Raw genomic sequence first — 144,179 nt, 5'->3', positions numbered from 1 at the left:
ACCTTAATTCTCTTTTCTGCTGCTGTTTAACAATGCTAGCTAGTTGAATTTACACGAATTTGCGTCAACTTGCATTCAATAGAATTTATACTGGAGTTACTACATTTGCAGTGCCCCCGTGAGAAAGTAGGAAAAGCTGTTCACAAATAAATAAACAGCTTTTCATTATAGTTATAGTAATAATAATGAACTTTTAAGTTTTCAGTAAAGTAGATTATTAGATTATTAGATTATTATACATTGTTATTATTGGTTGTTCATGTTGTTATTGTTTGTTAGTTGCTGTTATTTTAATCTACTTTTCGTATTTTTTAGGCAATTCTCAACAAATATGCTGTAAAATTTGACAAAGATTTAAGGACTCTTCTAATGTTTGTTTATTTTTTTTAAAAATAATTTGTTATTTACATATTATATGCAAATTAAGTCACCTTTTTAATATTATTATCATCAAATTTTGCCTGTTATAGCGTATTTTCATAATTACATGATTGTTTAAATCTTTATAATTATGCAATTGCTGTCATTTCATCATTGTGTAATTTCGTTGTTGTCACAAGTCATTTAAAATGTGCCCATTTAAAGTTGTCACCAATACAAAGTATTTTTATTTAATTTTCTGTTATAAGGAAAAAAGATCATATCATCTTTAAAAAACTTTATTTCACAGATTTTCTCAAAGTAGGTATGAAGAATGTTTTTAATTATATACAATAGTGTAATAAAAATAAGGAAAACTTAAGACATACAGCCTGTGTGAAGAGAGGATTATCACTAAATCTCCTTGTGATTGTTTTAAATCAATCTTTTTCACAGCAAACCAATTAAAATAAAAATCAGGACAATATTTATCTTTGGTTCCTGGAAACAGTATCCACAAAAATGATATTACCATGTTGGTTAATGTAATAAATTAGTAAACGAAATTGGCAAACACACCGCATTTTCTCTAAGACTAAAAACTAAAAAAAAAAAAAAAAAAAATCTACCTAGTTTATTATGGGGGAAAATGAATATATAAAAATAGTGAAATATTTCTCTATTATTTTTTTTTGGATCATTTATAATATTAGTAAATATTGGATTTAAGCTGTGTTTTTGTAGAAAATATCTATCAGTTTAACAAAAAGCTGTTCAAGAAGCGCTGAGGCTGATATAAATGCTAAAAAGTGCAACTATCAAACAGGAGAATTGTCCCTTTTATTTATTTATTTTTCAAAGTATGCTTGCATAGGACGTATTTAAATTAGATATGTAAAAATAAAGAGTCATACAAAGAATACAAAAATATGTGTACATGCTATTTACAACAGCAACATTAGCAAGAGAGATAATATGTAATCCTGGCAGTCAGTTGAATCAGCAATACACTGCAGTGCTATAGTTTGCACAGACAGGATTATATCACAATGAGGCAGATCTACTGAATGTAATAATGCTAATAGTAGGGTTTAATTGGCTCTATACATCCCCATCTGCAAGGCTGTAGTATTTGCCAGGATTTGGAAAGCACAGATAGGGAATTGTGCTTGAAGGGTAAATCAAAGGAAATGACATGGGCAAGATGCATCTGTTTAGATAGGAATTGTCTTTGTAAATTACTGGAAGGGCAACAGCCTCTGAGATGTCCCCAGCCTGATCCCCAACTGTTGGACCCTCCAGTTCAGCTGACATCTGTCTCTTCAGCTTATTCCTTCTGTTTTGAAACCAAATTTTCACCTGAGTCTCTGTGAGTTGTAAAGAATTGGCTAGGCAAGCCCTCTCAGCACTGCTAAGGTAACGTTTCATGTCAAAGGTGGACTCCAGTTGGAAGATCTGACTCTTGGAGAAGATGGTTCGTGTCTTCTTCTTGACCAGAAGCTTGCTTTTCTTGGTGATTTTGTCTGGGCATGGAGAGGGTCTATCATCCAGGCTGTCTGGGCTTTCAGCCCTGCAAGGCAAGTCTCTGTGCCTCGTTACCTGCTCAGTGCTGTAGGTAAGGCTTTGCGAGGCAGCAAGGAGGCAAGTTCTAGGACCTGCATGGGGTGGGAAATAAATAATCAAAATTAAAGTCAGATAAGCATGGACCACCTAGGAAAAAATAAAGGGGAAACCCCATCTCTGCTAATGAGCTTCATTCTAGAATTGCACTTCATACATTGCTACTATGTTTGTTATCAATACTTATTGTTTACAGCATTAGAAATAACATAAACAATATAAATTAAAAAAATAAACCATGTAATAGACATCATGGAGTCTGATTCTTGGAAATAAATGATTGATAAACTCCCAGACAATGTGTTCTATCAGGTCTAATAAGATGCACTGATTCGCTGATCTCAGTGACTCATTGTTAATGATTATGAAGTGTTAATGAATTCGAATGTAATTGCCTGAGCAATTACCTGTATTATGATAATTACCAGTAATAACACGCATTATTACACAAAGCAACAGCACGCTTGGACTCTAAAGTGCCTTTGATCGATAAACACACATATATATGAGATATATGTGTGTGTGAGATTGTGTGTATGTACATATATATATACACACACACATACATATATATATACACACACACACACACACATACACACATTCCATATATATATATGTGTGTATGTGTATGTGTGCCTGTGCATACATATAAATACACACTCAATGTGAAAATTAATTAAGACACACTTTTTCATGGAAAGAGAGATACAGAAACATCATGTAAGTTAAAATTGTCTTGTCGAATGTATTACGTGTCTCGTCCACCCATTGTTTTGCCCTGTGTAATATGCTGGCGCTTTATAAATAATATTAATAATGACAGCAATAATAATAACACTAGACTAAAACGCACAAAATGTTTAACAGTAAACAATCCAGTAATAGAGTAGATGTCAACGCTTGGCTGGGGCACCTTTTAGAACGCACCATAATAATTTCAGTTTCAGTAAAAACATATAAAGTGCTACATATTACATGCATGACATGTGGTCTGATTTCTGGAATTGTAGAATTGGTCAGTATTATTCTATCTGTGCCATGTTTTACAGTCACACACAGCACTGACATGTGTTTGGCATCTTTTAACCCTTGTGTTTATTACATCATCATATTATTTCCCCCTGTGTTTGTTATATCATATTTCCCCCCTGTGCAGCAGCGCTCTGTATCTGGCTGTGTCAGGGGTTAGCAGTCACTCCCAGTACCCCCATCCACATGCCTGTTATAATAGATCTGTGTTTTAGGGGACATTTGGGAAGATTTGGAATCGATCAGGAGAGTCACTGAGTCACACATGGGGTGAGCGTTCTAACAGAACGTTGGGAGATACACAAAGATACACAACGTTCCACCGATTCCATGGCCCCCCATTCTCACACTCCTGCTTACAATGACAAACATTCTAACGCGCGGTTCATTGGCAGCTAACAAACCCGTACAGACCATAGATATGAGGACATGCTTACACCAAACAAAAATAAACCACGATACATCTTATTTATGCCCCTTACCGTGTGCTTGGAAAATAAATCTGTTTTTATTTTCTTCCCCAGCATCATCTTCATCGTCTACCTCCACTTTCTGTCTGTCCACCTCCCTGCTGTCTGCTATGGACCTCTCGATGAAGCCTCTGTGAGGCTTGGTGACATCTGGTCTTCTGGGGTTTAACTTCAAGATGCTATCGATGGTGAAGTTTAAAGAGACTGGTCTGCAGGCGTCCTGGCTTTTACTCATTGTCCTTGTGTGTCCAAGTTCAGATCTGATGTGATCTGGCAGGAGATCTGTGACAGTTCATCAGACTCACAGCTTCCTGAGTCCCACAGCGAGAGGCATTCCGCAGAGCCCAAGTTGGAAGTGCAGACAACAGCAGCACCAAGTGAAGCTAGCTGGCCAACCCCAGCCACAAACAGGAAGGCACAGCTCACAGCCAGCCCAGCTCTCTCCTATTGCTTGCCTGGAAGAGGTGGAGCACTGCACTTCTACTGTGCACAATGGGAGCTCAGCTCACAGAGGGGAGAGGGGATAATTAGGGGGAGTCTTGAACATGTCAACCAAACAACGTTTATCCCATCAATTAACACCTCTGGGAGTTTAAACCTAACTTGGCATTCTTCTTATATTAAGATGGCAATAAAGGTTGTTATCAGATATTTAGCAATTATTTGGCTATTACATTGTATTCTTATTATAATGTAACCATGGTTTGTAACAAAAAGATCAAATAAATCGTTAGTTAGCTACAGAATTAATTCTATATACTATGATAGTGTTGCACTACATCATTATACCATACACATACAGACAGACTTTTTTTTTTAGCAATTATTTATTACATTGCATTCTTTGACAAAAAATATTAAATAAATGATCAGTTAGCTACAGATATATTTGCATATGCTATGATATTATTACACTACATCATTATACCATACATATACAGACATAGACACTATTGTTTGTGCGTGTGTGTATGCAAAACTATGTGTTTATTTTTATATTATTTTTATATTCACACATTTACATAAATATATACACGTGCACAGTTAATTTTGATGCATTAGACTAGTAGGATGTACAAAAACAATGCAAATCCCCAAAAAAAGTAAATATTTACCATTTAATATAAATTATGCATTTTCACATTTGTAAAAACATTTCGCCTATTTGTGGAGATGAATTCTCTCCTTACATAATGAGCTCTGTCTGTAAGGGTAGGTATGTAAAGCAGGTTAGAAATTCTAAACACAAACACATCTCCAGTCCCAGTAGAGTTTACTGGAGAGTACCAAAACCACTGTGCCAGAAGTATACCTTTACCATCTCTCTTACTTCAGTAACAGATAAGATACTATGAGATGGTGATAGCAGAATTCTTTTCGAATTCAATTATATGGTTGTTTTTAACTGCACTTTAGTGAATCATTCCAATTTATCTGCAATTAAGTCAAAGCCAATAGAATCTGCCCACATATCAATAACCCTTTATTTGCTCATCTGTAAAAATTAGTAAATGTTTTTGCAAGTTTTTTTTTTTATTTTTTTTTTTTTATTTTTTTTATGCCTGGCATTTTTTGTGGACATAATTTACTGTTTATTTAAAAATCATATTTTACATTATTGCATAGAATGTGCATATTGTTTTACATAATTTTTCCCAAGCATATTTTTTTTATATTTTTTTAAATGCAGATACTGAACATTATGTCAGATGGAAATGCAAGACCCTGCTCTTTAGATCTCACAACTACAGGATGAGAATTGTCACAGGTGCTCTGAGCAATTACTGCCTCTTGAGTTTAGCTCCACTGAACTAAACACACAGGAAGTAGCAAGACTGGTTGTGTGACTGACAGCCAGATGGATGTAACCAGGTTAATTTATAAAAGTGACAATTTCTGTATTATAAAAATTATTTATAATTATAGGAGTTATATTATACAATACTCACTTTAATTGAATGCGAGTGACCCAATTAGCAGAAGCCTAACAGTGACTGGTGACTATGAAGAATGGGGAGCCAAAGCTGATCTGTTGTTAAACAATGTTGCACAAATGCATTCTAATGTCCAGAGTTCAAATCAGGGCGTTTATATATTGGTAAAATTACTGAGTAAAATAATTCACATACAAAAATATGTGGAAAGGAGGTAGAACCCAAGACTTATTATGTTAAGGAAATTCACAACATTTGCAAATGATGTATCTGAGAATTCCCCACATTTTAAACATTGGTTTTCAGCATTAGATGAATGTACTTTTGTAATGATGAACATTGTGATGCAATAATGGAGAGCAATTGACAGAAGTAAAACATGTCTTTACTGATCTGTAAGGGAAACTAATGTCTCTTAAACTGACAGACAATTGGAGAATTTGATTTAAAAATGGGAAATAGTTTGGCTAATATACAGCAGGGGATGGTCACCAGGAAGCAAAATAATTTGTTAGGAATAAAATTACTGTAAGACCAGACCACACAGGGTATATTTGAGGGAAAAATTTCTCACACCAATCTTGGAATAACAAACAAATATGAAGTTGGTTAAACTTACTTTGAAAAAGAAAACAGTTGTTTCATGGAAAGATTCTTTGGACTACAGTCTGAGTTGGAATTCTGATAGATCAGTGTCATCTTCTGGATAAGAGGTTCACAAACTAACCCTCCTGACCCACAAACATCCAAGGGTTTGCCAATAACTGTAGTAGAAAGAGAAAATAGATTAATCCTGGACTGTTGTTGGTACATAAGAAGTAGTTCGGGGACCACTGTTTTAGCACTTTAGAAGAAGCAGTGAATTGTCGCTGGAAAAAACTGAAAGTGATCAGGTGAGATGAGAAATTGCGTCAGTCTTTACAAAGCACAGAAACTTGGAAAAGGAATTCCAGAAGGGAGATTATGCAAAAAAGTAGTGAGGAAGAAGAATCTATGTGTAACGAACCTCATGTACTTCCTGAAGTACATTCGTTCTCACACTAATGAAATGCTAGTGACTTAGTGATTATAGACATTCGCATAGTATGCTTATTCGTACTTTCCCAAAATCCAAGCTGGTCATGAGAATAAATCAAGCGGTTCGACGTTCGCATACCCAAACATCAGGAATGGTTTATTATGGCCAGGTGGCCCACTTTTGAGACCAGAATGGGGTCTCAAACAAGGACATAGCAGAACACTCCCACAACACGACAGGCGTCTCTGTGTCTGGGAGATAATTTAGTGAACTTTATTTAAACTAATTATCTCCCAGGCACTAGCTGTCACGATTCTGGGAACCAAACACGCTAACACACACACACAGAAAAGGTGCAGTACCGGACCTTAGAGTGGCCGGGCTAAGCACACAAAGAATAGTCAGGAGACAAGCCGAGTAAGGGGAACCAGAAGACAGAATAACGAGAAACAAGCCGAGGTCAAAGGGTAGGAGAAAGTCACAAAGTCAGATAAACAAGCCAGAGAGTACGTAACCAGAAACACAAGTTCAGTAGCAATACTAGCAAGCAAAGACCACAACAGGGCAGAGAGGAACAGGAAAGGTAAGTATTTAAATCCATAGGTTAATTCTGATTGGATAATTTCCAATCAGAATTAACAATCACACGTGGGAGATATCTAGACCTCCCACTGTGATTGAGGGTCAGGTGGCTGGCCCCGGCGTTTATTAAAATGGGTCAGGTGGCTGACCCCGGCGTTTATTAAAATGGTCATACATGCTGCCGCTGGGGGACATAGAGGAAGACGCGGGCGGCATCCGTGGCTGGGAGGATGCCGCCCGCCGAGCGCACGCCAGGAAGGGGACCGCGGATGGCTGGAGGGTGAGTGCCGTGAGCGGACTGCAGCCTCCCCTCACAGCCGCCCGCGGGATCCTGACACTAGCGGTACAAATCATAAAACATGAAATACCCCAAAATACATATAACACATGTAGAAAGCCACACAAATATTATATCCCCGGATAGCCTGGATCTAAGTGCCCGAGTTGTCCAAATAGCGCTCAAATCCCACGAACACAGCCGAATCGCCACTGGGGTAAAGTTTTGACTGACCGCACACGTGGCGTCTGCCAAAAATAGTTCCAGAGAAATAGTGGTAGCGGTCGGTCACTTTCAGGAGTTCCATACGAATAAACAGATGAATAGTTCCCCTGGCTCTTAGGTAGTGATTGTTCGCCTTGTTCGTGTGAACAATCGAACCGAACAGCTCTCTCCTGGCTTGTCGTGGAAAGAAGCAGATATTCGTATGAAATCACCGGTGTTCACGAGATTGAGTGCCCGACTTATAGTTTTAGACACTCAATGACCAAGTCCAGCTGCATGCTTTCGTGCGACAATATGGCTGCTGTTTTCTCCAGCACGTGTTCTTCGGTTATACGAACGGCGGCCACACAGAGAGAGCACTTAAGTTTGTGGTTTATTTGAAGTTAATGAGCCAGGGGGTGGTCGGTATTCGGTAGATCCATCCTTTCCGAACCCAGGTAAAGTAACTGGGTTAATAAAATACATGGTTTTTGTCACACTATGCAACCAAAATAGATAGAATATGTGAGAACACTCAAAAGAGTCAAAATGTAATCTTGTTTATTAATATATTAGAGGGAGTTTTTGCTTAAGTTGAAAGAAGTGTTTTGACTAGAGGTTTGAATTTCGCACTAACTACATATTACAATTTTTATACTTTATTGGATGTTAATAAGTTTGTAAGATCTTTAGTTTGTTTTTGTTTTTTAAAATTTAAATGTGTCAGTTTTTACACCTGTGCCTTTTTCTTAGTATGAAAGGATTACGGGTTAATTTTATTTCCAATTTTTAGAATACACCCTTTTGAGCAGGGGCTATCCCCATTATTCATGGTATCTGTGTGGCATAATTTGTTTTTGACAAAGTATAACTTTTTATACAAAATGTGTGGCCCTGTGGCTGCTATTTGAACACGCAGTATTGGTGCCTAGATGAATATTTGTCTACGTTTTAATGCCTTAAGAGGTGAAAACATTTTGTTATTGATTTTACTTAAGAAGTTGGTACCATTATATTTATTCCGAGATATGAAGTCAACATTAATTGTTGCCTTAATTTGTAGTCCTAGCTGTAATCTAGAACAGTATGTAATAATGTTATATAATTTAAATTATAATAACTTTCTTCAATATGTCCAGAAGCGTAGCTTGGCATTGTCTGTGAATTATATAAAGATAGCTTGGCATTATTATGTAGTCATATGGCAGCAAAATAATTTAAATTAATAATGCTAACCTTCATTTTTCAACAGAGACTTAAAGAGTAGAGACATATAGCTGAATGGATGGCTTAATAAGGTATGGCTACAACTAAATAATTAAAGAACTCTGAAGAAACTTCACATTTGATCAATAAGGCTAAATGTGTATGGGTTTTATTCACTAAATAATGAATTATAGGGAAATAAGAATTGCAAATTTTAGGCAATAATAGTTCATGAGAAACCTTAGGCACCCAGAACACTTCATCTCCATGAAGTTGTCTGGGTACAGTGCCCCATTTCTACAAGACAGTCGCTAGAGTTGCTTCCTGTTGTTTCATAGAGTTTGGCTCTGTGAAACAACGCTGGATGTCCGCACGTTTTGCATGAGGACATCCTGCATCAAGCAATAGCATTGATTCAAAGCTTTGCTATGTGGAATATCTAATGCATGTGCGATGATCACCATGCATGCGCATTAGGTCCTTCTATCTGCTGAGATTGGCAGAGGAGGAGTGCGACCCAGCTCCGAAGGACATCGGTGCTGGAGTCCGGTAAGTAAATAAAAGCGTTTTTAAACCCTTTCAATGATGGGAGGGGGTGCGTGGGCAGAGGGACTAAACTGTTCCTTAATTTTGAAGATTTCTTCAACAAAGTTCCAGTCACCGCTGGATATTTTAGCCTATATTTTACAATTCAATTTTCAGTTTGCTTCACTTTATGTTATTTATTGAACTCTTTGCTGTCACATGAAGTACGTGTGTGTTTTACTATTACTGTTGAGCCTATCTAACTCAAATACCAAATGTTTTTTACTCATCCCTACATTTGATATGTTTGTGAGGTGTGATAACTAAAGTTTACATGGTTATTTACGCAAGTGAGAATTGTTAGGAATTCTAAGACAATTTCAACATTTTAGACTCCAATAGCTGATTTGGAACAGTTCTCCAAGCCAGCTATGGTTCCATTGCAGGTACCCTGGACTAAGATTTGAAATTCACTTTGAATTTACTTTGAATTCTCTCTATACTAAATGACTATAAAAGCAGAAATATACACTGCTTTATCCTGCAACTGGGTGCCTCCATCTTAGCTCGCAGTCAATCACTGCTCGAAGCTCTGCCCTTTGCACATAGCAGTCAGCACAACAACAATGGTGAAGCGTGACTTGTCAGAACCCAGGGCAAGGTGACCCCTAATCTGTGGACCATTACCACTTTCTGAGTTCCTAAACACCACCTAGATAACCTCGCTCCTCCTTCCCCACTCACATCATTTCCATGACATGTGTGACACTGATAGTTGTGTTGCGTATTTTTTTAAAACCCGCCCGCCTGAAGTAATGTGTATAGTCTACACAGTTACCTGCATACTAGTATGATACCATTTAATGAGCATTTACATAATGCCAATAACAGCGGGATTTCCCATTTGAACATATCGGTGGTATCTTCAAATGGAAGATCACACTATTAATAGGCATTATGTAATTCACTAATAAGGATTACATGATGACAGTATGGCTGTAATTAGCAAGAAAAATACAGTAACATTTTAAATAGCAACATTTATTTGCCCCGTCCTGTTAAAAACTGTGTAGAATCAATCTACTACAATGTTCTAATCTAACATAATACAGTTTTGTATTCCTAACACTATAGTGTCCCTTTAATACATTCATTGTATTCATTAATGCATTATGTTCCCATCTCTGAATGAGACTTAGTTGACATTTACACCTTTTTGCCATTTACGTTTTATTGTAAGGTTTGGGAAACACACTTAATAAGTGTGAATAAGAACCACAAGGGCATGAAATGCATAAAGTGGTAATTGTTACAGGACAGTATACTGTGGAGTAAAAAGGAAAAATAAGAAATGACTTTTGAAGCACCTGTTTATACCTGTATTGTAGTGCACTTCATATCCTGTTTGGTATACGGTATCAGTAAGACAAAGGACCATAAATAAAGCTTTGAAAATGACACAAGTTACACAAGTTACATGGTTTTCTTATCAGCCAGTTTTTGAGAGGTCGGGAATCCTAGGATTGGGCATTATAGTACTGAGTGTAAAAAATTGAATTCCAGTTAGACACAAATAAACACCCTGATACACACACATGCACACATGCACTCACAAATATACACAGTCACAAACACTTAAACACATTTTTCTTTTTTAAGAAACAACCACACACACACACATTTACAGATTCACACACACTCATTCACTCACACATATACACACATTTACACATTCCCAAACACTCATGCACACACACACATTTACAGATTCACACACACTCATTCACTCACACATATACACACACACATTTACACATTCACACACTCATACACTCACACATACACACATGCACTCACAAATATACACAGTCACAAACACTTAAACACATTTTTATTTTTTAAGAAACAACCACACACACACACATTTACAGATTCACACACACTCATGCACACACACACACACACATTTACAGATTCACACACACTCGTTCACATATACACACACACACACACACACACATTTACACATTCGCAAACACTCATGCACTCACACACACACACGCACAGACGCGCATACACACATTACTATGTGAGTTATTTTACTGCATAAAAATGCTAATATTTTCTTTGATGTTCTGAAACAAATATTCATTTTTAAACTTGTTAATTTTGCTGCAGATAAAAGAAATATAAACCTTTAGTATTGATTTATTGAAGATTCATATATGAAACCACTAGTGGCTGCCTGTCAGTTAAAGTGGAAATAGAAACTGTGTTTGCAGAGTAAGGAGAAGAGGGTATTGGGTGGCCCTGGGATAACATGCCTTCAAGTCTTAGATATATTGCCAGTTCTATACATTCATAATTGATACATAGGACCACAGTTACAACACTGTTAATGTTCTGTATTCAGATATTAACCTTTATGTGAGTTCATACCCTCTATTAGAAAATCAAAAATCAATACACATTGTGGGTTTCTAGTGATGAGGTACTGGTATGAGAATGAAAAATGTATTATGAAGCATTACAGAAGCAACAGCAATGTCGCACCTCCTCTACCAATTAATATAAACACAATACTACAGTTACAGTAGTTTTGTATTATATCAGGATTTTATAGAAATTTTATGGCACATTGTATAAAGCTTATTTGTCAGGAGACATTGTATGCATTTCCACTGCTGTTCTTTACCGTTTTCACTGCTCACGAAGTTGTGTAATTATACCTTAATAGCCCAATATTGTGTTTATATAACTGATTGCCCTGCAAACAAAATTAATATATTATTAAAAGAAAAAAAGGAGGGAGGAGGGGAGGGCTAAAAATGGCTGGATTATTTTTGGTCATTATTCCACCAAAAGGTGGCAAATCCTAAATCCAGGACATATACCCAGTGAAGTATAAACTACAATCCAAAATATAAACAAATATCTCATACTTCAAAAAGGGTGAACACTTAGAAATAAAATGACAAATATATAACTTTTTTCAATATGTTAGTTAAAGGAAAGGATAAAAAAAAAAGAAAATCTCTAATAAAAAAAAAAAAACAACAATAAAAGTAACACACCTTGTTTGTTTATTTTTTGGGTGATTTCTATATCAATTAACAGAGCATTATATTGTGTAGAATTGACCGCTTTTACCAGTTGATAATGCATTATATTGTACTATTGTTGCTTTTCTATCGTACTGTCAGGTTAAATATCAGTGGTTTGACATACTTACTAAAATGTATGCATACACCGGGGCTTAAAGGGACACTAGGCACCCAGATCACTTCAGCTCAATGAAGTGGTCTTCGTGCCAGGTCCCCCAGGTTTTAACCCTGCAGCTGTAAACATAGCAGTTTCAGAGAAACTGCTATGTTTACACTAGGGTTATTCCAGCCTCTAGTGGTTGTCTCACTGACAGCCGCTAGAGGTGCTTCCGTGATTGAGAATTGCTTTCCTATGGACTGTCTGAATGCGCATTCAGCGCTGATGTCGGGAGGAGGAGGAGGAGGAGAAAGCGCTGGAGAAAGGTAAGTGTTTAACTCCTTCAAACCCCTTGAGCCCAGCAGGAGTGGGACCCTGAGGGTAGGGGGAACGTAAAGACCCTATAGTTCCAGGAAAACGAGTTTGTTTTCCTGTCACTATGGTGGTCCTTTAAAAAGTTTAAAAATTGCTCCTCAAAACAAAGACGTAGGTTTTGAATAACTAAAGAAGGCATACAAGTTTTCATTTGTGGTATATCTACTAAACAGTGATTTATATTTATTTTGCATTTGGACAGTGGAGTGTTCCTTTAATTAAGTCTTTACGGTAACTGTAAGTGTGCTACATTTCCAATTCTATCAAACGTTAAACGAACCAAACTGTGAGTCACAACTAATATATAGATTTGCTTCAAAATTGTCCTCAATGAATAGCCAACTTTAAGATTTGTTCCCAAGTTTCTGTGAATTACTTACCAGCTCAGTGACATCTTATCATTTGTGAATTAACAACAGACAGTCGTACCACCCCTGGTAAACACATAGAAAAGTGGAAAACGAGGATTTGAACCTACAATACATAGCACTCCAGTTTTATCTAACATAATAAATCCTCATCAATGAGATAAAGGATTGTGCAAACCCAACATACACATTTCATGTTTTCACACCACTGCTAGTATGCATGTCTCCATATGCATTAGTACATTAGACTTGGCTTTTTCATAAGTACTACTGGTTATAGGAAAGTTATTGTTTAACCCTATCTCTTAAATATTTACAATAACGCATACTCACGGGGATAATCCATCAAATGTCTTCAGGTACCAACCAGTCTAACATTAATGCAGAGAACAGACATTGATTACTCAAGAAATAATCCTACCATTACTGTATTGCGTATATGGAATAGACATTTATGGCAGCTTAAATATGCGGTGTTGTCTATGTGGAACAAAATGGATTGTGCTTTATAAGGTAACAACTTCATCTTACCTTATGCCATATTCAACCCCTTCACCAAGCAGTTTTTATATGAAACAATATTAGCATAACATTTATTTGAAACAAGGGCTGCATAGATAGCACATAAACATATAATAAAACAGCAATGTTATGTTTAGATTGCTTTGAAGACATACTTAAAGGGACACTATAATCACCAGAACAACTAAAGCTAATGTATTTGTTCTGGAGAGTATAGTCAGTCCTTGTAGGCTTTTTGTTGTAAACACTGTCTCCTCAGATGGCTACTAGAGGTGCTTCCTGTGTCAGTGTTGCACAGTGTGCAGCACTGACATTTAGCATCTCCACGCTTTGCATGGAGAATCTGAACTTTCCCCATAATGAGATGCTGATTGGCCAGGTTGGTGTTTGGTCACTCCCCCGCTTAAATAGGCTGGTGGGGAGAGTTAAATACTTTGGCCAATGTAATCTGTAATCCAGCCAGCATTAATTACAGACCTGCAGGGACACTTGTAGAGGGTGTAAAACTCAATGCTACCTCAGCTCATCCAGTGTCTGTGTACAAGGCTGGACAGGAAGTGGAAGGGATCACTTCCCATCTGCCCATTTACAACCTCTCACACAGGAAATGCCTTGCAGGAGGAGCAAGGGAAGCTCTTGGTGATTCACACTGTATAACCACTCCTTAGAAGGCTGACTGCTCTACAGAAGACAGCCTAAACCTGAAAATAAACCATTTACCCTTTAGCCTACAATGTCCTGTCAATAAATTAATTAGACTTTACTTGACCTGCCTTAGGTTGGGGTTGGGGAGCAGTGGGCACCTTGGAATTTTGCACCTGACATGAAAATCCGTCCCTGCACCTTGCTGACTTATATTGAAATGTTCTGGCCTGAACCTTCAAACATATGTCACTGAGGTTAATATGGGAGTTTGGCTACAGTACATTGCCGGCATTGTCAGGTTACTATGTTACACTAAAGACATCCTTAGATTGTGATGTAGTTTTTTCAGATCACAAAATGAACAATTTACAGGAGATTTAAGCAATGGGTACAATACGGCTCAAAAACTGAACACTATTATTATTATTTTATAATTGAAATAATGATCCTATGGCATCTTACCTGGGGGAGTGATTTACTTCTGTTTTTTGCTTTATTAAAACATTCATTATCGGAAATAGATTTATATAACCATTCTGCTCTATTAAAAGACTGATATAATCATAATGATGATGAGATGGATAGTTCATTTTTCCTCTGCTAACGAGAATCTTACCCTTCGGGATACTTCGGGAAACTCTACATTTTGGCACCGATTTCCTCCTGGCTTAAAGTAAATTAATATGAGTTTTATACACATCTATCAGTAAACGATTAAAACATATTTAATAATGTACATATACCTATATCAAACATTTTCATATCTTAATGTGTACTGATCCAAATGTTAAGTAAGTTAAATCTGTCTCTTGAACTTTGAACCATTTATAAGCCTTGCAAACATTTTAGAATAATTTGTTATATTATCAATGATTATATATGTTTAATGACTGAATGACGGTAGGGGGCAATATTTAAACATAACTTTAAAGAATGTCAGTAAATGCCATTAAAGAGTTTGATTTAATGTAGGGCAGGATTCAATGTATAGATTAATACAACAAGACATGAATTAATGTAAATATTGATGCATAGTAATGAAACGACCTACAAAGAACTATATGGGTAAAATGTTGTGTTTTCTTATTTATTCCTCCCATCATTCCTTATCTTGTTCTTTATCATTTGAACCTTAAATCATCGTTGTCCGAGCGGTTTATATATCTTATTTTATTCTTTATGTCTCACTTTTTCTGGCATGTCCGCTGCAACCTTGTTATTTCCCCGTTTCATCTTCACTGTCTTCCTCACCTCCAGCCAGACCAAGATCCAAACAGATCGCAGAATGACTCTCTATAGGAATTTCATACCTACGTCAGTCGAGTAGTCAGTACAGAGGTCTGGGGACATTCTCTGTACTTTTTTTCACTCACTCAGTGCTCCACCCCGACGGCATTATTCCCTAAATTGATGGATTTCATTGGCAGAGGTGAGCAATGTATATTCCCAAAAGTATTGGGAATGGTGGCAGAGGGCATTGGTGATGTTGAGGGATGGCCGAGTGGGCAAGGAGGGTGGGTGGAGAGCAGTGGCAATGGCAGAGAGGCAAAAATTGCCCATGGCTCCAAAAAAGAGATGAGTAATGGGAAAAAATATAATAAATGGATAGTGGGCAGTCACTAAATGTTGATTTTATGCACATATCAAAAGATAAGTTAGCAAAAGATGGAAAAATATGAGGAGCAGTAAGAAAATCTATATATTTAATAAATATATAACATGGAAATATAGATTTATTTTTTTAACTACTCCTCCTGTTTTTACTGGTTAATATTATATTAAGCATATATTATATATTTTGCAGCTCACTGATTGGCCCATTTTTTCATACTTTTTTTTTTTTCTCCTTAATTGTTTCCGAACCAACTTCAGGCTGAGACAAACCAACATCCGGTTGTCTTGGTACAAAATGATTCACCAGAACAAAATGTTCTTACTGTGCACAAGTCTATTAAACATATGATATCTCAGTTTATGTGTTTTCATTTGTACTATTGTCATTATATCTAACATTCATTGTAGAGAGCTTCTTTTGTTTCTCACACATTAATTTTTTTGAACTACAACTTCTATTACAGTTTAAGTGCTTGTTCACAAGAAATAGTATAAACCCTGTAACCGGAATGAGGCAGACATCGTTATGTTCTCATGTCATTTCTTGTGACCTTAGAAGCCATCTAGCAGTGCTTCAGGCTTATGTGTTAGGCTATAAACTCTGTGGGAAAGCAACTAACTTTCTCAGCAAAAATACCAGTATTTGTGCTAAGTAAAACCAATGTATTGTAAGTATGGGAGAATAAATATGAAAATTCAATGTTATGTATTTTCGTTATGAACAGTTTGGTAGGGTAGGATGTGACAACTTGTGTCAGTTACTGGACTTTACCATGGCTTACAGATATATTATACACTAGGGCAGGGGTAAGCAACCTTCGGAACTCCAGAAGTTGTGGACTACATCTCCCATAATGCTCTTACATCCATAATGCTGGCAAAGTGTCAGGGGAGATATAGTCCACAACATATAGAGTGCCGAAAGTTGTCTACCCCTGGACAAGCCCATTATGTAACAGCCCCATCTCCCAAACCATGGAACGGATAGAACATGAAGACTGGAAGACCTTCTCATGAATTAAGGGAAAAAAAGGCACTGGGGTGCTGACAACTTAAGGTCTCGGAGGAAGACACAAACAAATGGCATCTATTGAAACTCACAGATCTGGTCCTCAATCATAAATTACATACAATATATAGGTTTGACAGCAGTATGAGCCACAGGTTAGAACTCTGATATATCTCTGCAACCTCCATCATCAACTGTAATAGCGAAATGAGACCACTGCTTTGCATTGGTGCAAACTGGCGTTGGATTCAATCACCACGTCCAGAACTGACCCGAAAATGGCTCTGCCTCTCCATGCCTCCATGTGAGCAAGCCACCAGATCAGCTCGTCCCTGGACTTGTCATCCAACTTCAGTTTTGCCTCCTAAGAATGCCCCGATTGGAGGTAGGAACCTTTGAAGGGCATGATAGTGAAGTGGCTGCAGAAAAATAGAAGCTGCGAGAAGGCCTATGATCCTCACCAACTGTCTGATCGACAGGTCCGATGCTCGAAGGGTTCATCTGAGTTCCTTGTTTATGGCTTTTATCTTGGATTCTGGAAGATACAGAAACTGCTGGATAGAGTCCACCTTGAAACCAAATAATTCCACGGATTGCGCAGGGGTCAGCACTGACTTTTCCCAATTGATCTGGAAAGCACAGTTCTGAAGCACATTGGTCGTCCAAGTCACATGCAATTGGAGCTGATCCCGCGACTGGGACATGATCAGGATGTCGTCCAGATAGATAATCAAATGAACACCCTGTGTGCGAGGAATGATACTACTGGTTTCATGACCTTGGTGAAGCACCAAGGAGTCGATGAGAGACCGAAAGGTAGACATGTAAACCTCCAACGTTTTCCTCGCCAGGTAAAGTGGAGGAAGTCTCTGTGTTCCATGGTGATGGGAACCATGAAACACGCGTCCCATAAGTCCAGTTGGGAGCGCGCCATCTTTGACCGCTTCAAGCGAGTCCATCATGGCAGGCAGTACCTGCATCGAGGAGTGGGAGGTAAGCTGTTTCGCCTTCGCCGAAGCCTTACTGGCCCGGGTGTGGCAGGGGCAGAAGGGGACCCAGTACCCAGTAGTGCAAGGGCAGCCACAGAGCAGCAATAGGGCCTGCGCCAACAGCGATGAAGACACTGCTCCCATGGCAGAGGCAAAGGCTCTCTGATGAGAAAATGCCATGGTGGAGTCCAGCAGGGCTTGAAACTCCTCAGAGGCCATATTTTCCTCACCCTGGGAAATCAGGCATGCTGCCCTCAGGCCCATCACTTTTAACCTGCATGATATAAGAGGATAATACAGTTAAATGGCACGTGAAAAGGGAAGGGTTTAATAACCCACACGAGAAAAGTAATAATTAGGCAAAACTACGGTAAACCTGTCAGGTGCTTGTGAGAAAATCAGCCTTTTCTACTTTGTTTGTGTAAAATTTCAGATTTTATTAAAGACACGGAGGCTCCTATTATGCATATCTCTTTCTTTATTACTCTCAGCAGCAAAGATAGAGAAATATAAATATATCAAAATGAAAGAAAAAACTGTATAGGCACACAGGCAACCAATCACATAACAGAGGAAGTGACTATAAAAGGCCTGTGTCTCCCACAATCCCCCTCTTTCTTTGCTGCTCTCAGACCAGATAAGTACTCACTTGCTCTGCTGTGCTGGCTATTGTATATTTATTATATATTTTATTGCATATATTTTACTGTGCTGTTTGGGGCTTTTACTTGACTTGTTGCCCTTTCCTGTGCCTGTGTGGTGTGCCCCGCTGGGATTCTCCCCTCCCGACCGGTGAAGCCTTTTCCCTGCCGTTTTCCCCTCCCCTGCCCCTCTCTTCGGGTCGTGGGTGGCCTCCTGTAGGTGGCCATGTGGGTTTGCGGTCGGGCAGGCACTTGCAAGCCTTCCACTCATTTCAGCGGTGGCTCCCTGATGCAGATGGGTCGACCGCGTGGGTAGTGTGCACGCGACCTTCCCCTGCTGTTTGCTCTCCATGAGGTGCTCCTCCATACCTCGTGCGGCGGCCATCTTGGACCGGAGTTTTTGCCGCGATTTTACCGCCAGCTTGCAGGTTTCCCTCTCCCAGCCCTCCTCCTCCTCACTCTGCCAGCCTCTAAGTCTTTTCCTGGGCACACCACCGTTCAGGTATTCTGTGTTGCTATTATTTTTATGCCTATTAACCTTTTTCTCTCCTGTGGGTTACTCAACCCTGTCTTGCTAGGTACATACTTATTTATTTTTTCTTATTTATTTTTTCTTGTTGTGCATAGAATGCATTTTATATTTTTCTCATGCTCCTAGAGTTTGTGCTTTGCCATCTATAAGTGATATAGTAAAATGCATATGTGTGTCCAGATCACATGGAAAGTTAACTTTACTTGCAAGAGAGATCTGATCTTACAATGTATTTCTGACTGTTTATTTTATTTGTTTAAAATTTATTTAATATTCTCCTTTAGACCAATATGGGTTATTACAGGCTTACAAGTCTGCTTTGTCAAATAGGCATTACTTTTTTATCTTTTATATGTTAACCCATCTTGCTCTGCAGGCTGAGGGTTATGAGCCTGAGGGCCGTTCTGATGATTTTCCTCAGGTGCAACTGGGGAGACTGTGACCTCTGGGAAGTTTGTCAGGCCTTACTAGTCTCCGATATAGCATATTCCATGCCAAAGAGCTTTTTTACCTCAGCCCTGGGAATGGAGTTGTCTTCGCTTTCCCAGTTTTTTGAGGCAAGCTCCCTTAGTGCCTCCTGCGGCTAGCCCTGCTCTACTGGGTATGTGCCTCCTGCCCCCCTCCCCCCCTTCTGCCCTGCCTCGCCCGGGCCCATAAGGCTACTGCGGAGGCTTATCTCCTCATCTCCCACTGCTTAATGCAGGCCCTGCCTGTTATGACGGACTCGCTGAGGCAGTCAAAGATGGCACGCTCCCACCGCGCAAATGAGCCTCTGGTCAGGCATAAAAGACCAGACTATGAATACGGGCTAGTTCCCGTGATAAGAGGTCGGTCACCGACCGGAGTGAGGAGAAGGAATTTGACGTTATGGTAGGATGGTTCCCCCCCACCACCATGGTGACCCTTACTGGGGCTATTGCCCCCGTTCAGGTACTCCCGCTCGTGCGGGTGTTAGGGGTCCGACCCCTTTTGGGTCCTCGGGGTAATCCCCAGTTCTTAAACGAATCAGGCTGGTAACCGCAATAGGTCTGACTTCTCCCTGGAGAATTTCAGTTTTACTTATGGACACGCTGGGGCCCCCACCCCCTTTCTTGTACAAGGTCTATGTACTACTTGATTCTGCTACGGCGGGGACTCTGAACAGCCAGGTGCATCAACTATTGGCACTAGTGCCATTATTTCTATGGCCGTAATAGCCGAATGCCAGAAGGAGACATTCACAGCGATTGATGAACCCCAGGAAAATAGGAATGGATTTTTTCTCCAAGGTTTGGTGGGACCGGGCGTGACAGGAGCCGAATGTCTGGCTGTGATTTGCGGGACTCGTTCTGAACATGTCAAGGCTCCTTCCTCCCTTTACAGGATTACCACGAACCCAAGCCTCTACATTCCTCTACATCAAGGGGGAAAACATTAAATCCCTACCACCCTCGTGGTAACACGTCGGGCGGACATCCTTCTGGTGGATTCCCATTGTTCCCCTCATCCTGGAGGATGGGTGGTGGGCAGGTTTGGCCCAGATTTTTATTACGGATGGGCTGCCTTGACTATAGGCTCATGGTCTCTCCGAGCGGTGCGGGGCTACCGTCTAGAGTTTTTCTATCCTAACCTGTTCAGCATTTTTGTCCCCATAGCACTTGCCTGTCAGGGGGACAGGAATTGTTGTTCTCCATGGAGACCTGCGATCTGCTCGCCTTAGGGGCGATCCGAGAGTTGCCGTGCGATTACCGAGCTTCAGGACAGCCTAATCTTGGTACCTTAGCAGGGAGGAGGGTTTCACCCCGCGCTACTTCCCTGACCTCTCTATGTTTTTCCCTTGGTACCTACACTCCCATATGATGGGCATCCACTGCCTCCGGGATCATCTCCAGGCATCAGATTGGTTGGCCAATCTGGAACTGAAGGACCATCGCGTCGCGGTTCCTATAAACAAGGAATCCAAGGATTTTTTCTCAGTTTCTTTGCCTGGAGAAGGAACCGTTCAAAGTTTTCAATGGCTACTGTTCGGTCTCTCATCGGTTTCTGGGTGTCCCACCAAGGGTTACTAGGGGTATCCGTCTGAATATCTACCTTGACTACATCTTGGTCATGTCCCTGTCAGGGTACCACTAATGGTTGCTTGTCAACGAGCCTATTACGGTGCTTCAGATTTAGTTTTTTTTGTTTTTTCTAAGCACTTGGGAAAGTCAGTTTCTGTATCCCTCACAGGCTGTGAAGTTTCTTGGGTTTCACAGTGGAATTATATCAGGCAGTTCCTGTTCCTCCCTGGCTCCAGGATGAAAGACATGACGAACGTAGTGATATGGACTCTTAGAGCAGTGGACCTGCCGATCAGGCGTTTAGTGAGGGTACTCGACCTGCCTACGGCTTCCATCCAGGCTACATCTCTAGGACCGCCTTACTTTTGACCCTTTCAAGTCAGAAGGATTCCTTTCTCTGTCCGGGTCACTCTTATGTGACAAGGCGGAAGTTGGACTACGGCTCCAGAAAGAGATTGAACCGATGTCTTGGCTCATAGGGGGTCTGGATCAGCAGGACCCTCTGCGAGCCATGAACCTTTTCTTCCAGAGTCAAGTGGTCCGAGTTTGAGAAGATGTTGCACATCGAACATGTAACTCTTGGCAGGAGCCTTTTGCTTTTCGCAGCTGCGTTATGCTCTGGGTGTACTATATGTGTCAGGGCTCCGCGGGCAGCGGTGAGGGGAGGCTGCAATCCGCTCGCAGCACTCACCCTCGGTCCGTCGCTGCCCGCGGTCCCCCCTCCTCTTACCGGGCGGCGAGCGGCGTCCTCTCCTCTTGACACGCCGCTCGCGTCCTCTCTTCCTCCTCCCCCCAGCGGCAGCATGTCTAACGCTGCACGCTGGGAGCCGGCACCCATATCAGTACGCCGGGGTCACTCACGTGACCCGGCGTTAAAGCGACAGTACAACAATCACAGTGGGGGGTATAGATACCCCCCACGTGTGTTTGTTAATTCTGATTGGAAGTTATCCAATCAGAATTAAGGCAAGGATATTTATGCTTACCTTTCCTGTCTCTCAGTGCCCTGTTGTGGTCTTTGCTTTAGAGTATTGATACTGAACGTGTGCTTTCTGGTTACGTACTCCCTGGCTTGTTATACTGACTTTGTGACTTTCTCCTACCCTTTGACCTCGGCTTGTTTCTCGTTATTCTGTTTTCTGGTTCCCCTTACTCGGCTTATCTCCTGACTATTCTGTGTGTGCTTAGCCTGGCCACTCTAAGGTCTGGTACTGCACACTTTCTGTGTGTATGTCTGTGTGTGTGTTAGCGTGTTGGGTTCCCGAATCGTGACATTACAACAGGGCCATAATGGAACCTGCTGACATACCACAGCTCCTAGTTAATCAGGAGGCTAGAATGGATGGCTTGGACCACCGTATGGATCAGTTTGCTCAAGCTTTGCAGACCATACTGGCTCGTACTGCACACCTGCAGCCTGCCGTCCAGGAGCCGGTTGCTGCTGTGCCCGAACCCATTGCCACTCCAGTACCCGTTCCTGCTCATGTAGTCCATATGACACCGCCACAGCGCTATAGTGGTGACCCAGCATTGTGTCGTGGTTTCCTCAATCAAATTGACATCCATTTGGTGATGAATCCACGTTCCTATCCCACTGACAGATCCAAAATTGCCTTTTTGATAAACCACCTGTCTGGGAGAGCTTTAGCATGGGCAAACCCCATGTGGGAAAATATGTCTCCTATGTCCTTTGCAGATTTTTTGTCAGCATTCAAACGCACGTTTGATCAACCCGGTAGGGTTGCCTCTGCTGGCAAAGCTCTGCTTAGGGTTCGACAGGGTAACAGATCTGTAGCGGATTATACTATCGAATTCCGCACTCTAGCAGCTGAAGTGGTTTGGAATAACGACGCCCTCGTAACAGCCTTTCAGGAGGGTTTGGCCGCTTACATACTGGATGAGATAGCATCCAGGGAACTGCCTGTCCTTCTAGATGATATTATAAACTATGTAATCCTTATTGATAACCGCATTAGAGAGAGACGTAGTCAAAGACGGCTGGATACACGGGTGTTACCTGCTCTACCCAGTACTGCATTACTAGCGTTACCCGCTCCTAGGCAACCATCCCCCGAACCCATGCAATTGGGTGCTACGGGGTTAACTGAGGCTGAAAGAACGTATCGTAGAAGGGAGGGGTTATGTCTTTATTGTGGAAAGAGGGGGCACCACTGTAATACATGCCCTAAATTACAGGGAAACTCCAGCACCTAAGGCCTAGAGAGGGGTCGGTCTTGGGTGTTATGACTTTGTCCCCTCATGTGTCCATCTCCAGACCATTTATTACGGTCTCTCTTTTGGTCAATAAAACCACTATAAGAACCAAAGCCTTGATCGATTCAGGTGCGGCAGACAACCTTATGGATGAGACCTTTGCCAAAACCGCAGCCTTGACTTTGATCCAAAACCGCAGCCTTGACTTTGATCCCTTGGCCGTTGAGGCCATAGATGGTAGACCACTTGAGAGACCTCTGGTGACCCATGAAACCCAAGAAATAGTTATGTCTGTGGGTGCTTTACACAAGGAAAGGTTAACCTTCCAAATAATTGACTCCCCTACTGCTTCCATTGTTCTGGGTTTTCCCTGGTTAGTGAAACACAACCCAGTACTTGATTGGGGTTGTTTAGACATACTCTCCTGGGGGGAATCCTGTCAACGAGACTGTATGGCCCAAGTACGTCCCGTTTGTTTACTTAACGTGCCCACGTCTAAACCGCTTTCTGTTTCTGTCCCTTCTGTGTATGCAGACCTTGCTTTGGTTTTTGAAAAAAGGGAGGCAGATAAGCTACCCCCACACCGTGAGTATGACTGTGCCATAAACCTATTACTGGGCACTATGCCTCCTAGGGGTAAGGTCTACCCTCTTTCTGAGAAAGAAAACCAGGTCATGGAGGAGTACATATGGGAGGCCTTAAGTAAAGGTTTTATTAGAAGGTCCTCCTCTCCTGCCGGGGCTGGTTTCTTTTTTGTGGCAAAAAGGAGGGCGATCTGAGACCGTGTATAGACTACAGAGCCCTAAACAATATAACGATTAAAAATGCCTATCCGATCCCCCTCATTACTGAATTGTTTGATCGTGTCAAAGGTTCTAGATATTTTACTAAACTAGACCTCAGGGGGGCTTATAACCTTGTTCGTATCAAGGAGAACGATGAATGGAAAACGGCGTTCAATACACGTAGTGGGCATTACGAGTATCTGGTCATGCCTTTTGGATTGTGTAATGCTCCTGCCGTTTTTCAGGATCTCATAAACGATGTCCTTAGAGATCTACTGCATGTCTGTGCTGTAGTCTACCTTGATGACATACTTGTATATTCTCCAGATTTGAAGACACATCATACTCATGTTAGGATGGTGCTTAAGAGGTTGTTGCAGAACGGTCTTTATTGTAAATTAGAAAAATGCTTATTCTACCAAACTTCTGTACAATTCCTGGGTTATGTTATTTCTGAACAAGGATTCAGCATGGATCCTTCTAAATTGGAAGCTATACTGTCCTGGCCCCTTCCCCAAGGACTTAAGGCAATACAGCGATTTATAGGGTTTGCCAATTATTATAGAAAGTTTGTTAAAAACTTCTCATCCATTATTTCCCCTATGACTAAACTGACAAAAAAGGGTTTACACCCCAGGGTTTGGAATCCTAATGCTATTGTGGCCTTCGAGACTCTAAAAAAGGCATTTGCCACTGCCCCTGTGTTACACCATCCTGATCCTTCCCTTCCCTTTGTACTGGAAGTAGACACCTCTGAATCAGGTATAGGAGCAGTGTTGTCACAAAGACAATCATATGACGAACCCCTCCTTCCCTGTGGTTACTTTTCTAAACGCTTGTCAGAGTCTGAAAAGAATTACGACATCGGGAACAGGGAATTATTAGCTATAGTGATGGCATTTAAAGAATGGAGGTACTTGTTAGAAGGAGCTAGACACAAGATTCTGGTTATAACCGATCATAAAAATCTATCCTATATCGCAGATGCTAAGAGGTTATCCTCTCGTCAGGCTAGATGGTCTTTATTTCTCTCACGTTTTCGGTACATAATCACATACAGGCCTGGTTATCGAAATGTCAAGGCTGATGCTATCTCCCGCCAGTACGAACCTGTAGATTCTATTACCTCCACTCCTGAGCCCATTGTACCCACAACTAATATAATAGCTACTACCCATTTGGTTATCTCGTCTCTTTTTCTTGATGGTATCAAGTCATACCAATCCCAAGCACCCTCTGAGACTCCTATTGGTAAGCTGTACGTGAAAGTAAAAGACAGAAAGAAGTTGTTAACTTTATTTCACACAGCCAAAACGGCTGGTCATCCAGGGGTTACCAAGACTTACAAGGGTCTTTTCCAACAGTTTTGGTGGCCCTCACTCAAAAAAGACGTGGTAGATTATGTGCAGGCTTGCCGTGTCTGTACACAGTGTAAGTCCCCTAATGTTAAACCCCTGGGACTCCTTATGCCCCTACCTGTACCCAAGAAACCGTGGACACACTTATCCATGGACTTTATTGTGGATCTTCCTTCATCTGATGGGCAGACAGTAATTTTGACTGTAATGGATAGGTTCTCCAAAATGGCGCACTTCATTCCGCTTACGAAGCTACCTTCTGCGGTTCAGTTGGCTCAGGTGTTTGCCAAAGAAGTGTTCCGCTTGCATGGTATACCACAAGATATCGTATCTGACAGGGGCCCTCAGTTTGTCTCTCTGATTTGGAGAGGCTTTTGTGCTGAGATGGGGGTCTCCTTATCGTTTACTTCCTCCTATCATCCGCAATCTAATGGAGCTGCCGAACGAGCAAATCAATCTGTGGAGTTGTATTTACGCTGTTTCACGAATGCACACCAGGACAACTGGTCCCATCTCCTTCCCTGGGCTGAGTTTGCCAGGAACACTGTGTCTCATTCTTCTACTGGCGTAAGTCCTTTTATGGTGGCTTATGGGTTCCAACCCGCTGTCCTTCCCGGTGTGTTCTCCGACAAGGGAATGCCCGCTTTGGACGAGCACCTCGCCTCCGTACGTAAGATGTGGGATCAGGTCCATGCTGCTCTTTGTCGTGCTGCTGCTACTCAAAAGAGATTTGCTGATCGTCGTAGGTGTGCGGCTCCTTCTTATGCTCCGGGTGATAGGGTTTGGTTGTCCTCTAGGAATCTCCGCTTTAGGGTTCCCTCGATGAAATTCGCGCCCAAGTTCCTTGGTCCCTATAAGGTGTTGCGTAGGGTGAATCCTGTGTCCTACTCCCTGGCCTTGCCCCCTTCCATGCGCATACCTAACACCTTTCACACCTCCCTTTTGAAGCCCTTGCTCTGTAATCGGTTCTCTGGGTCTCTCAGGCGTTCCGATGCCCTCCGCGCGGTCTCTAGTGACGTATATGAGGTGGCTGCTCTCCTTGATTCTCGTTTCTCTCGAGGTCGGTTGCAGTATCTGGTTGATTGGAAGGGTTACGGCCCGGAGGAGCGGTCGTGGGTTTCTGTCTCTGACTTTGACGCGCCCTCTTTGATCCGCTCCTTTCATGCGCAGTTTCCTTTGAAGCCTTCAGCTTCCCGCCCTCCGGGCGGTCCTCGAGGGGGGGGGTTATGTCAGGGCTCCGTGGGCAGCGGTGAGGGGAGGCTGCAATCCGCTCACAGCACTCACCCTCGGTCCGTTGCTGCCCGCGGTCCCCCCTCCTCTTACCGGGTGGCGAGCGGCGTCCTCTCCTCTTGACACGCCGCTCGCGTCCTCTCCTCCTCCTCCCCCCAGCGGCAGCATGTCTAACGCTGCACGCTGGGAGCCGGCACCCATATCAGTACGCCGGGGTCACTCACGTGACCCGGCGTTAAAGCGACAGTACAACAATCACAGTGGGGGGTATAGATACCCCCACGTGTGTTTGTTAATTCTGATTGGAAGTTATCCAATCAGAATTAAGGCAAGGATATTTATACTTACCTTTCCTCTCTCTCAGTGCCCTGTTGTGGTCTTTGCTTTAGAGTATTGATGCTGAACGTGTGCTTTCTGGTTACGTACTCCTTGGCTTGTTATACTGACTTTGTGACTTTCTCCTACCCTTTGACCTCGGCTTGTTTCTCGTTATTCTGTTTTCTGGTTCCCCTTACTCGGCTTATCTCCTGACTATTCTGTGTGTGCTTAGCCCGGCCACTCTAAGGTCCGGTACTGCACACTTTCTGTGTGTGTGTCTGTGTGTGTGTTAGCGTGTTGGGTTCCCCGAATCGTGACAATATGTGAGCGATGAGTTCCATCGACCATCTAGGGGGCACAAAGCCGCGCACGTGGCTAATCGTGGCATAGGGCTTCTGGCAATTTTGTCTTCACAACGTCCCGGTGACAGCAGAACACATTCCAGGCCTGGACACTTCTAGGGCCGATTGGAATTCACGATTATTCAAGAGATTCTGGAGACTGGCGTTTTTCCAGGTTTGGAACGGTTGTGGAAGCTGTTCGAGGTGGATCTCTTGGCATCTTGCCTTAACACCTAGTTGCCGAAGTTTTACGGCTGGAGGATGGTACCTATCAACTGTAGCGACTGACTTGTTCATTCAGGATTGACCAGATACTTGGATGTATGCCTTCCCTCCGTTCGACTTGGTTGCTTGCAGGCTCTTGCAATTGGCCCAGCACTAGGTTGCATTGGTGTTGATTGCTACTCTGCAGATGTCGTGCCCATGGTTCCCTCGATTACTGAGAATGGCGATAGTTTGCCCAGGTTTGATTCCAAGCGTTCAGAGCCCTTCTAGACCGAATGGGAACACGCTTAGTGGACAAAGGCCTTCTACACCGGATGACGTGACTCCTTTCGGGGTGCTTGGATTATCTTGGATGTTTCGTGATCAACTCCCCATCTCCTCTGTATCACATGGACGCCGGGTAATCGATCGGCCTCAGGTCATCATGACAAGTGTGGTCCGGTTGATGCGTGAGACTAACACTGGTTTCCGTGTCTAACCCTCGACATTGGATTTTGGGAATTTCCTAGTCGGTCGACATCCTTTGTGGTTCATCTATGTAGAGAATTCACCTTGCTAGGCCACCTGGAGCTGGAATTTTTACCCTACGTTCAGGACGTTTTTGACACTATGGCCGGTGGAGTGTCTGAAGACTTACCGTGAGGTTACGCAGCCACTACGTTCTCCGGATCGTGCACTTTGTTCTTTTCCTTCCACGCTCCCCACCTACCGGTGTCCACTCCTACATTGGCGCGATGGGTTTAATGACTGCCTTGTTGGCTGGTATCGACATGTCGTTTGTTACATCGCACTTGGTACATGGAGCTATGATGTTCAAGGCCTCGGAGGGCGGTTGTCGTTTGGAGGATACCTTACAGACTGTTGTCCGTGGCAAGAATCCAGTTTTGTGATTTTATATTTCAGGCCGATTGATCACATTGCATCTCATATGGTGGCTCAGCTTTGAACTTGCATAATAGGAGCCTCCATGTCTTTAATAAAATTCCCAGATTTTACTATTAACATGACGTAAAGTCATGATTTTATTAAAGACACGGAGGCGAGTATTATTCCCACCCACCCTCCCGGTGTTGGGTTTTGGGATGAGATGCTGTTGGACTTTCAGGTATGTTGCAATCCAGTCTGTTTATTGTATATATCTATTGTGTATATTTACTGATGAGGTTTCAAGTTTCTATGTTTTGGTACTAATGGTAATTTTCTATATTCTAGGTTTGAGTTCCTAGACTGCTCCTGACAAATTTTATTTGGTGAGTTTCAGTTTGGAGTTTGGATTTTACCATATTTCTCTCTCTTTTGTAGCTTGAAGTTCAGTTTGTTGCTGTTTCCTGTTCTTACCGGTGTGTGATGTCGGTTCATGTTTCCTGGTCTTTGGTTCGCAAGAAAGAGGGGGATTGTGGAAGACACAGGCCTTTTATAGTAACTTCCTCTGTTATGTGATTGGTTGCCTGTGTGCCTATACAGTTTTTGCTTTCATTTTGATATATTTATATTTCTCTATCTTTGCTGCTGAGAGTAATAAAAAAAGAGATATGCATAATACTCGCCTCCGTGTCTTTAATAAAATCATGACTTTACGTCATGTTAATAGTAAAATCTGGGAATTTTTGCTTATATTTTGTTTATTTGTTCGGTAGTTTTCAAACTACCGAACGACCGACCGACCACCCCTCTGGCTCATTATTACTAAAGGAAACCATCAATTAAGCGCTCTCTATGTGTGGCCGCCGTTCGTATAGTCTAACGCCACGTGGAAGAGAAAACAGCGGTCATCTTGTTGGCACGAAAGGAGGTCAAGTGTCTGGAACTAAAATCGGACACTCGACTTCCCGAAACACCGGTCAAACTGACGAACGCCTGCTTCCTTTTCCCAAACAGCTAGGAGAGCGCTGTTCGGTAGTTTGGTTCCCACGAACCAGGGGAACAATTGCTGCTATGAGCCAGAGGGATCCATTCCTGCATTTATCCGGTTTTATGACTTAACGAAATAGACTGACCGCACAGCCTAAACACATGGAACTGTTTCTGGGCAGGAGCCTCGTGTGCGGTCGGTCCAATGGGATTTCGATGAAATTCGAAAACCCCTGAAACGATCTGAGTGATTTTTGGATATGTTTGTCACCCAGATTGGGGCTATCAGGGTATGTGACATTTGTGGGAGTCCTGTATGTTTTGGGTTGTTTTTCAAGTATTTTGAGAATTGTGTTCCCTCTGCCCATAGATAATTAAGTTATTACTTTATCTGACCCAATTATCTCCAGGCAGTTGTGTGACGAGACCAATCTCGCCACATTGCATTGGAGAAGCCTGGTTACCCGCCTGTTGCCTCTGGACTATGGCCCCATGTTAAAAAGCTTGATTTTCCCCTGCAAAGACATAAAAGCCAGGTCCTTCGGTACTTGCCCTATTTGAATAGTGATACCCCAGATAGCTATGCCATGGAGCCCATTCGTATAATGAAAGACTAGGTGAAAGACTTTGGCTCCATGGCAATTGAACTGTATGTATGAGATCTGAGCGCCATTCAGTATTAATGTACGCTCAGATCTAAGCTATCTGGGGATATGTTGAATGTACCTGTTTTATGCAATGGCTGCAGTTATATATTTTTTTGTATTTTATTGTCTTTTGCTGCCATGTGTTCAATGGAGTTTTGCCTCTGTCCTTGGAGATAATTGGATTACTTCCCAATTATCTCCAGGATAGAAGACTCTGTGGAGCTGGTTTCGGGCAGAAAAGCCATGCTTCATTTGGTCACAAAGGACTATGATCTATCTTTTGAACCACTGGACCAATTTGTATGATGTATGTTTGTATTTGGAGTATGCTGATTCTGAAAATGTAAATTTTATGTGAATGTGATGCATACTTTTAAAGTTATGAATAATGTGGAAAAACTGTATTTCTCTGCCTGTTATATTTACATTACCCATTGTGTAAGGTAATTGTATCACAGGCAGAGGGGAGGATTTTTTGTGTGGGAGTGTCTGAGTGTATTGTACGTGTTTATTGGTTGTTTTCCAAAACCCTGTAGGTGATACTAATGTGTATATAAGGACAATAAACCCACAGCTCTCTCTGTTCACTGCTTGACCCCCAACATGGAGCTTTGTCTCGTTCTTGGGGGGGGGGGATTTATTGTATGCTGTTCCAGTTTGACTGCTAGGAGTGTAAACCTTTCGAATGTTTTTTCCTATTCGACTGTTTACAGCATTCGTATGGTTCCGGTTTGGCTGTTTACGGCATTCATATGCTTCTCCGGTTCGGTGGATTGGTGTCTACAGTAGCTGTGCCTGTGTCTCTGGAAGGGAACATATACTAAATGGCTGTTAACCCCTTTTATGCCTGGGGGTGCCGTTACAAGTTGTGTCCCTGTTTTCCATCAGGTCCTGGGAATGTTCCTCTGCCCTGGAGAATCACATAAAAGCCAGTGTGGCACAATAACATTTCATTCCTGTTACACCCTTCATAATGTTTCAGCTGATGTTTGGGTACCTGATTACTGCTTTGGCGAAATTCTGCTTCAACGCTGCATCTACTTTGGGATAATAGACTAATGGAAATCCGGATAGCTACCACTTCAGGGTTCGTCACAGTGCTGTGCCCAGAGGACCCAGGAGCTGGCAGGACTAAGCAAGAGGTATCGCTTGGTGAGAGGAGAGTAACACATGGCAAAATGGGAAAAACAGCCAAGGCCAGTGAGCAGAGAGTGGGGAGGGCGGCCGCGCGCACTAATATCCACGAGGTCCATCCGGATGGATCGAAAGCACCTTCTTGCCAACCTCTTGCCTTGTGACTATGCCCCCTGGGATGTATTGCCCTTTAAAAGCTTTATTTGGGCATATTGGATTTTAAAACACTTTTTCTGCCGCTTTAATTGCATGGGAAAATGTGCCTCTTCCACTCCCCCTTTTTTCCTGTCCTATTGTTCCCCAGCAGGGCATTGTCCCAGTGACACTGCCAGACCAGTTTAAACTGTCCCTCCTCAATCTCCCATCAGCCCTTGCTATTTTCTGAACCCTTCCTTGTACTATAGGGCACTTTTAACATTGGACATATTGAGCGCTCAGATCCAGGCTGTCTGGGGATATTTTGGACATATAGGTTGAACATTGTATTGTAGGAGTTATGTATTGTTATGTGGTTTTTCTGGCAGTTTCTGACTTGGAGATATTTCCTGTACCTGGAGATAATTAAGTTACCACAGCCACTTAAGCCAATTATCTCCAGGATAGAGGAGAAGATAGACCGGCCGCACAGCTTAAATCTGTGGAACTGTTTTGGGCATGAAAGCCATGCTTGCGGTCGGTCAAATATGACTTCCATAAAACTTTTGAACCCCTGCTCTGATCTGGGTGATTGTTGGATATGTTGTTCACCCAGATCAGGGCTATCCAATGATGTATAATTTGTGGGGATATGTTGTTGTTGTTTTGGGGTGTTTCTGGACTTTGGGAAAAACTGTATATTTTATGCCTGTGATAATTAAGTTAGCCCATTGTGTTTGGTAATTGTATCACAGGCAAAGGGGAGGGTTAGTGTGCATTAGCTGGGAGTGTCTGACTGTACTGTACTGTGTTGATTGGCTGTGGTGACTTTGTGTCATGTGTTCCACAAGGTCCACGTGGGTGGTAACCTTGTGGGGAAAACTGTATTTAAGAAATGCCCATGCACTCAATAAATCAGACCTGTTCTACCCTTCATGAAGTCTTGGCTCATGTTTGGGGGCTTGGAAAACTACACTCTGGGGATTGCTATAATAACTATACTCCCCAGAGTATAATCACTAGCTCTTGTAAATGCTGTTCATGTTCTTGTTTTGCTCTCTGGACTAAGGAGAGGTTCATCCACTGGAAGCTGGAGCGAAACCCCAACCAAGCTGCGGCGGTTTGTGGGGTTTGCGGTGGTTATGGTGTTGAGTGCAGTGCTGATGGTCCTTGGCGAGCACTGGGAGCATCATTCGATGGAGGCACCCAGTCTGGGTGGCAGGTGGTCCGTCACAGGCCCGATGTCAACCATGGGTAGGGAGCGTCGGGCAGCCCGGCAAGAGGCCACCCACGCTATGAAAAGGGTGAAGGGAGGGATACCAGACCCCAGGCAGGGCACACCACACAGACACCCAAAGATAATCAGCAATAAATAAACACAATAAAAAACAAATAAATATCAACATGCAGCATTAAGACATATGAGAGTACTTATCTGGTCTGAGGGAGCAGCAAAGAAAGAGGGGGATTGTGGGAGACACAAGCCTTTTATAGTCACTTCCTCTGTTATGTGATTGGTTGCTTGTGTTACTATACAGTTTTTTCTCATTTTGATATATTTATATTCCTCTCTATCTTTGCTGCTGAGGGAATTAAAGAAAGAGTTACGAATAATAGGAGCCTCCGTGTCTTTAATAAAATTGCTCTGATAATGGCATTATCTCACTTGGTGTTATCATATTCAGGCCATTAATGTGAGATAAGGTCATTGTTATAATAATGTATTTATTTTGTGGTCACTCATCCAAGTATGCTGGGCCATTCATTTACTTTTATAAATACTTTTTTGTATGTACTGAATATACTTTTCTGACGATCTTGTAGCCAAATTAGAGATCCAAATGATTTCCAGAACTACAAATCCTCAATGCTGGCAAAGCATCATGGGAATTATAGTTCTATCTTCAGGACATCCCCCACTGAACAATATTTATGACGGATGTCTTTTAGAAACATTCCACCGACTAAACCACACACACACAAAAAAAAAAAAAGTTAAAGATTCTGCCTTGACATTTAGTATCTGGTTTGAAAATATCCTGAATTAATTTAAATATTTTTTTTTACAATGCAAAAATAAAAATTATAATAATAATAAAAAAAAAAAAATCGGTTGAGTTATACAAGACAACATCCCTGTTGCATATAACCCTCCCCGACCCCAGACAAATGTCATTGTTTAACCCTTTAAATACCACAGTACAGAGCAAAGATTGGTTAGATCTTACTACACAGAGGGTTAAATTACAAAGGATTTTTTTTTTCTAATCCACATTAAATCTCTCTGTTACAGAACATGTTACTGTTTAGTGTTGACCTCACACAACCCATTACAGTTCAGTAATCCACACACAAAACAAACCCTCATCTGTACAAGTCAGCTACATGGAACTCTCCAAACATACTAGCTTCTGATAGGTATGTGTCATGTCTAACAGTATTTAATGAGTTCCTCTTATCATGCACTGGATCTAAATGTGCTCTCAGTGTGTCATTAGGAAACCCAGACAGCTACAGGTACATTAACCCTTTGAGTGCCAGAGTGTGAGGCGAGAATGGGTCATTCAGTTATAAGTAGCTGGCTGTTTGTAAATGTTTGTTGCTTTCTCTAGTGTGTACATAATTACTCACATGCTCTGTGAGCTAAACAAGAACTCCCTCTTTTAACCCTTTGATTTACCAGAAGTGTGCAAACCATTGGGTACACCACTGACAATAATGGACAATTAAATGCACACGGTTCGTTTGTTTGTTCTGTTTACTGCCAGTGATATATGTCATATATTGTCTTTACAAAGATGACCTGATTTGTAAAATCAATTAATAAATAGCATTAATAACAATAAACGAAAAAAGTTAAAAGAAAACGGTAAGAATTGTGTCGTGTTTTTGTTTTTGTTTACCCTTTTTATTCAAATAAATAAATACGTTTAAAAAAAAAAACCAACACATAACAATAAAAGTTTAGTTTTGATTGTCCTGCCTGATATACTTGCAAACCAGGCCTGTTTGGTCTGTGTTATGTGAGCGGTCAGACAGGAATGGGTTAATGTACTGGGCTGGAGTTCAGCACCTGACCTGACCTGTGACTACTAATGCTCTATCAGACCGTATTTACTAAGCTCCGATTTATGAAAAGATGGCGACCGAATTCTAAAATGCTCAAAAACCGAAGTGATTTTTAAATGTAGCCTCTCTGTCTCAAAGTCCACATTTTTCAGTCTATTGTCAACTCACTAAGTCACTATTTAGTGAATTAAAGCTTAAATGGCTTTTCTTTGTCATGCATTCATTTTATTTCGATTTTTACATGTATCCTTCCTTTAATCAGACACTCTACCTATAATCACATCCCACTCCTCAATCCACAATTGGTTTATTATCTTCTAACAGCGTTTTACAATAAAATAATAATAATAAACAAAGAACTTTCTCTTATGACTGTAGTGACATTTAAATAACGCTAAAGCAAAAATTCTAAATTTATTTTAAATATGGGGTCAAAACAGATGAGCTGCTCATTTGGAGACTTTGTTTCTATTTTGAATATTTTGACTTCTAATTTGAAATTCACTTAGAATTTTTGAATTCCGATTGATTACTTACGTTATTGAATAACTCTAAAAGTGTCAACACGAGATTTATAGAAACTATAGGATAATGGAGTGTAAAAGCAAATATCACATAATCAGGCACCCAACAAATCGCTTTGCAACTGATTTTGTTTTTAAATAATATATAAATATTATTATTATTTTTTTAAGTATGTATATATTGCTAAATAAAAGAATAAAAGAATGATCGAGTAAAAAAAAGAAAAGAGAGGTAATATTATATAGCTATATATAAATATAAAATAATTATACATATATTTTTAGACAAAGAATAAAGATGCACATCATATGTCAAAGATAATTTATTTCTTTATTTTTTTTATTTTTATGTTTTTTCTGCAAGGCACGCCTTTAGCAATGTATATTGTCTACGCACCTGTAAAAAATAATGTAAAAAAAAAAAAAAAAAAGGGGGAAAAGTCATATTTTTTTTCGAGTGCCAGAGAATTGTGAAAACTCTAACACGTTCAAATAGTGACTTGACTCGCACCTTGTATTTCTTAAATGCATGAGATTGATGCTCTCAATGTTTTTCAATAAATGTTGCAAATCGAAAGCATTTTTCAATATTTTACTCCAAAAGATTTTGACCCTTCCATTCCCCTTCTGACTTTTTAAATCAACACATTAAACTCCGTATATATTTAAGAATACACTGGAAATATACTTCCAAACCTTAATCCAATAGTCCAGTTTCAGTTTTATAATTGTAGATTCATAATATTCTTCACATGCTAATTAATAGATTATAGGACATTTCCCCCCTTCCCTATGTAAAGTTTCCATAATAATGGTGGGTGCCCCGGGGTTATATTCCAGCGACCTTTCAATCCCTGCATCTAAACTGAATTCTCAAAAAAAAAAAAAAAAAAAATTCTTTGGAAGTAAAAAAAAAGTTTAATGGCGATATTGTTACTGATTTATATTTTATTTGTTATTTTATTTGTAGTTATTATTTTTTTTCATTTTATTTTGCAGCTTACCCCAAGTAAACGTTATTGCACCTTTTAAATTCAAATGCATAAAATCAAAATAAACAGAATTAGCGATATGTAGATAATAATAATAATAAAAAAAAAAAGAAAAAAAAAAAAAAAAGCGATGTAAAAAGTCCAGGCTAATTAAGAAGTTTTAAACAAGTCCAGTCATTTGAGACCTTATAAAGGGAACTGAATTTGGAAAAGTTGCAAGGGGATAGTTGACTGCATTGGAGAATCCCACCAGAGGAGGAGAAATATGGGGGAGGCTGAACCCCAAAGAAGTGGCAGCAGAGTTCTCATGGTACAGAATTGGCACTCTTACTATCCTTTGTGAGGTATGGGAGATGTTGGCAGCTTCTAAATCAGCAGCAAGTTGTCTTTTCCACTTGTTCCTTCTATTCTGAAACCAGATTTTGACTTGTGTCTCTGTGAGATGGAGAGAGGCTGCAAGTCCAGCTCTCTCTGAGCTGCTCAGATACCTCTTCATGTCAAAGGTGGTCTCCAACTGGAAGACCTGGCTTCTGCTGAACACTGTCCTGGTCTTCTTCTTGCGAGAGGACCTCTGGTCTGAGTCCTGCTCACCCTTGTCCTCTTCCTTGGAAGCAAAGTCCTCTCTCTTTTCTTCTTTATGTTTTCTGTATCCACTGTATCTCTCATTTCTCTCTGCGATCTCGGGGGAATCTCTATCGCTCGCTAAATAAAACGAGAAGAGACACTGTTAAAAATAAATCCACGATCCATTCCTTCCACGTCTGATTTGTATTTTTATTATTTATTTAGATTTCTCAAAATGGATTCATATAGAATGTTTAGGTTACATATAAACTTGGAACGGTGTAAAATACTATTATAGAATGTAGCATTGTTACTTCAAGACCCCAGTGTTCTATCTGCTAGTCAGCTAGTGCAACCATTACGTTAACCCTTTATCTGCCACGGGTATAAAACAACACGATAGACACAACTTAGTATTATTATAGTGGATAAAGCTGAATAGAATAGAATAGATAGATAGATAGATAGATAGATAGATAGATAGATAGATAGATAGATAGATAGATAGATAGATAGATAGATAGATAGATAGACAGATAGATAGAGGCTTTATAGGTGATGTCTGTATACAGTATAAATGATCATCTATAAATTAAGAAGAAAAAAGATTAATATCATTGACAATTGATCAGTACGTTTCTTTGGTTTCTGAAAAAAAAAGTGTATATATATATATATATATACATACATTATATATATATACATACACAGATGTCGTGGGCACTACTAAACAACAAATCATCTAATAACAATATGTATATGTGAAACAAGTATCTGTATACAATTAATAAAAATAAAAGGTTTAATAGTGAATGAGTCATTGTGTGCATATTATCTGATTATTTTTTTGACTTTTTTAATGCATGTTTTCAAAAAGACAAAGCTGTGAAAACCGTGTATTTTCTTTTTAGCACGAATTCCTAAATACAGTAAAGGACAAATAACATAATACTAGATTTCTGTTACACGAATAACTATATACACAACAGTAGAATGTGACACAGGTATTGTGGTGTGTGTGTGTTTGTGTGTTTGTGTGTGTTTGTGTGTGTGTGTGGTTTGCCCCTGCATGCTTTCTTTACGAACCCCTATTTGTGTTTACTATAATAAGCTCAGCAAACTGTCAGCTTAATTAACCTTGTATCTTTTCATTGTAGGATGAAGTGATAAGAAAGTATGCATTGTATTCATTTATATATTTTAACTCTTCCAAAGGCCCTGTGTGCCATTTACAAAGTATTAAGCTCATTCTTACCTCAAAGCAGAATAATTATAGGCCTCAGTCTTACTATTAGCGTTTATCTCTTAAACTGTACATTTATTGGGTCATCTAATTCCCCTCCTGGGCTCTACATGACATGGGAAGCAACTTGTTTGTCACACACAAAAAAAAAATAATATATAGACTTTTGGGATCAAATGTCAATCCGATTATCATCCTTTAAACTATTTACTCCTGCTAACTGTCCAGCAGCATGCCTTGATTAGATAGCTCTTAGAAGAATTAGCCTTTTCAAGGGCCTGAATCAATTTTCATTGCACTCTGCAGATTTCCACATAGAGCTGTAATGCTGCTCTGTGTCTGAAAGATTTAACGCACCTCTGCAAATGATACTTTCTCAGTACCTGAGGGGAGATTCCATTCTGTTTACTGGGCTGAGATACATTATGCAAGGTATAGCATTTTAACTTTCTCCATAGATAGAAAGCAGCACACAGTATAGCTTTACCCACATTTTGAAATTGCTGGCAGTGAAATGGTTACACCCACGTTTTTATCTTTTAACTGTAAAGCTAGGGGGGGTTTATTAAAGAAGGAGGATGGGGGCATTTTTCTTGGCTAATAACTCATAGCAATCGCATGTTTTACATTTGCAAACTTAATTCAGAACACACAAAAACAACAGTTTAAATAGAATTCAGATTAACCATTTGAATGCCAGAAGCACAGGACACTGGCCGTAATACATCTGGCACTGAAAGGTTAATATAAAAGAAAAATCAATCATGTTAAATAAAACATTATTATTATTATTATTATTATTATTATTGTTATTATTATTATTATTATTATTATTAAAGACTATAAGGTGTTCTCAGACATACAGCTTTAAGATGCATTAGGCAGCTCTGTTCTTTTTCAAAGAGGAAGTCATGGAACATGAAAGATTCATTGTATCCTTCCAGGTCGATCGGACACATACTATTATTCACAGGGAATGGAGGCGGTAATGGGTTTGACACTTACTTTCAGGGCTCGTACATCCAATGTATGTGGCTTGTGCTCTCCTGTACCATTCCACAGTGTTCTCCCTGAGTGGGTAGTTGCTGTGAGTGATGTAGTTGAATGGGGAGATCTGGCAGTACACTGAGGGGATAGGACTGGCAGCTAGTCCACTTTGCTCTACAATGTGTCCATCCTCCTGGCTTGTCTTCTTCTTGGTGCACTTTGATTCTGTGCCTAATAAATTCTCGATGAAGAAAGAGGATACCTTGGTGGAGGTAGCCCCCTGGCTCTCTACAGAGTCATCAGGCATCTTGACTGCAGCCTCCCCTGGATGGGTGTTTGTGCAGGAGGTGGGTGGATGGCCACTGTGTGGTCAGACAGTGTCAGGACTCCCACCAAGGTCCACCAGCTTGCTTTGGATGATGTTAGGGGTGGTGGGGAGGGGGGCTTTGCTCTCTCCTCTCTAAGCAGATCCCCTCACATTGCTGCTGCAAGGAACAAGCCTTTAACTGCAAGCCCAGGTCTCTCCCAGGCACACACACACAGACAGACAAAAAAAGGCAATAATAATGGAATAAAAATGTCAGGAGAGTTAAACGTTTTTTAAAGAATTCTCCGATTGGACGAACACGATCAGCAAATTGGATTATTCAGGGAAAATAAGGAGAATTACTCTCGATGAGTTCACTTCTCTGCTTAGTATTGTGTGTGCCTGGGGGCCCTAGAAGTGCCATGTCAGTCATACGCTTTATTTAGGTCAATTAGGGAAGCAAATCAAACTGCAGGGAAGAGGGAGGCAATGGCTGGAATTCCCAGGAGTGGAGAGAGGAGGGGAGTTAAAGGGCTGGAGAGCCAAGGGGAGGAGATGGGGGAGAGCAAGTGGGTGAGGTTAATAGAAAAAGGAGGACAAAAAGAGAGACAGAGAGAAAAAATAAAAGAGAAACAGAAAAGAAAAAAAGAAATAAAAATTAGACAGAGAGAAAACAAATAAACAAAGAGAAAAATACAGACAGGCACGAAAGGCAGAGAAGGGGAGAGACACAGAGAAACAGAGAGAGAAACAGACAACAGAGAGAGAGAGAGAGAGAGAGAGAGAGAGAGAGAGAGACAACAGAGACAGACAACAGAGACAGAGAGAGAGAAGACAAAGAGAGACAGACAGAGACAGACAGAAAACTAGAGAGACCGACAGACAACAGAGACAGAAGACAAAGAGAGAGGGATAGACTGACAAGAAAGGGCAGAAATAAACAGAGACAGACAGACAACCCGACAACAGGGACAGAGAGAAATCAGAAACAGCGAGGAAGAGAAAAACACAGAGAGGGGATGGATACAGAGAGAGAAGAAGAGTGTTATATGGAAATAAAGAAAAAAGATAAAGAGACAGAGAGAGGGTGGGGGAGTCAGAGAAAGAGACAGTAGTAAGGGCAGAGAGTGTGAATGAGGCTGTCTAGCAGAGCAGGAGGCAGTGTTAAGAGCAGGTGGATACATTCACATTGTATCACTTACTTCTATATGCACTTATCACACATGGCTTTACTATGTGTTTATTTCATTCTTTTTTTTTTTCTGCTCTGAAATGTCTGCCGCCATCACTCCGGGGAGGAAGAGGTTAAGAGCTAAGAGACCAGAAAACATGCATTTGTGAGCAATTATTAGCACAGCACCCGTGGTGGCCTCTTCAATGCTCCAGGACTGCAGCAGGGGCCATGGGCAGTTGACCTTGGCACAGCTCCCCTGCTCCCTGCCTTGCCCTGCTTTCTAAGAAGCTCCACGTCCTCCTTCCCACGTCCATCATCGTCCGTTCCATTCCCTTTCAAGTGTAAAGCATGGCTAGATCTGTACACAAACACCCTTACTCCATCACAGCCCTGCAGCTAATGGGCATGGGGTACATTTACTGACCGGTGAATTGGAGCAATAAAAATGAATAATAAATCAAAAGACTGAATTAAATTGTGTAAAAAATATATATATAATTATAGAAGAAGCAGAGTTAAAGGAATATAGAACGTGGGCTAATTAGGATAAATCATACAATTCGTTTACCAACTCACCCGAACCACTGTTTGGTAAATCAATCCCTAATCATTAGGTGCTGTGTGTGCTATTGTAGTGTCGTAAGAACTGTCTGTCTGTCTACAATAATTTGTCTGTGTATACCTGTTAATCCGTCTGTCTATCTATCTAAAACATATATACTTGAAAAATATGTACAATGCACTAAGAATCCAGCACTTTATAAATCAATTTTCACTTCTTATTCAATTAAAGGATAAACATGTTGGAATAAAGAAGTGGAAATTGATTTATAATGACTCGGAGTGCTGAAATCTGAGTGCATTGTATATTTGTGTTTTCCAAGCACTGGGCAATACTCCTGATGGGAGTTGGAGTGCAAAGTAATACATCTATCTATCTATCTATCTATCTATCTATCTATCTATCTATCTATCTATCTATCTATCTATCTATCTATCTATCTATACACACACACACACACTGTATAGCATTCTAAAATAAACCCAGTGTGATATCTATTTATAAACAGCTTTAAGCTTTCACCCCCCCCCCCACACCATGTTTAATATCTACCCCCTCTGCCTCCATACAGTGGCTATCTGAATTGCCCCCCAAGGCAGAGATTTGCCTAAAAGCCCTCTGCAGTCTGTGTACAGCTTGTCTAGTCAAATTCTCAGCCCCTTTACAATGGATCAACACATCTATTGAAGTGAGTGAGATATACCCAGTGTAGCAGACCAATCGCTCCTGACATTAAATGTTACACACTCCAATGGGTTTTTTTTTTCGCATTATGTAAAGATGTCAGTCAGTTAGGGGATTTTTTTTTTCGTGCCTATGTCCAAGCTGTTTGGCTTTAATATGATTTATTTCCAAGAGGCTGCAGCCATAATCAGTGCCCTGTTAAATTATTAGAGCTAATATTAGGGCTTATTCCCAGGAAGTGGTGATGGTGGAGCACTTTAAATGACACAATTTAATCTTCTTCAAGGATTGACCATCGAAGCATGTAAGTAAAATCCAAAATTAAAGTACTGTAAGGGGCACAAGGGATACCATGTCATTTAATATACATGGTGAGTTTTAACTGTTGGAGGGCTGGGTTAGGCCAGTTGACATTTCCGGCACTCCAAGGGTTAACTCTAGAAGTTCCATTGGCCATGGGAAAACAGCTCCCCTTACCTTGATAGCTTACAGATCTCTCCAAATGTATTATTCATTCAGAAGATAATTCGCAATGGGGAAGCTGGGCTAGCAACGTTTGTTATTACGTTACAAAATGTACTTGCTAAATATTTTAAAAATGGCCTGGAACAGGGTTGTAGAAAGTTGTTTAAAAACTTGTTCCCCCCGCCCCCCTTCTTATAAAACAAAAAAAATTCGATGACTATTTAATAAAGGAATAGGAGTTACAGCAAGGGGTTAATAGTCATTGGTGTCTATTATATTATAAGGGGGCTTGTGCTGGTTAACCCTTTGAGGGTCAGACATGCGGTGGGGAGAGGTTCAGCAAGGGGCAAATCTACGTTATCTATTGCAAGACTGCTTGTAATGTCTGGAGAAAAATATAATATATTATATATATAGTATGCATATATAATATTTTGGATTCTGAGCCTATATGAGATATATAATGTAACATAATGTATGATACAATGTAAAATAAATATATTCATTTTGTGTATGTGTAACAATGTATATTCGGTTTACATGCGCAGGAACGTCAGAAGCGTATGTACATCCAATTAACATTATGTTTTACTTATGATAATATGTGTACGCTGGTAAATATTGCATTTAGACCTGCACGATCTTCTCTCGCTAAACATAATTTGAAATAAATAAACAAACACATATAATCTAATTTACAGAAATATGCATTCATAGCCGATTATATCACATTTACATTGACATAAAAATCAGTCATCGTAAAAAATTAAATTTAAACATTCACAAAACTATAAGAATTGTATTATAATTTAATGATTTTTTTATGCTTATTAATAAATTAATGTATATGAAAATAAATATAATTACATGTCCAAAGCTAATAAATCCTAATAATAATATTTATTAATCCTAATAATAGTGAGGGCAAAACTAATAATAATAATTATTATTCTCATTGTGAATAATCATGCGATGCTTTTTTATATAATTACTATACATATTAAAATATAATAATAATTATTATTATTATAATTAATCATACAATGCTTTTCTATAAAATTATTATATATTTGTACCGTAGAGCAGATACACAGCTCTTTCTCCAATTCTCCAAACACACAGACTGTGCAGCAATTTGCTGACTATAAAAATCGAGAGAAGGAACAGTAGACGATCTGTTACCCATACATTATAGAGGACTAGTTCTTGATAAGTGTTTACACCTGAAATTGTTCCATGAATATTGTATCAATTCCATGCCAGCATCTGAAATCAGTAAAGGGGAGGGTGGTCACCCATTACTGGGGCACACCGCCCCCAAAATTGGAATTGGAACCTTTTGCACCCAGACCACAGAACTTCCAGGAGAAAGTAATTTGGGGGCATGATCTGGATGTTTTAAAAGGCTGAGTTCTAGAATTCCAATCTACCCAGTGTGTTGTTACCTATAATCACTTTTGATCTGATTAGCTACTTATTGATGAATTCTGATTGACTCAGGGAGAGATCCTGGGAAACAGTACCCCCATACTCCCTTCTTCACTACAGCTGGTATCTATTGCTTAAATTATTCCTATTATACTTCAAACTCAATGGGAATTCGTTAAAAAATACATATAGCATGTGTGATCCCGAGTCTAGGACTTCCTATACCCTCAATAAGAGCTAATATGAACAAGCTGAGACACAAGCCTCTATCTCATATATCGCACAGAGCTAGGAGAAAATCTATTTTAATGTTTCTCATGGGCTACATAGAATACATGCATGGTAAATTGAGAGCACAACAGGCATTTTATGGGCGATCCCCTGAGTTATGATATTATGGGATGCATGATTTAATCCATGCACCTTGTATGGTGGATTGTGCTAAGATAAAAGCAGACACTACTTGAAAAATATTAACTATTATTAATGATGAACTTTCAGACAAAACCGCTCGTTATTACACATTATTACACCACTTGAACCATTTAAACGGTTATTTGGAGGGGTTAATGAGAAACACTTAAGGAAATTAGCCACACGATTTATTTTGTTGTTGTTGTTGTGAAATTACAGGTTTTATTATCTCGCAAGTGACTGCGTTTAAAAAGGGAATTCAGGCAATTAAAGGGCATCTTATATTATTCTACAGCACAATAAAAAAAGTTCTGTATTTTTGATGATAGTAAATCTAGTATGGATTATTATCAATAAATACAAACGTACAATTTTACTAGAAATAATGAAACATTAAAACGGTTCTTATAAGGTAAAGTATTGGGTTGATAGCAATACATTTAACTATTTGTTTACCAGAGATCTGAGCCACGCATTTATGTGATTGTATTGTCTGTAGGTTTGGCTTGTTTTAAAGACACGACATTGTGTTGTAGTAAAGCCCAAAGCCCCTAACTCAATCGGCTCACATTACTGTGTATTTTGATAATGTGAATGCTATAGTAATATTTGCATCGACATTATTTGGACTTGACCAGAAATGTTTGATGGATTGCTTATAATGTCAAGTGTAAGTGATATTAGGAATTCTGTAAAAGATCAATTCTTTGGGAACGTTCTAAAAGTTGCACTGTTGGCAGGAACATTTCATTGGTTTCCATGGTGACTGCATTATCTTTAGATTTTTTTTTCTTTATAAATAATTCTCCTTGTATCCTTTAACCTTTCAGTGCATAATAAATGAGACAATATAGATGGATTTCTTGAAATGCATGTCTTTCTTAAGTAAACAAAGACAGGATATATATTGTGCAATAAGACAGAATTGCTTGTGTACCCTTCCCTGTTATGGGTCAACGCATGATTTTATGAATCATGTACAGATCAGCTTATGACAATGAATCAGAGCATATTATAGCAAAATACACATTTATTGCATGGTATGTCAATATATGTTTGTTCTTTTATTTCAACAGGCCAGGTAGGATAGCCAGTGTCAGGGATTGCCACCCCTATAAGGCTAAACAAAATATTGAACACAATATCAAGGTGTTCTGTTCTAAAAGTGGTGAAAACATGTAAAATGGTGTAAGTATCCAAAAGTATGTGCCTACTGGTTCCAGTGGTTTCCATGGTGATTGCCTAGTTTTTAATACTTAAGACCATTTTTTTTTTTAGAAAATAAAACTTTGATAAATCTCCTCAATGAAGCTTTGAGTGTTTGTTTTAACTGACAATGTCATGTCATCAGGTGTTGTAAGAACATGTTTTTCTTATTATTTTCTTGGATTCAGATTTGGATAAGTATGTAAATGAACACTCATTTGAGTGGTGGACCAAGCACCTTCTGTTCCTGTTTGTTCAACTTGTCTTGTTATTATTATTATTATTATTATTATTATTATTATTATTATTATTATTATTATTATTACTATGGTATTTATATAGCGTCAGCTTATTCCCCAGCACTTTCCAATATTATGAAAGGGGGGAAATCTACAATAAATGAGACAATTACACAGTGACACAGGAACAATAGGTAGATGAGGGCCCTGCTCCAACAAGCTTAGTGTCTAGATGAGGTGGGGTACAAATACACAACAGGGCAGCAAGCCACCAAACAAGGTGGAAAAGTATCAGAGCTGGAGGTGAGAGAGGAGTATGGCTTTTTAGGAGAGTGAGAGACGGATTGGGATAAGTATAGCTAAGTTACTGTGGGAGTCCATTAGCATTTCTGAACAGATGTTGCAACTACTTGCTTGTTAGTCCATCTCTCGAACAGAACTGCGGAATTGTTTGTGCTCTGTAGATAATAATGATAGTAAATTATAAGCGAATTTGAGCAGGACCTTAATCACCTCTTGTCTCTGTTAATATTTTGTATGCCAATTACTTGATGTGAGTTATCCCCATTCTATGATTGTAAAGCGCTGCGGAATATGTTGGTGCCATATACATCATATTAATAACAATAATAATAATAATGATTATAATAGTGACTGCCAGACACTCCCGATGCCTCTTCATTGTCTTTAGATTTGTCCATTTGGATGCATGTTCTGGCATTTTTGTTTAAAATAAAGAATACATTGACAAAGGCATTTAAATAAATGAATGCTTTAATAAATAAATAAAACAAATATTATATATAATAGGAGCATATAAGGTGTGCAGGATGAGTACTAAAACTAACCTGTAATAACCATTACATCTCCTAATCTGATGTGTGACGTCTGGTAATTGGACCTTTAAAATCATATCGTATTCTCTGTTCCTTCTCACCCAGGGAAACCCACATATTATCTCCTCCTATCGGAGGCAGTGTGATAGTTAATAAATCAATCAGAATGTCCACAGTTCCAGTCTTTTCTTTTTTTCTGTCCACCAGAGGGGACTTACACCAAGTTCCCATAATCCATGCACAGAGGGGGATGGATAATTTCATGGACTGAGACACTGTGGCTATTTTCTACTTAGTCCTATTTCCTTGCCAATGGGCATAGACAATTACATAAGGTACTGGTTCACCGGTTCCCTATTCAACCATTGTATGAGGAAGTCTCCTTATGCGTAGTGGGATATGGGTGATGTGATAGAGTGGCTGGTCAACAAGCTCATCCACTTCTACCCAACATAAGAGAATCGTCCATCTTTAGCAGAGTACCCAATAGAAGGTCGACAAGAGGCTCAGTGCCTCTCATACTACATGGCTTTCTAAAACCAGAAATTAAGTTCTTACTTCATTAAGATCCAGTGAAATGCCAAGTATACATCAATATACACAATTTTGCTAATCTTTATTAAATCACAATTAAGGAGTTAAACTATTGCTCTAAACACCATAAAATAAAAAAGTTGCTTCATTGGAAAGGGAGTACCTTACACCTACTTTCCCTGCTCATAGTGGCTTACAGCTGGAGCAATTTGAATGAGTATGAACATACTATAAGCCAGCCTCCTAGCACTTAGATAGCAATGCAGCAGTAATCACTTCCTCATTTGATGTGGATTTCGTCCAACTTAGTAGAACAGCTTTATCTCTCTTGTCTGGAGATTTGTGCACAAGGGCTGATTAACAAAACTATGATCAGTGTAGTTTTTAAACTATTCAAAACAAATACAGTTCAAAGGAATGTTGAGTTTACGCACATAACTTACAAGTTGAGGGTATTAGTTTAGTGTTTGCCAGTACACACCCCAGTTTCTACAAAATAGCCTATTTTCACGTTACATTTGAAATTTTTTCGTTGTTTTGAAAATGGCTAAAAAGAGAACTAATGTACAGATGTCTTTATAGATTAATTTATCATTATTCCATAAGTTGTGCAATGTAAAAAAAAAACAATAAAATAAAAATAAAAAAGAACCTATATGTAGATGTAGCAGAACTGACATGCTGGAAATGTTTGGTGCCCCTCTAGGAGTCAAACTTCATTAAACTGCAGGAGGTGCCTCTAGTGGCTGTCTGGTGGACAGCCTATAAACTGCATCATTTAACATTGCAGGGATAAAGGGGGCAGGGATACAATGAGATAAAGTGGCCTGGTTGCATATAGTGTCCATTTAATGCTGCATTTTATTTACTCCGAAAATCGAAACGTAGGTAGATTTGTTTAACATGAAACAGTTTTAAAAAGTAGTATCTGCAACATCTTGTGATGTTCAGTGCATTGAATAAAAATGTTACCTCAACCTATTGACACTGCTAATGGACAGGGCACACAAACCACGAACAAAAACACGATATATTGATGCAAGAGGAAATGTATTCCTTTTGTGACAATAATGCTCTTTCTAATTTGATAAGTAGCTGCCCATTTCCATGTCACTTTTCACATTTTTTTATGGTTTTTATTAATATTGATTCTCTAAGTACTCTGAAAAGATGCATTTAGATTTAAAGAAGCATACTTTTATGATAGAACCTGCAAAGAAACCCTTGTCAAGTACCCATAGGCACAGAATTTTAAGGCAACCGCTGCTCTCCCCTGACCCCTGAAAATTATATTCATATCTGATAACTGTATATGTTTATATACATTGTATTTGCTCATTGCTACATGTAATGTATTGAGTTGGAATCTGTGAGTATAGTGGGTGTATGCAGCTGTGTAAATGCATGCAGGGGTACAGATGATGTTAGTTTTTGTTGGGGTGGGGGGAAGGAGTGGGGCCGAGGCTAAGCTTAGAGTTAGATTACACAGGCATTTAATTTTAAGATGATTTAAAGCTTGAGCCATTGTGCTGTTAGGGGTGTTTAGGATCATTTTGTTCAGGTTTAGAGTTGGGTTAAATTTAGTGCTAGTGAGCATAGAGAATTCTAGCTAATATTAAAAAAAGTTGTATTTTTTTTTTAGATTTAGGGTTATGACAAACGCCCCTTCCCACGTACGTTTGCCACGGACTCCTGGAGGAGTATGGAAGTCTGTCACTAGGGGGTTTAGGCCTTGAGCAGTTAAAGTAACACCATAATGTTAAACTAACTACTTAGCTTCCTGGCCACCCCTCAGGTTGCTTTGAAAAGTTTTTAAACTTAGATTTCCCCCCTCACCCTGGCTGGTGCTGCCTCCATGGCTGAGCTCATCAGTCTTGATTATCTCAGCCAATCCAATGTTTTCCAATAGGAAAGCATTGGGAGCCTATTGAGCATGCGCAGCAAAACGTGTCCTGCGGCTATCAGCATTTCCTCATGGACAGCACTGAGGTTTATATCCTCCATAACGGTTCCTGCAGCTCTGCTATCAGGCTGACTTGTCTAAAGAGGACACTGGCCAAGGCTCCTGCTGCTTATCTCTCCTCACCAGCTCCGAAAAGGCACATTATAAACTATGAAAACAGGAGCCCCTTCCTGGACATGTGACTGTAGACATGTGTCTACTTCTCCCAATGGGAAATCTGGCTCTGAGGCAACCTTGCTTTCATCTTTTTGTAATTTTAACTGGGCACTTATTAACTCGTGTTCCTGTGTGTCACACCGGCCATGATGCAATTCTTTTTACAAATTGCCCACTTATTGTAGGTGCAGTAATAGTAATAATTATAATATTAAGACTTCAGTGGCCTTCTAGTTCTCATGATAAAAAAGCCTATATTGCTACTTTCGAGCAGTATCTTATATATATTAGGGTGTTCATTTAAGGCCTGTCTGATACATTTAGATTAGGCATTCTTACCATTGGTTGCCTGTGTATTTAGATATCCCTCCTGGTGTGTCCATGAATTATCTGTGGGCCTGGCAGAAGGCTGTGAATTATGAAAATATGAATGCTTAAGAATGCTACATTTGGGGCAAGCATAACTTTTTCATAGAGACCTAAAAAATATGTACAGTAAAACTTTACTAAAATCATTATATATACAGTGACGTTTCTGACAATGAGCTCTTGATATTGCTTTAAACATCATTTATAGTTTACAGAGACAAATCTAACAGCAGACATTTGGTAAGCTGACTTCATGGAATAGTGGCAAAGTATGACAAGAAACTTACTTTTTTGGAAAAGTGTGACCAGAAACCAACTTTTTGCAAGAGTGTGATCAGAAGATGTTAAAAGGATCAACAGCCTGGATCATTCTGATGCTTCTATTTGTCTGTCTATATTTTGTTTGTATATGCTTGATTTTCTAGACCTGCAATCACTCAGTGTGATCTACCACCCAGAATGGGTGTCCACACATTTTTGGTCATCAGGAAGTATTACTTTACTGAGAGGGTAGTTGATGCATGGAATAGCCTTCCAGCTGAAGTGGTAGAGGTTAACACAGTAAAGGAGTTTAAGCATGCGTGGGATAGGCATAAGGCTATCCTAACTATAAGATAAGGCCAGAGACTAATGAAAGTATTTAGAAAACTGGGCAGACTAGATGGGCCGAATGGTTCTTATCTGCCGTCACATTCTATGTTTCTATGTTTCTATGTGGTGTACAATGTGGTGTAGTTTAAAGTCTGTGTGTTGTTTTGGTAAAATACATGCATGGAGATTATTTGTTGTAACAAATCATACGCTGCTAGCACAGCGGAAGATGCATTTTAGTACAAAGCTTCTAAATACCCCTCACACACTATTTGTAATATATACAAACCACTCAATGAATGATTATACAACTATTATCTATCTGAACAGGATAAGAATGTAAGGGTCAATACCACATATTTCTTTTTATCACTTGTTATATTATTTTCATCAGATTATAATAAAAAAAATATATATATACCATAACTATGTGATAAAAATCATTTTTTCTAAATGTAGCATAAAAGAATAAATTATAATTTTGCGGCAGGGACAAATCAACATCCAAAATGTCAACATAATTGATTCTGAAATAGCAACTGGATATTTTATTATTATTAGATGACTTTTCACAGACAGTGATTGAAGTTTTACGCCACCTGGTGGTCAATAAATGCAGTCAACAAATTCACATTAGTGTTTAAAATACTGGTTTTCCAGGGATTTTCAGTTTGTAGGACAATGAGCCACATTCACTATTTACTATTCATTTAAGGTTTATTTAATTTGGAAAATAGAAATTATAGAAATAATTATATATATATATATATATATATATATATATATATATATATATATATCTATATATGAAAATATGAATCAAAACAATGCATTATTTTTTACTTTTTTCATCTTTTTTTTAATTTATTTTCTGAACCTCAATGAGCCATATTATTCACTATTTACTATTTATTTAAGGTTTATTTAATTTTCTTACACATTCTACTCAGAATATTTATACCTGGAAAATAGAAATTATAGGAATGAGTATATATATATATAAAGATAGAAATCAAAACAATTCATTTTTTTATGCGAATAAGCTTTTTTGAATCTTTTTTATTTCTCCTTGAACTTGAGCGATGTTTGCCGATTGCACCTTTAGGGGTTGAAACGTCGCTTTGTAGCTGCTGGTTCCAATAAATTGCCTTTCTCTTGGAATTCATTTGGAGTGCCTGGATTCATTTTCTATTTTTACTATTATATTTGGTCCATTTTGGTACTGGGACATATCCAGTTAAGCACCCTGGATTCCTTGGCAAGGGGTGGAGTGCACTTCCATCAATTTTCTACATTTGGCAGCAAATATGTGAATTTACAACTAGCTCGTTCTTAGTAGATTTGTAATTAGAAACTTTTCTCATAGTTAGCTCTTAGACTCGTTCCAAATAAGTTGGCTCCACGTCAGACCTTTATGGGTAGGCTTGTTAAAGAATTTTTTGCCTAACTGAAGAAAACATACTACCCATGTTTAATGCACAAATGTGCTGGTACTGATTTGGACGTTATTAAAGGGTTAGTCCAACCTCTATGACCACTTTCACTTCTTGAAGTGGTCATGGAGCAATGAATCTGAATGTGCAATGTTTCAGCTTAAAATGCAGCACATACAAAGATATTTGCTTTTTGTGCAGGGGGCTAGTTACAGAACTCTGTTATTGGCTGCCTAATGTTAATTATGTGCAAAAACAGTATCTCTCCCACTGTAAAAAAAGAAAGGTAAAATAACTCTAAAACTCACTTTAGTCCAGTGTAGAGTCAGTTTCCTCAGAGCACCAGCTGAAGTAATCAGTAATGTCTAAGCCAAATCTTTTTGTTCAGTAGCATTAGGGACATATGGCCCATGTGTGAAATCGCTGCTCTACCCCAATTGCATGCTTCTCAAAGAGAAGCATTAAATCCACTGTTTGGCATGTCATGCTGGTTGTGATAACGCCAAATGGGAAGACCTTTGAGTTTAGAAAAAAATTATAAAATCAATCTTACAAATCTCAAAATATTAAAATATTTGTCAACAAATATTCTAAATCATTGTAAAATATTATCCACAGATATTACATCATTTGGAAAGCTTATCCAAAAATATTTAATACATTTTTGAAGCTTGCATCCAGCCTATGGATTAAGACAAGCCTGATAATTTTTTCAGTTCATCAATTTTGACATATTTTTCCATATCTCTGTCAGATTTCCAAAATTCCAATTTTAGTGTATAATGCTGAACGCTAGTTTAATGTATAGACACAAATTTGGGATTCATCTATGCATCTGAAATAGTGATAAACAAATAGTACATAGTGAAGTATGTCAAAATATAAATTAACTTTGTGCTGCAGATGTACACTCACAAGATTATGTGAAGTTTTGTGCCTTGGGATGCCTCCCCTGATTCAGGCTAGGGGGGCTAAAACATTCCTTGCCTCCTTCAAACCAGCGGTACGTCCAGGGGTCAGCAGTAAGGTAAAATGCCACTTTTTGCAGTAGTATGTGTATTTTCTTGCGCACAAAATATATTAATAAAAAACAAACATATATAAAAAAAATAAAATAAGTTCTTCTACCTGAGTGGACTTCTTTAGGGACACAATGAAATTAGTAAAATCAAAGTGCCAAAGAAAAAAAGCTGTTTTTCTGATACCTGGATACATGGATGCCTTGCTGTTATGTTAACATCCATAATATTTCCTTTCTTTCCTGAACTGGGATAAACTATTTGCCATGTGGCTTGTCGCTAGGAGGAAGATAACAAAAGAACAGTAAAGGCAATAATGCAATCAGGAGATATGATAAAAGATAGCTCTTGCTCCTGTTCCTACTCAAAATCATGTTGCCTGGATAGGGCATCAGATTTCAAATTTCTTGTGCCTGGCTGTATGTGATAACATCATTGAAACATGACAAAAAGAGTGACCACCTGGCTTGTCTGGAAGATAACCTTTTAGCATCTCCTATGTAAGCTTTTTGTGATCAGTGATGATCAGAAGCGGATCTTTAGATCCTTTCACAAAATGTCACCATTCCTTTAAGGCCAGGATGATGGCTAACAATTCCCTGTTGCCTATATTATAATTTTTTTCCGCAGGCGACAATTTTCTGGAGTAAAACCCACAAGGGTGCAAAGGAGTGTCCTGACGTTCCCTCTGGGAAAGAACAGCACCAACCCCTGTTTCAAAGGCATCAACCTCTAGTATAAAAGGTTTGCTGGTATCAGGGTGAACTAGTATGGGAGCAGAAGCAAACGAGGACTTAAGGCGATCAAAGGCTTCCTTGGCTTCTTGTGACCAAATACGACGGTTCACACCATTACGTGTAAGAATATTAATGGGGTCTATTACAGTACAGAACCCTTTTATTAACCTACAGTAGTAATTAGCAAACCCAATGAAGTGTTGAATAGCTTTCAGTCCTTTGTGTAATGGCCAGAGAAAAACTGCCTCAAGTTTACTTGTGCCTCGTTTCCACTGAGCGGATCGGTTCGGGTCGGTACATTTTGGAAGGTTTTGAATGGTCCGGCCTATTCCAGCGAGCGTTTCCACTGCAAGTTGGAACGCCTGGAGGCTTGCGTGGTTTACGCCAAATGCGTGTGACGACACACTTGGTCGACAACATACGTGACGCTACAAATAACAATAATGGAGGTCATCCAGCAGCTCGTCTTTGCTCTATTTGGCTTTTGGTTCTTTGAAATCAAAGTACATGCCGCACTTTATGAGAGAAGGTTGCGAGCGGCGAAGAGAAACACAGCAGAAAAGAGAAGAAAACTTATGGCTTGGGTCTTGAGCCGGGAGGAGAAGTACACCTTTGTGCGGCAAAGACAAAGACGGCAGCGCTATAGGGTAAGCAACTTTATGCCATTTGTCATGTAGTTCTACACGTATTAAAAATTAAAAATAATACTGAATATGTTAAAAATCGAATACAAGATGGGAAGGAAATACATTATGTATTTAACAACATCATGTTGCACACATTTGTAAAAATCAAGAATTACACCTTAGACATAAATACTCCTTATGTTATTTTTGTTGATCGCTTTTATACATGATGCTATTAATAGTGATATAGTAACATCTGTCCTTTTTTGTTTGTTTATTTTTTTAGACGCTTCTCCTTTTGTCAAAACAGCGCCGCCGACCAGTCATTTGGGCTCTCCGCCGCGCCAATGAGTGGTGGGATGTGACCGTCCCTGGATTCACACACACACAGTGGGTGCACAATTTCAGAATGTCTGAGGAAACATTTTTATACCTTTGTGCAAAGCTAGGTCCAGCGATGGAGAAGCAAACCACCAACTTCAGAGCTTGTGTGCCTGTGAGGAAAAGAGTTGCCATTGCACTGTGGAAGCTGGCTACCAACAGTGAATACAGAAGTATAGGTCATCTTTTTGGTGTCAGTAAATCATCAGTGTGCCGGTGTGTGCAGGACTTTTGTAAGGCTGTATGCACATTGCTAGCTCCTGAAATTATTCATTTTCCGGACTGGCAAAAGCTTAAAGACATGGCTGACTACTTTGAGAACAGGTGGGGCCTTCCACAGTGTGTTGGTGCTATTGATGGGTCACACATACCAATAATAGCACCACAAGAATACCACACTGACTACTTCAACGGAAAAGGGTGGCATTCCATCATCCTCCAAGGAGTAGTGGATGGAAAAGGACTATTCTGGAGTGTGAACGTAGGAAAGCCTGGGAGCTTGCACGATGCTCGGGTTCTACGACTGTCCACATTTTGGGATTGGGTTGGCCAGGGAGGCCTGTATCCTGTTTGCACTAAGAACATTGGGGGGGTGAATGTTGGCTATTATGTGCTCGGGGACTCTGCCTACCCTTTACAAAATTGGCTCCTGAAATCATTTCCTGACAATGGCCGCCTGACACTAGAACAACAAACCTACAACAAGAAAACATCCAGGGCACGTGTCGTAGTTGAAAATGCATTCGGAAGACTTAAGGGTAGGTGGCGTTGTCTTATGAAGAGGAATGACAGGGACATTGCACTTGTCAAATCCATGGTGCTTACTTGCTGTGCTCTTCACAATCTTTGTGAAAGACATGGAGAAGACTTCCACCAGGATTGGAATACGTCTGCAGAAGAGCCAGGATGGGTAATTACACTGGATAGCGAAGAAGAGTGCAGTGAAATACGTCAGGCTCTCATGCGGCACCTCAACCTTTAATTTCTTACCCTGGTTTTATTAACGTTTTATTACGGTTTTATTACATTTTAGAAATTTTTAATAAAGTTTTAAATTTAATCAGACACACACAAAAATCTTTCAAAATATACTCACAAGTACAGAGTAAAAAAATATATTTACAAATAAACATTATTTACAAAAAGCAAAAATAAATGTAATTATCAAAAAAATAAAATAAAGAAGTGTACAGGTCATGTGCTAGTGGAAAGGAACTACTGCCTGGGCGGTGACCTGGGATCACGACTGCCTCCCAGCACTTGAACAAGCTGCCCAAGGACACCAAGGAAGGCCTGGTTGAAGTTAGCCAACTGCTCCATCTGCTGCCGGGCGATTTCTGCCTCCTGGCGCCTCGCTTCCTGGGCATCTTGACGCAGTGCCTGAAAGCGCCGCTCAGAAAGGTTCTCCATCCTTTCCTGCTGCCTTTCCTCTGCTGCCCGCATATCCTCCATGACTGTGTGCAAATCCAGCTGAAACCGTCTCCTATCACCTGGAATATACAAAAGACCATAATAGTGCTTTTTTTTTTTTTAGCAATTGGTACAAAAAACAGGTGGATATCTATCATTTAACATAATGTAAATAAGGAAAATATGTAACACATAAGAACAGTATAAGCACAAAGTACAATAAACACCCTAAACACAATATACTTAAGATAAGCTCAAAATACAATGGAATTTAAATAGCAGTATATACAGACAATGTACAATTATGATTATGGATTTAATTATGCAAACAAACTACATATAGAAGCATTTTGAGTGAGTTCACAGTTTGCTGTAAATTAAAAGTTAGGAAAATGCACAATTACAATGTTCACTCTGAACAGCATGTCTTACCAGTGTGCCGGGGTGCATTGGGCATACTCTGCGGTTGGGTCTGTGGTTGGGTCGGTGTTGACGTAATCGTACTGGTGCTGCTGAACGACGTTGATGGACCATCGTCAGAAACATATGAAAAGCTTGAGGTATCATTGGAGAGTCCTTCAACTGTATCTGAAAATGCACAGATCAATAGTTCAGTACACTGTACAAATAAAATGTGTTTTTTGGTGCAAATAGTTAATGGTTTTGTTCAGTGAATCTATAAATGGTTAGCAGAGCGAAAGCCAATGCAAATTAAGAAAAAAATAAATCTTACCAACGGGTTCTATCATGGATTCGAGAAGTGTAGATGCAGAGTCCAGACCGCCCTCCCTGCCTTGGTTTGCCGGCCTATGACCGTAAATGGCGTCCATGGCGTCGTACCACTTCCAACTACTTCGACTGTTTCCACTACGGCTGTTGGCATCCTTAATTTTTTTATATTGGCCTTTCAGCTTTTTAAGCTTTGCCCTACACTGACCCGATGTCCGTTCAAATCCCTCAGCAGCCATCCGCTGAGAAATATCTTTATACACCTTTTCATTTCTCACTGATCCATCAAGCTCACTCTGAATAACGCTATCGCCAATTATAGTTAGGAAAGTGGATAGTTCCTGAGCCGACCAGAGCTTGCTGTTGTTTGCAGGCATCCTTCTCCTATTATCTGGACTAAACGGCGACGTGGTGTTTATTTCGCGCTTGCCTTTGACGTGAGCATTGACGTTTTTCTATCCGCCAATCAGTGGAATGTATTGTGTGACGCCAGTAGCTCCGCCCTAACCGTACCGTACCATTTCCTATGGCCCTACATCTAAAGGGGGACCATGAATTGTGCGGTTTGGTTCGGTTGTATGGGCCACTTTCATAATGGAAACACTCAAAATAGCGTACCGTACCGAATCGACCTGAACCGATCCGCTCAGTGGAAACGAGGCATTGGATCCATTTGGAAACCAGAAGCTAATTTTATGCAGCCCAGGAACCGCACCTCTGTCTGATCAAACAGACATTTCTCAAGTTTATAGTATAACCCATTCTTGAGAAAGTTTTGTAACACTTGTTTGACATGCCTATGGTGAGTTGATAGATCAGGAGAATAAATGAGTATGTAATTGAGATACACCAACACAAAAGAATATATGTACTCTCTCAGTATGTCATTAATAAGATCCTGAAACACAGCTGGGGCATTACATAAGCCAAAGGGAATAACCAAGTACTCATGTCCCTCTTTTATTCTCACCAAATTATAAGTACTCCTGAGGTCGAGTTTGGTAAATACGTTAGCACCGCGGAAATTATTTTTTCACAGTGTTCTTATTTAATGCCGATACAAGGATGAAGATCTCCTTCTTTTTTAGATACAAAGAAGAAACCAGCACCTGCTGGAGAAGAAGATCTGCGTATGATTCGTTTATGTATTCCTCCATGATCTTACTTTCTTGAGGGGATAATGTGTATACACTGCCTTTAGGGCATATAGTACCGGGAAACAACTTAATGGAACATTCGTAGGGTCTGTGAGGAGGTAAAACATCTGTATGTTTTCTGTTGAACACCTCTTTGACCTCCAAATAAGGAAAAGAAACCTCAGTAGAAAGAGGAGCAGCAGTGGGTACGTTAACTGTGCCAAATTTCCTAGAAACAGGTTGCATACACTTTTATCTACAGTCCTCACTCCATTCTAGTATCTCTCCCTTAACCCAATTAATACATGGATTGTGCTTGAGAAGCCATGGAAACCCAAGTATTATTGGACAAGAAGGTGAAGATATAACTTGGTGTGGTTCTTTCTTTGAGTGGTACCACATAGTCGGGCATCACCTCCAAAATGAGGAGGAGGTGATAAGGATATCGAGGGAGCCTTATACACAAGGGGAACAGTCACAATAGGAGGGGGTGGACCTGATGGTGGGTCATTAGGCTGAAGGTGAGTCATACAGCTAGGAGGATTTGGAAAGCCTGAGCAAATTGATCCATGTGGTGATCATTTTCCTCCAGCCTCCTCTAACCAACATGTGCTGACATAATTCTGCAGGGTCCATGTCCCTGTCGTAATGTCACGACTACTATATGACCCAACACGCAGAACTATGTAAACACAAATAACGTATACCGAGCCTTAGAGTGGCTGGACTTAACGTAAGAGTATAGTCAATAAACAATTCAAAGTCAAGGGTACAGAAACAGACACTAAACGTAATACTAGCCAAAAGTTAGGATACCAGAAGTAGGGAAAGTCAAATACAAGCCAAAGTAAAATACCAGAAAAATCAATGAACAGGAACGCACTCTCAGACAACTAACAAGTGAAAACCACGACAGGGCACTGAGAAAAGGATAATCAGGGTTTAAATATTCCTCTCTGTGCATTGATTGGTTTAAACATGACTTTTGGCACCATTTTTTGTTATGGGCAATAGGATTATTATTCTGAATTTCGGGACCGCAGAGGCCAGTGTCCCTAAGAACACCGCACTGCCTGGGAACCATCGGGGATGAGGATCGAGTGGCAATCCACCGCGATCTAGGTACGTTTTTTTCCCTTTATGGGGCGACCGCTCTGCTCAGATGTGGTGGCGCCGACTGTGGACTTGGGCGCAGAAACAGTATCGGCACGACCACACTGATCAGATGCAGTCATTCCGATACAAGCACCAGGGGCTGTGACAGTACCACTGTGGGTGGTGTGTGTTGCATACCTAGTTTGGGTGACACAGAGGTGGTATACACACCAAAAACGTTGTTATTGTTTGCTAGTTTAGTCTCTGCTAAGCTTTTATCTGTTGTCCTATATGTGTAGGCTGTGGAGTCCTGTTTTATCTGATTTAGAGACTAGTACAGTATAATTATTAGAGGAGCCTGATGATTCAAGAGGGAATTAATAAGGGAGTGTGGCAGAACCACTGCTTATTCGTGTGTTTTCCACTTGTATTGTGTGTTTCCGCTTGTATTTTGGGTAGTGTACCCTGTTTCCCCGTTCTGGAGCATCCATACGAACGGAACCCATTCGTCTCCCAAACGAGGACCATCCCAGTGCCCCATTAGAATGTTCACACCAATTACTTAGAACGTTCAAATCAATAACATAAGTGCAAAACCACAAAGGAAGTAATTAATTAGTGCTCCTCTGGGTGGTTGCCATTTCATATCTACGAACGCCAACCAGGGGGAGCATTCGTATCCCGAAAAGGAGACGCTTCCCTTGCATGGTGTGCGCACAGGAACCTCACGATTGGAGACCGGTCTGGGAAATTTACTTTTGTGGGGGTTCCTGAGGTTGGTGGGGATACGTTGGGGCACTGGCTATTTTGGCAGGCTTTCTGTACCTGAGAGACAAAGAGACTAGGTCCCTTTTCCCGCGTCTTGGCTCCCAGGCACAGAGGATCCTGGGATGAAGACCCCTGTTGTTTTGTGTGGAAGACCCCTGGCTTTTTGTGCCGGGGAGACAAAGAAACTAGATCCCTTTTCCCATGCCTTGGATCCCAGATACTGAGGATTCTGGGATGAAAACCCCTGTCTGCTTGTGTGGCAGGGGGTTATGTATAAAAGCCGTGTGTGGCACAATAAAATGTTGTTCTACTCCCAGAGCTGTGTGTCATCCAGTTACTGAGGGGAATGGGTGTCTTTATACTTTAAGTGGTTCCAGAGTGGCTGAAGGAAGGAATTAGCGGAGGTAACCGGTCGGGTTACCCGTGGTCCGCTACAGGGAGGAACTCTATTCTTGGTAATAATAAATCAAGATGGAAAGAACGTTATGTGAAGTCTATTATTCCTGAGTTCTTGCATTTATGTTAGTTTGTAATGGAAACAAATTGTATTCCCAAGTATCAGTACTTGTCAAGGACAAGCTGAGATTCATTTAGCATCTTTTGTTTAATTTAACTAACATAATACATTTGGGAACATCAGATTCAGATTATTTAAGCATGGATTAAGTTCTACATCTACTAGTAGATTCTCATTGCTCATTCAAGGGCAGACAAGGCTTTATGGGTCTCCGTATATTCATAATTTTTTTCCCATGTGCTTAGTTCTGTCTCCTAACACTGTAAAGTCTTAAATTAAGATGTTATGTGTTTTATCTCCTAAGTGGCAGATAATTGAGCAATAAAACTGCAGGGACATGATCAATAAACCAAAACGGCTTCATTAAGCTAAAGTTGTTTTGATGCCTATAGTATCCCTTTAAGGTGCCAACACTATAGCACCATACTTTTCTTATAGTGACTGGCAGAGCAGTGGGAAACACAGGTTTGAATCCTCCTGATCAGACTACCTCATCAGTAAGTGTTGCTTGGGAAGATACCTAATCATTTATATGCACCTTCTTCAAACCCTCAATTTGTAAGTTAATTTTAGCAAGGCACTCTTCATATCCCAATTCTATAACTGAAAAGCATTCCAGCATATGTTGGTGCTAATAAATTCTTGCAATATTTTCACAACATAATTTTTATCTAGCTGACTAAACGTAATTTTTATCTTGTTCATATTACTCTACATAAAACGATTTACCATTGAAAATAATAATGCAATATTCTAGGCATATAAAAGTTTCTATGCATTTACTGAAAAGAATGTGAAAGGTTTATTGTCAACATTTACAGACTTTCAGCTGTTTGAAACGAGCAAATCTTTTAGAAAAAAAATGCTTGAAGTGGTTTCCCCAAATTCAACAAAAAATGCAGCTTATAATGACTTGTCCAGTCTCAAAATTATTCAACTGGTTTTCAATTGGGGTTGAATAATTTTGATAACAACTGTAGGTATAATCTGTTCATAAAATACCTTAGAAAGACTGGTTCATAGCGATGTTGTACTTAATGTTATTGTATCTTCAGTTGTATTTGGTTAAAGGGACTCAACTCCCTCAAAACAATGTTGGTTTGCTTTGAGGCAAGGAATTCCTGGGTGCCACCTAACCTGAAGGTCACAACAGGGAAGGGAGAATGAATATTTGTTGTCATCGATTTTTTAATAAAGCCCCTTATACAAACATTACACTCCTATACACACACTATACATGGATGAGCCACAAAGGGGTGCTGTGAAGAGCTGGCCGGCCCACCTTTATCAATGCCCATCTATGCTTTGTGATTAGCCATTTCCCTTCACAAATGGCTAATGCCTTAGCCGATGGACTGCTTGTATATCTATCTGGATCCAGATTCTTCATTTCTGGAGGTATAAAAATTGTTGTAGGACAGAAGGGACTGCTGCTGTGGACATCTACCACATAATTTGGCCTGAGTCACCTCTAACTCTTGCCTTGCATTAGGGATGACAACGGGTGGGGTGATTAGGCAGGAGTATATGAAGGAAGAGGAAAATTAAAAATCACTATTTCTGGAAATTATAAAGAAATTGGATAAGAGGAAATGCTTATACTTAGATTGAAAATGGGCTTAAAGACAGAGTGCTGAGTGTTTAATGACAAATTTTCACAAAGATGGTAAGCAAAGAGCATAGGGTTCTTGTAGCGGACCACGGGTAATCCAAATGGTTACCTCCGCTAATAGCTTCCTTCAGCCACTTTGGAACCCTTAAAACAAGTAGGCATCCCTTTCCCCCAGTACGTGGACGAGACACAGCTCTGGGAGTACAACTGAAAATATACTACATGGGGTCTCCAAAACAATGCACCAGGGGTTTCAATCCCAAGAATCCAATGAGGGATGGAGGAGGGACAAAGCAGCTAGGATAAACTGGGCTGGCAGTTTCCCTGAGACAACACCCTGCTAGGACAGGAAGATGAAGAGGGAGGGGGAGAGACACAGACAAGCAATACATTTCACTTAACTATACTGTGCAGGCTATAGAGCTGCTGCCCCCTTCCCCCCCTTTGTTAACCCACATCTGCATATAAAGACACACACACTGCTCTATGTAGAATACAGGCACATAACACAGCCACATCTAGACACATGTAAAACAGTCACAAAAATTAGGTTGCAAGCTTGTGACCCACGCCAAACAAATCAGGCCATCCATCACATATCTCCCCCCATAGAAATAGACAGACCTGTGGCCAGACCCACGAAAGGCCTGCAACAAATCGGTTGGACCTCCTTGAGTCCACAGTCCAAGTCCTTGTGGTCCAATGTGACTGGACAAGTGGGGGTAGGGGGGTGCACACGTGGGTATGGCACTCAGTGACGGCTTTCCGTCACAGTTCTCTTCTGGTTTTTCATCTTGTTTACCAAGTGATTACAGGGATTGGCAGTAATTAACCACAGTTTTCCACAATTTCCACAGTTAATTTCCAAGTGTTTGTTGTGTAAAGGACACTTGTGCACAGTGCAAAAGTTTGGTTCGTCAGAAAACAATGATGTTTCAGGCTATTTGGATTTCAACCATGTACCATTTTGTTTGGAATTCACCCAAAAAAAAGAATTCAGAATAAAAGAAAATGGTGCAACAATTTGCCGATCAGTGTACTGCAAAATATAACTCTTATGTATATATTTTACAGTACACTGGTAGATTAATTTTACCTCCATTTGGTTCACAATCAATAGAGGGAAAATTACATTTATATATTATAGTTTGTTTTTTAACTCTTTCCCGCTATTGATCTCTTTTCACTGGATCTGGTAATAAAATCAATATTTAGTGGCTGCCTCCTAGCTGTCAATCATCTTTTTACTGAATTATACATTGTCCATTGTATTTGTTTTGTAGAGAGTTTTGAAGTTCCAGAAACTCATCAATCGTCCAAAATTCAGATGAATTGCAATTCTACTGTAAGTCTAGTGTAGAGTATGCTATGGTTTGCCTTGGTCCTGTCTATGATGGATATTACATGATATTGGTAATAAATACCTTCAAATTGTGAAAAATATATATGTCCTAATTAAATTACAGACAATAGACAATTTTTAAGCTCTAGTGTTTATATGCTATTAATTTTTTAACTCACAGAAAGACCTGAAATCTGTGATATAACGCTAATATTGAATCACTTTTAAATGCATTCATACATTTTGAGACACATTTAATTATGTGTGCAATCGTGTGTTTGTGTGTGTGTGTGCATGCGCTATCTTAACAAAAAAATATATGTATTTTTCGAATTCTTTGTGACACCACTAAATATATTGATGTAAGCAGAATAAAAATGAAATCCTAGTGTAATACGTTAACAAATACTACGATAAGGTAACAAGAAACAAGATATAGTGGCAAATGATGTGCAAATTCACGTAGAAAAATGTTAGCTTAGTATTCGGGAAGTCTTGTGTCACCCAGGTTAACCCGAAACATGCAGCTACCTAGATTTCAGCTTGAAGCTGTTTCAGTTTAATATGGGAATCATTAACGTTTGACAGGTTTCACTTTTTAAAACATATTTTATAAAACAAATGATCCACGTCACATCCAACCTTCAATTTAAAGACATTAAAATTTGAAGACATTTGCAAATTTTATTGAACTTGTCTGAAAAATGCTTTTTGGGTGTGAATTGGAATCATTAACATTTACGCCATTTTGAAAGGTGATACACTTCTAGAATGGTTTGGGTTAAAGTGTTCTACAGGTTGGCAATTAAGTTTAAATATCTATCTCGAGGCAGTGTGTTTATGAAAATCAATATGGTGGTAGGAATTTGTCAATTTGGATAAAAAGGTATTGAAAGTATTATATATGACGGCCACATTTTGAGAGAATTATAAATGTGTACGTTGCTACGTGGCTCATCATTCACACTCTGACTTAGAAGCTGTGAGTGAAAATAAGAAACAGGCATGCAGTACTGAACAAGCCAGCCTTGCTGGAGGGCAGATTCCCATTCCCATAAGGTCTGCCACTTCACTTTTGAACATGGCATGCCTCTAAAGAGGGGTGGGGGTATGCTGGGGAACGCAACATCTGAGAAATGGGAAACTGCTTTCTGTAAAACAAACAAACAGTGACAATATGATCTGCCTTGATCTCCACAATATATTACTTGATTGATGGGGAATCTATACACACACACACACACATATATATATGGCTATGTATAGATATATATGATAGATTTGTATATATATAATATACATATAATTTACACACACATATATATATACATATATATATATTTTTTATTTTTTTTATTTATTTTAATGCTAACTACCCCATCTGAATATAAAAAAAAAAAAGCTAAATTCAAGATTTAGACATTATAATAATATCAAATAACATAAAACAGGTTAACTCGGCCAAGTTTTCTTTCGATATGTGTACCATGAATCCCTTCTTTTCAGGGCTGTAAGCAGACTTGTGCACAGTTAGAAAATTCGGCTTTGCCAAATATTTTTTTTCTGAAAATTTTCGAGACCCCTGAGTTTCGGACAAATGTTGGTTTGGCTTGGCAGAATATCGGAAGCATGATTCTGATTTGGAAACCAAAGCAGAAGAACAAAAAAACGTTGCAAAATGGGTAAGTCCAGTATATAATATACACTCCTCCTCTTTTACCTCTACTGCTCACTTCTCTGTGAATAAAATTAATTCTGGTGCTTGGGGAAGTCCAAATATGTTCAGCATTATAAGGTTCAACTAGTCTGTAATGAGGTTATATTTTACGTCAGAATTTAGGAATTTGGCCAAGCACGTGATTGGCCCAATTTCTGCCGAGTTGAAGTTTGGTCCAAAAAGAAACTCTATGGAGAACAAAACAAAATCAGAAATGTCTCAAATAACACGAAGAGGGGCAAATCAAGAAAAAGTTTATATATTGTTCTGGGAACCTTGTGGATACTGCAAAATATGTTCATATTTTACATATTCATATTAATTTAATATTCATTTTACATTAACAACAGAAATACGACTTTCAGAAGACCATGAATGTTAATGGTTGGATCACAGATCAACTCACAGTTAAGTTGTGAGGACCATGCTGAGGGCAGCAATCTCCTGGGCTGCCAACAACTCATAGTCACAGCAGTGTCTTGGCCTTTTAACAGAGTGGAAGAGAGGTGGATAGAGATCAAGGCCTGTGCTCGCCAGGTGTGCAAATGCCATGCACATATTGGATGGATCTTTTGTGGCAAAGGAACGAATACATTTTTTTTTCATTGATGCTACTGATACAGGAGGCATCCTCAAAGATGCATTCATTATCTTGGCAATTTTAAGCCTCTCTGAAGCTTGTCTGTTTGTCTATCTCTATATAGTGATGTCCCGAACGGTTCGCTGGCGAATAGTTCCTGGCGAACATAGCTTGTTCGCGTTCACCGCGGATGGCAAACATATGTGATGTTCGGTCCGCCCCCTATTCATCATCATTGAGTAAACTTTGACCCTGTACCTCACAGTCAGCAGACACATTCCAGCCAATCAGCAGCAGACCCTCCCTCCCAGACCCTACCACCTCCTAGACAGCATACAATTTAGATTAATTCTGAAGCTGCATTTTTTTTAGACAGAAGTGTGTTAGATTTGAGCATGCTAGGCTGAACGGGCGTATATCATGGCTAGTTGCACTGAGGGTATGAGTATATAGCAGTACATTGTTGTGAAAGATGGCTGTCATGTTTAGGGTTTAGCTTGCATGTTATCAACTGTGTATTTATATCAGCAGCTCCACCACTTGTTATAAATCAAGTGTGAGTCGCCCCATGAGATGAGACTAGTGAATAACATAATACATGAACAGTTAAGGTAAAGGCATGTAAGGAACTATGACAATAAACTCTTTAGGAGGTGAAATAATGACATGTTTAAATGCTTGCTACTTTACGATTAGTTAATGTGCAGAGAGCAGTTCATGTGATCAAAGGCATGGTGTGGAGGATCGGCTATAGTGGGACACGCTTGGCAGGCTGCTGTTTACTGCTTGTGCTCATCTGATCCCTTCTGGGCGCCAGGTGCAGACCCTGGGAGTCCCTGATACCTGGAACAACAAAGGCAAGTCTCTGGCTGAGTGCCGGGTTCGCGGCTTGAGGTGGTGGAAGCTTGTTTTGTTGGGTGGTTGGATCTGTCCCGGTGGGGCTTCACATCCGGTGCGGGATTGTGGTGGCTTAAGGTGGAGGCGAGTGCTTGACGTGGGGCAGGCTCTGCATTTCTGTTTGTGCCTCCGGTCCCGTCTTCGACCCCTTTTGCGTTGGTGGAATTTAATGGGGACTGCTTCGCTTAGCTGTGGTGGAGCTTGTTGGGGCTGTGGTGGAGCTTGTTGGGGCTTCCTGCTTGTTATTTGCTTCCAAAATTGATTAAAGAGTCTGTCCAGCTTAGACTCAATATCCTGCCATGCTTTGCTGGTACCAGGAGGACACACGGCTGCCGCCATATTGGGAGAGTCGCAGATGAGTATGTCAGCCTGGGCGGCTGTGTTCTGTGCGTCCATTAGCTCCAGACAGCCTCTCAGGGGTGAACCGGGATAGCCCCCACTGGTCCGAGGGGGGGGGTAACGGAGCTCCTGCCGGGAAGTAGCTGCTCCTGGGAATCCCAGGATCGGGAGATCGGCCACCTCTCCCGCCCGGTGAGCACCAGGCCACACTTGCCACGCGGAGGTAAGTAAGACTCTGTCGAGTTGCTGACTGCTATTAAGCATGTCAGGTCGGTCAGGTAGGAGCAACATTGCTGGGTCATCCCCTTCTGGGATGAAATTCACTTGTTGATAGCTGCTTAAAGTGAGATATTGATGGAGCTCACACGAAGTGTGTCTTTCCTCCATGACAGCTAGGCCCCGCCCCCCGGAAGCTGCATTCTTAGTGAGAGGAGGGACAGTGTAGCTGCTGATTTAATAGGGAAATCGATAGCTAGGCTAGTGTATTCAGTGTCCACTACAGTCCTGAAGGACTCATCTGATCTCTGCTGTAAGGACAGCACCCTAAAAAGCCCTTTTTAGGACTAGAACATCAGTCTGCTTTTTTTTTTTTTCTGTGTAATCTAATTGCGGTTGCCTGCCTGCCAGCGTGTGTGTCAGGCTCACAGCGTATACTGTGCCCACTTGCCCAGTTCCACCACTCATATCTGGTATCACAATAGCTTGCATTTAAAAAAAAACAAAACTTTTTTTACTGTAATATAATAGCAGTCAGTTTCCTTTACACGTGTGCGTTTCAGGGCCTGCCAGGGCACAGTGTCACACCAGTGCAACTCACATCTGGTGTAACCGTAGTGTACATTTAAAAAAAAATACAGGGGGCTTGTTGTCACCTTTCGGGGACCCTTGGTGTTGTACGTGGCTGGGTGGAGGAAGAGACCTTCAATGACATCAGTACGGACAAGGAACGGGACATGGCTAGCTTGGTATCCAACCTTGTGCAAACGGGGAGTTTGCGGTTGTGCAAATGGATTGTTTGCGGTGCGTTAAACAGGGAGTTTGGTGTGTCACTGTGAAGCGGGCGTAACCCTTACACTATCTGATCGATACAACATCATACCTGATGTTTTAAAGCACGTTATTCCAAACAATTTAGGAATGTTAGGTGACTTATGCCCTTTATGGATTAAAACCAGACTCTGCATCAACATGTAATTTTCCATGGGAGTTTTGCCATGGATCCCCCTCCGGCATGCCACAGTTCAGGTGTTAGTCCCCTTGAAACAACTTTTCCATCACTATTGTGGCCAGAAAGAGTCCCTGTGGGTTTTAAAATTCGCCTGCCTATTGAAGTCTATGGCGGTTCGCCCGGTTCGCCGTGCGCGAACATTTGCGGAAGTTCGCGTTCGCCGCTTGCGAACGGAAAATTTTATGTTCGCGACATCACTATCTCTATATCCTTCCATCTGCCTTTCCAAACAAGTTGGCTGGTTTTCCTTATTAACTACTATAGCAAAACAGCTTCGTTTTATATATATTTTTCTATTAAAATGTATAAAACATGTATTTTTATGAATTTCTGACTTTGTTCCAATTATTTATATCTGTTTATGTTTCTAAATGAATATAGATAGATAGATAGATGGATATAGATATAATTATACCTTATAATCTGTTGACCTTTATGAAGTGATTTTGTTTTGTTTGTTTATTGCAAGTTTTATTTCAAACCTCATATGGCTTATTGTTCAGACTAATAACAATGTTGTTATTAAATGCACTGGAAGATAAAACGTTTTACCTAATGGATTTGTGCCCTGCTCTTGCAACGTAACCTCTCACAGAAAAGCACTGGCCGAAGTGCTTCTTACAAATTAGTTCAATGACCTAGTTTGCTCACCAGAAGGTGTCCGTGTAAATCCATACTTACTCTGTACGTCTCTGTCTAGATGTAGCTAGTTTTTGGTGTTGTCAAGTATGTGTGAATGTTAAACAAACAAGATTGATTTCAAATTGGGTTTTATAATCTACTAAAAAAATAAATTTAGACCTAATCCTGATAAAATTTCTGTTTCACATGGTGTCATATACATATCTATGGTGTAGATAAGACATTCACTGACAGCAAGGTTTCTGTTGATTTTCAGAATTTTCCACTGGTTCATTACTGGAGGGTTAAACCATTGATTTGTACCTTCAGTCTGTTTCAAAATGTCTAAACACAGAAAACCAATGGGAATGTGCACACCTTCAAGGATTGTACTTATTCATGCAATCCCGAACATGGCTACACACAATGATCCTACTTTGTTGACAGACCTCAGTGATGTCAAGAACAAATGATGGGTAAGTTTATAAGATCTTTTCTCTGTTTAATTATATAAAAAATAATAAAACTGTATGCACAATGGCAATAAGATGATGGGACAGGGAAAAGCAGAACCAATCACACTTGAGTGAAGAGGGAACAAATCATAAAACAGTTTTGTGCTATAATTACAAATACATAATCAGACTCTTGACATTTAGAGCCAACAAGACATTAACAAGTATAATGTTGTGCATTTTGAGTTTTCAGTCAAATGCGTTTGATTTTTTAAAATGTATTCATATGTTTTAAAGTCTGTGTATTGTACTTGTTGTTTTCCTTTTAGTTCAACTCATATAGAGATGCAAATCCTGTGCTGGATCTGCCCAATCACATATTTTCTTTTGTACTAATGTTCATTTTTTGTATAATAAAGTTTTAATGTTCTAACTGCCCCTATGTCACTTCTTGTTTCTTTTCGTACTTCTACACTATTTGGCTGTTTTAAGTTGCTACTAATCGGATCAAATTTGTCTCATGAAGGCTACAGTTTATTTTAACAGGATACGCACTGTATTTTCTCCATGTGACGTTTTTCGACTTCTGATTAGTTTTGGTGGTAACATGCTAATTTATCACATTATTATGTTGTTCTGAAATCTCCCTGTTAGAAGAGATTTGTTCACATCCAGTATTAATGGAAAGAGAGTCATTCTGTGGTGTTTGAAAAGAGAAGACAAAATGTCTGAGTGTTTTTATATGTATATGTTCAGATACAGGCCTTGATCTAATATTGTTGGATAAATATTTTAATTAATGATTTTTTTAAAAATATTAAAATATATATATATAAAAAAAATCATATATAAGAAAATATATCAATATATCGGAAAATATCAAAATATTAAAATATTTTTCAAAATATTAATTCACTTTAAAAGTTTATCAAAAAATATTAAATTATATGAAACGTTTATCCAAATGTATCAAATCAATGTGACAGACGTTGAAAGTACTATGTTCCTTTTTTGGATATTTAGTAGTAATACCCATAATAAATTTCAATTAGGGGAAGACTGTAAAATTATAAATTGTTAAGCTACGTCATTCTTTACCATACATAATGGGGAACATAGGGGAACATAGTGTTCCCCCATACTCTCATCTGTGTCCCGTGAGTTGGGGCTATTAAACAAAGGGACTTAGTGTCCTTCTCCAGGAATAGGGAAAAATGTTTGGTTGCATTGTACTTGAGATCTGTAGCAGAATGCAAATATATTGTGTTTGCAGTAGTGGGACATGCATATTCTTGTGAAATTTCAATTTTCACAATGTAAAACCTTTATTCACTCCTTGCAGTATTTTTTTTTATAACTTCTAAAAATGAATTTTAATCCTAGAAATATTGAGCATTTTAACAATCAGAACTAATTAATGAATCAATTTTGAGTTTGTTTTCTTTATTTGCACTTGGTGTGTAAACAAATATTAAATGTAATACTGAAACAAAAATGTGTTTTTTTAATTTTGCTTTCATTTTTTAAAATATTTTATTCTATTTAATATTGCATTTTGTATACATGTAGAGTATCAAAAGAAAGCCTATTTATCCTTTAAAAATTATATATATTATAGTTTCTGTAGAAATCTATTCACAAACCGGACTTTACATAGGACACGAGGTCATGCCTTTAGACTGAAATAAAGAAGATTTAGTCTAAGGCAAAGACATTTTTTTTTTTACTGTAAGAACAATAAGGATATGGAATTCTCTGCCTGAAGAAGTGGTTTTATCAGAGTCCATACAGATGTTCAAACAGCAACTAGATGCATACTTGCAAAAACAGAATATAATTTTTCAATGTAGGGTTATAGCATCTTGATCCAAGGATAAATTTGACTGCAATTCTGGGGTCAAGAAGGATTTTTCCCCTAGTTTGTTGCAAAATTGGAAGTGCTTTAAACTGTTTTTTTATTATTTTTTTTGCCTTCTTTTAGATCAACTGCAAAAAAACGAATCTGATGAAGGCTGAACTTGATGTGTGCAAGTCTCTTTTCAGCTATTTAACTATGTAACATATACACACACACACACACATCCATATGTACCATTAAAAAAATAAAGCTTTTTCCTTCTGCCTCTGCTAAATTTAAATTAAAACTAATTGCTATTCTTACATAGGTATGGGGTTAATCGTACCCCACTGGAAAAAGTAATATTTATTTAGAATGTCTTGATGATTAGATTTCATAGCATAACAAATTGCTGGTTTAGGCATTAGAAATTATGTCTACCTTTTATGACCAAAAGTACCCAGCATTATAACCCTGATTGTAAATGTGTGACCTTCCAACTGAATCGTTCCCTTAAGACACTTTGAAAGTCAATTTGCTATCTAGGGACTCAGTGCTCAGGGCTATTATGAGGAAATGTGAGGCACATAAGGTACCGTATGTTAAAAACAATACTTTACAAGCTAATTATTAATTTTAAAAAGGCAAATCAGTTTTATTGAATCAGTCCTTTTACAAGAAAAAAAACATACTATCATTATTTTATGTAAGGTCAATGTTCTTTTAATTTTGTAGCAATCATCATAAGAAATAAGCCGGATATCTTTTTATTCTTCCTATTTTTAGAATTGTTCAAAATGTAAAGTAGTAAGTTAAATCTATTACTTTAGGAAATAATGATTTTCCCAGCTGACAATTTAATGTGTTAAAAAATATATATAAAACTATGCGTTCTCTTGTACTGATATAAATCACGAGTAATCAGGTATTTATTTAAATTGAAAAGAGAAAATATACAAATAACAGATTACAGAGTTGTAAATTCACATACTCTTAAGGGGCATCCAGGTCTGCGCTACACCAAAACACTACAAATTCAGGACTACAAAAACAAGTACCCTTAGTACCCCAATGCACAATTTAGGGGAGAGAGTGAGGAAGGGACTCAAATCATGGAGTCAGGGGAGGTTTATCAGAGGCTGCAGGGATGTAGTCAAAGCATGGAGATGGGGGAGAGCTGTCACCTGTCAGACACTGTCTCTTCATTTTCACACAGTCCAGCTTTAACAAAGCAGCGGGCATGGAATCAGAATGGAGGCTACATCAAGGAAAATTGAGTTAGGGCCAGCCTTAGGACTTTTGTCACACTGAGAGAAAAACCTTCACTGCGCCCCTCATTGGCCAAACCCACATCATCCAATACCCCCACCATTTAAAACCTAGAATTTTTATAAACCCCCAAATAAATAAATTACAAAGCGTGGTACACTGATGTGTGGTTCTACTAATTAGGATACTAAATTAAGGCATTGTTTAGTAGCTTTTTAAAAAAAAATAATAATTGTTTATGCTGTTGTTATAGGATGTGAAAAGTGCTGTTCTTGGTGACTTTGAAAATCATTTAAAAGATTTTATTTTCCTTTTTCTTTTAAAAACTATTTTTCGGGGGGCGGGGCCGGGCCGCCATGCCGGCTGGACGCATGTTAGACCAGCTCCCGCTATGGTCCAGCTTTTTGCCTCATTTGGTGGGTTCAGCCCGGCACCCGGAGATACAGAGCGAGACCCCATACCCACTAGGGTTCCTGCCACAACTATAAAGCCTGGAAACAACATTTTGCTCCCCCGTGGCACGACATGCAGCAACTGCGGCCTACCTGGGCGGTGAGTGGAGTGGACGGCCGCCATTCCGCTATCCTGCCTGGGGGCAGTAAGGAGACAACCCCCTTCAGCCTCGGGGGCCCTGGCCCCTAACCCCCCCCCCCCCCTGGACCTGGGGGGTCATCTCGGTCCACCCTGGGGCCCCAAGCATACCAGAAATGGGCAGAGGACACACTCAGCTCGCAAGAAGACAGCGGAGACTGCTCCGAACCTCGAGCACTCTGCAAAGATGGCGACCTCCCTCGGGGCTCTTGGCACCCGCTGCGGGAAACTGTTAGGCTTGCGGCCTTAAGGGCTCAAACCGGGCGCTAACAATCGACACCGAGGCCCCACAATAGAGACCGCTGGCGGCCCTGCCACTACAAAATCGGGATGAAAAACATGAAGGAACAGGATGACCTCCTATGCACCCACCGTGAGCTGGAGACCCTGAACAGAGACAACGCACAAAGACGGGACACAGCCGGAGTGGCAGTCTGGATGTGTGCAGCCTCATGCAGGCGTGCTGGGACGGAATCCTAATGGTGGAGAGGACTGGGTGATCTCTGTGTGGGGACTGAGGGCGCCTCTTCATGCCTAACTTGCAGTAACTCCGCTTAACATAGCCTTGATTAGCAATTTAATTTAATATTTTTTTCACACACTCTACTGACTAGCAAGACGTGGAGAGCCTCAGGGATCACAAGCTATAATCTCAATGCGGACACTGCTCTTGTGTCCTGCTTTATGCGTTCATACTACCCACACTTTAGAGCTAGCATAACTTGTAACGATTTAGCCACTGCTTAAGCTTAATGAGAAGTATTACCAGCAAAAGCGAAGTAAACTAGTGTGATAGAGTCTATATCAGTACCATAAAAATGTGCTAGAATAACGATTGCCACAACATGAGCATATGCATATAGTTGTCTCTAGTCACAATATACGACTGACACAATGATATGGTCTCAACTCAAGTTAAATTGTTTTAAGCAACATGTATAACCTGACTGTCACCCTTCTTTGTTACATCTGACTATGCTTATTCTTGTATTTACTTTAAAAAAAAAAAGTGCAATGAAGCTTGAATCTGTCACCAAAGCAGAACTGACCACCGACTAATGTAACACCTATTGACAGCAATGAAACTTGTAATTATCTCTGCACTTTCAAAAATAAAGAATTAAAAAAAAAAAAAAAAAAAAAACTATTTTTCGCACTGCTGTGCAGGGCATAAAAAGTGCTCTTTTTGTAACTTTTAAAGTCACTGTAGTGTTGGACAGCAATTTTTACACGCCCTGCAAAGTTTTAAAATTGTTTTATCCTCCCCTTTCTTTAAAAATTGGAGAACACAAAAACATGGAGACACAGACATGCATATGTCTCCATATAAAGGCAAAGGCAAACCTAAGCCTTTAAAAAGAGGCATAGGCAGGTCCATAGTTTTGCAATGCCTCTGTATAAAGGCGTAATATGACTCTATATCAGTGGTGTATTTTGGTTTTGTGCTGCCCTAGGCATGAGTTAACCTAGGCACCCCCCTAATCTACATTTACTCCACCCCTTTCTGCCATGGCCACACCTCAACCTGATTAAGACCCGCCCCATCCTCTTTATGCCCCACCTTTTCCTCTTAATGTCCAAGCGGATGTTTAGGGGGCAGCATTTTTGCTCTCCCCTGGATAGTGCTGCCCGAGGCAAATGCCTAGTTTGCCTTGGGCTAAATACAGCACTACTCTATATAAAGTCAAAAGGGCTTGCCTTTTCCTTTATATAGATAGAACACAAACTTTTAACAAACTGCTCTGCAGGGTTTGAAAAGTGCTGCCTTACCAATGCAGTTGTTTTCAAAGTCACCAAGTGTAGCACTCTTCCATGTCCTGCATGACAGCATAAAAAAAAAAATTCCAAAGAAAATCTACTAAACAGAGTCCTAATTTGATATCCATAAATAGGCAATCCCACATAAAGATACCAAATTAGTGGAGCCATCTAGTAAACAGTGCCCAAATTGGCATCCTAAATAGGGGAACCCCACATCAGGGTATCAAATTAGGGAAGCAATACAGTTTTATACTATTAAACAACAATTGTCAAACTAATATACATACACATTGAGGTGAAGATATATAGTCCTGAAAAATAAAGTGTCAGGAGAGATGTCATGTGGATATTGTGTGTCTACAGACAGTAGATTATACAGTAGCTCTATAGTGTGTGTTTGTGTTTGTTTGTGTGTGTGTGTGTGTGTGTGTGTGTGTGTATCTAGGGGCTGCAGTGTGTGTATATGTGTCTAGGGGTTGCATTATATGGGTGTATGATGAGATGTAGGGTGTGTATGTATTTAGGGTCTGTACTGTGTGATAGTGCATACAGGGGCTGTTGTGTTTGGGTATATGGAGTACAGTATGATTCCTTGGATAAGGGTCATAGTATGTGGAGGGTAGTTTGTCTTTATGGGTCTAGTGTATGTGCATAGGGGGTACAAGGATGTATAGGGTTATATGTGTCTGTGTATAGGGGATGTAATGTGTGTATAGGGGAAAAGTGTTTGTATTTTTATTATTACCTTATATTATTACCTTGTAAAACATACACAGACAGACATGCACAGATGCATACACTGACACGTGCACTGATACATACAATGACACAAATACAAACACATATTTGCAAGAAAACAAGAGAATTAGGCACACACCCCTGCAGGGTGCTCCAGAAAGGGAGAGCCAATCCCTGGAGGCGTCATATGGAAGAAATGATAAACATCTAGACACACCTGAGGTTTCTTCAAAAAGGCAGTCTGTTTATTTGGAAGAAAAAAGTGGAGACAATGTTCCGGCTCCTCTTTGAGCCTTTATGAAGTCTTGACTTGACAAAGGCTCAGAGAGTGTCAGGATCGGGACAGGGATCCAACGCGCAGAATACAAACAGGAGATAGGTACATATACCGGACCTTAGAATGGCCGGACTAACGTAAGGAGAAAGCAAAGAATGGTCAGAGACAAGCCGAGGTCGAGGGAACGAGAGAACAGGTAAGCGAGAGACGAGCCGAGGTCAAAGGACACGAGAGATAAGCAGGAACGAAAGTACAAGCCGAGTCAGAACCAAAGAGACAATAGTAATAAGAGCACTGAGTGACCAGTCAAGCTAGAACCACGACAGGGCAATGAACCATTACACACATCCCTCTTTTATACCTTGGTTCTTTAATTGATGACTCCGCCCTTGCCGAGCCCTGATTCGTTGTTCGGAACTAGATTGACAGTTCGGGATGTGATTGCCGTCATGACGTCGGCTCCTGAGCGCCGCATCATAAAAGGAAGCGGGGCTATCGCGGCCGGCGTGTGAACGGCTATGAGAGCTGTGAGGATTGGGTGAATCAGTCCCCCTGAGAGGACGGCCGTTTGAAAGTCTAACCTCCTCCGAGGTAGAGACTTCAGGTACCCTGACAGAGAGGAGCCGAAACGTTTTCTCCACTTTTTTGTTCTTGACTTGATAAAGGCTCAGAGAGGAGCAGAAAAGTTGTCTCCACTTTTTTGTTCCAAATAAAAAGACTGCCTTTTAGAAGAAACCCCAGGTGTGCCTGGATATTTATCTTTTCTTAGAAATACATACACAGACAACACACAAACTGGTCCATATGGCCTAGGGATTCTTCATCTTGTGGTTTTGCAATGTTACCCAAAAAAATCTGGCCAATACGTGTAGTACAAGGTGAATGCTAATTGGCGATAGGGAAGTTATTAAAAAACTTAAAAAGTCAGTTTCGGTATAAAATGTGTTGAGCGCCACATTAGTAGCCCCAGTCCATTTCTTTGTTTACTTTGTTTCTGTTTTTGGTTTGGCTGTCACTATGATAGTCCCAATGTTAATCTGTCCCTAGCATCAGCAATGCCCTCTAACACTTAAACTGCCCTGCTTTGACAACCATTGGAACCAGAATGGTGAAATGTCAGGTCATTTGATCTGCAGTTTCCCTAGGTATACTGATACACATGTAAGATATAATCTAAATATGAAGTAATCAACGAAAAGCCACTGATTTCTATGACAACTGAAAGGAAAAGCCGCAGCTAACAAAGAATCATGGGATTTTTAGTTTTACAACAAGTGAGGGTCTGCAGTTTGCAGTTTTACATAATTTTATATAAATGCTATATAATGAATCAATTACCATAGAAATCAGTGGCTTTTCATTGATTACCTTATATTTAGATTATATCTTGCTTGTGTTTAAGAGCTTTTCTGGGAAGCTCCCGTCCTACCTGAGCAGAATGCTCTCCCCGGCTGTCCCCACCTCCTATAACCTCCGATCCAGTACCAGCACTTTATTTAGTCTACCTCAATACAAAAAGAAAGCAGCCTGATCCTCCTTTTCCTACAGAGCGCCGCAATTCTGGAACGACCTCCCGCACACTTTGAAATCTTCCCCAAGCCTAAAGTCCTTTAACCCCCTTTAACACAGCTTCAGAAGCTTGTCTTACGCTTAATAACACAAGCAATTTTTGCATTTTCGTGCTGTATGCGTTCAACTGCAATTTGCATCTCTCTCGTTTATTGCACCGACACATATTATATACTGTTTTTTAAACGACATAAATGGCTTTAATTTGATGTAACATATATATATATATATATATATATATATATATATATATATATATATAAATGCTTATTTATTATTAAAATAAATACAGAAAAATGCAAAAAAAAAGAGAAATGTTGTGTTTTTTTGTACAGTTTTTGCAATAATAATGTGTGCCTAGTTAGGTGCAGGTTAAAGAATGTAATTAAAAATAAATTCATTCAGTTGTTCTGATTTACAGAATATATAATGTGTCTGGGATTTTAAGTTTATTTTGGTAGTTACAGGTCACAAAGCACAAGGAGTAAAATAAACTTTTAATGTGGAGCGATTTTAGAATTTGGTATGTTTGTCTTGTAAGATTAATATCCATAAAAGAAAATAAAATTGCCACACAAAGGTATATATTTATATAAAGTAGACATCACAGGCTATTGTCCTAAGGTTGTCTTGACACTTTCTAAGTAGCCATTTCACTGCCAATCTGTGCTAAATATTGGAGTAAAATTTAGTTTTTGGTGGTTTTTGGCACACAAACTTATAACAAAGAACTTCTCATGTGTATTTTGTAAAGTTGGTGTGTGCTATTCCTGTACAAAGTTTTATTTTGTGTTCAGTTACTTCTGCTGAGTACAACGATACCCCCATTGTATGTCTTTGGCACTATTTCGTGAAGCTACAGTGCCATATAGGAGACCTGTCCGTTTCAGTAGAATTTTGAGAGGCGGATTTAATGGGCCTATGCTTCAATTTGGGGTATTATAGCATTTGTAAAAGTAGGCACTCCAGGGTATCTCATATGGTGCATATTGTGCCTTAACATGCCCCCATTTTTTCACTAATATATGCCAAAGTATGTGGTAAAAAAATAATTTGGGGCATTTTTTACATACGGATTACATTTTTGCTGGGCATTTTGTACATTTCATATGTGCCACTAAGTTCAAACCCCCCAAATTATGCTCAGCTAAGTCTTCTGAGAAAAACAATATGCCCAATGTATGACCTAGACACTATTTTGTGAAGTTACACTGCTGTAAAAGAGACGTAACAAGTTAAGGTTTTTAAGTGTGAATTTTCATGGAGGGATTTGATGCGTACGTGTCCCACTTTGGAGCACTTGAGCAGGCTACATATTACAACTACACCATAAAGGCATACCATTTCCTAAAGAACACATCCCAGGGTATTTCAAAAGGCATATTTTGAACCTTAGTGTGGGATAATTTTTCCGCTAGCTTGTACACAAAGTGAATTTGCACAGTATATTTTTCAAATCGTATGTGTGCTACGACTGTATAATACTTCATTTGTTGCTCAGCTATGTCAGCTGAGTACAGAAATACCCCCGTATGTACCTTTGCCTGGTATATGTGGACATCGGAGGGGCACATTTGGGACACAGCCATTCCAGTTCTTTTCAAACTTTAAATTTTTACACTGTGCCCATGTCCCATTTTAGAGTATTTTACCAGGCTATATAATCCAAATATCCCATAAAGCCATACATTTTCTTAAAGAAGACATCACAGGGTATTTCAAAACGCCTATTTTGAACCTTAGCGTGGGATCATTTTTCCGCTAGCTTGTACCAAGTGTAGTGGTAATAAGCATTTTTTCTGCCTTTTTGACACACAAAGTGAGTTTGCGCAGTATATTTTGCAAACCTTCTGTGTACTACGACTGTATACTACTTCATATGTTGCTCAGCTATGTCGGCTGAGTACAGCAATACCCCCATATGTACCTTTGCCAGGTATATGTGGACATTGAAGGGGCACATTTGAGACACAGCCATTCCATTTTTTTTTTCAAACTTTGAATTTTTACGCTGTGTTCATGTCCCATTTTAGAGTATTTTACAAGACTATATAATCCAATTACACCATAAAGGCATACCATTTCTTAAAGAAGATGTCCCAGGGTAACTCAAAAGGCATATTTTGAACCTTAGCGTGGGATCATTTTTCCGCTAGCTTGTACCAAGTGTAGTGGTAATGAGCATTTTTAAATGTATTTTTTTTACTTTGTAAAACTTTTTGTACTTTGTAAAACCCGTTTTTAAACTTTTTATTTCTTATTAAATATTTTACACGATCTTAACTTTTTTTACACTTTTAAATTTTTTTCTAAACTTTTCTTTTACCGTTAACCCCTAACTAGCAGTAAGCAGCACTAACCGTAAATTCCCCATTTTCCCATAACTCCCACCCACCCCAGCTAGCAAAATATATAATTATAAAATATTTAAATTAATTAATTAAATAAATTGAACCCCTGAGGGTTAAAAAAATAAATAAAAGTTAATCCTCAGGGGTTAAACAAAATTAGATCACAGTATAATACTGTGATCTGTATTTTGATCACTGTAGGCAGTTGTTTTTATTTAGACTGGGTAAAGGGGGGGTGGTATTTTTGTTTACTTAAACGTTACTAAAACATTTTTAAAAGTTTTTTTTAACCATTTTAAAGCTTATTTTAAAAGTTTTTTTAACGTTAACCCCTAGTTAGCCTAACGCCAATTCCCCACTAACTTCCACCCATCCCAGCTAGCTAAATATATAATTTTTAAATATTTAAATTAATTAATAAAATAAATCTAACCCCTGAGGGTTAAAAAAAAATAATGAACCCTCAGGGGTTAAAAAAAATCAGATTACATTAAAATGTATTCCCTGCCAATTGATCACTGTAGTCAGTGATCAATTGGCAGGGAAGGGGTTAATTTTATTAAAGCAGAGGAAAGGGGGGGTGGGATTTACCTTTATTTTTATTTTTTTTACACAGGGGGCAGGATCAGTGAAGATCCGTCTCCCTGCTCTTCACAGTGAACCCAGAAGTGCAGGGAGGCGGAAGGTGAGTATACACAGCACATGTGCTCGCTCTGACATGCTGTCAGAGCGGGCACATGAGCTGGGACAGCCCGATCCGGTGCTCCCGGTCTGCCTCTAATGCAGAGGCAGACCGGAGCACCGTTAACCCCGCGATCGCCGCAATTGCGGCGATCTGGGGTTAACTTTAGTAAATGACGGAAATTTTCCATCAACGGTCCTTAACTGAAGGACAAGGTTGACGGAAAATGTCCGTCACCGGTCGGGAAGGGGTTAAGAGATCCATCTCTACATACCTCAAAACAGAATGCACCTGTCATGGTTGATTATATATTTCTTACCTGTTCTATGTTAAATTTTGTATATATTGTGTATTAATATTGTTTTTGTATTTTATTGTACCCTATTGTATTAATGCAATGTTTTGTGGACCCAGGACATACTTGAAAACGAGAGAAATCTCAATGTATCTTTCCTGGTAAAATATTTGATAAATAAATAAATAATGGCAAGTCTGCTCAGTTACGTTGCCTCCATATGTCATTTATAAAAAAATGGTAACAAATGAATTCCCTCCCACACAGCCTTGTTCATGTTCATAGCGGTTTATTCCGTAAACACTGAATTCTAGAACAATTTAGGCATGAAATTCTAATTTGGAACAAGTCTTCACTTATAGTTACAGCTAGATTATTTTTGCCTACATTTTGTAATTCTTTCTATCGAATAAATCCCTAATATAACAACATTTTGTGACATAAAAGATCGATAAAGGACCTGCTGCCTATCCTCCCTTTTAAAGAAATATATACGCATTGACATTATGTATTTTAATGGTTTTATTTAATAGAAGAAGGTGCTTGTAATGCATAAAGATGAGTATTAATAGGTAAAATTAGCATTCTTTGGGATTAGCACGTTTTTTCATTTTACCACAGTGCCACCTAGAGGTTAAATTTATACCAAGAACAACTTAAAAAATACTACATAATTATCTCCAGCAGATACACCCTGAATCACACTAGTTTATTCATAACACATCAAAATGTGAACTGCAAACATAAATTACAAAAAGGGTGAAATAGATAAATTGGGATCAAATCTCCAAGTCATCTCGGCTATTTTGACAAATTCATTTATATTTCACTCACTTTCGATGTTCAGTGAATTCTAACTTCAGTACACAAACTTCCAGATACAAGGTGTGGGTTGTATTCAGATTTTCCCATGATTTCACCCTGTCTTCTTCCGCCTGTACAATGTGAAATGCACACACTTTACAAAACAAACTCGTGAGTATAAACAATCTATTTATTTCAAATTCTTTCAGTCTTCTTGCATTAACATGAATATGATTTTCCTAATCTGACACTTACAATTATGAAAAGATAGAGGGGTAGATAAAGAGAATGCAATATGTAATGACATATTCCGGTGAAAAAGGAATAGAAAAAACATAACATTTTTCTTAAAAAGTTGCATTTGTAGGAGATAGTGGGGTTTGAGACAAATTGGCAATGGAAAAAAATTGATGTGTCAAGAATTTGAAACCTATCATATAAAAATATGTTTTTTCAATAAATTTGTTTTCATTAATTAAGACAGTATTACTGGATATAACATTTCATAAGAATAACATGTTTCAATATTTTAAAGATTACAAGCAGTATATCAAGGCATATTATCATGTTAATATGTATAAAACAGAAACATATCTTAGGGTTGTGTTTTGATTTTAAAGAAGGGAATCACAGGGTCAGTAGGAGGTAATTACTATTTCACACGGATGCACAATCAAACTGTATAATTTAAAGTGAAGCAGAGATGGCTAAGAGGAGGGGAAACACCTTGGGTAAGTGCAGTGGCATACTAAGGTGGGTGCGGAGGGGGGCACGGATGGGGCGCGGAGGGGGCGCAGAGGGGGCGGTTTGCCCCGGGTGCCACTCACTAGGTGGGTGCCCGGGGCGCACTTTCATGCCGCTTGCAGGAGTCTTCACGTTTGTTTCCCATCCAGCAGCAGCATGTACTCTGTTCTCTCGATCGGCAAGAGCGTTGCGATGTGTTGCTATGGCAATGCTCCGCACGCAATGGATCCCGAGCGTTGCCATGGCAACAAATATATGCATTGCACACAGTACACAAACACATACACTACAAAAACACACACTGCATACAATAAACACACACACACTTATACCTGTGTGCCTGTGTATCTGTATGTTTGTCTGTATATGTGTATCTGTGAGTCTGTGTTTGTATCTGTGTGTCAGTGTGTGTCTGTATGTGTGTCAGTGTTTGTCTGTAAGTGTGTGTGTTTGCATCTGCATGTGTGTTAGTAGCTGTGTGTATCTATCTGTATGTGTGTCAATGTTTGTCTGTATCTGTGCATGTCTATGTTTCCATGTATCTGCATGTGTGTCACGTTCACAGTAAATGATGTGGAACACAACTGCAGATTTGTTAGGACTTTGATATTTTATTAAGACACTTAGATGGAACTGAGACTTCAGTTCCAGAATTACAGTTACTGTTTCTTTAACCCCTTAAGGACACATGACGTGTCTGACACGTCATGATTCCCTTTTATTCCAGAAGTTTGGTCCTTAAGGGGTTAAATAATAAACGGTTTGTTTCATTTAGCATTGACAAGGTTCAGAATTCATTAGCATCCGTTATTCTTGTTAACAGTTCAAATTATAAGAGATTATATACATTGGAATTATCAGCAGCAAGACTGGTGCAGTATAACTTAAATAATACTTGTTTTGAGGGATGCTGTAGCAGGCTTGCTGAACAACTTGATAGCAGACTTTAGTATGAGGAAATAAGATTATCTGTAGCAAGACAGGTACAGCTGAACTTGAATAATACTTGATTTGAGGAAAGCTGTAGCAGGATTGCTGAAAAACTTGATAGCAGACTTTAGTATGAAGAAATAAGATTATCTGTAGCAAGACAGGTACAGCTGAACTTGAATAATACTTGATTTGAGGAAAGCTGTAGCAGGATTGCTGAAAAACTTGATAGCAGACTTTAGTATGAGGAAATAAGATTATCTGTAGCAAGACAGGTACAGCTGAACTTGAATAATACTTGATTTGAGGAAAGCTGTAGCAGGATTGCTGAACAACTTGATAGCAGACTTTAGTATGAAGAAATAAGATTATCTGTAGCAAGACAGGTACAGCTGAACTTGAATAATACTTGATTTGAGGAAAGCTGTAGCAGGATTGCTGAAAAACTTGATAGTAGACTTTAGTATGAAGAAATAAGATTATCTGTAGCAAGACAGGTACAGCTGAACTTGAATAATACTTGATTTGAGGAAAGCTGTAGCAGGATTGCTGAAAAACTTGATAGCAGACATTAGTATGAAGAAATAAGATTATCTGTAGCAAGACAGGTACAGCTGAACTTGAATAATACTTGAGTTGAGGAAAGCTGTAGCAGGATTGCTGAACAACTTGATAGCAGACTTTAGTATGAAGAAATAAGATTATCTGTAGCAAGACAGGTACAGCTGAACTTGAATAATACTTGATTTGAGGAAAGCTGTAGCAGGCTTGCTGGAGAACTTGATAGCAGACTTTAGTAAGTTGAAATAAAGCTTTAACATTGTTAGCTCTTAACTCAGAGACTGTAAATTACTTAACTTCTGGAAGTAGAGGGATTGTGTCCCCAGCTCTCCTCAGAGGCGGTTGCTTCAGTGAATGGTTGCCGAGAGTGCTGGTAGTTGTCTGTGATGAAGAGAGATGTTGGGGACTTGAATATTCCTCCAGTCCGGTCTAGTAGCGAGTGGTCGTCTCACCGAGGTATGTGAGCCGGTGAGTTTGGCGCGGTACGCGTTTCAATAATCCAGCGTCTATCAGCTGGTGCGGTCGCATTAAATAGCCGACCGCGGCAATGGGGGTGTGGCTAAGCTCCGTCAAACCCGGAAGCATGAGGAGACATCGGGAGGCTTAAGGCCTGACAATGTGTATACCTATGTGTTTGTGTATCTGTATGTGCCAGTGTGTGGATCTGTGTGTCTATGTAACTGCATGTGTGCCAGTGTGTGTATATTTCAGTATATGTGTATATGTGCATAAATCTCAGCATTTCGCCAACACTCCACACAAATACACCCCTGCATCCAAATATGAACACTACATAAAAACACATCACAGATTAAAAAAACACACTACACAAAAATCCACACCTGCATTCAAATGTCAACACTACATGCAAACACACCCCTACATTCACTCACACATACTTCATACAAAAACACGCTTACATTCAAACACACAAACACTGCTCAGTGCTAAATACATTTAAAAAAAATTTAAACACTGCTCAATGCTAAATACATGTAAAAAAATAATAATGTGTGGGTGTTTTTTACATTTTAAAATTGGGGCAGGGGGAGGTGGGTGCCAAATATAAGATCCGCCCCACGTGACAAATGCTCCAGATACACCCCTGGGTAAGTGGGTATTTTTAGTAGTTGCAAAATAATGTGCATTAAAAAATCTGGGTAGGAGTGGAGCTTAGTAGATGCAATTTGAAACTGCTCCTGTAGGTACCCTTATTGAGCTGATTGTAGATTTGGCAACAAAGTGCTAAATTTTACACCTGCTTGTAGCCATAACATTTCCCATTTGGTGTGTCTGCCAATGCAAATCTCTTTTGATTATAGTGGTGCAGGCAAGAGAAAGAATATTAAAATACGTGAAATAGGCAAAAAGATAAAATCTGAGGAACTCCTTTACTTTCTACGCTCTCTCATTACTGCACTATAACTCCCCCAAAAGACTAAAAGCTTTATTTTAAATGGTTTCTAGGGGACCGTGTGGACCATTTTTTCGGCACACCATGATGTCATTGTAACATGCCAAACTGTGTCATAGTGGCAATCCAGTGTAAAATGCCTTATGTCTTCGAATCCCATCAACTCTTCTTTTATCATGACCTTCATTACCTTAGAGTGGTGGCACTTATTAGGGTTTTAACGCTCATGTTCCCCACACAGGAGTATAGACCTCCATAGTCTAGTAGTATTTAATGTTATAAAACTGATTATTAATTAATTTTTTGAAACTTTACATATATACTTCACTTTAAAACATGCATCTTGTTTGAGATCTCGTCAATTACCTCCTCATTTCTTTTACACATTACTAGTACCTGTAATTATCCTTTAATTCTCTCTGGCCATCAACACCAAATTCTCCCTGTTGCGTCAGGTCTCAACTCCCTATTTTCACCTTTATATTGTAAACCCACTGGCTATCAGTCTAAGTACTTTGCATGAAAGAGCTCCAGTTACTAGATGTAATCTCATGACATTGTCCTCTTTACCTTTTCCCCTAACTGTAGTTAAAAGTGCTACGTAATATGTTGGAATTTTATAAAAGTTAGTATTAATAAGAATACATTTCACAATTTCATTTCAAGTCATATGTGTGCTATGCATTATTTATTTTGTTATTTTGTCCTATTTGTTGTTTTCTTCACAATTAAAAAAAAAATCTGTTCTGTAAATTAAATGATGCAAATCAGGGCCGGACTGGGAAAAAAATTAGGCCCGGGCATTTTTCAATCAGAGCGGCCCCCTAAGAAGGGGGCGGGGCCAGAGAGGGTGTGTTTTGTCATCACTAATGACAATCACGCCCCCTCTCAAAGTGAGCATGTTGGTTCAATACACAGAGCCCCGTTGAAGAGCTCTGGCATTAGAAAAAGGCCCTGTATTTGTTCTGCGCAGGGCAAGCAAATTTAATAACATGCTTGCGCTGTGTTTGCTTTTAAATTGTCTCTGGTGTCTCCACAGGTGAGATACCAGAGGACAATTGGGCCAGGAAAGTGTATGGTGCATGTGGGATTGCATGTGTGTAGAGTGTGGTGTGGTATTGTGTAAATAGGTCAATTTAATTTGTGTTTGTGGTGTAATATGTGTGGCTAGGGGCTGTAGAGAGTGTGTGTATAGGGGGCATAGTGTTATAGGGGATGTAGAGAGTGTGTGCATACGGGTTGTAGTTTGTGTGTATAGGAGACGTAGTGTGTGTAGGGGTTGTAGAGAGGGTGTGTTTAGAGAATGTTTTATGTGTTTGCTGACAAGGAATGTAGTGTGTGTGTAGGTGGTGCAGTGTGTGTGTGTGTGTAGGAGATCTAGTGTGTAAAGGACCAAGAGTGTGTATAGGAGATTCTGTTTGTGTGTGTGTGTGTGTGTGTGTGTATATAGAGGATTAAGAGTGCATATAGGGTAAGGGATCTAGCGTGTATCTGGAGCGTAATGTGTGTAGTGGTGCAGTGTGAGGGGTGCTGTAGTGTGTGTGTGTGTATATATATATATATATATATATATATATATTTGGACGTATTGTATGTGTGAGGGGCGCAGTGTGTGTGTATGTAAGAGGGGTGCTGTGTGTGAGGGTGTTTTTATCTGCCATCACATTCTAGGTTTCTAATTTTCTTTGTCTGTTAACTCACTGAGGGTTATTTTATATAATATATATATATATATATATATATATGTGTGTGTGTGTGTGTGTGAGCGAGGGTGATGTCTGTCTGAGGGTGATGTCTGTCTGAGGGTGCTGTGTGTGAGTGAGGGTGCTGTGTGTGAGTGAGGGTGCTATGTGTGTCTGGGTGCGCTGTGTGTGTCTGGGTGCGGTGTGTGTGTCTGGGTGTGGTGTGTGTGTGTGTTTGGGTGCTGTGTGTGTGTTTGAGTGCTGTGTGTGTGTGTCTGGGGGTGCTGTGTGTGTGTGTTTGGGGGTGATGTGTGTGTCTTGGGGTGATGTGTGTGTCTGGGGGTGGTGTGTGTATCTGGGGGTGATGTGTGTGTCTGGGGGTGCTGTGTGTGTCTGGTGGGGTGCTGTGTGTGTGTCGGGGTGCTGTGTGTGTGTCGGGGTGCTGTGTGTGTGTCGGGGTGCTGTGTGTGTCGGGGTGCTGTGTGTCTGGGGGTGTGTGTGTGTCTGGGGGATGATGTGTGTGTGTCTGGGGGTGATATGTGTGTGTGTCTGGGGGTGCTGTGTGTGTGTCTGGGGGTGCTGTGTGTGTGTCTGGGGGTGCTGTGTGTGTCTGGGGGTGATGTGTGTGTGGCTGGGGGTGATGTGTGTGTGAGGGGGCTGTTAGTGTTATTTTTTTATTTAAATGCAAGTATTTTTTTTATTAAATAAAAAAATCACACTAACAGCCCCCTCACACACACATCACCCCCAGCCACACACACATCACCCCCAGACACACACAGCACCCCCAGACACACACACAGCACCCCCAGACACACACATCACCCCCAGACACACACAGCACCCCCAGACACACACACAGCACCCACACACACACACAGCACCCCCAGACACACACAGCACCCCCAGACACACACAGCACCCCCAGACACACATGTGGTGCTGTGTTTGTGTCTGGGGGTGCTGTGTGTGTCTGGGGGTGATGTGTGGGTGGCTGGGGGTGATGTGTGTGTGGCTGGGGGTGATGTGTGTGAGGGGGCTGTTAGTGTGATTTTTTTATTTAAATGTATTTTTTTTTATTAATAATTAAAAAAAAAAAAAAGTTATATCCCCCCCCTCCCTTCTTACCTTTATCCAGGGAGGGGATGGGGGGATCCGTTCTGCCTGTGGATGGGGTGCCGGGGTGCCGTGCTGCCGTGCTTCCTTCCCTGGTGGTCCAGTGGTGAGATTGAACTCTAGCCCCTGCAGGCTAGAGTTCACTCTCGTGAGATCTGAGCGTTGCCGCGGTAACCGCGGCAACGCTCAGACCTCGCGAGAGGACCCGGCGGAGCTGCTGGATAGAGCTCCGCCGGTCCTCTCTCCGGCCTCTCTCCCCCACACCCCAGCAAGCGGCCGCCTGGAAGTGTCTCTGGGTCGGTAAAGGGAGATCTTTGATCTCCCCACCGGCCCATGGAGACACACAGCAGGGCCGGTGCTCGGATAGCGCTGGCCCTGCAGGGGCTGGCAGGGGAGATCCTGTGATCTCCCCTGCCGGCCTCGGCCCCACGGCCATCGCGGCCCACCGGGCATTTGCCCGGTATGCCCGATGGCCAGTCCGGGCCTGATGCAAATCCTCAAACAATCCATGTTAATTCTGGGTTGTGAGGCAACAAAACATGAGAAATGCTAAGGGGGCTGAATACTTTTGCAAGGCACTGTATTTGATAAAAATGAGATGAGCTATATGTTTTTTCTTTAGGGTGAAGTATAATTCTTGACCAATGAGTAAGGTATGTGGGTGTTTTGGGCTTTTTATTATTGCTTTAGAATGCAACACAAAATTAACTCCTATATATAGGCGGCCTTAAAGGAACACTATAGGATTGGGAACACAAATGTGTATTCCTGACCCTATAGTGCTTAAACCACCATTTAGGTGGCTTCCCTCCCCCCAAGTCTCCTTAAAAGGAATTAAAACGTACCTTATTTCAGCGCCGCACGGGACCGCCGGAACTGGCCCTGCCCCCATTCCGCCTCCTTGCTGACATCATCAAAATTTATGATGTTTAACCAATCAAATGCTTTCACATAGGAAAAGTATTGGATTGGCTGAAATCGGCAAGGAGGTGGGATGGGGGCGTGACCAATCAGCACCGCCTCATAGATATGCATTGAATCAATGCACCTCTATAAGGAAAATTCAGCATGGAGACGCTGAATGGCAGTGCTGCACACTGTGCAGCATTGCCTAGGAAGCACCTCCAGTGTCCATTTGAGGAGTGGCCATGGGGCAATGTAAACACTGCCTTTCTCTTACATGAAAATGACTGCAGGGAATGAGTATACTCACCAGAACAACTACATTAAGCTGTAGTTGTTCTGGTGACTCTAGTGTCCCTTTAACTGCTTTCGTAGCATTTTGTTGAAAAACATAGTGTAATACTATAAAACCTGGGATCAGCAACTAGCAGTTTAATAGGGGCATAGAAAGTTGTTCACAATTTGAATTTGAATTTAAATTCATTCAGATTTTGCAGAAATAATAACGGGAAAATGTTTTATATATCAAACATTATCTTTTGTCTTGCAATATTTTATGGAGATCTGAAATCTAAACATAGAAGCAGAAATACAGTTTGTACCATATATGCTACAGTAAGGGAAAAAAGTATTTGATCCAATGCTGGTTTTGAACGTTTGTCCACTGACAAAGAAATGATCAGTCCATAATTTTAATGGTAGGTGTATTTTAACAATGAGAAACAAAATAACAAAAACAAAAAAAAAATCCAGAAAAACGCATGTCAGGGAGTGAAATAAGTATTTGACCCCTTCGACTTAGTACTTGGTGGCAAAACCCTTGTTGACAATCACAGAGGTCAGACATTTCTTGTGGTGGCACCATCATTGAAACTCCATGAGGTGAGATCTTGCATGAAGCACCAGACCGAAGGAGACTGACAGTTATTTTGTGTTTCTTCCATTTGCGAATAACCACACCAAATGTTGTCACCTTCTCACTAAGCTGCTTGGCGATGATCTTGTAGCCCATTCCAGCCTTGTGTAGGTCTACAGTCTTGTCATTGACATCCTTGGACAGCTCTTTGGTCTTGGCCATGGTGGAGAGTTTGGAATGTAATTGATTGATTGCTTCTGTGGACAGGTGTCTTTTAAACAGACGAGCTGAGATTAGGAGCACTCCCTTTAAGAGAGTGATCCTAATCTCAGCTCCTTACCTTTATAAAAGACACCTGGAAGCCAGAAATCTTGCTGATTGATAGGGGATCAAATACTTATTTCACTAATTGATATGCAAATCAATTTATAACTTTTTTGACATGCGTTTTTCTGGATTTTTTTTGTTTTGTTATTCTGTCTCTCACTGTTAAAATGCACCTACCATTAAAATTATAGACTGATCATTTCTTTGTCAGTGGACAAATGTTCAAAATCATCAGGGGATCAAATACTTTTTTCCCCTTATTGTATATGTTACACAAAATAGATAAATACATCTTAAATTATATTTTTAGGGATGCAACTTTCCAAAACTGTCAACAATGTTAATGCAGTTTCCTAGTGTGGGCATAAGGTATCTGTAAAATATACGGCATTGCAGGCTGCTATTGCAATTGACAAAGAGACCTTATAGTGTGTCTGAAGCCCTACCTCATTTTTTCCACCTCCCTGATTGCACTATTTAGCCTGAGCACACATAGGGATTTTAATGCCATATAGTACCATTTTTAAGTTGTGAGTTGCATTTGTTACTTGATTTCTTATGTTCTATGAGTGATCTGAAAAGAAGTAGTGTGGCTTTCCATGTGAGAGCTTGCAATCTAGAGGAGATGAAAATACTGAAGAACCATTTCTAAAGACTTTGAGTCAGGCAATGATTTGAAGCAAACAATCACATATTACAATAAATGAGGTGGATATTAGGATAGTGGTGAAATTATTGTGTCTTTACCTTTTCCATATGTTGGTCTTATTCATTAACCCATGTGCTCTGTATTAGAATCCCCATTTATCTCAATTAGCATGCCCATCATGTTGCAATTAAGAGTAAAGTGGTGTTATAGATTAAGAAGTTTGCTTGAAAACTAAGCAGTTGCACCAATAATTGGGTAATGTAGATCAAGAACAATAGAGCAGCTGGATACGTTAACAGACAGTGGGAAACTGTATCTAAACATTCCGTGATTTCCCTCAAGCAGTCGTAAAAGATATAAATATATACCGTAAAAAAGCATTTGCGATACACTATAACCAGTCACAGGACATCAATAGAACTTCGATCAGAGATTACCCTAACTACCTGTGAATAGCAGATGAAGGAATTGAACCATTATCCCATGTGGGCATCTGGAAGTCCTCCTTCTCAAGACAGACCTCTTGGAGAAGAACCTGGTAAGGATTTTAGGAAAATGGTTTCTATTATGTCCATAATGAGAAGTAGATGTTGTATATGTATTCCAGATTTTTCATTATTTCAGACTGTTTTTGAAGAACTGAAAATCTTATAAAGTGCTCACTGATGCTTTTCCTATCTTTTATTCCAAGTTCCTTTAGATATTGCTTTGTTTAATGAATAATAATGAAATCTGGTTTAGATAATACTTTTAGTGAGTGTGTTATACTCAAACTCCTGCAGGAAGAAAATTGATTTTGGACTGAGATTTAATGGGGGCAAAATCCGATCATAGAAACTACCTATGTATATGTGGGTGTTCACTACCATAAGACGTTATTATTGACTTTCTGAGAGATTTGTAAGCATTTAGATGGCTAAGGATTGTGGAATGTATTGTAAAACATTATCTATAAATTGATAAAAAATCATCTTCTTCTGCACCTGTTTCTGGAAGTTACATTTTTTTATTTACTTTTACAGTGTGCAAATCTATAAATATATATTTTGGGAGCAAGAATAAAAATAGGCTCAGTTAGACACTGTGCCACGTAAAGTCATACAATAAATTAGAATAATCAATAATCATACAAAAAAAAAAAAAAAAAGGATAATGTAAGTTATTGTCAAGGTGACAAAGGAATGTTCCTAAAGTTGTGTGTTTTCCCCCACTATGCTTGACCACTAATATACCAGGGCACACAGCACAAAGAGAAACAAGCCTACCATTGGTGAAAGATAAAGTTGGAAGGGGATGGTCTCAGTCAGCGAGCATGGCCCTGCTTAGTTCTGTAGAGCTGACTGCATTCTCCTGCATGAGAAGATTAAAAGCAGGCTATGTGGTCACCCATAGGCAGGGCCTGCCCATCGATAGGTCCTGGTGGGGCCATGTCTCCTGGCGGCACTCTGACAGGGGCGGCATTTTATCTCCCTTGTCATTAGCAAACAGCAGTCCCTCTCCTGGCAGGGAGGTTGCCCCAAATTTTAAACAATCATGGTCATCAGTAGAAGGAGGCTGACCTGGAGTTGGCTGGGTACGTTCCTCACTGAAGTTCCAGTGCTCTGACGTTTCTTGATGCGTGTGCCGGAATTTCAGTGGTTTACTTCACTAACATACTTTGCGGCAGGGATGTGGACTGGCTGAGCTGTCTCCTAGGTTGGAGTGGCAGGTAGTCAAACACGGATAGGAAGCAATTCATCCTTGGACCCAGGCAGCACAATGTCATGGGCCAGCCCTGCCCAGAGGGTCCAAGGTAAATGATCAAACTGTATTAAAATCTGACTGCTTACAGACAGCACCAGGGCACTCTTAATATAATAACCACTACAGTGGACTACAGTGGATATGGTGCTTGGAGTGTTCCTTTAATGTAGAAAATGAATGGAAAATATACTAACATTTTAATAAATAGCAAATTATAAATCAATAAATCATGCAAGAAATATTACTGTTTTGTTTGAAATCTGTTTTTATTGTATATCAGAAAGACCAAAATATCCTGCGCAGAGGATGCAATGTTATAAACCTCAGACCTTGTACAATAAAGCCATATCAACAGGCTTAACATACAAGCAAGTGACCTTCTCTATAGACATAGCATAGGAATCCATAATCGAAAAACACTGCTGTTTTGTAAAATGTGTGAAGGCAGAAAGGTTGGTGATTCCTGAGGATTATGGGAAATGTAGTTTACAATCATCTGCAGGTCCTTTGATGATCATCTCTGTTTTAGGTCATTGATGTAAAAAAACAAAAGTAAAATAAAGTGAAGTGCTTACTTTTCTGTCAATCTTGTTTACAGTAATCGTTTGCCTTTTTTAAACATTTGTGGTTATTTTTATTTTTTTTATTTTTTTTGCTAAGTGGTTCAGAGTTCAATTTGTTTGGGCTTTAAGAGCTTATGATCTAGATCAGCACAGGAATCAGTACCAAACAGGAATGAAACTGTTTCAGCACTCCCATAATCACACATCAGAAATCACTTAGAAGCAGATTATGGGCTTATGTAAAATCCAAGAGCTCTATAATGATAGGGGACAAAGAAGGTAACGGGTTTTCCTGAGGTCTAGAATTGTTCTAAAACAACAACAACAACAAAAAAAACGAGTATAAAAGCTTTCAGTGTATATGATCTATCTAAGCCAATAAATCATTGTAGGGTTATATCACTACAACAATAAACGTTAAATCTTCAATAATAAAGAACACTCATAATTAGTGATGTCACGAACATAAAATTTTCGGCGAATGGCGAACGCGAACTTCCGCAAATGTTCGCGAACGGGCGAACCGGGCGAACCGCCATAGACTTCAATGGGCAGGCGATTTTTAAAACCCACAGGGACTTCTTCTGGCCACAATAGTGATGGAAAAGTTGTTTCAAGGGGACTAACACCTGGACTGTGGCATGCCGGAGGGGGATCCATGGCAAAACTCCCATGGAAAATTACATAGTTGATGCAGAGTCTGGTTTTAATCCATAAAGGGCATAAATCACCTAACATTCCTAAATTGTTTGGAATAACCTGCTTTAAAACATCAGGTATGATGTTGTATCGATCAGGTAGTGTAAGGGTTACGCTCGCTTCACAGTGACAGACCAAACTCCCCGTTTAAAGCACCGCAAACAACCGCAAACAGTCCATTTGCACAACCGCAAACTCCCCATTTGAACATGTTTTAGTGCAAACTAGTCTAACTACTAATATAGTTGAAACATGCTACTATTATTCATGCCAGACAACCATGCAGGCCAGACTAACAAACATGCCAGGGCCAATCATATAACCACCTCAGATAGTAACATGGCTCCCTCTATATACAGAGTAACGTGGCTCCCTCTATATACAGTGTAAACATGGCTCCTCTCTATATACAGAGTAACATGGCTCCCCTCTATATACAGAGTAACATGGCTCCCTCTATATACAGTGTAAACATGGCTCCCTCTATATACAGAGTAACATGGCTCCCGAGCTGCGGGTGGGGGCCCTATAAAAGAATAATGGGGGGGGGACCTTCTGTCCTCCCCCCCGCCCCCACCCCTGAGCGGCGGGTGGGGGCCCTAATTGAAAATCCTCCCCTCCCCCATCAAAGGTGACTAGGGGTCCCCAAGCCCCTAGTCACACACCCAAATAAAAAAGCCCCTACCTACCCCCCTCACCCTAAAAAATAGTGAGGGGGAAATAAAATTACTACCCTGTAAAGTAAAATTCAACTTAATATTCAACGTCTTCTTTTTTCTAAAATCTTCATTTTTCAGCCCCAAAAAAGGCCAAATAAAAAGTCATCATACCCGTCGAACTTAAAAATAAAATAAAAAACCCGAGCGCCAAAAAAAATGTAATCAATCTTCACCCATGGAGGGCTCAGCGCAGACTAGGGTATTAACATATACCCTATTGTTACAATTGTTACTTGAAAAGCATGAGGAATGCCGTTGGGGTACCACATGTTCATTTGTTATACCTCCATGCACTACAAAAATAAAGAATTAAAAAAAAAAAAATACATTAAAAAAAATGTATGCATCTTCCAAATGAATCTAAAATGGATGCTGTCCAGGAGGTGGGAGGGTCTGCTAGGGAGGGTGTGCTGCTGATTGGCTGGAATGTGTCTGCTGACTGTGAGGTACAAGGTCAAAGTTTACTCAATGATGATGAATAGGGGGCGGATCGAACCACGCCTGTGTTCGCCCGCCGTGGCGAACGCCAACACGCTATGTTCGCCAGGAACTATTCACCAGCGAACCGTTCGGTACATCACTACTCATAATCAGAATCTAAACAACGTAATCTACTTTTTATTTTGTAAGACTAGTGCAGGTTCCCAACGTTCATGTGCCTTTGCATGGCACGTGAGGCTGCCAAACACAAATGAGCCAGATGGAAAGATCCCAAGGTTCTCCCCACTTGACCAAGAGAACCCCAACACCCAGAGCACAAGAGATCATGTAGGGCTGCCATCAGAAACTTTAGGGTACCTTTTAAAAAAATGTCCAGTTTCCCTCACCTATATACACAATGCTCACCTCACACAGGATGACAAAAAATATCTGGGCACACATAGATCCAATTGCAGACGTTAATGGAAATGAACAGACAGGGTTTCGGCTCAAACGGAAGTATTTTTAAAGTGGCTTAAAAGAGGCTCCTGTCTAAGCCGAAATGTTGCATGTTCTTTAACATTAAAGTCTGCAATTGAATGAATGTGTGCCCAGACATTTTTTTATTTTATTTTGATTAATTATTGTGGTCTTTCAGTCATCCAAGTCTTTTAGCAGCATAGTTTTAAAATCAATTTTCAATGGTGAGTGCCTGACCTGCTTTCAATATTGGAAATATTAAGTTGAAACATGCTATTTAGACCTAGCATACAAATTTAGGATAAAATAGGAATTTATCGAATAGACATTTGTACAGCAATGTGAAAAAATATAAATATATTTTATTAGCTCACCTTTTTCTCTACATCCAATCCGTCTACTTAACTTCGACTTTTAAAAAAATTACTTATATTCGTAATTCTAAGTCAAGATACAATAAAGGCACTTGCCTATGCACTTATTGTATCTGACTATTGACCGTGACTATCGTAACGCACACTTATGCCTTTTCCAGTCTGTACATTCTGTACCCTTCAGGATCCGGTTCTATTTACCAACAATTCCACCGCTAATTAGATTCAGAATGGGCCCTGGCAGATAATGGATTTTCTCTGTTGTGTGAAAAAAGCAAAGTGATGATAAGTTGGATTTCATAGGCTAAATATTATTTGCTATTGATTTATAAAACAAAAGTTAATAAAAGGAATAATGTTGTTGGGAGAAAAGGGGTTAATAAACTCAAACCATCTAACGAGAAAGGGTTCACTGCATATAGCACATCATATAGCCCATATATATTAGATCACAGGCATAGGCAACCTTCGGCACTCCAGATGTCTTGGACTGCACCTCCCATGATACTTTGCCAGCATTATGGGTGTAAGAGCATTATGGGGGATGTAGTCCACAACATCTGGAGTGCTGAAGATTGCCTATCCCTGGCCTAGATGTTAGCATTCAAATTATGGCTCCATGTTATGCCTGTTGCAGCCACCTACCAACCAGTCCATAATTGCTTAACTGGCTGTCGTCAAATTTAAGGACTCTCAGGTGTACTGCTACAAAACCTAACTGTTAACAACTGGTAATTAGAATAGGAGGCAATAAATGCACAGTAACATCTGGTTTCCTTGTTAAATTGAACAAAATTACAACCTGTCACTATCTAACATAAAATTACACCTGCTTTAATTTGGTATAAGGAGGAAAACACACAAGTTAACAACTCCAAACGTTCAGTCCTACAGCAAAAATAAAAAAATGTAATCTGTATTAAAGTACATGCACCAGGAGTGCCCAAAAGGTAGATCTCCAGATGTTTTAAAACTACAGCTTCCATGATGCGTTGTCATTCTAAAGGCATGCAAAGCCACACAAAGCTTCATGGGGGTTGTAGTTCTACAACATCTGGGCATTTACCTTTTGGGCACCCCGGCCCTAAGGCCTATCTGTAAGGATAGTCAATTTTGTTTTCAATTAATGCCCTTGAAATTTAGTTCTTCTTGGTGAAAACTGAGGGTTTTAAAGCAGCAAATTTTTATTTATTGAAAACCATGTTATCAAATTTCAGCTAAAATCGTCGAGCTGTAGCTATAGCTTAGTTGGAGAAATATTTTTTTTGTTAGCATGCACTGAGGGAACCTTTTATTGTGTGCATGTGGTGTTGTCATGGCCATTAAGAGAAAAGCATGCCTTTTTTGTACCTACTAATTTGATATAATGCACCGGAACAATATCCCTGAGCTAACCACCCGACTGAATGCAGAAGATGACCGTTACTTTATGTGTCAGGTTGTGGGTTGAAACTGTGGGAATTCTTAGAATTCTTTGCTCCACAGTATTCTGGGAATCGCCCAGACACCCTGTTTGTCAGAGGGACCCTTTCAAATAGCCCACTAATTCCCACAGTCCACCTGCAGTGGGGAGGGAATGAAAACAAACATAGAGAGACTTAGCACTGCCTGCTACACAACAGTTAGTGTTTTTTTCCCCACCTCCCCTCCCCTGTCTGTCTTAGAACAGGGCCATAGACATGGCAGCTCATCGAGCAGTTCCACTCGTCCTATCTGATAAATAAAACACGGCCAGGGACTGAACCACATATCCCACAATTATGGGACAATGCAAACACCATAGACTAAAAAAGGGCTCATGATTTTTTATTATTATAATATTTTAAAAATCATGCCACTTACATATTGTGGTGTCTTATTAAGGGGATTTTTATTTATTTAAATTTCACACTGTGTCTGTTGCCAGCTTGCAAAGACAGTCCTATATTCCAGGTCACAGTAAGAAAAATGGAAAATGTAAATTGTTTGCATATTACGGAATACAGTATAGATCCTGACTCTGTAGAATGGAGAAACGGTTAATAACGAAAGCATTAATTATGCCATAGAGAAAATGATGAGCGATGTTCGAATTCTACACGTGTTTTCCAGACCCCTTTCTCTCCTGGATCATTGGGAAGCACGCTCCTCTATATATCTCTATTACCAGAGGTGCTTTCTTACCATTTTCTTCCCATACATCTTATTGGACATTGAACTATCCATCACCCCTTACTTCACACACCAGGGAATACTTTTTGGCTTGTCAAGCATCAGACGGATTTCTTTGTAGTCACCATCCTATAGAATGTTTCAATACCTTATGCAATGATGTGGTTTATATCCCAAATATAATAACTAGAATTGATTATAAAGTATGGTTTGAATGCAAAGGAAAAGCTGCGATGGGCCAGAATAATGCTTAAGTAAACAGAAAAATACATTAATAAAGACTGATTTTGAAACCCGTATAAGAGAAAACAGAGATCCTTAACAGCCAGTGTTGTATATATTCCCTCACTAGAATTCCCATGATTGCAGAATGTGAATGTCAAAATCCAACATTTCTTTTTTTTAGAAAATAGTCCTACATGCTCTATTTTACTTGGAAGTTATTATGTTAGCTGAGATGAACCCCAGACGAGATGTTTACAAGGCACTTATTGTTTATCTTTTTCTGAGATATTTCCTGGCAGTTTCTAAACACCAAAGCAATGTTAGCTTAATGAAGTGGTTTTGGTACAGATCAGGCCTTGCAGTCTCAGTGCTACACTGTCTGCTGTTTAGGAGTTAAATGCAGTACTAGCCACACCACCGCTAATTGTGACTCATGCAGCCTTCACTGAAAAACAAAACAAAACAATCTTTTTACAGCACATTGTGTTTACTTTATAAGTTTTTATCTGCTGCTCTGTTTATTGAACTTCTATCAAACAGGGAATGCTGCTACATACTCAATTAATATAACAAGAAATGGGGGTGGGGGTTATTAAGAGAAAACAAGTGTTATTTTGGGTGTAACAAGTAAAATGCTAATGACCATAAGGACCTGAAATAAGTATTTGTCAAAGATGTCTTGAAGTGTAGAATTAAATTCCAGATGTACACAGGCTGCAAGTGTGTCAATGTTTTGTGAAAGTGGATGTCATGACACCTGCAAACAAGTTCTCTACTTTTATGCCTTTTCAGAATCTATACCTGTGCCACCAAGATCCTGCCCCAGCTGACGGATTCTAAACTATGAGATAGAGACTTTAGTTTTTAAATATTTAATAGATGTGCAACTCATGCTGTTTGGCACGCTGGATATCAGGTTATCATATGAATCACTGTCAAACCTTCCACCTCCCTCCATCACATCTGAAGAATTGGCAACTGGTGTGACTACTATGATCCCTATTTCCTGACACCATCTCACTATGAAGTAGGACCAGATTCCACCAACATATTGTGACAAACCAGCTAAGAAACATGGACCAATTAGTAACCATTTAATAGGGATGACAGCGCTGCTACTGCCCAAGAGACTTCTAGCAAAAACTATGTGGAAAGGTAAGAAATGTGAATTATACCACTCAGGAACTAGAACAGGAAGGATCGGAGCCAGGGAAGGAGTTAAGCCTAGCCATCAGACAATTAACTTAAAAACCTACAACTGCAGACACAATGTCCACTTAGAGAAGAGAAAACAAGAGAACTCCTATCAAAGACTAAGTCAACCAAAGTAAAGACTTCATTACTCTGGTTCTCATGTCCCTTTCAAGAAGAGGGAATGACCTTTCCATCTTATGATTTAGATTTTTCTTTTTAACAAAGCCCACTGAACTATATATCTGTGTTTGTTCTTAGCTAATTTAGTGATACTGAGTTGAAGGTGAATAAACCCTACTGGATGGCCATTAGGCTCCCACAGTGGATGATGTGGATTTGTACTTCCCATCAGGGAATGCAAATGCACTTGAACTCAGAAATGCAAGGTTTGGTAAAAGCTGAAAATTATGATATTTCCTAAATGTTCACATACAATTTTTGTAAGCATTTAATTAGTCCTGCGTGTGCAACATGTCATTCATATAAGTGCGTAGAGTATCGTATAGTGGGATTTTATATTAAAATTTGTTTTAAATCAAAAACAGTAAATTTTGCAACTCTATGCAGATATGGAGGTCAGAGCAGTTGGGACCAATGTTAGTCTAGCAGATTTAAGTAATCAATCCTTTATGTCATAGCTTTCTACAGCAACAATATGTCACTTTCAAAATACCTGGAATACGTTTTTAAGGAATTTAAAAACTGCAAGATTCCGTCTAACGACTTTTGATCTTCTTATGCAAAACATACTATTGTTCAGTTGAAAAAGAGACATCTTTATACAGTTGACAGGTCTATTTTTTATCCGTCATTATTTAATGTTTTAATAACAGTTTGAGATGTAGCCTAATTTTGAGTTATTGTATTTCAAAGAGACAATATAACCTTTGAAAAGAAGCATGCAATATTTTACAGAAAAAAAAGGCTTTTAAATCTTTAAGCTTTATCCATTAATCATCATAAAATTGGAACATGTTGACAGAAGTTATTTAAATATCCTATTATTGGGACACAATCTTCAATACAAAATATTATTTTCAGATTAGATTTAAAAAACCACAGACAGTCACAGACAGTCACAGACAGTCATGTGAAATATAAAAAGAAAAACAAAAAGGACAAAACCCCCAATATGTCTCCACCAACTGGGCAAGAGGACAGGTGATAATAATATTCAAATGGGGTTATTCACAAAAATGTTAATAGTAGGGGCTTAAACAAAGATACAAAACAATATTATTTTCAGATTTTAGGCCTACATTTTTGAGTTGGGGAATCTGTGTATTTCATATATTGTGGTTTAAATTTTTAAATTTGCTTCCAATTCATGCTCGAGATATTTATTGTTTTCATTTATGCATTGGGAATAAAATATATTATTATGAAGCTCAATGACGGTAATTGTATTATCCCTAAAAGGATGAACATTTGAGTAGGCACTTTTGAAAATGCATCTTGGGACCTTCTGTAATAAATGATTTAGGAACAATTCGTAGGACTACGAGGAGATGTTCTTACCTAATTTGCACATCAAAATGTTGAGTTGAAGTTTCTCAAATATAAGATGTTTAAATATCTTCTGTCAACACGTTCTGACTTTATAGTGATTAATGACTAAGCTTTAAGATCTAAATATCTTTTATTCTGTACCAGATTATGTGCGACTTTTCAAAGGCTATAGTTTTACTTTGAAATGCAATAACTAAAAATAAGATGCCCCGTGAACCCTTATTAAAACGTTAGATAAACATGTGGAGAGTGGCCGTATCTTTTGTCTACAATGCCTTGATTTTTGTTAACGTATACAACTGGTCATGACTTGAGTATATGTTGCTTATCTAGATTTGGATTCAGGCTCATTATTTGAATTTGTATTATCACTGAAAACAGTGTGATCATGAAATATTGGAGTGATGTTTGTTTTGTCCAGCAAGCTGTAATGTCTCCATTTAAACAGCAAAACGACAATACTCTTTGACAGGGATTGACAGATTTGCTTTGAATCTAAAGCCAGGTTTTTTAAATTAACAAAACTTTATTTTCAACCACGAAAATACAACTCGTAAAAGGACACTGTAGTTACCAGAACCACTACAGCTTAATATAGTAGTTCTGGTGTCTATAGTCAGTCCCTGCAGGCTTTTCAATTTAAACACTACTTTTACAGAGAAAAGGCAGTGTTTACATGGCTGTCTAGTAACACTTCTAGAGGCACGCACCGACAGACACTTCAAGAGGCACTTCCTTGTCCTGTGCTGCACAATGTGCAGCATCTACGTTTAATGTCTTCATAATCTGCATGGAGGCGCTGAACGTTCCCCATAGAGATACATTGATTCAATGCATCTTTATGAGGAGATGCTGATTGGAGCAGCATTTTGCCATGGATGCTCAATAGCTTTCCCACAGGAAAGTATTGGGTTGGCTGAGATCATCAAGATTGATTATCTCAACCACGGAGGTGGTGCCAGCCACAGTAAGACCAGCATGACATGGGAAAAAACAAATTTCCCATGTGTTTCCCATGTGATCGGATGGAAGCCTGATGGAAGGTGGATGGAAGCCTGTCTGGCTGACTGTCACAAACACACTCACAGACACACACATACTTAACGACAAACACCCACCCACTGATAGACAGACACACATTCTCTCACACACTCACAAATTATTATTATTTGTTTTCATTTAATTTACATCCACCCAGCCTCCCTACCTTTGGGAGAGATGGAGTGGATCCTTTTCTTGGAGTCCAGTGTGGCTGTTGTCCTCTTCCTGCACTTCTTGCTCTGCCCCCTCAGTTTAGTTTAATGATTGCCGAGGCAGTGGTAATGTCATATTCTGTCTCACCGCATCACAGCAGGTGGCTTGAGGGAGCAGAGCAAAAAGAGCAAGATTAGATCTCCCTCCCTGCCCATCTCCAATGCTCATAGCCGCCCACCTCTGGGTACCCTAAGGTGACCAGGGGTGAAAAACACCCAAGCACCAGGACTAAATTCCTTTTCACCACGACAAACTATTATATTACTCACTGCCTGTTTTTCGTATTTCCTATGCCAGTGGTTCTTAGCCTAGGGTTTGGGACCTAAAATAGGTAGCTATATAGTGGATCACCAGTGGTTAGAACACGTTCATTATATTTGTCATCTTCCATATACCTGCCCACAATAACTGGGTTACTCTCCCAGCATTCTCATCAGTCAATCTGATTTAGTGAGTATATATCACACACATACAAAGATACATACTGATGTTATACTAAACACTCTTGTTATTCCGAGGAAGACAAAACATGCACCAAGAGCCATCTAGAACACCAACCTATGGGTACATTTTAACCTCTAGGCACTCCTTAAGCAGCACCTACTAAACCAAAATGAACAAGGGACCAAATGGGCAACCAAAGAGAAACAAGAACAGATCTGAAAAGAGACAGAGGATCTACTCTATAGACATGACAGAACATAGAACCAGAATATATGTATTTTATGGGGTCAATAATAAAGACAAAGAACTGACCAAATAAAAGGGATAGAACCTTAATGTCACAAACCAAATGCGTAATCCTTACAAAATGAAAAATAGAAATTAGAATTGGGTACTAAGGATGGGGAAGAATGCTAGCAAGATGTCCAAAAATAATTTCTCTAATAAAAAGTGGTGGTAGACATGAAACGTGTCGGTGGTGGTCCTTTCTGTATGTCCAAGTTGCATTTTCTTTCCTTCCAAATAAAAGTAATTTAAGCTAATCCTCGGATTGAGGTGTCTTTCTTCTTCCATATGGAGAAGATTTGTCAAATCACTCTTTTTTAATGATGCTAAATCTTTAATTTAAATATAGAGAACAGCTTTTCATGAAAAAAAGTTAGCATAGGTTAGAGAGGATTTTCAATATTTTATTTAATAAGTACGTGAAAAAAGCAACAAACTAACAATCACGTCCTTATTTTTTAATATATACTTTCCTCAAAGAGTGCAATGGTGTAAAGGTACACATGTACTTAAAACAATACAAAAACATTTAACTCCATAAAATAAGGTGGACTGTGAAAAAAATTCTGTAGTGTAATTAAAAATATATATATATATGTACTTACGTCATAAAAAGGGCAAATCATCAAGACTCTCCTCTGGTCTCAAAAGAACATATAGAACAGAATAGGGGATACAACACTATAAAACAAGACAAATACATAGTGTATAACTGTGTAACACAATGCATAGTGATTCTCCAATTGGCCACTCACACTTAGGATTCCAATACAGGGCTTTTTATAAATCCTTCAGCAATTTATTGGAATCCTAATTGGGATTAGCCAACTGGAGGATCACTATATATGGTGTTACACAGTTAGACACTTAGCATGTTTCTTAGTTTTGTAGTGGTGTATCCCTATTCTGTTCTTTAAATTTTATCCAGTGGTGCACATTGCAGAGAAGTGACAGTTGCCCTTTAAGATGCATAGCAAAATTAAAAGTGATACACACCTCTTAGACAGTTCCAGCAAACGGTGTGCTCTAAAATATGGACATATTCAACTTGTGGCAGTCTTTTTATGGCAGACTCTGTCTTTTAACGTTTTTATATTGTGTAATAATAGTATTGGTATTTCTGCATTAACAACTCAAAAAAAAAATCATAATGAAATACAAAAATATCTCAAACATTTACATTATGTAGCAATTAACATTTGTATGATATATATATATATATATAATAGAGTCGTGTTTTCCATAGCAACACAAGAGACACCGTGGCATCGTTTAATTAATAAAAAGCTATGAAATGCCATTGAATGACATATATTTAAGGCAGTAGCTATGGCAGAGAATTCCTTCCTGCATGATATAGTTAATGAGTCTTAAAGGGGCAGTAGGGATTTCTTTACACTGAAGGGACCACTAGGTGCCAAAGCAATGAACACCCCTTTGGCACTATACTTTATGAGAGGTGTTAGTGACAATATCTCAGTTGGGGACCTGAACTATTGTTCAGTCAGTAAGCTGGGTAACGTGAAATCAACAGTAGCAGAAAAAGAGTTAATGTTTATTGCTGCCTGTCGATGCCCAATTCAGAAAGTATATAAGTATAGTGGATTGCAGTTAGAATCTCCCTGCAAGCTATTAGCTAATGAATGTCATGAATAATCCGGCATTGTGAAATAAGGGAAAATATTGTTCATTAAGGCTGCAGATGTAGCAACACGTTGATCTAAGCAGAGCACTAAGATTCAGATCTGGACTCTAAGGACAGACTGGGAGACGCCATACTTCGGACAGTGTATTGAATAAAGTGAACACTAATTAGCCTATTACCCCAGATCCAAAGCCCTACAAATAGACTATATGTTAGCAAAAAAATAGAGTCACGTAATCTCTCTGAATAATGCAAGGTTTTTAAATCAGAGACTAGATACATCATGTCCCAATAAGCTATTTCAAGACTATTTGTGCTAACATGTGCAATAGAGACTGGAATGTGCACACTGTGCTCATCATGGCGACTGCGACTCCTGTAACGCTGAGACAGCCACAGGATGGCTGTGGGTGATGAACACTGTACAAAAAAAAGCTGAAGGGGAGTTTTGTTTTTTTCTCATTTTGTTAAATATGTAATTTTACCTGAGAAAAATCAATACTTTTTTGTCTGGAAAACTCCCATCAGTCTTGGGAAAATGCTGGCTGAGCGTAATACCTGTTGTAGTCTGCAAAATTCTAGTTCCCTTCCCCTCGGTTTATTTCACTTGCCGTTCTTTGCTTTGTTTGATTTTGGTACTTTGTACATTGTTTGATGTATATTAAGTAAAGCCCTTTAACCGTTTGAGATATGGATCATAAAGACACATTAACAAGTTAGAAAGTCCCTGCAGGATTAGAGAGATCAATATGTTAAAACATATGAGTGGTTTAACGTCCTTGGGGTTTAATGGTGTGGCCAACAAAATATTTCACTTCAAAGCTTCTCTGTGGCCAGGAGTGAGATTACAGAGTCTTGTAATGAGACAGGACGGGTTTAAAGAATTGGGACAATTCATGGTGATTTGCATGGCTTTTAGAAATGGTTATTAGAGATATTAACACGGTCAATTAAATTGGCTGTTTATAGTATTCTACAAGCTCAGAGAAAATAGAAGCTGATTAAATAAACATTCACACACTCACACATACACATTCAGGCACACACATTCATAAAAGAAAATTAAATGCACCCGATGGATTTAGATTTAGAAAATAAATAATACAGACATTGCATGCTAATATTTACCTTCAAATACTGATTTCAAATATACCGTATACATTATACACAATGTACAATATTTACATAGAATGTTGTGTGTTAGAATTAAAAAAAAAATACATGTTATTTAACAAGAAATAAAAGAGACTATGGCTTGAGATATGTATATAGTATATTATATAGTATATATATATATATATATATATATATATATATATATATATATATATATATAGATAGATAGATAGATAGATAAACATATATCTAATTTAAGTTAACGTAAATACGGTTATGCACACATACAAATGCACGTATATAGCATAATTACACATATTAATATGCACCATATCCTGTATACATACACTGTATAAAATATATGTTTATTATACATTTGTGTGTACTGTGTGTGATTTTATTTCATATATATATATATAATAAAATACCACAACTCTATATCAAAATATATCACAACTCCAGTGCACACATATATTCTTAATGAACATTTCTTTTATACAGTATACATGTGTATGATATGATACAAATTAATAAGTGTGATAATACAATATAAGTCCATCGTGAGATATGCATAACTGTATTTTCAATATATATTAGACATTACACACAGGCATAGCACCATAATGCACACATGTGGCGCAGCCTCACTATATTATATTTAACTTTTATTCATTAGAACATTATAATAGATTGTGTGTGTGTGTTTGTGTGTGTGTGTTTGTGTGTGTGTGTGTGTGTTTGTGTATGTATGCATGCTTAGTACATAACGATGGCTTATACTGTGTAACCGGAACTCTTCGCAATGTACTATTAAGACCTATGTTTGATATAACATGCAACAACCTAATCGCTTTCCCGTTTGATTTATTTCCTTGAGAATATAATTATTATCTTTTCCCATGTTAAGTTTCTCGAAAGTGAACATCAATATTTCATTTAAATTGTAGCATTATTTCCTGTAATCCCCTTTTTTGAGAAACACAGTCTGCATTCAGAAACTACAGATCTACACAATCCATATCCCCGAAGTGAACATGTTTGGTTTGAGTCGATTTGTTTTCTAATCTGTCTAGAATTCCAACGTTCCAAACAGAGACATATTGATACTTTGTAACAGTAAGGGATCAGGATGCATAAACAACTGTCAATCAATGTTATTTATCTTAGCCTGAAATCATGTTGTCTCCAAAAACAAACACAAATGACAAACAAACAGACAAACAGAAAACCAAAACCTTTAAAACCCGAGTTACCATTGAAGAATTGGAAAATGAAAATATAAACATCTTCCTAGCTTTCTAGAAAATAAATTTATCAATATTAATGGGGATGGGATTTGTGCTATTTTATTATTATTAGATGTGTTAATATATTTTTTTGTTACTATTTACATATTTGTAAACAATATTTCCATTTCTCTTTTATTTGTATTTATTAATCCATGTTTACATAGTTAAGATTATTTATACGTGCATTGCATTCAACATATATAATTTATTATACATTACACACATTATATAAATATATATCAGTTATAAAGAAATTGTTTATTATATTTTCTCAGACAAAAAATATTGTGTATAGTAACAAATACAATCTGTATACTATGTATCCTGCTCTGGGAATGTTTGTAGGGGTATAGTTAATGAACAGTGAGTCAATGAAAAGTCACATCCGACTTGCAAAATATACTCTAAAAAAATTAAAATAGAGGAGAAATCTACTTTCAACAATAACACTTTTTTTTTATTTGACTTAAATAGTGTTCGAATTGGTTCTTAATTCACTCTTTATTTGATATAACAGTGAATAGATGTAACTTTTGTAGCGAAAAATCCTGTTTAGATTGCTGCTATTTTATATTTCAAATACAGTCACATATTCAGTATTGCTTTACAGGGTATATAATAATCTGTTTCCTCTATAATAAATGATGGTGTATTTAACATGATTGTGTGCGTACTCTGAAAATATTTACATTTTTTTAAAGATCTATTAGTATCTGTCAGATGTGTATATCTCCCTATGTGTATATTTCTGTATTTCCATTTTCTCACAGTTTCACATGTTGATCTGATATCAGAGTGATATTTATGTAGATAATCTGAAGCCATTTGGGGGTCTCCTGTGTACCCCACACCCAATATCACAATACAATCACATGAGATCACAATAGTGGTTCATTTCTGTAAATCCAACACCAGTCCAGTGTCATTGTGTGTGTTGCACAATAGGCAATCAGTCTGCTAAACATTTCAATCTGCCCTGTGCAATATATTACCTCCCCCATTTAACAGGATGAGGACATGTCTTATTTTAAGGGATTATCCAGCCCTATCTCGTGTTAGTGAATTTTCACCTGAGTGCCTCGTTGACAAGATGCATGCAGGCAGAGATTAGGAACGCTGTGTTAAACCCCAGCCTGAGAGGAATGTAATTTCACAGAGCCCAATGATATCTGCAGGCCGTCCCCAGCACCTCTGCTGTATGAGGGCACAGAGAAAGTTTACTTTTCCACATTAACTCTCATTACATTTCCCAAACAGCTCTTATTTTAGGTGAAAGAAATACAGGCAGACCTGGGGGGGAAAATGGGCATTACTGAAAGAAATACTGTATTTGAAAATGTCTCTGGATAAGCGAGAGAGTAAAAATAAATAAATAAGAGAAATTCTAAAACATGTTAAACCCCTTTAAAGAGCCAGACTTTGTTATTTGTTATTGTTATTCTGGCACACAAAGGGTGATGGTTGACCCCAAGTACAACTCCCTAATTACACTGCCAACATTTTGAGTAATAACTAAACATACCGAATGCAAGTGTCACCAGATCACTGCACACAAGGAGATGCTGCAAACTATGGGGAGAAAGTCTTCAATTATTTATCCATCCATTCTAAATAAAGCCTGCGTGTTGCAGGAGAAGTTTGGCCAGCTCCCATGGATTGTTTCACTGAGAGCCAGCATAGTGTAAGCTGCAGAGCTCCCTGTTAGGAGCTTAGAAGGTCCGTTTGTTTAACCTTTCTTAACAGCAGCTTGACCTTGTCAAAAAGCACAAATCACTGGGAGGCAATGTTTTAGTGTAGAATGAGGGCTGGATGGAGATTGAAAAAGGGACATTCTGATTCTCTAATATTGCTTAACCCCTTAAGGACCAAACTTCTGGAATAAAAGGAAATCATGACATGTCACACACTTCATGTGTGCTTAAGGGGTTAAAGGAACACTGAGCACATAACTTCATTGGAATTACATTGTTATGGTGCCAGGAGGACCTTGGTACCGCCTTATCTTTAGGGGTTAAATCATTCATAAACAGTTTCACCCCAAACTCCAGCCCAGGCCTGATTCCTTAGCCAGGGACACCACTGATTGGCTGAGAGTATCGGCTGATGTTCTAAATCAAGGGTGCCCAAAACTACAGCTTCCATGATGCTTTGTCATTCTAAAGGCATTCTAAAGTCATGCAAAGCATCATGGGAGTCATAGTTCTACAACATCTTTGGATATACCTTTTAGGCTTGCATTGTAGCAGAGTGTCATTTCTTTAGTGTTGTCACCTGAAAAGATATAATAAAATATATACAAAAATGTGAGCGATGTACTGTGAGATACTGTATATATAACATACTCTACTCACTCATGATCCACTTACTCATTCACTAAACAGCAAATTCAAAGCTGATTTTAACAGTTTAAAAAAAACTCTAGTAACTTAATGCCTGCTCTTATGAGATTAACCCATTTACTTGGAGAAAAACTTCCATTTGGGACTCTCTGCAGTACGTATATACATGGCATAAACCTGGAGTTGTGGAAGGTGTTAGCTAGCATAACACATCGCTTTCTTTTACAGACAGACTGACCCATACACACACAGACTGACCCCCCCCACACACACACAGACTGACCCATACACACACACAGACTGACCCACACACACACAGACTGACCCATACACACAGACTGACCCATACACACATACAGACTGACCCATACACACACACAGACTGACCCACACACACACAGACTGACCCACACACACAGACTGACCCATACACACACACACTCACACACACAGACTGACCCATACACACACACACACACACACACACACTCACACTCACAGACTGACCCCTCCAAACAGCCTGACCCCCCCACAGACTGAGACATACCCACACAGACGAATCCCCCTCCCCCCCCCCCCCTCCACCCACACACAGTCTGAAACACACACACAGACTTACACTTACCAGCAGCTGCCCGGATGCCTCATTCCCCCAGGCAGAGCTGAACCTAGTCTCTTTTCTCTCCCCTGCTCTCCTATCTGTGATCCTGCAGGAAGTTCCTACCAGCACAGTGCCCCCTTTTGACGCACATGGGAATTCCACCCACCTCTGTGTACTGCTGCTGCAGCTTGTGAAGAGAGACTCAGTGCTACCGGCTTCAATTTCAATAGGGGGGGCACTGCATGATGTAGGAGATGCCATGGCCCCCTCTGCCTACCCCTAATGACGCACCTGCATATCTGGGAACGGTATGTTAATACATGGGTGTTTTGTTTTCAGCAGCGCTTCCATCTGTTACGTTCAACACCAAAGGTAGGCAACCTTTGGACTACACAACATCAAGAGGGCCAAAGGTTGCCTATATATTGTCATGCATCTAAAATATCAGCTCACTGGTTGTAACGAACCCTGAAGTGGTAGCTAGGGTTTCGTCAATTTTTAACCGAACTGCAGAGAGCAAGAGTGATTATAGCTCGCAGTTCGGTTCTCCGTTTGTCTATTAATGCAGAGTAGATGGAGCGCTCAAGCTGAATTTCCCCAAAACAGTAATCAGGTACCCAAACATCAGCGGAAATATGATGAAGGGTGTAACAGGAATCAAATTTTATTGTGTCACACTGGCTTTTATGCAAGTTTTCAGGCCAGGGGAACACCCCCATGGACCTTGTGAAAAACAGGGACACAACTTAGTATAACTAATAAAAATACAGAGCAGAACAGTGACACTTGCAGTACAAACAGTATATCCCCTCCTCTCTGCCTGGAGATAATTGGGTCAGATAAAGTAATAACTTAATTATCTCTGGGCAGAGGGGACACAATTTTAACAATTTCTGGAAAGCACCCCAAAACATACAGGACCCCCACAAATGTCAAATCCCCTGATAGCCCCGATCTGGGTGACCAATATATCCAAAAATCACCTAGATCGGTTCAGGGGTTTTCGATTTTCATGGAAGTCCCAGTTGACCGACCGCACAAGAGGCTCCTGCCTCCGAACCAATGCACAAATGGATCCCCCTGGCTCATAGCAGCGATTGTTCCCCTTGTTCGTGCGCTCTCCTAGGTGTTTGGGAAAAGGAAGCAGGCGTTTGTTAGTTTGACCGGTGTTTCGGGAAGTCGAGTGTCCGATTTTAGTTCCAGACACTCGACGACCAAGTCCCGTTGCCTCCTTTCGTGCAAACAAGATGGCCGCCGTTTTCTCTGCCACGTGGCGTTTGGCTATACGAACGGCTGCCTCACATAGAGAGCGCTTAATTTAACGATTCCTTTATCAATAATGAGCCAGGGGGTGGTCGGTCGTTCGGTAGTTTAAAAACTATCGAACAAATAAACGAAATGTGAAAAATATCCAAACTATTATGCAAACAAGGATAGAGAAAGCTGGTTTTCTCACACTGGTATTTAATGTCTGTTTGCATAATAAATAGGAATCGGGGCAAGGGATGGGATACATTAAGGGATTAGCCCATCTGTGGCAACTGGCCTGAATCATGTGACCTGCATGAATCCTATTGGTTTCCTACTACATACTGTAGTAAAATTCTTAGTGTTTTCTGCATCTGAGCTTCTTATGTTTTGCTTGTACTCACTTGGGTTCTTATGTTAAATATACATTTTTAACAAGCCGGAAAGGGAAGGTCAGGCACTAAGTAGGGGATAAAGATTTACAATCGCACCATGGGCTCATGGGTTTATCTGCACTTTTGTTATATATATATATATATATATATATATATATATATATGTCCGCTATGCTTAACTAAATCTGTGAATATTTCCATGCTTGTTTACAGTTCTCTGGTACTTAGTTGTCCATATTCCATTTACTACAGGTGGGAGAAAGCTAACCCACATTTTTAGTACAACAGTGGATATTTGTGGATAATATTTTCCAAAATTACAGAGTAATTCCTTTTAACAAAGATGGAAAGTATGAATGTTGGTTTCCTGTTAAAGAGCTTTGTTCACTAAACTGGTTTGAGATTTATATAATTAAAAAAAAAAAAAAGATATCTGCCCTGATAACATAGTAAACACTAAACCAAGTTACACCTCTCTGAGATTAAGCTTTTCTTTCTAAATTAGTCATTTGGTTTAAATCTTACAAGCCAGCAGTCTACTCTGTACAGCTCACTGTTTAGTCACTAGAACTAGATCCCGGAGTATCCTAAACTGAACCTTAAATTCCTACGGTGGCAATTAGTAATCTGATGTCCTGTTGGTCTCTGTTGGCCAGGTTTAAGTTTGAGAAAACCTTTAACCCTCTGTGAGCACTGTGATCCCAAGTGGAGACAGTTTGTAATTGGAGATATTGGCTGGAGATCTAATGCCTTGCCTGGGATTGCAATTCATATCTAAAATAATGACTATTTTTATTTTTTGTGATGTATCAGTACAAACTAAGTCAACAGATACCTGCAAGCACCAGAGGATAAAAAAATAATAAAAAAAAACCAGAGCAACTGGATTATAATGAAACAAACACATGTTCTAGGGCTGTAGAACATCCAATATTAACAGTATTAGCGAAATAAGAATTCTTATTCTATTAAGGAGACATACTACACAGCCCTGTATATGACACTGAATTGCAACATTTAGGAAAAATCTTTTAGAAAAACTCATGCCTACCTTTACGACAGGAACCTTCAGCCATGTACATGGGCCAGACAGTGTTGGCAAACTGCAGTTAGTCTCAATGGTTTCCCTTTTTCACTTCCTGTACCGTTTTTCTAATTTCTTTTACATATATTTAATTTAAAAAAATATATATTTCCTTTCAATATTTGATAAAATGATCATTATATTAAAAATACTTTTTTAAAAGACAGTTGTCCTTTAATCCATTAACCCCTGTGACAGTGTGATGGATGGTGATTCTGAACAGATGGACATATATCTGGTACTTCATCTATTTATGCTCCATTGGGGGATGATTTCATTAACAGATACCTAGCATTGCCTTTTAACCTTGAGGAATCAGATCATTGCCCATCTTATAACACCCTCATTGTGCATCAAGGAGAGGGAAATATACTTACGATGGGCCATGAACCCCCAAATACACAGGAGGGCTTAGAAGCTGCCATCTATTCCAACACCTCAGGTGTGAGGTGAACTTACCAGGTGCTCAGATTAATGGGTAAAGATGGGTAAAGCAGAGAAATTGGTGGGCTTGTATATCTTCATATCTGTGTATTTAACATATGATAAACTCCCTCCTTATTACCAGAGCGCCAAAGAATTACCCATGTCCGGATGAATTACAGTACCAATGAGTACGTAAGATACTAATAGACTTTTCAGTTATAATCTCATCTCTTAACAAATATAAAATCCCCACCTTTCTATGCCTCTAAACATATGTACCAGCACAATTCATAACCTTGTACCTTATACTCCTCCATGGAACAGAGCCAGCTACTTCTGGGCCTTCAATTAGTATATCCAACTATAGCCACAGTTTATTCAGTGGTCAAATTACTTTTCTCCAAGCTTGTGACTAACTATGTGTCATTGCAATCCATAGATTGATCTTTGTCAAGTCCAAGGTCACGCCGTTTAAACCTTCCATCAGGTAGATTTTAGTCACTGATAAATGAATCTAGTCTAGATACCTATGTTTTATAGACCTAACTTGTATAGAGTATATCTTCTGTATATTTTATAGTCTGATAAAAACAATAAAGACATTGATGTGTGGATTTTATATAATAGTAAGTCGCCCTATGAGTTATAGTGCGTTCATTCCATGTACTAAGCATTGTGTTGGTCACTGATTTGGCCACACACTATGCACCTGTTGATATTTTTATAAAAGTTACATGTAACTAACAGGGGTAAGCGAAGGTTCACACTGACACCTGGGTAAAGGACTATTTATTGCTGTGTACAGATTTGGCTAAATTGCTCTTCCCTGTCCACATCTTCATCTCCTCCATTTAAGCCAGGGGTAGTCAACCTGGTCCCTACCGCCGACTAGTATGCGGTTTGGTATTTCAGGTGGGCGGTTGTGGGTTCTGTAGACCAAGACCAAGGCCAGCATCTGAGATCCTTTGATCTCCCCTGCCGGCCCATGGAGAGCCAGCCTTGTTGTAAGACCTCTGTTGCTGGTGTGGAGATCAAAGATCTCCCTCACCAGACCGCTGACACTTAGTTCCAGCAAAGAGAGTGAAGGACCTGGGAGGCTCTGTGTTCCTCCTGTGAGCAGGCTCGTCAGAGCGTTGCCGCACGTTACCATGGCAACACTCCGATACAGTGCTGTGCTCGCGGGAGGATAGGAGAGTTAACAATGGAAAATAGAAAGTGTGTCTGTGTTATTAGGTGCTTATAAACATTTAATGTGAACAAATTTAAAAATAAAGCAGCAGTTTAAAAGATATTTTAGTACAGAAATTTCTAGGAGGAAACAAATAAACAAATATAGTGCAAAAGAATTGTGAATCAAGTGGTGGAAATAATTTCTTTTTGGATTCACTCACATGGTACAGAGCCTCTTAAGGACCGGCTCTGATCTCTTCCACTTTTGTGTACTTTAAGGTGACACACACCCTAGACGTCCGTATCAGGTGAAAACCTCAATATTGGAAACAAAAATGGAAGAAGACAGGGAAGCAGAGCTGACCCTGGTGTTAAAATCCTCAATAAAATGAATTTATATATAAATAAAATTGGCTTCTCACCTTATCTAGAGCCTCTGACTTGGCTCTGAGTGTATAGGTAGGTGTGGTAATTTAGGGTGACACAGCCCTTCTTGATAAAGCTGAACTTGATCGGCGAAACGCGTCTTGGACATTTGGACATCACATCACCTGGATTTGTTTGTATTAAATTTGATATAATAAATGTTAAATATTTTGTATTGTTTGTATTAAATTTGATATAATAAATGTTAAATGTTTTACAACAAGTCTGAAGGTACATCTATGCTGCTATAAAGAAGGGCTGTGTCACCCTAAATTGCCACATCTACCTATAAACTCAGAGCCAAGTCAGAGGCTCTAGATAAGGTGAGAAGCCAATTGTATTTATATATAAATTCATTTTATTGAGGATTTCAACACCAGGACGTCTAGGGTGTGTGCCTCCTTAACCCCTTAAGGACCAAACTTCTGGAATAAAAGGGAATCATGACATGTCACACACGTCATGTGTCCTTAAGGGGTTAAAGTACACAAAAGTGGAAGAGATCAGAGCCAATCCTTAAGAGGCTCTGTATCATGTGAGTGAATCCAAAAATCAATTATTTCCACCACTTGATTCACAATTTTTTTGCACTATATTTGTTTATTTGTTTCCTCCTAGGAATTTCTGTACTAAAATATCTTTTAAACCCTTAGGGGTAAGTGTTGACTAACTTTAGCGCTACACACTTCTCACTATTTAGGATAGCAGAGTTAGCCTGCAGCCGACCAACCAATGGCCAACCAGGGCTTGCAGCATTATGTCCCCCCTCCCTGGTAAAAGGTGAAAAGAAGGGAGACATTAAGATAGATTTTCACATCTCACCCACCTACACAGAGCATAGACCCTATGCACCTTTCACACACAGACACACACTTCACCCCTCTTACACACACACTGCCCTCCTCACACACAGACTGCACCTTCTCTAACACACACACACTGCCCTCCTCAAGCACCCACAGACTGCGCCTTCTCTAACACACACACACTGCCCTCTCACACACACACACACACACAGATTGCCCCTTCACACAGACATAACGTCTAAAAGGCTCTTGAATTGTGAGCATTCCCTTTCTAAAAATTTTGATTTTATTCATACCAATTGTAAACGATATTGTACCACTGTATATTTATTTCTATCTTTTTTCGGTTTATGTACGAAATCCTTTCATGCCATATGGGTAAGCCCTGACATTTTAGTGCTGCTCTATCCACTGTTGTGTTCGAAAGGGGTAGTATCACCTTAACATTGTGTTTTTATATTCACTATTGGATTTCTGGGTAAATAGGAGAACCCATAGAGTGTCAAAGCTGCTATCAGCAATAAAATCGTTTATATTTTCATTAAGCGCCCGTGTATCAAACATAGTATATTAACCAATAGTAGACATTTGATTTGGTTGTATATGTAATTTAATGGGTGGATCGAATGCAACTAGGTGAAGGGCTGTAAGTGACTGTATGGGGATATGTGACAGGGTGTGTGGATGGGCAGAATGTTTGAAAAGCCTTACCTGGTTGAATTATCTCCCTTTTTCGTATCAGTTGTAGCAATACATTTAATGCAAACCAAATAAGTTACCATGTTGTATTTTAATTATTCAATCGGCAGCAAATAAATGAGAAGGAATCATATTAAAATCTTAAACAATCTGTATATATAATATGTAAATCGGTTAAAGATCAAGTCTGTCTGGTGACTTTCGATATTGTCCTCTTTGAGTGTTGTGAATAGACTGCTAAAATGTATAAGTTTTTCAAAAACCTTTACCATCATCTGTGTATCAGAGTATCTGGATGTTCATGTAACGACAGTTGGTTGGGTTGGAATGCATGTGAGAGAAAATGTCTAATGAAATTCTGTTACTGTGTGGAGAAGATATCAATTTGTGAAATTGAAAGCTAGAGATGGGAATTTGGGGATAATAATCAAAATTTCCATTTTAAAAGTCAACCAGATTTATAGTTTCAGAAAAATTCTGCCATTTTGTTGTCGGAAAAAGTGATGGAAATATTCATAAATTCATTGTATCAGCCAGAAAATGGAACATATTAAAAAATCATGTTAAGGTGCAGAAAAAGAGTAACAGACAGAAAAAAATCCAATAGGTTTATTAATTTGGGCCAAATCTTCTCCAAAAATTTACCGTAAGTTAGACGGAAAAGTGTTAGCATTCCAAACTTGGAATGTCAGAGGAGATAAAAGGGGAGACAACGAATGTCACTAGACAACAAACAGTTGAATTACGGGTTACTGTTGAACAATATAGATTGAGAAGTGTAGAATACATCCATGTTCTCCTTGGCTAATATCAGGCCTGGACACGTGGACGAAAGATGAGCTATAGAACAGAGAGGACAAGAGGTGTGTCAGATGGAAAAAGATGAGAAGGATCACAGATGGAATTAGGTTTGTTGAAGAGTTTGCATTCCTTGGTGGTGTTGGAAAGTAAAGAGTATGCTTAGTTTAACAATAATAAGTCTGTTTGTTGGACGTGGCAAAGAGATGATGTCTGGTAGGCTAGATTTAGAGGAGGCCTATAAAAGATTCAGGAAAGTAAAAGGAAGTGAAAATTGCATTTTAAGGTCTGGTATTGCTTTTCGATCATTGAAGTTGTGGAGTCCAGGAATGATAGCTCATAGGAACACATGATTTGAGAGTTGTTGTAAGTGATGACGGAATGTAAATGGTATTTGAATGTTAGAGCTCAGAAAAATAAGTGCCTAATAGCAAAAAATATTGGTATAAAATATCTTGATGCACAAAATAGCTTCCATCTATCCATCATACAGCCATTCAAATGATTCCATTAGATATAACCTGCTTTGAATCATTTTCTGCAATGGTTACTTTTAATGTTGTAGCATATTACAATCTGTATAGAAAGAGTTTGATATTTCTCTTAGGTAATTCACATGTAAATTAATATACGTGTATTTGACGCTTAGTATTTAAATAGTTTTAATGGCCCAGTGGGTTGCAGAGGTGAGGTAATGCATTTTTGCAATTTTAGAAGGGTAAGAAAAATCTGATTCCAATTAATATTCACCAGAAACAGATGCAAATAAGACATTATTTATAGGAACATTAGAAATGCAACAGTAAGTAGACAGGCAAATAGTCCTATAAGAAAAGCAACTTCAGTTGTTCACAGGTTATCGTTTCAGCGAGCATATTTTGCTGCAAAATAAATTAATGTGGAGAATAACACAATATGGCCATAGGGTGGAACAAAAACCCCATATCTTTTTTCTGCAATAGGTGAATTTAAGTAACCTTGCAAGATTTAAAAGTGTATTTATTGAATGTACGCTGTTCCTTAACCCCTTAAGGACACATGACATGTCTGACATGTCATGATTCCCTTTTATTCCAGAAGTTTGGTCCTTAAGGGGTTAAAGGGACACTCCAGTGGCAGGAAAACAAATCGTTTTCCTGGCACTGCAGGTGCCCTCTCCCCTCCCCCCCCCCCATCCCAGGTTGAAAAACGATTGCGCATGCGCGGCCACCGGCGGCGTGAGACCTAATGCGCATACGCGGCAATGTCGCGCACGGGCATTAGACCTCCCCTTGGGAAAGCATTAAAAATGCTTTCAATGCTTTCCTATGGGGATTTTAGCTATGCTGGAGGTCCTCACACAGCGTGAGGACGTCCGGCGACGCTATAGCACAGAAAACCTGTGCTAGAGACCAGGAAGTGTCCTCTAGTGGCTGTCTAGTAGAAAACTGCAATAATTACAGTTGCAGGGTTCAGGGTAGTGGGAGTTGGCACCCAGACCACTCCAATGGGCAGAAGTGGTCTGGGTGCCTGGAGTGTCCCTTTAATCTGTATTTATTTTATATATTTCAGTCTTTACTGCAGAACCACTGCCAAAATGTATGCTTGGGGTGTGCCCCCAATTCCCTTTTCCCCTCAAATATAGATTGAAATAGTTGAGTTGGAAAATATTTTCAATTTGTTAAAATTTGTGATTTTTTTTTAAAAAATGTGGCTATTTTGGTGTAGATTTATCATGTCAGGTGGAAGTTCACTATAGATGGTTAGTGAATAGTCAAAGCAATTAAAATAATATATTATACTAACTGATATAAATATTAAAACCATATCAATAGAATGTGTTTTACAATGTATAGATCCATGAGGACTATAGAGTGACAATTGATGAGTTAAGGACTTACTTTAGTACAGCAGTGTTTAAAAATATTCATACTAATCTGGATAGTTTATTTCTAACTTTGTCTCTGCTAGGGTCCCTGATCCCTAGTTTGGTACTTAGTTCTAATTTTTTTAGTAGGTTGTCATATTACCTAAACTTACATTTTATTGAACAGACCCTAGTCTACATCTCCATAAAGAGGGCATATTTGAAGCTGGAGGACATATTTGACTCCAAGAAGACAGTAGGTTTGCCCAGAATTTAAGATGATCCCCCTCTCTTGAAAATGCAAGCTAAGCTATTTAAAGTACATATGTGCTTCCAATGATTGCTATGTCACATGATAGGCAAATCCATTCTACAGTCTCCCAAACTGAAACTCTGTTAAAGTCAAGGTGATCTCACATATCCAACTGAGAAGATCCTGAACAAATCCGATACAACTCTCCTCTGAAGAGGCACAAATAGGATATTTAATGTATTTCAACGTATATTTAATAGAATTCCTGTCTACTCTTTTTCTGAAAAAAACCCTTGGGAAAACGGCTTGATAACCTCCCAAAATAAGTCCTTATTAATTAAATGGTTTCTCAATCTCTGAGTAGACACAATCTTCTGGAAAGGCGCAAATCATATGAAAATCAAGTAGTTTAATATTAAGAACAGGGAAATTTTAACATAATTTTATCTAAATGGTGTCACAGATTATCCAGCATGTTTTGGGCACATGCTCTAAAGAAGGATATTATGGCACTAGAAAGAGTGCAGAGGCGGGCTACAAAATTAATAAAAAGAATGAAGCATTTTTGCTATGAAGAAAGGAAAACAAATTTAAACCTCTTTAGTTTAGACGTAAACCTCTTTAGTTTAGAAATACGTTGCCTCAGAGGGGATGTGATAACCTTATACAAATATATCCGGGGCTCTACGGAATCTATTGGCGCTATATAAATGGCAATAATAATAATAATAATAATAATACAAACCATTGTGTGGAAATCTATTCACAAACAGGACTTTACATAGGACACAAGGTCATGCATTTAGACTGGAAGAAAGAAGATTTCGTCTAAGGCAAAGGAAAGGTTTTTTTACCTTAAGAATAATAAAGATATGGAATTCTCTGCCTGAAAAGTGGTTTTATCAGAGTCCGTACAGATGTTTAAACAGCGACTAGATGCATACTTGCAAAAACAGAATATTCAAGGATATAATCTTTCAATGTAGGGCAGAAACTGCTTGATCCAAGGATAAATCTGACTGCCATTCTGGGGTCAAGAGTTTTTTTTTTCCTAGCTTGTTGCAAAATTGGAAGTGCTTCACACTGTTTCTTTTTTTGCCTTCTTTTGGATCAACAGCAAAAAAACAAATGTGAGGAAGGCTGAACTTGATGGACACATGTCTCTTTTCAGCCTATTTAACTATGTAACTATGCTTTATATACATAGTTACATAGTTACATAGCTGAAAAGAGACTTGCGTCCATCAAGTTCAGCCTTCCTCACATATGCTTTTGCTGTTGATCCAAAAGAAGGCAAAAAACCCAGTCTGAAGCGCTTCCAATTTTGCAACAAACTAGGAAAGAATTCCTTCTTGACCCCAAAATAGCAGTCAGATGTCTCCTTGGATCAAGCAGCTATTACCCCACTAATTAGAAATTGTATCCCTGTATGTTATGTTTTTGCAAGTATTTATCCAATTGCAACTTAAACATCTGTATAGACTCTGACAAAACCACCTCTTCCGGCAATGAATTCCATATCCTTATTGCTCTTACTGTAAAAAAACCTTTTCTTTGCCTTAGATGAAATCTCCTTTCTTCAAGCCTAAATGTGTGACCTCGTGTCCTATGTATAGCTCTGTTTATGAATAGATTTCCAGATAATGGTTTGTACTGGCCCCGAATATATTTGTATAATGTTATCATATCCCCTCTAAGGCGCCGTTTTTCCAAACTGAAAAGATTTAAATTTTTTAACCTTTCTTCATAACTAAAATGCTACATTCCTTTTATAAATTTTGTAGCTCGTCTCTGCACTTTTTCTAGTGCCATGATATCCTTCTTTAGAACAGGTGCCCAAAATTGCACAGCATATTCAAGGTGTGGTCTTACCAGCGATTTATAAAGAGGCAAAATTATATTTTCATCTCGAGAATTTATGCCCCTATTTATACATGACAAAACCTTACTGGCCTTAGCAACGGCAGATTGACATTGCATATTGCTACCTAATTTGTTGTCTATAACAATTCCCAAATCCTTCTCGTGTGTGGTTATCCCTAGTTCACTACCATTTAGGGTGTAAATTGCTTGTGCATTCTTAACCCCGAAGTGCATTATTTGACGAAAACAAATACTTAAATCATCTTTAACTGTTTGAAAATGAATTCCCTACAAAACAGAAATACAAAAACAGAAACATGGTGAAGTGTCTCTTTTATCTTTTTACAGAAAAATAAACAAATTATGTGAGTTTATATGAATATTGCAGAACTCCATTTGTCCTTGATATACAAATCTCCTAAAAAAATGCAAAAAATAAAAGCAATATAATTAAACGCGCATATTTTCAGTGGATTCATTTATAAAACAATGAACATCTTATAAGAATTTCAGATCGAGGTGATAGAAGGGTGTAAAGTATATGAAACACCTGATTGGACTATAAAACATCAGGAGAATGGAGGCTTTGATCTGGGAGAGAGGGACTGTAAATGTTCTATGTTCACTAGTAACATCTAATACTGTTGATGTCACATTGTAACTGGCATGCACAAACACAGTATAAATCAGCAATCCTGTCACTCTAAATATGTTCTGACATTCACGATTTCTCTGAGAGCTGGGTTTACATAAGGGGACATGCATTCTTTTTAATAACATGTTTAAATTAAAACACATGCTTCAAATCAATAGAATCTGCTTGTAAGAAAGGAAAAAATAAGTTTGGCCATTGCAAATATAGTGCTAAACAGATTTGCAATTGGTAAAAAACTTGGCACTGCCACTCTCTTGTGAGTAATGTGTGTGAGTCATGGGTACGGTTACTATATTGCAGGCTGACACTTAGAGTTGCAGTCTTGATGACATTGGGGGTTTATAAGCAGGCATTCCAATGAAGTACCCACACTCTCTACAAGTGGCAATTAGTGATGTCGCGAACATAAAATTTTCCGTTCGCGAATGGCGAACGCGAATTTCCGCAAATGTTCGTGAACGGGCGAACCGGGCGAACCGCCATAGACTTCAATAGGCAGGCGAATGTTAAAACCCACAGGGACTCTTTCTGGCCACAATAGTGATGTAAAAGTTGTTTCAAGGGGACTAACACCTGGACTGTGGCATGCCGGAGGGGGATCCATGGCAAAACTCCCATGGAAAATTACATAGTTGATGCAGAGTCTGGTTTTAAAAAAATTAATCCATCTTCACCCATGGAGGGCTCCGCGCAGACTGAGCTCTGCAGGGCGGGGGAAGGCTTATAAAGCCTTGCCACGCCCTGCAATTAGACTAAGAACACTCTGATTGGCTGGTTTAAGCCAATCAGAGTGCTCTTTGTCATTTTACACAGCGTGGGAAAATTCCAAAGAACTTTCCCACGCTGTGTAAAATGACACAGAGCACTCTGATTGGGTGGCTTGAAATCCATCCAATCACAGTGCTCTGTGTAATTTTGCACATCGTGGGAAAGTTCTTTGGAATTTTTTCCACGCTGTGTAAAATGACAAAGAGCACTCTGATTGGTGGGCTTGAAATCCATCCAATCACAGTGTTCTGTGTCATTTTACACAGCGTGGGAAAATTCCAAAGAACTTTCCCACGCTGTGTAAAATGACAAAGAGCACTCTGATTGGTGGACTTGAAATCCATCCAATCACAGTGCTCTGTGTAATTTTACACAGCGTGGGAAAGTTCTTTGGAATTTTCCCATGCTGTGTAAAATTACACAGAGCACTGTGATTGGATGGATTTCAAGCCACCCAATCAGAGTGCTTTGTGTCATTTTACACAGCGTGGGAAAGTTCTTTGGAATTTTCCCACGCTGTGTAAAATTACAAAGAGCACTCTGATTGGCTTAAACCATCCAATCAGAGTGTTGTTAGCCTAATTGCAGGGTGTGGCCCTCCATGGGTGAAGATGGATTAATTTTTTTAGCCTCGGGTTTTTTCTTTTTCGTCTGGATTTTTTTTGCGCTCAAGTTTTTATTTTATTTTAAATTCGACGGGTATGATGGCTTTTTATTCTGCCTTTTTTGGGGCTGAAAAATGAAGATATTAGAAAAAAGAAGACGTCAAATGGTAAGTTATTTTATTCCCCACTCACTATTTTTTAGGGTGAGGGGGGTAGGTAGGGGGTAACGTTTTTGGGGTGGGGGGGGTGGGTGACTAGGGGCTTGGGGACCCCTAGTCACCTTTGATTGGGGGGGATTTTTATTTAGGGCCCTCACCCACCACTCAGGGGTGGAGGCTGGGGGGGGGACAGTAGGTCCCCCCTTATTTTTTTTTTAGAGCCCCCACCTACCACTCAGGGGTGCGGGCCAGGGGTGGAACAGTAGGTCCCCCCCTCATTATTTTTATGGCCCCCACCCTCCGCACAGGGGTGGGGGCAGGGGGGAAGGACAGTAGGTCCCCCCTCATTATTTTTATGGCCCCCACCCAACGCTCATGGGCGGGGGGCGGGGGGAGGACAGTAGGTCCCCCATTGTGATTTATGGCCCCCACCTACAGCGCAGGGGTGGGGGCCGGGGGGGAGGACAGCAGGTCTCCCCCTCCTTATTATTTTTATTACCCTATATAACAAAGTTTGGTATTTACTGAATATTCCCCTGTGTAACAATGTTTGGCATTTAGTGAATTTTCCCCTATATATTCCCCTGTATAACAACGTTTGCTATTTATTGAATATTCCCCTATATAACAATGTTTGCTATTTATTGAATATTCTCCTGTATAACAATGTTTGGCATTTAGTGGATATTCCCATATATGACAATGTTTGGTATTTAGTGAATATTCCCCTATATATCCCCCTGTATAACAATGTTTGGTATTTAGTGAATATTCCCCTATATAACAATGTTTTGCATTTAGTGAATATTCCCCTGTATAACAACGTTTGCTATTTATTGAATATTCCCCTGTATAACAATGTTTGGCATTTAGTGGATATTCCCCTATATAACAATGTTTGGCATTTAGTGAATATTCCCCTATATAACAATGTTTGGTATTTAGTGAATATTCCCCTATATAACAATGTTTGGCATTTAGTGAATATTCCCCTATATAACAATGTTTGGCATTTAGTGAATATTCCCCTATATAACAATGTTTGGTATTTAGTGAATATTCCCCTGTATAAGAATGTTTGGCATTTAGTGAATATTCCCCTATATGACAATGTTTGGCATTTAGTGAATATTCCCCTATATAACAATGTTTGGCATTTAGTGAATATTCCCCTATATAACAATGTTTGGTATTTAGTGAATATTCCCCTATATAACAATGTTTGGTATTTAGTGAATATTCCCCTATATAACAATGTTTGGCATTTAGTGAATATTCCCCTATATAACAATGTTTGGCATTTAGTGAATATTCCCCTATATAACAATGTTTGGCATTTAGTGAATATTCCCCTATATAACAATGTTTGGCATTTAGTGAATATTCCCCTATATAACAATGTTTGGCATTTAGTGAATATTCCCCTATATAACAATGTTTGGCATTTAGTGAATATTCCCCTATATAACAATGTTTGGTATTTAGTGAATATTACCCTATATAACAATGTTTGGTATTTAGTGAATATTCCCCTATATAACAATGTTTGGTATTTAGTGAATATTCCCCTATATAACAATGTTTGGTATTTAGTGAATATTCCCCTATATAACAATGTTTGGTATTTAGTGAATATTCCCCTATATAACAATGTTTGGCATTTAGTGAATATTCCCCTGTATAACAATGTTTGGCATTTAGTGAATATTCCCCTATATAACAATGTTTGGCATTTAGTGAATGTTCCCCTGTATAACAATGTTTGGTATTTAGTGAATATTCCCCTATGTAACAATGTTTGGCATTTAGTGAATATTCCCCTATATAACAATGTTTGGTACTTAGTGAATATTCCCCTATATAACAATGTTTGGCATTTAGTGAATATTCCCCTATGTAACAATGTTTGGCATTTAGTGAATATTCCCCTGTATAACAATGTTTGGCATTTAGTGAATATTCCCCTATATAACAATGTTTGGTATTTAGTGAATATTCCACTGTGTAACAATGTTTGGTATTTAGTGAATATTCCCCTATGTAACAATGTTTGGCATTTAGTGAATATTCCCCTATATAACAATGTTTGGTACTTAGTGAATATTCCCCTATATAACAATGTTTGGCATTTAGTGAATATTCCCCTGTATAACAATGTTTGGTATTTAGTGAATATTCCCCTGTATAACAATGTTTGGTATTTAGTGAATATTCCCCTATATAACAATGTTTGGTATTAAGTGAAAATTCCCCTATACAACAATGTTTGGTACTTAGTGAATATTCCCCTATATAACAATGTTTGGCATTTAGTGAATATTCTCCTATATAACAATGTTTGGTATTTAGTGAATATTCCCCTATATAACAATGTTTGGTACTTAGTGAATATTCCCCTATATAACAATGTTTGGCATTTAGTGAATATTCCCCTGTATAACAATGTTTGGCATTTAGTGAATATTCCCCTGTATAACAATGTTTGGCATTTAGTGAATATTCCCCTATACAACAATGTTTGGTATTTAGTGAATATTCCACTGTGTAACAATGTTTGGTATTTAGTGAATATTCCCTTATGTAACAATGTTTGGCATTTAGTGAATATTCCCCTATATAACAATGTTTGGTACTTAGTGAATATTCCCCTATATAACAATGTTTGGCATTTAGTGAATATTCCCCTGTATAACAATGTTTGGTATTTAGTGAATATTCCCCTGTATAACAATGTTTGGTATTTAGTGAATATTCCCCTGTATAACAATGTTTGGTATTTAGTGAATATTCCCCTATATAACAATGTTTGGTATTAAGTGAAAATTCCCCTATACAACAATGTTTGGCATTTAGTGAATATTCCCCTATATAACAATGTTTGGCATTTAGAATTAAAAAAAAAAAAAAAAAAAATGAATGCAGCTTCCGAATGAATCTAAAATGGATGCTGCCCAGGAGGTGGGAGGGTCTGGGAGGGAGGGTCTGCTTCTGATTGGCTGGAATGTGTCTGCTGAATGTGAGGTATAGGGTAAAAGTTTACTTAATGTGACGAATAGGGGGCGGACCGAATATCGCATATGTTCGCCCGCCGTGGCGAACGCGAACAAGCTATGTTCGCCAGGAACTATTCGCCAGCGAACTATTCGGGACATCTCTAGTGGCAATGGGTTATGGGAGAATTTAAAGTAACACTAGATTGTTGTCACTAGATGTTACACACCAATACTAGCATTACACAGAGGCAAGGCCACCCTTAAATATTGTGGGGTGTAGTGCAAACTAATGCCAGGGGTGATTTTTCTTTTATTATATTGTTGTTGTTTTTTTGTTGTTTTTTAAAACATATTTTCCTCCTTGCGTTATCTTGTTCCAATATACACTGAAAAAAATTATAAACGCAACACTTTTGTTTTTGCCCCCCATTTTTCATGAGCTGAACTCAAAGATCTAAGACTTTTTCTATGTACACAAAAGGCCTATTTCTCTCAAATATTGTTTCTCTCAAATCTGTCTAAATCTGTGTTATTGAGCACTTCTCCTTTGCCGAAATAATCTGTCTAAATCTGTGTTATTGAGCACTTCTCCTTTGCCGAAATAATCCATCCCATATATGCCCATCCATGTGTGGCATATCAAGATGCTGATTAGACAGCATGATCATTGCACAGGTGTGCCTTAGGCTGGCCACAATAAAAGGCCACTCTAAAATGTGCAGTTTTATCACACAGCACAATGCCACAAGTGTCGCAAGTTTAGAAGGAGCGTGCAATTTGCATGCTGACTGCAGGAATGTCCACCAGATATAGCAGCAGACAGGATAAGTTCATGGGCAGAGCGGAGAGACCAAGAAGGGGCATACCTATGGATTTGTGATGAGATATAAGAGGGGCTAGAATTGGTAAATGCTTTATAGGTATGGAATAGCACTTTGAATTGACTCCTATGAGATACAGGAAGCCAATGTAAGGACTGACAGATGGATGAGGTGTGAGAGGACCGACTAGAGAGGAAAAACAGTCTGGCGGCAGCATTCATTACAGGCTGTAGCGGGGCAATACGGCTTTTGGGAAGACCAATCAGGAGAGGGTTACAATAATCCATGCAGGAAATTACTGGACCATGGACAAGCTCCTTGGTAGCATCTTGTGTAAGAAAGGGGCGGATACTATGACTTTAGATAATCTCTTCTATCACACATTTACACCAGAGAGCCTGACACTGTTAAAGTTTAGCAAATGTAAAACTTTGACACACACAAGCTTTCTACAGACAAACTCACTGTCACACACACACGCGCTCGCTACAGAAAAGCTCACAGAAAAGCTCACTGATACACACATGCTTCCTACAGAGAAGCTCACTGACACACACAAGATCACTACAGACAAGCTCACTGTCACACAAATGCTCACTACAGACAAGTTCACTGACACACACATGCTCCCTTCCGAAACGTTTGTAATAAACATGGTCTTGCTTTAGAAGGATCTGGTTATATATGTAGTGGTGAACCTCAGGCTTTATCAAACTATTCCAAAACAATCTGACAGAATTCATGAGCGGTATGCACCGATTTGTAGAGCTATAACCAATGACAAACGTACACACACAAGCTCACTCACTAGCAGGCACACAAACTTACTCACTAACAGGCACACACACAAGTTAATTCACTAGCAGGCGCACAAACACACAAGCTCACTCACTAGCAGGCACACACACACATACGCAAGCAAGCTCACTCACTAGCAGGCACACAAACACAGTCACTCAGATGGTCACTAGAGGTGCTTCCTGTGTCAGTGCTGCACATCCTATGGCAAAACATTGGATTGGCTGAGATCATCAAGCTTGATGATCTCAGCCATAGAGACAGGACCAGTCGAGGGGAGACCAGCACAGTGTGGGGAAAAAAAGGTGAGTAAAAACACTATTCCCTTGCCAATGGAAGGGGTCTGGTAACCTAAACACACACACAGAGACATACATATACCATGACAGACACACACACACACACACACACACACACACAGACAGACACCATGGCACACACACATACCATGACAGACACAAACACTCCTTGACAGACACACACACCATGACAGACACACATACACCATGACACACACATACACACATCATGACACACACATACACACACCATGACTGACACACACCATGACACAGACAGACACAGACACCATGACAAAGAGAGACACACACACATACACACACACCATGACAGACAGACAGACACAAACATACACACGCCATGACAGACACACACACATAGACACACCATGACTCACACATTGTTTCTACCTGTGGGGACCAGTGGGCGACCGGCCAGGGGATTGTGCAGGCGGACGGCATGCTGGGTGGTCGTGCAGGGCAGGCGGCTGGTTGTGCAAATAGGGAGCTGTGCTGTCTCTGCTCTGCTCCCCAGTGCGCAGCTTAATGAGACGTCATATTCCGACCCCGGCCTCATTAAGTAGTGCGAGAGGGCAAGGGAGCAGAGCAGAGACAGCACAGGTCTCCCTCCGGCCGCCAGCACACCCAGGTGCCGCGGCCCACCAGGAAATATCCCGATATCCCGGAGGGACAGTCTGGTCCTGGTACCCTTTTCATGCCGGGGATTGCTAGGTTAGGGGGGGCCAGAGGGAACTATAGTGTAAGTAATGCAACTTTGTGCATGTGCAACTGGAAGCTCTTGTGATGTCATCATTAATGTTTGGAGATCCCTAGTACGAGGGCTAACAGTGCAACCACAAGGATAGCTGTAAGGGCATATATTCTACAATAATTTTATGGAGTACGTATAATACTTGTGGGTGGCATGATGTATTTATGGTAATATTTTTTCTTTTTAGAGGTTTTATTGATACTATTAGTGTAGAAGGTCTGTAAACGTATCTGTGTGTGTATATATATGTTGGTGCAAAAGTATATATGTATAAAAGTATATATGTGTGAATGTCTATATATATTTATGTATTCAGAATGCAGAAAATCATTTAGTCTTTTATTGAGCATCCTTTGCTCTTTTGCTCACACATGGCTAGTATTAGCTCAAGTTAAACTGAGATGGGTGGATTAGTGGGTAAATGAGAAGAATGGGGGAACCTGAAGAAACTCCTCTAATTTAGAGGCGTGCCATAGAAAGCAAACTGACAAAGTTTAGAGTAATTTTACAAATTTTTATTACATACTTTTCAAACTTCATTTTAGTTATAAATGTGTGTGAAAGTGTTTGCTTGCTGGTTTAAAAAAAATTAAATTGTCAAGTGATGCAGGTCCCTTTAAAATTACCCTTCGAGCATCGATACAACTTTAATTCTTTTGGCCTCATTGTTGGCTGTTTTGGCTGTCTTTATTTGCACGCTGGTATCCTTATAGTTTTTGCAGAAATAAAACAAATGTTTTGCAGAATGTTGCCACGTAAGCCTTCTTCTTTGGCCACGCCCCTTTACTCCAGAAAACTACTTCCTTGTCAAATGTATGTACACAGCTCAACTACTGGCAACATTGAGTGATCTGAACTACAAAGCAACCTGCATTAGAAGGAGAAGACACCCACTGAGAGGATATCACTAGCTGTTTGTAGTTTATCTGGCTATCCAGAGCAGTGGCGGATCCAGAGCCTGATCTCGGGAGGGGCACTTGTAGATTATTTAAAAAAAATAATCCTAGCACAATAACCACTACAGCTCAGTGTAGTAGTTATGGTACCAGTAGTGCCAGGATCCCACCCCAGAGTAAGTAGTCATACCGTTTAAGAACAGTTTGACAACTTACCTGGGGTCTGCTGGGATATAGGGCATAGGAGAAGTGGTGTGTGTTAGGGGTGAAGTGTGTGTGTGTGAAAGGTGCAGTGTGTGTGTGAGCGGTGAAGTGAGTGTGAGTGCGTAAGGGTGGCAGTGTGTGTGTTAGGGGGCAGTGTGTGTAAGGGGGCACTGTATGTCTGTGTGGGGCAGTGTGTGTATGGGGGGCACTGTATGTATGTGTGGGGCAGTGTGTGTATGGGGGGGTCGTGTGTGTGTGTTTGGGGCAATGTGTGTATGGGGGGCAGCAGTGTGTGTAGGGCACTGTGTGTGTATAGGTGTGCAGTGTGTGCAGGACAGTATGTGTATGGAGCAGTGTTTGTGGGGCAGTGTGTATGGGGACAGTGTTTGTGGGGCAGTGTTGTATGGAGACAGTGTTTGTGGGACAGTGTTGTATGGGGACAGTGTTTGTGGGGCAGTGTGTGTATGGGGGCAGTGTTTGTGGGGCAGTGTGTGTATGGGGGCAGTGTTTGTATGTGGGGTCAGTGTGTGTATGGGGTCAGTGTGTGTAGTGTTTGTATGTGGGGCAGTGTTTGTGGGTCAGTGTGTGTATGGGGTCAGTGTGTGTAAGGGGGAAGTGTGTGTATGGGGACAGTGTTTATATGGGGACAGTGTGTGTATGGGGACAGTGTGTGTATGGGGACAGTGTGTATATGGGGACAGTGTGTATATGGGGACAGTGTGTGTATGGGGACAGTGTGTGTATGGGGACAGTGTGTGTATGGGGGCAGTGTTTGTGTGTATGGGGGCAGTGTTTGTGTGTATGGGGGCAGTGTTTGTGTGTATGGGGGCAGTGTGTGTATGTATGGGGGCAGTGTGTGTGTGGGGTCAGTGTGCGTGTGGGGTCAGTGTGTGTAGTGTGTGTATGGGGTCAGTGTGTGTATGGGGTCAGTGTGTGTATGGGGTCAGCGTGTGTAGTGTGTGTATGGGGTCAGCGTGTGTAGTGTGTGTATGGGGTCAGTGTGTGTGTGGGGTCAGTGTGTGTAGTGTGTGTATGGGGTCAGTGTGTGTATGGGGTCAGTGTGTGTATGGGGGCAGTGTATGTTGGGCAGTGTGTATGGGGGCAGTGTATGTAGGGCAGTGTGTATGTGGGGCAGTGTGTATGGGGGCAGTGTATGTGGGGCAGTGTGTATGGGGGCAGTGTATGTGAGGCAATGTGTATGGGGGGAAGGGGAGGAGGGAAGGGAGGCTTTTTAATAAAAATAAAAATAAATGTATTTAATAAAATATATTTATGTCCCCCCCCTCCCTTCTTACCTTTATTGAGGAGGAGGGGGGACATTTCCCTGGTGGTCCCAGTGGGGAATCCCTGGTGGTCCAGTGGTTCCAGTGAACTCTAGCCCGCGCTCCAGGGCTAGAGTTCACTCTCGCGAGAGGAGGACCCGGAGGAGCTGCTGGTAACAGCTCCCGGGTCCTCTCTCCCTCCCCTTCCGGTCGGCTGTCAGTAATGTGCCTGCGGACCGGGGAGGGAGATCACTGATCTCCCTCCCCGGTCCGCAGGCACATTGCAGGGCTGGCGCTTGGGCAATGCCAGCCCTGCACTAGCCGGCAGGGGAGAATCTCGGGGGGGGGGGGGGGCAATTGCCCCGTTGCCCCCCCCCTGGATCCGCCAATGATCCAGAGCCAAGTTATGAAATAAAAGCAGCTCACTCAAATGCTTTGTATGTGTATTGCTGCCCAAACTGTCCCTTTAACTCTTCTTATGTTTTCCCCACCCTCAGCTATTAGTGAATAGCACAATTATGAGATGGTTTAAAGGAATATGCAATGATGAATTGTACAGTATTTTGAATGCATTATGCATAGTACATTAAAATGTGTAATACAATAAATTAAAAAATCATTTTAAAAAAGTTCCCAGAATTTTATGCTCCTGTATTTTCTTCAAAACTCTAGGCTGTGCATGATCTGAATTACATACTCACCAAACCAGGAAGTCATTATTATTATTATTATTATTATTGTTATTATTATTTATATAGTGTCAACACTTCTAAGCTTTGGTAATAGTTTCTGGTCACAGCAAAGGTTGTTGGTACATGCAGTACAATTGCCAGCTTTCTGTAGTAGTGAGACAACAGTTAAACTACAACTTCCAGAAACCCAAGTTATAATGTCCAGCAGTATATTTGGTGAAACAAAAAGACAAAACACAAAATAATTAGAACATATTAGTGATCAAGTAACTAAAGAAGATTAAAAAAAAAAAAAAGAAAGAAAGAAAAGAAATCACCCACGCTAAATAACCATAATGTGACCTACAAATCACACTAAAAGGGATTTGCACCTGGAGACCACCTTTAATCTTCTGCCCAGTCTTTAACTAAGCTAAAACATTTTTTTACAATTGGCTTTCCTTCAAAAGTCTTTCGAAATATTAAAGTTTTGTGAATAGACATATATATATATATATATATATATTACTGAAACCAAAAATTTCTATTTAGTCCTTTATTCATGCTTTCCAGACTATATGGAAGGAAAAAGCTGACATCAGGGTCACTTGGCTGGAAGAAGGGTGGCACCAGGGGACTTTGGTTAAAAAAGTTAATAGTGGAAAATATTGCTGTTAGAGGCGCTTAATTGGAAAAAGATGATACTTAAGTTACTTGTTTTGAAAAGGTTGGAAAACATTGCTTTAAAATAGAATGCTTAAACCTCAAAGCTTTTAACACTCAGCAACGTTCAAAGAAAGTGTCTGCTTGAATTCTAACTTTTCCAGTAAAAGTGTAGCAAGTCATTAATTTGATCAGTATTGTGGCCCTTTTTGTATTCATACACTAAGTGCACATGAAGGACAAGTGTTTTTGTTTTTTTCTTATAGGTGTCTATTCGCTAAACCGTGATTGCAGTAATCGCTTAGAAAACGGCCTGCAAAACTTAAATTAAAGCAGTCACAGCGGATATTATTTCCAGCCGGACTTATCTGCATTTCGTTCAATGCTCCATTTTATAAAATTGCCTATAGCCATTGCGTTTTGAAAATTGTTGAAATGTAAGCTGTATATTACTTACAAGGAAAGTATCCTGACAACTCTTACAGGGTTACTTAGTAAAGTGAGTATTCAAGGTGAATTCAAAGTCAACCCAGACATGCTGGGCACACAGGAACAGATGGAGTTGAGGGCCCTACTCAAACGAGCTTACATTCTAGAGGGAGTGGGGTACAGTGACACAAAAGGCTAGGGATTCTCAATTTAGTGTGAATAACCCCGAGAAAAAAAAAAACCACAAAACGTGTTTCTACCATGAAGAACATAAACAAAGAATTGGCACTCCGGATATTAAGAACTACATTCCCCATGATCCTTAGCTAATATAACCAAGAGAAGTCGAGTGAAGTGTAGATTTCAAACAATGACAAAGGACATGATATATTTTTCATATTTCTTTTTTTTTCTTGAGCAGAATATTTCAAGGAGAGTCTCTAACAAACATTATTAATCCCAGTAATGGAAGTCATTTTTATAAACAAAAAATGTTGATCAATGTTGTTGGTGTAAGTGTTACATTCTCTTTAACGAAAAATCAATGCATTCAAAATACAACAAATAATAACAGAGCAGACAGCTAGAAAAGAGAGCTGGTTAGGATTTAGGAAATATAATCTGAAAAACATGTACTCTTTCATCTAAAAAAAACAAAAACAAATGAAAGTTTTTTTTTTTTTTTGCATGCCAGTTGGCAGCCAACAGATAATATCCACAGATCTGTACAATAATAAAGAATCATCATTTTATTTTTAACATTCACTGAGTGACACCCCCACCTTTGCTCCATTGAATTCATGGGGGTGTGAATACTTTATATGTATTATTTAACGTGTCCCACATGCAACCTTCTGTTATATAAATGGGAGGGTTGTCCTACACACCCCACAAACCTGCAAGTGCCAATCCTGCTACAGAAATGCCCATTTAGAGGCACAGGCTCAGTATGAGGGCACAGGGAGCATCTAAGGACACAAGGTAACACAACAGCCCTATTGTGGCCAAGTTATATGAGCTGGCCTGTCCGGGTTAAATGAGCCAGAACTTCATTAATTGGAGGGAGATGGGATCTGCTGGAGCCAAGAGGGGTGAAGATGATGATGATGACCAGTTTACACAATGCTATATGTGTCACATGGCCAACCTATGACTTGCTATAGACAGGACATGGACCCGCTAGAATTAATGGGGGGAGGGGGGTTAGACTGGAGATAAATATCACATCTGCCCACGGCAACCTGGCGATCCAAACTGCTATATGTGTCCATTTACCGGACCCATCAATGTATTCATGGGAAGTTTATTAAGGAACCCTGAAAGGGTTAACCCGAGGGGAAGAAATTGTTTAGGCATCAATATATGTGTGAAAATATTATTATATTATATTATATTATATTATATTTAAATACTAATATTATATATTCACTAATATATACTATATACTGAGAATATAATATTTTATACTCACTGATATATACTATATACTGATAACATGATATTATATATTCACTGATAAATACTATATACTGAGAATACAATATTTTATACTCACTGATATATACTATATACTGATAACATGATATTATATATTCACTGATATATACTATATACTGATTACATGATATTATATATTCATTAATATATACTGTATACTGAGAATATAACATTTTATATCCACTGGAATATACTATATACTGATTACATGATATTATATATTCATTGATATATACTGAGAATATAATATTTTATATTCACTGATATATACCATATACCGATATCATGATATTATATGTTCACCAATACATACTATAAACTAATATGATGATATAATATATTCACTAATACATACTATATACTACTAATATCATGATATTATAGATCCACTGATATATACTATATACTGAGCTTGTAATAGTATATAATCACTACAGCGATCTATTCACGTTCTATGGATTCTTAAGGAACAAACTATATTCGGCTTTTTAATGATTATTCCTCAAAATTACAATATCATACACATTGTTATTTTGTGCAGATCAAATAAAAACACTTTTAGACTGACTTATTTGCGCTGTTAAAGCACTTTGCATGAAGAGGAAAATATATATATATATATTTAATCACAATTAATATCATTAGTTTATATAATAAGAAACAACTTATACCGGGGCGTTGTATAAACAATATAGCATAAACAACAACATAGTAAAACCATTGGTTTTGTTTTAATAACAGGAGGTAAATATATGTATATAATCTTCGAGTCTGTAAAATAGAGGGATCTGAGCCGAATTTACCGATGTCATAGTAAAAAAACAAAAAACAAAAAAAAAACTGTTTACTTAATTATTTTCTTAGAAACAGGGCACCTATTTTCCCCAAAATGTAAGTAAAATGATATAATTAAAAAAAAAAATAATAATAATAAATTATTATAAAAATAAATAAATGGCATAAGTGTACAGGTATGTTTTGCAAATCAAATACAATTTTTTGTATATTCCATAAATTACTCTCAAAAAGACAGGAGATATTTTTTTTTTTTCAAACAATTCGTTTATTAAAAAAAAAAAAAAAAAAAAAAAAAAATTAAATAAATACAAAAAAAAACAAAAAAAACCCGCTTTGAATAATTTTTATTTTTACAGGAAATTGTATCTTTCCGGTATTTGTTATTTTAATACATTGATTACTTTGTCTCGTATTGAAGATGTTTGGAGTAAATATCACTGCACTTTTTATAAAACTGTTATCAATTCTCATTTCAATCTATGTGGTTAGAATTATGGAATCCACAACTGCCAGACTGTTCAATACTTTTAACCTATTTGCGTTTGAAGCTTTATACTTAAAAGAAATGTTTGCAATTACAGGAACATTCTAAATTAGAATCAATATCATCCATTAACAATCTGAGTTAAAAGGGTTTTAAAAGTACCGGCGAGCCACGATTCCTATTTATGCAAATCTTCAATCCTTTTAATGCATCTTTCATATAAACCGTTTTATTTCATCTCATATAAACTGACTAAATAAAACTAACCACCCCACCTGTCACTGAGTCTGAAAAGTTATTATTATTTCCATATATTATATATCTGCAAAAATGACAACATCTACTTTCCCCTACCTCCATAAAACAAAATGTGTCTTCTAAAATAATAAACAGAAACATTAGGGTAAGAAATTAAACTACCTTTGTCATTTAAATGTCCATATGTTTATTTAAGGTTTTTTATTTTTTTATTTATCAGATAATCACAGTCCCGGCGATAGGCTGATAACAATGTAAATAGATGAATTAAACTAGTGGATAATCCAGAATTATCCAAAACGATTTATTTGTGATTTCGTGTATATGGTATATGGGAATGCATAGGAACAATGAGAAGTGGGATATAGCATTATTTAATAAAAATAAAAAAATACAATAATAATACAAATATATTTTAAAGAAATTATCTTTCTTAAATACATAGAAATAAAGTGTTTAGATGGAAAATCACAATGAATGCTTAGACTATCTATCTATCTATCTATCTATCTATCTATCTATCTGTCTGTCTGTCTGTCTGTCTGTCTGCCTGCCTGTCTGTCTGTCTGTCTGTCTGTCTATCTATCCCCTGACTTTTTTGTATCACTACACACACATTATACAATAATATAATATTCCTATTGGGGCTTCAGAATGGATTTGAAAAATCTGAATCAGGATATTTTGCAACATATTTATAGTAATATTTTTATGTAATACACACCAGAGCAGGATTTATTGTGCCATACACTAGTAGTGTGACATTGTCATTGTAACATTGCATGTTTTTAAACACAATCGTTACTTTGTAAATGAGCAAGGAAATGGGAATATTAAAAATAACACAATAAAATAAATCTGTGTAGTATACATACGCATTTTCTTTAAAATATGACTCCAGGAATTCCTATGTGGTGTCCTTCCTATTATACAATGTTACACTCTTATTGTTGTTCCTGAGACCTAGCACTCAAAGTCTCCATATACAGCTGAACATGTAGGTCCTATGACACAGTCACACTGGGCTTATGTCCTATTCCATGCATCTCCCCATTGGTGGTAGTGACTGGAGCAGATATAATGTGATTAGGGCTTCATGACTGCAGAGAAAGGATGTAAATTAACTAAATGTGACATAAAAGGTGTCTGAGACTTGTTTTAGTGTTTGATTCCTGGATAGCTGCCCTTCCTGTCTCAGTTTGTCACGCAATAGTTGTGTTTGTGATAATAAGAAGTTTTGTGTGTGGATATGAGTGTGTGTGTTTGTATGTGTCAGTATGACTGTCTCTATGTTTATATCTATTTGTGTGTCTGTATGTGTATGATGTGTTTTTTTTTTACCTTTCTATGTCCTGTTTGCACTTTATTTGAAGATTATCACCTAGACTGTAATGTTGATGGTGATATCTGATTCTATCAGAATTATTTTGTCTGTATATTACTTGCTGTTATATATCCACACGGTATAATTCTAAAGAGTTAGAGATTATGTCGGTGCTACATAAACAATAACGTCATGAACTGAATGTGTGTTTATTGGCCGATTTAGGGTCATGATCTGTAATAGACTCAGGCATGAACACTTTTTTGTCTGAATTTTCGGCAATTCATCCATTTGTCCAAAAGACGAGTGAACGAATACAAATTACAACGAATGAAATGAAAAACAAATTGCTTGTTGGATAAAATTATGTACTGCAATTCGTTCTTCTGTTTTTCATTTTATTTTATTACAAGGAGAGAGCTACCTGCTCCCGACTCCCTCGTAATATTTAAAAATAGCAGTGACAGTGAGCTGAGCTTCCCGCCACTTCCTAACCCGCCACCCCCCTACGCTCCTCTCACCTTATGGGGCTTAATATGATAATAGTTAATAGTATAAGGTTAAATTGGATGCTACTGTCTCTACCTACCGTACCACGAGTAGGGGCATATCTACTAAACAGCTATAGCCAGTGGCTTCTAGTTCTCCTGTTTATTTTAATAGTCTCGACTTGCGGGGCACAAGTGGGAACATGGGCCGACACTATGTCCCCCCTGTTAATTATTTTAGTAGGTGCCCCACCATCATGGGGGCTTAAGGGTTGGATTACCGACTGGTCAGCTAGGAAGAGCCTAAGTCATTGCATTGCAACATGAATAATGAACATGAGAGTTCTGAGAACAGAAAACCTCAAAGAAACCTCAATAACTTGCCCTTCGGTTAGTTCCTGCTTAGGTCTCAAAGTTGTTTGCTCACTTGTGCCATTACAGAGAGAGCGCATATGATTGCAGTCCAGATCCAAGATGCTTGCAAGTTTCCTATGCTCGAGAAATACAGCAACCCTTGACAATTGTTTTGATTTGTAATTGCACAAGAGAGCAAAAATGATTTTGAAACCTGAGTGGAAATTCACTGAAGGGCAAGCTATGAGTTTCTCTAAGCTTCTGTCTGTTATGAAGGACAGGCCCACCGGGATACCGGGAAATTTCTCAGTGGGCCGCAGCATTTGGGCCTGGGGAGAGACTGGAGAGCCATATTACCCATAACTAATACTGTTTGGTAAGTTTTCCCGCAGACTGTGAGAGTCCGAGGGAATTATGGAGGGATGTGCTTTGTGCCGGTGCGGCCGCTTTGAGGATGTGGCGGCCGGAGAGAGCACTGCAGGTAGGGAGCTTTCTATGAACTCAAGCTCTGTCCCAGGTCGCAAGCTCCACTCCCGACTGCAAGCTCCACCCCAACCGCAAGTTCCGCCCCCGGTCACAAGCTGGTGATCTCAGGACAGGAAGAGGCCAGGCCAATGGAGTCCTCACCTCCCAGGGCTTCCAGAGCAGCAGCCTGCAGTGCCCGGTAGGCTTCAAATACACAGCAGCTAGTGAGTGAGAGTGATCTTTTGTGTGTGTGTGCCTGCTGTTGTGAGCATGTCTGTTTTAGTGAGCTTGTCTGCAGTAAGCATGTATGTGTGTGTCAGTGAGCATGTCTGCAGTGAGCATGTATGTGTGTGTCAGTGAGCATGTCTGTAGTGAGCATGTATGTGTGTCAGTGAGCACATCTGTAGTAAGCATGTATGTGTGTCAGTGAGCACGTCTGTAGTAAGCATGTAAGTGTGTGTCAGTAAGCACATCTGTAGTAAGTATGTTTGTGTGTCAGTGAGCATGTCTATAGTGAGCATGTATGTGTGTCAGTGAGCACATCTGTAGTAAGCATGTATGTGTGAGTCAGTGAGCACGTCTGTAATAAGTATGTATGTGTGTCAGTGAGCACATCTGTAGTGAGCATGTGTGTATGTGTCAGTAAGCACGTCTGTACTAAGCATGTATGTGTGTCAGTAAGCACATCTGTATTGAGCATGTATCTGTGTGTCAGTGAGCACGTCTGTAGTAAGCATGTATGTGTGTCAGCGAGCATGTCTTTAGTGAGCATGTATGTGTGTGTCAGTGAGCATGTCTGTAATGAGCATGTTTATGTCAGTGAGCTTGTAATGAGCATGTGTGTGTCAGTGAGCTTGTCTGTAGTGAGCATATGTGTGTATCAGTGAGCTTGTCTGTAGTAAGCATCTTTGTGTATACCAGTGAGTTTGTCTGTAGTAAGCTTGGGTGTACCTATAAGCTTGTCTGTGTTTGTTAATTATCTTGTGTGTGTCAGTGAGATAGCCCGTCTGTGAGTCTGTGTACCACTAAACTTGAGTGCTTGTGTCAATGAGATTGTCTGTGTCTGCATGTGAGTATGCTTATTTTTACTAATATTTATAATTAAATAAGGAACATACAGCACCAATAATAAAAGTATATATTTATACTCATCTTTGTACAGCAAATATTATTTGCAATAGATAATAATTTTGTCTTAAAGGGATCCTATAGTTTCAGGAAAACAAACCTGTTCTCTTGGCACTATAGGCTCTTGGAGTGCCCCCTCCCTTAGCGCCTAAGGGGTTAAAACCCCATCAGCCACTTACCTTAATCCAGGGCCGGGCTTCCTTGGCACTGGCGACCTCACCCGCCCCGCCGACGTCCGCTTTTTGTTGAGCTGAATGCGCATGCACGGTCAGAGGTGCGCGCACATTCAAACCTGCCCATAGGAAAACATTACTCAATGATTTCCCATGGGGATCTTTTTTGACGCGGGACTCCATGAGGACGTCCAGCATCAAATAAGTGCGATTTACTTATTTAGTTTCTCTGAAACTGCTATGTTTTCAGCTGCAGGGTTAAAGCTAGGGGGACCTAGCACCCAGACCATTTCATTGAGCTGAAGTGGTCTGGGTGCCTATAGTGGTCCTTTAATTATTAAATGGAAAGTTTTGAACTTATTAAGGAAATTCTGTATCATTGAATTCACTTATATCCATTTTCCATCCATTGTACGCAATGTATAATACCAATAATAATAATGATGATGATAATAATAAGACTGCAATTCAATAACCTCTGCTTGGTAGCCAAATTCAGTATTATAAGATTGCTGTTATGTAATACTGCCAGGATTCTATGAAAACTCCTTAGTTTTCTGATTGCGTCAGTCTGGTGCAGTACCTCACAGTACCACTACCTGTCTGTGATGCTCTTGCAGGTTGCTGTACCCAGACTTAAGAGATCTGACTGTATCCCCAGCTGTCCCTCCTGGGTAATTATGTTCTCCCTATTGAGCCGTAACTATTTTTCTGTTGCCAGTTAATTTGATGTGTTCCAGGATTGGTCCCTGTCTCCTTCTTTTGGAGGCCCTGCTGCCTGTTTCCAGATGGCCTGAATCTCAGAGGCCCACTGCCTGTATCCAGAAGGCCTGAGTCTCGCAGACCCTTCTCTCTTCATCCCAAAAGCTCTACTCCCTGTATCCATAAACCCTGAATCCTAGAGGACTGCCAGCTTCCTTGTTTTGAGTTTTCTTCTTTTGTTTTTATGTTGTTCATTTGTGAGCTTGCAACTTATATACTTGCTTTCCTTTCTTCATTTTTGTGTATTGTGGTTTTGTGGCATATTGGGTTCTTATGGGTACTTATGGTGTTTGCTGATGTGGTTAACGCCTTTTCCCAACCAAACCCTGACAAATACTTGCTGAGCTTCTTTCTACTGAATTATTTCTTTTAGTTTGTTTTAATCATACCTTGATCTTAATGAAAAATACTTTAATCTTGTTTGGCCCAGGAGATATAGACAGATATAGATAGACAGATATAGATAGACAGATAGGCAGACAGATAGACGCATGGGTAGATATACAGACAGAAATATACACAGACAGAAGGGTAGATACAAATAGCTAGATAGACAGGCAGACAGATAGAAACTCGGACAGGTGGCTAGATACAAGGTAGATCGGATGATAGATAGATATGGATAGATGGATTGATAGATACTGATAGATTGATAGATACATATGTTCTATGGAAATAATTACTGTGTCATGCTTACTCTTCCAAAGATGCCAGAGAGAAAGGTTTTAAAGAAACACAATAGGGTGCAGCAATACAAAAATGCATTCCTATACTGTTCTCCTCACTGTTTAAATTAGTGGTTTTCTAAAAATAAAATTAAATAAAACGAAAATAAGGTTTTATCTTTACTATTTTCCAGAGCTGAAACTTACTTGGTGCAGTTGTGCAGTCGCCCACTCGCCTCTCCTGCAACATCATCTGCCAGTGGTTTCTTCTTCGTCTTGTCATCCACTCCAACGCTCTTCTTAGAGGAGCATTGGGGACGTGAAGGGCACACATGATGAGTGCTTTCCATAAGAAACATTCAGGGAAGGTGACCTGCAAGAACTGTGTCTGTACATGGAGTACATCACTTGAGCATGTCTGTTGTCCTTGTGGTAGGTGAACCATCCTGCCACCATGTTATACTGTTTGGATGGTGTTTGCAAGGTTCTAAATAGTGATGGTTCTGTGCTACATTTGGTATTTAATATTAAATCATACTAAAACTATTTCCAGTGTCTGTTGTCTTACAATAACATTTTGGTGAAATCCAAACAGAAATTCTTAGTTCTACCTTCTCTATGCAGCAAATACTTGAACTAATAACTAATTTGTGGTTAACAGCCAGGGGCGGTCGGTGATTAAAAGGTGCGAAGAAGGGTATCACACAGAGTTGATTCGGTAAACAAATGGGGCCGTATGGACAGCAGAACAAAAGGGAATAAAAGTGTAGCTAGAGCATCCATTCCGCTACAGTTATGAATCTCTCTCCAGTTTTTAAGCTCTCTTGATCCCTCACAGTAAGGTTCTCCATACATGAACATTGGATTTTGGGGGGGTGGTCTTCTGAAGTCATGGCCATATCATAGTCCCTTCATTATAATTTGAGACATATTTTTTTATAAACCACCCAAGACTGCTCTCATCCAGAACTTTATGTCTCTCGATAGTTTCTTGGGATGCATGAAGCTGTTTATTTGTATATGTTGAAACTCTGGAGCCTTCAAGAAATAAAAATATTTAACCAAAGATAATGGTATACTTTTGTACAATTACTGCAACTGCTGAAGATAGTATGCTCTCAACAGGAAAATTATTTCTAGATGTCAAAAGAAAATGGAATGGTTTGTTACAACAAATGTGCGTAATTAGAGGATAACTGTGTATGGGCATAAACCTGGCCCTTGGTAAACCCCAACCTTTGCTTCCAATGAAAACACACCAGACTTGCTTTTGATTAGAATAGGCCACAGCTTTATTAAAATATAAATATATAAATATTTAAACTTCAATTTTATGACATAAAACACTATATACATAATTACTCAGTAAATAAATACATCACTGAGTACCACCTTGCCAACCAACAATAACTTAAGGGCAGCTGCCCCCTACCCCCTCGTTCCAACCAGCACAAGGCCTTTCTTGGGCCTACCATTGCGTAATGCTAACCATTAGCCGGTTAGTTGCTCAGTGGGCATGTCCGTTATCCATCACTGTACCTGAGGTTAGGGGAGAGACAGCCCTATCCATCCACTTTCCATGGACTGCTGGTCCAACCCCCGGTTGACAAGGGCCATATACCGCCACATGCTGCTGGGCATACACCAGCCCTCTGGGCTCCCACATGCCCATTGGGCACCCACATAGCCTGCTGGGCTCGCACAATGCCAGTTAGGCACCCACCAAGCCTGCTAGGCTTTCACCAACGTTCGCTGGGTGTACACATGCCCGCTGGGCGTTCACATGCCGATGGGCAAACAAGCTTGGACAAACAAAACATACTGACAAACAAACTTGAAACAAATAAAGGGGAGGAGGGCAGGAAGCTGTTCCCAACTGATAATTAAGATGGCTGCTGTACTGTAAGATAGCAACCTATTTATACTAGCCCACCCTTCTACCCAAACTACTACACCCACATCCCATACAACTTTACCAGATCCCTCTGTATACACTCCCCTCACACTCACATGTCCCTGTTCCTGCACTGCCTGGCTCCTCAGGGTCTGTAATGCTCCTTCTCTTCTTATATTGCGCTATATATTGTATTATGTCTTTATCGTCTTTCTCCATCCATGTTTCTATGTATTGGAAAAAATGCTCTTGTGACAATAAATGCTCATTGTAGATTCAATTAATTTGTCATTTTCCATGCACACATTTTATACATATTTGAGTACATTTTTGGGGAAGCTTACAATCATTGATTGGGGCTCAATTCAAACATATTTCAAAGCACATCTTCATTTGCTGTTCACTTCTAACATTTTTAATAATATCCCTGCTGTAAAATCAGCTGCCAAAGTGTGTTATTCTAACACATAGCATGATCCCCTAGCATTGTGTTTAATAAGTTCACTAATCAAATGCATATCATTAATCAAAATAACTGTATTAGGACTCAGCCAAGTAACATGTAAAAGGTAAAGATCAAAAACAAAATTCAAGAAAAAGCTGGAAAGCAACAAGTTATTTTTTTTTTCAAGTCACCAGTGGTGTTTACATGGCTGGTTCTGTTATATCAAATCACAGCTCGTAAATTGTGTAAATATTTGACACCTAGCTGGAGTCTACACAGGTCCAAATGATTGATGGTTATGGGACAGCCACAAAATATGAATTTTATTCACAGATCAAGTGAGGAATGACCAATACAGGGGTGGGGGGGGGAGGATGAGCAGTATTTTTTGATTTCCATTTGATAATTCATTTATTATTTCACAAATAAATTATTCCTTGTATTGCATTATATGTTTTTTTTTTTGTTTTTTTTTCAAATTAAATACAATAAAAACAGCCCTAAGATCAAATGTTTGATGATTGCTCTGGCAAAAGCAAGTGATGGCATCTTTTATACTGGGATGCTTGGCATGAGAGTTTATCTATGTAAATGGGCCTGGAAGAGAGTCACTAAATATCTATACCCTCACATAGACCTTGCAACAGTGCTCACACAAAATTATACACACCCTCACTGACATTGCTCAACAACAGCACATGTGCACAATCTACAGCTTATTACAAGGAAGGGATAAAGGATAAAATATGGATCTGTGTATCACATGGTATCAGAGTAGCCGTAGCACTGTTGCGTGACTGTTTTTAATTAAACCCATCTCTTTAGGAAAGCTTATGGCCTCCTAGAGTAACCTCTATCTTAAATACCTGTCTATTGCTCTCTCCTAAAGGGCAGCACTTTACTCTCTCCTCCAGCCCTGCTTCACTCCCACCTTATTTGATTGCTATTTCCTGTCCTAATGTGTTGTATACCCCACCTCCTATAGACTGGAAGCTCGTTTGAGCAGGGTCCTCTTCAACCTATTGTTCCTGTAAGTTTTCTTGTAATTGTCCTATTTATGGTTAAATCCCCCCTCTCATAATATTGTAAAGCGCTACAGAGTCTGTTGGCGCTATATAAATCGTGATAATAAGAATAATAAATAATAATAATAAATAGAAGTTTGATGTCCACAAATAAGATGAATACATACACATTGCTCTGACTCTGCAATCTGACCAGGACCACCTGTCAGGATTGATTATTATCCCGTTCGTTTAATCGGTTGAGAAACGGCAAGGTAACTGATAATTATTTATTATCTAAAACTTTCAGCAAAACTGCTACTAGGACATTTTTTAGTCCAATGTTAAAAGGCCATGATGTACTTTAAAGATAGTCATATTATTATAATGTTAGATTGTGCTGATCTCTGAATTGCTGGCTCTTGGATGGGGAAGTTATTGACCATTTTTTGTTACCGGATTAGAGGTTCATACTGTTTCTTATCTGATTTTTCTTATGTTATAGAGTCACACTTTTAGTTCTCATAGGCAGTCTCTCCTAATCCTGTCATTTTACCTGCCGTGGGCTCCAGGCACTTTCCTAAACTGGAGTTCGCTACCAATGAGTGTATCCAATGAGTTTTATCTCCAAATAATAACTCACTCTAATTCATTAATTCATATTAAACCACGTCAA

At 39.3% G+C, this 144,179-nt stretch overlaps 2 protein-coding genes and 1 long non-coding RNA gene across 3 annotated transcripts; 1 reads left to right on the top strand and 2 right to left on the bottom strand.

Annotated features, from left to right (window-relative positions):
• Positions 1 to 1,052: 1,052 nt before the first annotated feature.
• Positions 1,053 to 3,897, bottom strand: LOC134615353 (homeobox protein HMX2-like). The gene is made up of 2 exons (XM_063459857.1): positions 3,495 to 3,897; positions 1,053 to 2,015 (listed from the first exon to the last, which is right to left on the bottom strand). The coding sequence occupies exons 1-2, from the start codon at positions 3,715 to 3,717 to the stop codon at positions 1,462 to 1,464; spliced, it is 777 nt and encodes a 258-aa protein (XP_063315927.1). The 5' UTR covers positions 3,718 to 3,897; the 3' UTR covers positions 1,053 to 1,461.
• A 32,055-nt stretch (positions 3,898 to 35,952) lies between these two features.
• HMX1 (H6 family homeobox 1) lies at positions 35,953 to 39,489 on the bottom strand. Its single transcript, XM_063459856.1, has 2 exons — positions 38,799 to 39,489; positions 35,953 to 36,688 (listed from the first exon to the last, which is right to left on the bottom strand). Exons 1-2 carry the CDS (start codon positions 39,085 to 39,087, stop codon positions 36,147 to 36,149), a joined length of 831 nt encoding a protein of 276 aa, XP_063315926.1. The 5' UTR covers positions 39,088 to 39,489; the 3' UTR covers positions 35,953 to 36,146.
• A 2,158-nt stretch (positions 39,490 to 41,647) lies between these two features.
• On the top strand, positions 41,648 to 140,433 carry LOC134615351 (uncharacterized). Its single transcript, XR_010091291.1, has 3 exons — positions 41,648 to 41,811; positions 68,173 to 68,371; positions 140,355 to 140,433. It is a non-coding gene; the product is annotated as an uncharacterized LOC134615351 (long non-coding RNA).
• The last annotated feature ends 3,746 nt before the right edge of the window (positions 140,434 to 144,179 follow it).

Source organism: Pelobates fuscus, chromosome 6 (assembly GCF_036172605.1).
Source record: "Pelobates fuscus isolate aPelFus1 chromosome 6, aPelFus1.pri, whole genome shotgun sequence".
NCBI classification, from domain to species: domain Eukaryota; kingdom Metazoa; phylum Chordata; class Amphibia; order Anura; family Pelobatidae; genus Pelobates; species Pelobates fuscus.
Note: the sequence above shows the minus strand (reverse complement) of the source record. Positions and strands in the feature narration are given on the sequence as shown.

What these genes read in the sequence shown, in the direction of transcription:
- LOC134615353 (XM_063459857.1), bottom strand. Translation starts at nt 3,717, where the DNA reads ATGAGTAAAAGCCAGGACGCCTGCAGACCAGTCTCTTTAAACTTCACC. An exon ending in ATTTATTTTCCAAGCACACG is followed by an intron (nt 2,016 to 3,494) that starts GTAAGGGGCATA and finishes CACCCCATGCAG; the next exon opens with GTCCTAGAACTTGCCTCCTT.
- HMX1 (XM_063459856.1), bottom strand. Translation starts at nt 39,087, where the DNA reads ATGCCTGATGACTCTGTAGAGAGCCAGGGGGCTACCTCCACCAAGGTA. An exon ending in TGGATGTACGAGCCCTGAAA is followed by an intron (nt 36,689 to 38,798) that starts GTAAGTGTCAAA and finishes CGTTTTATTTAG; the next exon opens with CGAGCGATAGAGATTCCCCC.